We start from the raw sequence: 142,076 nt of genomic DNA, 5'->3' as shown, positions 1-142,076 counted from the left end.
TTCTATTGATACATAGAATATATAATATTTTATATTAATACAAATAGAGAATAGGTATATTTGGAAACATAATTTGGTTTGTTTACAGAAATGAGATCATTCTATGTGTGAATATATGTATATGTAAATTTTTTTTCAGTTTAAAATACATTGTGGAGCTCTTTTCATGTCAGTACTGTTAAAAACCAATATTCATCCGAATAAGTTTGAAGATCTAATTAGCTTTAATCAATGATTCACGCATCAGGGAGCAACCCATCTTGTAAATAGACGGGAGCTCTAAGGGGGCGTTGTATAAACTGGAAGATTTTTATAGGAAGAAATGTGGGGCAAGGGAGCTATTAGCAAATGAAAATAAAAGGTTTTTTAAGGCCAAGATGTCTTCTTTTGGGGTGGGAAACGGGCAAGGTCTTTATCATGCAAACTATCTCTACTTCGGGGAGGAGGATGGGAAGGAAGAGGGCACAGATGACAGATCACCTCTGTGTGCTGACCAGAAAATTCCAGAGACGGTTAAGATTTCATTTCTGGTGAAGGTTGAAACTACAATTAGGTTAGGTATTAAATCTAGATTTAGTATCACGGGAACGAATGGCGCCATTTTGGGTTTTTCTCCTTAACAGGACATATTGATCTACTTTATTTTTTATGGATGCTACATCATATTCCATAGTATGTATTTAGCAGAGTTTATTTAACCACACTACTATTGATGAACTGTAAGACTTTTTATAAATTTTTACTATCACAAACAATGCTGCAATGAATATCCTTTTACGTGCTTTACTTTTTTTTTTGGCCCTGCCGCACGGCTTGCAGGATCATAGTTCCCCGACCAGGGATCGAACCTGTGCCCCCTGCAGTGGAAATTCGGAGTCCTAACCCCTGGACTGCCAGGGAATTTCCTCCTTGTACATATTTTAATGTGCAAATATTCCTCATGTTTTCCGGTGTTCGATTTTTTGTTGTTGTTAAATTTTATTTATTTATTTTTGGCTGCATTGGGTCTTCGTTGCTACCCACAGGCTTTCTCTAGTTGCAGTGCGTGGGCTTCTCGATGCAGTGGCTTCTTTTGTTGCGGAGCACGGGCTCTAGGTGCGTGGGCTTTGGTAGTCGCGGCACGCGGGCTCAGTAGTTGTGGCTCCCGGGCTTAGTTGCTCCTCAGCATGTGGGATCTTCCTGGACCACGGCTCGAACCCATGTCCTCTGCATTGGCAGGTGGATCCTTAACCACTGCGCCACCAGGGAAGCCCCCTGTGTTAGATATTTAGGTACCTAGAAACTGGATTGCTGGGGTGAAGTGTATGCACAATTAAAATTTTGATAGCTACTATTTAATTGTTTTCCCTACTATTTAATTGTACGTACCAATTTAGATTCCCATCAATAATATACTGAAGCACACTTTTCTCTATACATCAGCTCTGGATATTGTCAAACCTAAATTTTTGCCAATTTAGTGGTTTAAAAATATTTCATTGTTGTCTTATTTTTCCTATGCTCAATTACTAGCCGGCATCTTTCATATGCTAATTGATCATTTGTTTTTCTTCTTCTGTAAATTGTTCACATTTGCAGTGGATATTTTGATTATTTTGCTGGCATCCAGTCCACTCCCTCTCCCAGAGTATAAGAGAAATTCCATCTGGGTGTGACCCTACTCTCAGCTCTACTGAGTGCCACAATCAGCATAATCTCACCCTTGTTTTCCAAGTGATTAAATTAAAAGGCCTAAATCAATCAGGCAGGAATGTGTATTCCTCAGGTATAGTAGGTACAGTGCCTAGGGCCCACAGTCTTTTCATGAGGACATGAAAACATCTTAATTTCTTCTAAAATCAAAAGAAAATAAATGAACTTTTAGGCTAAAGAAGATGACTTTATAAATGTTATGGACTGAATTGTGTCCCCCCAAAATTCATCCCCAATCTCTAATGTGATTGTATTTGGTGATAGAGCCTTTAAGGAGGTAATTGTAATTAAGGTTAAGTGAAGTTGTAAGAGTGGGGCCCTAATCCCATAGGACTGGTACCCTTATAAGGAGAGGTTGAGACACCAAACAGTTCTCTCGCTCCATGTCTACATAGAAGAAAGGCCATGTATTTTGTCATGGCCCCTGAACAGAAGAATATAATACGTAATATTTGTGTATCCATCTTTACTATCAGTGCAGTCATAAAATGTAATAAAAAAAAACCTGTTTTAATGGGGGAAGGGAACCATGAAGTCAAAAGTGTCTGAGGCCCATAAAAGCCATAATGTGGCCCTGCAATCAGGCCCTAACATTCTCTTGGTGCAAGCCTTTAGAGTAATGGTAAGGAAAGAAGACTGCTTTGGATGGTTAGGTGTGCTGATATGAGGCCTGGAACAGCTGCAGCTACTTTGCTATTACAAGGGAAGGTAATACCCTAAAGAAAACAGAGAAAAACAGACTAAAAAATTACAGAAATATGCAATCAGAGCTCTGAGCCCTTATGCCTCTCTGCTTAAAAATACAACAAAAATAATTTTTTTTAACCAAGTAATGCATGCATGCATTTGTTTTGTTTTATTTTGTTTTTTTGCGGTATGCGGGCCTCTCACTGTTGTGGCCTCTCCCGTTGCGGAGCACAGGCTCCAGACGCGCAGGCCCAGCGGCCATGGCTCACAGGCCTAGCTGCTCCACGGCATGTGGGATCTTCCTGGACGGGGCCACGAACCCGTGTCCCCTGCATCGGCAAGCAGACTCTCAACCACTGTGCCACCAGGGAAGCCCTGGGTTTTCTTTCTTTTTTTTTTTTTAATGAATTTATTTATTTATTTTTGGCTGCGTTGGTTCTTCGTTGTTGCACGTGGGGTGGGCTTTCTCTAGTTGTGGCGAGCTGGAGGCCACTCTTCGTTGCCTTGCATGGTCTTCTCATTGTGGTGGCTTCTCTTGTTGCAGAACACAGGCTCTAGGCGCGCAGGCTCAGTAGTTGTGGCACACAGGCTTAGTTGCTCCACAGCATGTGGGATCTTCCCAGACCAGGGCTCGAACCTGTGCCCCCTGCAATTGCAGGCAGATTCCTAACCACTGTGCCACCAGGGAAGCCCCATGCATTTGGTTTTAAAAGTTAAATAGTAAAATTATTATTTTTTTAAAAATTAAATAATTAATTAATTTTGGCTGCATTGGGTCTTTGTTGCTTTGCACGGGCTTTCTCTAATTGTGGTGAGTGGGGGCTGCTCTTCGTTGTGGTGCGTGGGCTTCTCATTGCAGTGGCTTCTCTTGTTGTGGAGCATGGGCTCTAGGCATGCAGGGTTCAGTCGTTGTGGCACGTGGGCTCAGTAGTTGTGGCGCATGGGCTTAGTTGCTCTGCGGCATGTGGGATCTTCCCATACCAGGGCTCAAACCCATGTCCTCTGCATTGGCAGGTGGATTCTTAACCACTGTGCCACCAGGGAAGTCCCAGTAAAATTATTTTTAATAAGACTAGTATTTTATACCACTCCTCTCCATAGTCCCCAGGATGCCCCCCCGCAATGGCCACCACCCTCAATTCTTCTGGATGCCTCCCTAGTATTTAACTTTTGTATGTCTAAAAAGTTTCTTTTTATTTTATTTTTTATGTATTTGGCTGCACCGGGTCTTAGTTGCGGCACATGGGATCTTTTTAGTTGCAGCATGGGGGCTCTTAGTTGCGGTATGTGGGACCTAGTCCCCTGACCAGGGATCAAATCTGGGCCCCCTGCATTGGGAGTGCAAAGTCTTAACCGCTGGACCACCAGGGAAGTCCCATAAACAATATCTTTATAATTTCTTTTTTACTCTAATAATGATAACAGGAATGGACACATGTAAAGTGTTTAGTGCTCAACAAATGGTAGCTTTAATGCTATAAATCATCAAAGTAACGCAATGAGTAAAATATTATTTTTACCCTTCTGATGAAGAAACAGAGGCGCCAGAGAGGATGTTACTCTCATGAGCTTTCACACCTTGTAAGGGGCTGGAACTAGGATTCTAAATCCAGAGCCACAGTAATTCACATATCACCTGAAACCACCATCTTGAAAACCGCTGGGGTGGAACGTGATACAACAGAACTTGCTGAGAATAAAGAGGGTAAGGCATGGTGGGGCTGCGGACCTGGATTTAGTGAAGCCCTGGAATAGGGTTGCCGGATAAATTACACAACACCTAAATTTGGATTTCAGATAAACCCTGAGTAATTTTTTAGTACAAGTATGTACCAGCTAAAAAGTTATTTGTTGTTTATCTGATATTCATACTAACTGGAGGCCTTGCATTTTAATTTGCTTAAAGAGGTACCTAGGAAGCAAGGGCATCATTTCAGCGCAGGGAGTTAGCCCCAGCCAGGAGCCCGCACTTAAGAGCGTCCGTGAGGGCCAGTGATAAATCCAACCCCTGCCACTAGGCGGCAGTAGAGGACTGAGCAGGACAGGGGGAGGGGCTGATGGTGGCTGCAGAGCAGGCCGAGGAATGGGCTTTGGGACTGCTGTCCATCATGGCTAGAATTTCAAATCAAATCACAAAGGAAGGAACAGGCAGCTCACAGAAAAAGAACAGCTTATTCATGACTAATAAACATGAAAAGAAGCTCAGCTCCATTCATAATTAAATGAATAAACCTGAATTAAAATGAGATATTTTCCAACTCTCAAATTGGCAAAAATAAAAATATCAAAAGGATTAATAATACTCAATGTTCTGAAAGTGTGAGGAAATACTGTGTGGGTGGAGACTAGCAGATCACCTTTGGATTAATATAAAAATTTAAATTGCATGTAGCCTTTAACCAGTGATTTAACTTTTAGGGATCTATCAAACAAATTTGCTTTCACATATATGTGGAAACATGAAGATGTTCATTGTTGTACTAGCCATATACACACTAACAAACGTAAGGTAGATAGATAGCTAGTGGGAAGCAGCCGCATGGCACAGGGATATCGGCTCGGTGCTATGTGACCGCCTGGAGGGGTGGGATAGGGAGGGTGGGAGGGAGGGAGATGCAAGAGGGAAGAGATATGGGAACATATGTATATGTATAACTGATTCACTTTGTTATAAAGCAGAAACTAACACACCATTGTAAAGCAATTATACTCCAATAAAGATGTTAAAAAAATAAAAATAAAACAAACAGCCTAAACGTCCACGCAAAGGGACGTAATTAATAAATGGTAACATATCCAGATAATGGAATACTATGCAGCCATTTAAAGAATGCTGTAGATCTATATGTTGATCAGTAAAAAATTCCAGGGTATTTTGCCAAGTGAACAAATCAATGTGCAGACAAGTCTCGCAATGTGCAGACCTTCCCTCTCTGTTACACACGAATTTGTTAATTTGTGTGTAACAGAGAGGGAATGAGATGTATTTATGAATTCATAAACCAGTTCTAAGGGGTACCCAAGAAACGACCACACTAGTTCCATGATGGAGGGAGGCAGGGGTCCGGGATGGGAAGGAAGTTTACTACCCATTGCATGGGTTCTACCTGTTAATTTTTTTTTAATAAATTTATTTATTTATTATTTATTTTTGGCTGCGTTGGGTCTTCGTTGCTGCGCCTGGGCTTTCTCTAGTTGCGTCGAGCAGAGGCCACTCTTTGTTGTGGTGCGTGGGCTTCTCATTGCAGTGGCTTCTCGTTGCAGAGCATGGGCTCTAGGCATGCGGGCTTCAGTAGTTGTGGCACACGGGCTCAGTAGTTGTGGCTCACGGGCTCTAGAGCACAGGCTCAGTAGCTGTGGTGTATGGGCTTAGTTGCTCCGCGGCATGTGGGATCTTCCCGGACCAGGGCTCGAACCCGTGTCCCCTGCATCGGCAGGCGGATTCTTAACCACTGCGCCACCAGGGAAGCCCACCTGTTAATTTTTTTAAACCACGTGTCGATATTACCTTTACCAATTTAAAATAAAGTAGAAGTTAGAAGAAACAAAGAATGTCGAAGTCAGACTAAGAGGTAGAAGGTAATGTGTCCAAAAATGAGAAGGGAAAAGGGAAATGGGTCCAGTCCCTGGGCAACTGAGAGTGTCATGAGGCAGCAGCAAGCTGGGCAGTTCTGTCCAGAACACATGGAAAAACCTATGGTTCCTAGAATGCCTGGCCTCCCTTGGTGTGAGCTAGAAAAGTGCCCACAACCTCTGTACTCAAGGAGCTGCTGTGGAGGGACCCTGACCACTGGCCGCTTCTCGGGCAGCCGGAGCATAAGATGACATTCATACAAACTGTGGATGAGAAAGACCAGCACAGGGCAGGGCCTGAAGCCTCTCCTCACCTGGGTACTTTACTTCAAGTAAGACAGTCTGAGACATCACTTTTTTGGTTTGAAAGAGCCTGTGGTCATTTTAGTCATTGCGGTTTTTGATGCTACTGATAGGAGAGGCCTAGAATATTAACAGTAGCAAGAAGAGAAAGGCAAAGAGGCCAGAAGTAGGGGCAGATGCTAAACGGGAAAAACAAGAAGTTTAGTCCAGGAGAGAGAATTTAGAATGAGAACAGTGGCTCTCAAAGTGTGTACTCCAGACAAGGCCCTAAACATTGAAAAACACTGACTCCACCTCCTAACACATATGTAATTAAAAAATAAAAAAGGTATGGATGTCTCTAAGCTCTGAATTTTCCCACTGTGACTGTTTTGATCTTTGAAATACCAAACATAAAATCCTTTCCTCATCTTTCTCCTTCCCTTATTTGCTAATACATGGAACTTGTGATTTAGATAGCTGGAGTTTTTTGTTTTTTGGGTTTTTTTTTGTGGTACGCGGGCCCCTCACTGCTGTGGCCTTTCCCGTTGCGGAGCACAGGCTCCGGACGCGCAGGCTCAGCGGCCATGGCTCACGGGCCTAACCGCTCCGCGGCATGTGGGATCTTCGCGGACCGGGGCACGAACCCATGTCCCCTGCACCGGCAGGCGGACTCTCAACCACTGCGCCACCAGGGAAGCCCCCACTTGCCTGGCTTTTTGATGGCTACTTCAGTGCTACTACATGGGAAGCTCTAGAGGTGGGGTCAGGAAATTGAATTTTAACCAGATGAATAATAATAAATACTATAGTAGCCAGCCTCCAAGATGGCCCCATTGCTTCCCGCCTTGTGATAGTCACACCCGTGGTAGTTTCTTCCCACATGGTACTTGGGTTAGCATCTGGCAGAAGTGAAGCGATTTCACTTCCGAGATTAGGTTACAAATGTTTTCGGCATCCACCTTGGGGGCCCGCTTTCCCTGTCTTTCTTCAATCTGTCACTCTGGAGAAGCAAGCTTCTACGTTGTGAACAGCTCTTTGGAGAGACCTGTGAGGCAAGGAATAGAAGCCTCTGTGCAGCTGAGAACTGAAGCTTGTCAACAACCTTGTGAGTGAGGTTGGAAGAGGATTCTTCAGCCCCATTTGAGCCCCGAGATAATTGCAGCCCTAGGCCAGCAGCTGACAACTTGAATGCAACCTCTTGAGAGGCTGAGTCAGACCATCTCTGCTAAGCTACTTCTGCATTCCTGGCCGTTGGAAACCATGAGATAAGAAATGCCTGTTGTGTGAAGTTTAGGGTTAATGTGTTGAAAAAGAAAACTAACAGAAGGACCATTTGTTGAAAGCTTACTATGTATCACACTCTCTTCCAAGTGTTCAACACACATTATTCCATGTGAATTTCTTAACATATTTGTGAGGTAGGGATTATTGTCCCCTTTTTACAAGGGAAGAGACTAAAATTCAAGGAAAGTGCTGAAATACCACCATTTTGCATATAAAGGTTATAAGAGAAGATCTAAAATGTTAAGTGAAAATATTACAAAGCCAGTTACTTTAACAAAGAATAAAAATTTTTACTAAAACTGAGCCTTGGTGTAATTATCAGAAAAAATCATTTTATATCTCTTCCCAAAAATGTACTCTCAAAGGTACCCAGAGTAGCAAATTAGTTGGCCATTCAGCATATATTTTTGACTTAAATTTTGGAGAATTCCTGCCAAATACAGCATTTTAAAATTTAGGCATAATTAATGCTAAGGCAGCCTTTCTGACAATTAATTGGTACTAAAGTACGTTCCCTTTCTGGTGAATTTGTTTATTAATTTGTGTCAATAAAATCATGTCATCAGCACAAATGAAAAAAAGGAAGAGGAAAGGTTAAGAGAGTTTAAGCGGAGTGTTCTCAGGAATTCCCTGGTGGTCCAGTGGTTAGGGCTCTGCGCTTTCACTGCAGAGGGCTTGGGTTTGATTCCTGGTTGGGGAACTAAGACCCCTCAAGCTGCATGGTATGGCCAAAAAATTTATAATAATAATTATTAATTAATTAAATAAAAAGAGAAAGTGATAGAAATTCTATGGTAGAATATCTCAATAAATCTCATTTTCAGGGATAGCTGACTACAGGGATAATAAATCTGTCATTGATAAACAAGACAAGTAACAGTCACTCATCTTAGCCGAGAGAGGCATGTGTAGCTTTTAAAGATTCCGCAAGCCTCACGGCGCAGGCCAAAAAAAAACTGGCATGTTACTTCAATGGGTAGTTGACTTGCTAAACTGGGATTGTAGCCTTGGCCTCTGGACTCCTGAACTGGGGCCATTCCTATACTTGAGGCTTTCTCTCTGTGAAATCCCAGACATTCCTCTCATAGATGCAAGGTGGAGCTGGGTCCTAAGTCCTGAAGGCACCCTGGATGTCAACATGGACTTTACCAGCTGTGAAGTGTGACTTGACCAGTGGGAGGAGACAGGGGAAGCTCTGACTTAGGGAGCTGAATGTTATCTAACTCTCTCCCCCGACTTCTTCCTCCAGCTGCGCTCATCTCTGCTGCTCTGGGGAGCAACAGAGACAGTATGGATTTTTAGAACCATCTAGACCTGATGTCAAATCCTGGCTCTGCCACTTACTTGCTATGTGACCGTGGCCTAGCAACTTTGCCTCTCTGTGCCTGAGCTCCTTACTTTCATTCATTCATTCACTCAATCATACATTTATTCAAAAATATTTATTGAGAACTTACTAGGTACTAGAATTTCATGGTGAACAAGATAAAGTCCCTTATCTCCAAGAGCTTTCATTTTAGCAGGTGTGAAGGGGTGCTGGGGAGACAGACAACAGGCAAGAAAACTAATAGATAATGTCGTGTGGGAATGGTAGTAGGTGCTATAAAAACAATAAAATAGGGTAGAGGGATAGAGTGGGCAGGGGTGCTGCTTACATGAAGAAGGAGATGGTAATCCCTACTTCACAGGATTGATAAAAAGATTACGTAAGATACAACATGTGAAGCACTTAGCACTGTGCCTGGGACAGAGTAGTAATAATGGTAACAATTACTGAGTCTTTCCTATGTACTAGATAACATTCCAAGTACTAAAGATTTATTAACTCATGTAATCACCTCGTTTTATAGATGAGCTAACTGAGGCACAGGTAGGTTGGATTACCTGCCTAAGGTCAGGAAGTTAACATGGCAGAATTTGGACTTGAACCCTAACATTCTGGCCTCAGAGCCTATGTTTTTAATTGATTTGCTAAATGTTAGTGGCTCTCTCTGCCTTCCATATTTTGATTAATAGAGGAGGGAGAACCCAGAAGAGGGCATATTCAATTTTGTTGGAGTTGGCAGGGACAGAGGCCAGGTGGGACCTAGGGTAGCTTGTGGAGCAAATGCAAAGGCATCTGGAAGGTGAGTAATCATGTAACTTGGTGATACAACTAGATGGCAAAGAAGGAGAGCGTTGAGGATAATGGAGTCATGAGATAATGCGGTAAACAGGGTGTCTTAATCAGCTTAGGCTACTGTAACAAAATGCCATAGACTGTGGGGCTTAAACAGTAGACACTTATTTTCTCATAGCTCTAGAGGCTAAAAGTCTGAGATCAGGGTGCCAGCATGGTCAGGTTCTGGTGAGAAGTCTCTTCCTGGATTGCAGACTGCTGTCTTCTAGCTGTGATATCAATGGTGGGGAGAAAGAGAGAGACAGGGAGAAGGCGAGGCCGAAGGCACACTCTCTGGTGTCTCTTCTTATAGGGGCACTAATCCCATCAAGAGAGCCTCACCCACAGTGACCTCCTCTAACCCTAATTACCTCCCCAAAGCCCTATCTCCAAATACCATCATATTGGGGGTTAGGGCTTTTATATTTGAGAAGGGGCACAATTCAGTCCACAGCAGAGAGGATGGACAGGACCTATGGAGCTTACTGCCAGAATCTGGATCCACAAAGCTGCCATGGACAAGAATCAACAGAGATAAAACATAATAGGAAAAATACCAAGTCCTAAACTTAGATGCAAAAAATTACAAAGTCAAAGGATGGAAGAAAATATTTTGGATTTAATTAACTAGAAGCTTAGCCCAGGCTGGTGGGACAAGATGGTCACCAAAATAGCTGGCTTTTCTCCTCTGGTCAGGTGCAGACATTACCGGGACAACATTATATCTGGGCAACCTCCCCAACACAGTTCTAAGGTGCCTTGAAGCTTTAGTGTGGGGTCTCCCAGACCACACTACCTCAAAACAAATCCTGCCATCTGCAACCCTTTTCCCCAGGTATTTTCAAATAGGCTGTCATCTTATTTGTGGACTTTATGAAGCATTTTATATTAAATTTTTGCTGACTATATGTTATATAACATGCCACAATACACTAGGTCTTCATATAGATAAGGGACAGCAGGTATCAAAAAATTAAGAAAAATACATGAAATTAAAACTGAAGGTTGAGAAAATTAAAATTGAGAACAAGCCTAGGATTATTTTTTTTAAGTGGTACAAAGCCATGTTCAGGCCAGCTCCCAGAACATTAAGGAACCACTGAAGTTCTGCAGGAATACGGTTTGAGAGCCATTGCTTTACTGTATAATCATCTCCATTCTTGTTAGCCCTTTAACTGCCTCATTACCAGTGGACTTTTTTTTCCTGTGGCCACAATATCCGGTCCTTCTTGTTCTCCCTCTTCATCATTTCTAGCTCTCCTCCCTACAGGCTATATGGCATGTTTAATCAGACATTCATTCATTTGCCAAATATGTATTGAGCATCTACTATGTGTCAGGCTCTGTGTTAAACACTGGTGATACAATAATGGCCAGAAACAGGCATGGTCTCATCTCTTATGGAACTTCTAATCTGGTAAGGGAAAAAAAAATCAAATAGTCTCATTAATTGTGCTCATAACTGTAAATCGAGGTGACATCTCTAAAAGAACAAATATCAAAGGCGGTGGTCACGGTGTTGTCCAACAAAGTTCAGTCACCTTTGCTAGTAAATTTACTTAAGTCAAGGAAGTCATAGGGAGTTAATTATCACAAGTTGACAAATGAGGACAGTGTCTTATGATAAGCCCGGTATACAATCTTGAGTAAACAATCCAATTTCATACAAAAACCATTTAAACAGAAGTAATTTCCTATAAAAAATATTTATGGTCTCAAGGTTGTTAGCCAGCAATCCCTGGAAACCGTGAAAACCAATGTGTCATATCACAAGGAAGTTCTTTGCCTCTTAGTAAACAAACTTAGAAGCTCAACTTTATAATGACAGGCTATAAGTAAATATAGATTTAACATAAATTTTATAGCTGATATGTAAATATTCTCTATTCTTTTTATTATCTATCCAAGATGTAAGGCCAGCTAAAAACTTTGTCTCCAAGCACCTGTGTCAACAGTCAACTTATTCTTTTCAAGATTCCTCATTAAATGGGGAACTAAGGCTTGTGGCTTCTGGCTTCAGATATAATTTCTGGCCAATGCGGATTAAAGAATTTTGGGGGGTTTATCATTTCTGTTCCCTCATATGTGACCTAGGTCAAGTCCCTTAGCCTCTCTGAGCCTCAAGTTCCTCATGGAGACAATAATAGTGCCTGTATCATAAAGATATTGTAAGAATTAAAAAATATATAGGGAGGAAATTCCCTGGCGGTCCAGTGGTTAGGACTCCACGCTTCCGCTGCAACGGGCATGGGTTGCATCTCTCGTTGGGGAACTAAGACCCCACAAGCCATGCGGGGCAGCCGAAAAAAAAAACCAACAACAAATAAATAAATAATCTGAATTATTTAAAAAAAAATATATATATATATTTATATATACACACAGCACCCAGTACAGCGTCTGGTATATAGCAAACACAAGAAAACAGTTGTTATTATTAATACAGGAAGTAGAGCTTCTAGGAAGTTAATAGAAACAGATCTTTATATCATGCTTAAGTAAAGAATTTACAAGTTTATTTCCCAGATGAACTAATGTGGTTCATAGCTATCACAAAAGCAAAAGCTGTTTTGGAGAGTAATTTGGCAATTAATCTGGAATGATGTTTGTGAATCATAAATATAATAATTTCCTTTGGTTTAATCATCCTACTTCTAAAATTCTTTCCTAAGAAAATAATCAAAGATGTGGGCAAAGATTTATGTGGAGCATGTTCCTTATAGCATTATTTATAGTAGGGAAAAAATGTACATATTCAACAATACGGGAAAATTAAATTATGGTGAATTTATATTTTAAAACTTGAAATATGCATGTAAAACAATTGGAAGGAAATATACCAAAACACTCAGCTGTGATTATCTCTGGACTGTGGCGTTATGGGTGATTCCTATTATTTATGCTTTTCTATATTTTCCAAATTTTTTGTAATGAATATGTGTTACTCTCACAATCAAAGAAGGTTCTTTTTAATAGCCTCATAGACAGATTTTCTCCCTAACCTTTGTAAAAGACCACACTGGGATGACAGAATTCCAATATGGGAAAGGACTACATAAAAAGCCTCTGTCTACACTCTAATGTCACCTCTACAGTTTGGATCTTTTCCGGATTTCTCACGGACTACTACAACAGCTTCCTAACCACTCTCCTTGCCTCCAGTATTGACTGTGCCATCCTGTACTCCATACTGATGACTGCTAATATGAGCTTCCTACAGTGAAAACCTGTTTGTTCACCCCCATCACCTGCATGACTCCCCAGCGTCCTAAAGCTGAAACTCCCTAGTAGGGCAGATCCATCACAGTCTAGTCTCCAAATACACATCTCTTCCTGCTTCATTTCCCAGCACTCCCCCTGGTACTTATGCTCCAGACATACCTAGTCATGCTCTTTGCACACAGCCACTAATCTGGCTGGTAAACCCAGATTATTCTTCAAGCTGTCAGATGCCCTTCCACTAGGAAGCCTTTTCAGACACCTCCCTCTGCAGACAGCATTAGTTACTCTTTGGCTACCCTTTCTTTGGTGCCCGCTTTCCTTACAAGTTCTTGTGGCTACTAACTGATTTATTTGCTCATATCCCCAATAGGATGCACCTCCTTGAAGACTTTCATTTGATAACTATTTAATAAGTGCTCATCAGTGCCAGGTCTGTGCTAGGCACTAGCCTTTCAAAAAATACATTGTTTTCTTCTTCGTTTCTGCCTGGCATCTAGCTCATACTTATTGAATGAAGGGTTATCTAGTACAGAAGTTCTCCAACTTCAATGTGCATATGAATCGCTTGGTGAGCTTGTTAAAATAAAGCTACTGAGACAGAATGACCTGGGCTAACACCTGTATGCTTAGCAAGCTTCCCAAATGATTTCGATGCGCTCCAAAATCCCACTTATCTTCAGAAAAGACTCTGCCTAAGTCATACCAGGCAGATAAATGCCCACTCTGAATTTAAGTTTCCTCAAAGGAAAGCACTATTTACTGAGTACTTTATAAGTATCAGCTGCCTTATATGTTGAATCCCCACAAAAACTCTCTACGAAGACTCCTGGTTTCCTCCCTTCAAAGGAAATTGAAGTTCAGAAAGATCCAATTGATTCAGGAGGGAAGCAGGCAGGGCACAACCATTAAAAGAGTGACACAGCCATTGAGGATACAACATAAACTGGTTAGAACCAAGTAGGCCCAAGATGGCAGAAGATTTGACTTCCAGTAGACCTTGAACCTCATTATAAGCTCATTGTAATGCATTAGCATGCTAAATAACTCACCCACAGGTGCCCGTGAGAGTTCCGAGACTGACCATAAAAGGCCAAAAAGTGGGCAGTGGCCCAGTTCCTGGAAATCCCTGCCCCTTCCCCCAAATAGCTGGAATAATCCTCCCACTTGTTAGCCTATGACATTATCCAGCCCATAAAAACTTACCACCCCATGTTACGGGGCGGCTCTCACCTTCTGAGATGGACCACGTTCTGCCTATGGAATGTGTATCTATGCTTTCATTTTACTATGGCTTAATTCTTTCCTATGCAAAGCCAAGTACCCTTGAAACAGGAGGCAAGGGGACAGTGTACAACTTTTAAAAGAATGACACAGCGGGACTTCCCTGGTGGTCCAGTGGTAAAGAATCCACCTTACAATTCAGGGGACGCGGGTTCGATCCCTGGTCAGGGAAATAAGATCCCACACGCCGCAGGGCAACTAAGCCCGAGTGCCACAAGTACTGAGCTTGCACGCCTCAACTAGGGAGCCTGCGTGCCACACACTACAGAGCCCACGTGCCCTGGAGCCTGAGCACCACAACTAGAGAAGAGAAAACCCACACACCACAACTAGAGAGAAGCCTGCGCGCCACAACGAAGAGCCCGCATGCCGCAATGAAAAATCCCACATGCCTCAACGAAGATCCCGTGTGCCACAGCTAAGACCCGACGCAGCCAAAAATAAATTAAATAAATAAATAATAAATCTTAAAAAAAAAAAAGAATGACATAGCCATGGGACATGACAAAAACTGGTTAGAACCAACTGGGTCCAAGATGGCAGAAGATTGGACTTCCAGTAGACCTTGAGCCTCATTATACACTCCCTGTAATACATCAGCATGCTAAATGACACAGCCGTAGACCATGACAGTTCTGAGGCTAACCACAAAAGGCCAGAAAGTGGGCAGTGGCCCAATTCCAGGAAATCCCCACCCCTTCCCGGAAATAATTGGAATAATCTTCCCACTCATTAGCCTTTGAAATTACCCAGCCCATAAAAACTAACCACACCATATTTTATGGCTCTCTTGCCTTCTGAGATGGCCCACACTCTGTCTGTGGAGTGTGTTCCTCTCTAAATAAATCCACTTCTTACCTATCACTTTGTCTCTCACTGAATTCTTTCTGTGCCGAGACATCAAGAACCTCAGATTCACCGGGAACACCCTTACTTGGTGGTCTGTCCCAGGAACTCGCCCGAGACCTGGCACATGACCATCCTCTCATGCCCCATTTTCCTGCAGCCTCTTTACAAAGGATATTAATAAATCTACTTCTTACCTTTCACTTTGCTTCTCGCTGAATTCCTTCTGCACCGAGACATGAAGAACCTGAGCTTCATTAAGTCCTGAGACCAGGTGTGTGGTTTTAGCTGGGAGATTGTGGGTTTGAGTCCCCTCCTAAGCCAGAGATTGTGGGTTCAAGTCCCATATGAGGTGTGCAGTTTCACAATCACTTGCCCAAGAGAAGTTGGTGGTTCTGGGACTCTAACCAGGAACTGCTGGCTTCCAAAGCTGTTTCTGAAACCAGGCCGGACCACATGAGGTCCTCCTGGGCACAAAAGCCTTTCCGGGTCCACCTCCTAGACCTTCCCTGGGTTCCAAAGTGCAGATTCAAACAGCTACTAATCAGGGAAACAGGGAATGCAGGAACAAAGGAGGAACAATCAAGAAACTATAGCACAGGATCCTGGTTCCTCCTCAAGGGATGTACATAACAATATCTTTTCCGGGAGCTGAGGCCCCCACCCAGGTGGAGGATGGCAACTTCAGGCTGAGCACAAGACTCCTGGAGCATCACCCTGTTACTCCACCAACAACCAATCAGAAGAAAGTCACACACCCTACAGCCCTCACTCTAAATTTTGCCTATAAAAACTTCTCCCTGAGGGACTTCCCTGGTGGCCCAGTGGTTGGGACTCCACGCTTCCAATGCAGCAGGCGCTGGTACAATCCCTGGTTGGGGAACTAAGATCCCACATGCCACGTGGCACAGACAAAAACAAAAAACAAACAAAAAGCTTCTGCCTGAAAACCACTGGGAAGTTCAGGGTTTTTGAGCACAAGTCACCCGTTCTCCTTGCTTGGTCCTGCAATAAACATTTCTCTGCTCCAAACTCTGATGTTTTGGTTTGCTTGGCCTCACTGTGTGTCAGGCACACAAACTTATATTCAATAACATTTACTTCACACAATAAAAAATAGGCAACTCGGGAGGGAGGGAGACGCAAGAGGGAAGAGATATGGGGACATATGTATATGTATAACTGATTCACTTTGTTATAAAGCAGAAACTAACACACCATTGTAAAGCAATTATACTCCAGTGAAGATGTTAAAAAAAATAGGCAACTCTAGCTTGATGTCTAATATATATATATATATATATATATATATTTTTTTTTTTTTTAAGTAGACTAGTTCTGGAAATCCACAAATGTGGTTACTGCTGATTTAAATGCAATCCCCCTTCTATCTCCTGAGCCTGTTTCCTTGGCTCTCACTGCAGCAAGTGGAGATGGCTTGTAACACTTCCCTGTACCACAGTGATTTAGGACACTTGTTGCAGAGCGGTGTGTGTGTGTGTGTGTGTGTGTAGGAATGGGGGAACTGCTCAGCATCTCCACTTGACTGCTGCCTTCCCCTCCTCTGACCCCCACCTCTGAGCCTGGCCAGGGCAGGAGCCGGGAGAGGAGTATGGTCACAATTCCAACTGTTTTAATTTGCAGCTTAAATCTCATTGCAATACAAAGCAGAAATAGAGACACAGACATGGATACCAAGGGGGAAGCGGGGGTGGGATGAATTGGGAGATTGGGATTGACATATATACACAATTGATATTATGTATAAAATAGATAACTAATGAGAATCTACTGTATAGCACAGGGAACCCTACTCAATGCTTTGTGGTGACCTAAACGGGAAGGAAATCCAAAAAAGAGGAGATATATGTATACATATAGCTGATTCACCTTGCTGTACAGTAGGAACTAACACAACATTGTAAAGCAACTATACTCCAATAAAAATTTTTTTAAAAATCCTATTGTAATACATGCATATAACGCATTACCAAAGCCCACTCTTCTCTGGATGGGAGCCAGGAAGCGGAGCTGGAATAGGAAAGCGTTTGGAGAGGGCTGAGGTAACACAAATAACTCTCCCGACCCCTGCACGGGGTGCTGCAGCCTCACTGGCTTTGCTCCACTTCCCTTCCAGTTAGGAGGAAGCTTTTGGAAGGTCCAGCCAGGACCGGGCAGGCCCAGCCAGCCCTCGATGTCCCTGCCTAATTTTCTGGTCTTGGAGATCTGAGGACAGAGGGGTGGGGTGGAGGTGGGAAGCTGAGGCTGTGGTCATTGTATCAGCCTCTCCTGCTGGACCATGAGCTCCACAAGGACAGGGAAGGTCTGTTTTGTTCATGTCTGTGGTCCAGATCCAGCCTGGCCTACTGTAAGTGGTTAATAAATACCAGTTACATGAATGAATGCTTATATCTGAGTGAGGTAACTAGAGGAAGAGTCTGGTCAGGGGAGTTCATCTGTCAAGATGGGGTCTTTGAGAGGAAGAAATAGGAGGATCTGGTCTGGCCTGTTATCCTAAGACTGGTCCTTAAGGAGCTGATATTGAGGAGAGAATTACTCATTCAGGGTCCTGGGGCTTGATGAGTGGGATCTTCTAGGTGTTTTTATATTTGTTTGTTTCTCAAAAACCATCCTCCTGCTCAACCCCCAGACTCTTCTCTTTTATTGTTTCTACTTCCTCATACTAACTTCCCAACGCTGAGGAAGGAACCACCCAAATGCACAACACAGAGAGCTCAGGGTCTGGGTGGAGGTGGGGAGGGGGGAGACTGAGGTTGTTGCTGAGACAGCTGAACTTGGATGACCCCAATACAAGGACTAACTAAAACACTTGGACTTCACAGAGTTTGGAAGTCTAGAATCTTGGGTGTTGGAGGTCATCTAATCCCATACACCCCACCAAAATTCTGAATCCCTCCTGAGGCATCCCTGTTATTGAGCTCCATTAGGAGACCCTTGATTTGGCAGTATTACAGTTAGAGAAATCCACTCGTGTCTAAGGTCTAATGATGCCCCTGTCAGTAAACAAAGGAAACAAAGGAAAGGAAAGAGGAGTAAGAACCCATGTGTGTCGGCCCCAAGCCCAGAAGCCAAACAAAGAGCCCAGAATGTCCTTAGGGACACTGACCCACAAATTATCTCAAGACAGCATTAAAATTTAGCCCTTGGGGCTTCCCTGGTGGCGCAGTGGTTGAGAATCTGCCTGCCAATGCAGGGGACACGGGTTCGAGCCCTGGTCTGGGAAGATCCCACATGCCACGGAGCAACTAGGCCTGTGCGCCACAACTACTGAGCCTGCGCGTCTGGAGCCTGTGCTCCGCAACAACAGAGGCCGCGACAGTGAGAGGCCCGCGCACCGCGATGAAGAGTGGCCCCCGCTCGCCGCAACTAGAGAAAGCCCTCGCACAGAAACGAAGACCCAACACAGCCAAAAATAAATTAATTAATTTAAAAAAATTAGCCCGAATGGAGGGTCTGGAGAGTTTTGTTAAAATCTTTGTCCTTTTCCTAAAGGCTCCAGGAGCAGACCCTGCATCCCAGGCTACATCAGCTACTCTAGGGCTCACCTGCCTGGCCCAGGAGGGGTCCAGCAGGACAGAGGCATTCTGGAACCAATGTCTTCAGAAGATGGATTACACTGGGATTTGGTACCCCTAAGTGGACTCCTGTAAGCAGAGAGAGCAGGAGAGACCTGCAGGAATGCCCTGGGCTGGGGTTGGGAGAATGGACCCTCAAAGCAGACCATAAACTGTTGGAGCACACAGTCAGGAGTGGAGGTGTGTCATTGTCCTGTGCCCTCAAAGCTTCTGACCTACTGCAATAAGGAAGCAGAACCACCATCTGTCACCTGTTCTGGAAGGAGGGAGCCAAATCACAAATACCATAGATCATTTGTGTAAACATATGCTTCTCTGGGTGTGTCTGTCGCCTCCCCTGTGAGTGGACTGGAGGTGTCAGAAATATCCTTGACATATCTGTTTACCTGTTTCCCAGTTCTCCTTCTTTACCCTTAAATGTCATGACCCCCAGGGCTTGGTCTGGTCCCTCTTCTCTACTCCCTCAAGACCTCCCTGGTTAACTGCATCCATATAGCCTTCAGAATGGCTATGGCTTCCAAATCTATACCCTCTCTTCACCTTGGTCCTGAGCTCCAGATGTGTATGCAGCTCCTCCCAAACGCCTCCACTTGGCACACACATTCAGCTCACTTCTAGCAACTCACCAACTCACTCCCCCTGCATTGCTATCAGAACATCTAAACTTGTCACACCCTCCTTAGTATTTATTCACCATTGTCTGATTTTCCTCCCCAGATCTCCAAGTGGGGCAGGGGTGGGATGGGGTGGGGTGGCCCTGAGGGCTGGTTAGAAGTGTTCTGGGGATCTGGAACAGACATGTAGAAATTAGCTGAGATTCAGCAGCAGGTCAGGAATCAGGTAAACAACGGATTACGATGCCAAGTGGGGCAAACCAAGTGAGCAGAATATATCCCAGGGCAAAATCACAGCGGTCAGAGGGAGCAGGCTACTGGTGAGAAAAAGCCCCACAAGAGGAAGCAAGGCAAACCCAGAATGATGGTTGGTCACCATTTCTGTGTATCCTCCATGTGTCTGGTGTGTAAGAACTGAAAACAATCAGAGAAACTGATTTCTTTTTTTTTTTTTTAAGGAACAGAAGGCAACTGGCTTCCAGTCATCTACTATGTTAAGTCCAAACTCCCTAGCAGAACATTCAGATCCTTTCTGACCTGGCACATTCTTACGTCTCCAGGTTCACCTTTTTCACCCCCCAGCTCACTCCAGTACTACAGGCATTTCCCTGTATTCAGTGTGTCTCTTGTGCTTCTATGTACGTACGCAATTCCCTCCGTCCTATGCTGACTGAAAAAAAATGCACAACGTGAGAGTTGTGAGTTGAGTTATATGTGGGGAAAATGAGGAATATAGCCTGGGAGACAGCGTCTCAGATAGCTCTGAGGAACTGCTCCGAAGATATTGGGGGGGGGGTCAGTATTATATATGATTTTAGTGAAGGGACATACGTGTAATCAAGCACACATTTGGGCAGAGGGTTTCTGCGAGTCACGAGAAAGTTGTTGCTAGTCACAAGGAGCAGATGTCTCTGTTAATGATTTTAGTGCTTTTCTAGATATGAGGGATGCAAGAAATTGGGCTCATAAAATCTTCTGAAAATATCTAACTATCTGAAGCCCTGTTCTGCCAGTTTTTCCCAGAGCACAGAGGACCTCATTCCTGATCTCCACCCTGAACTCCTTTCACGGTGTGTGGAAGGTCAGTGACTGCAGTGGCTAGTGACTTTGTAGAGGCAGAAGGCAAGTGACAATTTTTAGTTGGCGCCTAGAACATCATTTTCATTAGTGTCTACTCAGTGAAGACGAACTCATCTCTGTAGATTTAGCCCCAGCTTTCTCAGCTCCTCCAGGCATGCTGAATGATTCTGACATCTTTTTGATGTCACAGGAGACATATCTTCATGCCTCAATTATTTCAGTTGCCACACTCCATAATTACTGTTTACTTGCCTGCCTGAACTGAACCCTGTGAGGACAGAACCTACGTATATTTTTTTCTTTTGGCTGCACCATGTGGCCTGTGGGATCTCAGTTCCCTGAACTAAGCCTGAACTTGGCCACTGTCTGAGAAGTATCTCTTAGGTGACATTAAAGGGTTTGGCTAGAAAACTGACACATTTGCACATATCTTCTTGCCCAATTCCTCCATTTTACTGATGAAAAAACTGAGGCTCCGAAAATGGAGTGATGTGCGCAGTTATATATAGCTAGTAAGTCACAGAGGAGGAAGGACTAGTACTAAGTACAGTATTTTAACTTTTAATCCAGTGTTCTTTCCAGGCAGCACACTTTGTAGGAGTGTATGTGTGTGTGTGTGTGTGTGTGAGACAAAGCACTTGGGGCAGCAATTCTAGTCTCCCATTCTGGTAAGGTGAATCTCCCCACAGTAGAACACGCATAGTTCAACCTTGGCCACTGGGACTCTGTGTAGGAAGAGCCTGGAGGGGATGAGGGAAGGCTGGGGGTGAGCCTCAGTCCCAAGCCTTGGCTCTCACCGTTATTGCTCCTGGCTCTGAATCTCTGTTTTTCAATTCTGTCACTAGAAGAGGGCTGCTCCCTCCTCTGAGAGGGTGTCAGGTGGACAACACAGGCTTTAGGGAAAGTAGGCAGAGTCCAAAAGAAAAAAGAAGAGGCCCATTGTGGGAGGGGCTCACAGGGGATCTCAGTCTGTGGGCTTCTCCCCAGCCAGCACAAGGAGGGGTCCAGCACTAGGGTCTCAGTGTCATCATGATGCTAAAATTCCTTTATGGCTGCTAATTAGAACTAAGTAGGGCTGGTTACTCCACCCCAATTCCCAAAGCCTGACACACAGCTACTTCCCTCCTATGGCAGATCAAAGATCACCGGGCCATCCTTTAAGATGTATCTGAAATCTCCATCTCCAGGAAGACCCCTCTAGACTTAAATTTCCTGAAAGCAGCAGCCCTTGCCCTTCCCAATCCTACACATGTTGGGCTTGGGAGAAACCTTGGAGAACATCCACTCATCTTATATATGAAGAAATCAAGGCCAGAGAGGGGAAGCATGGAAGTGGCAAACCTGGGACAAAGTCCCAGTCTATTTGACTGCCTACCATTTCTCTCATGTAATTCCCATGATTCTGAACATGCTTGGTTCCAAATGTGCCTGTGTACTTTTAGTCTGTGTGACATCAACATTAATCTGCTTAAGTTGCATTTTTGGTGGAGTTAGTTCACACTCCTTTGGGTCCTTAAGTATGCTCAGGTCTGCCTGCCTATCATTCCTGGTGTGTTCTTGTGTGTGTTACAGCTGTCTCTGAGTTGTGAGAAGTGTGTGCCTAAGGGCAATTGAGTAACTGGGTTTATCATGGGTCTATAGGATGCTGCATGCCTACATATGTGTCTCTTTTTACCTTGAAGGATGTGTGTCCATCTGTGGTTGTTCGTTTTGTGTCCATGTACTTGTTTGATGCCTAAGAGTAATTGTGATCCTGTGTGTGTTTGTGCATATGTATGGGTCTATGGGCTGCTACATGTCTCTTTTCATGGTGAAAGTTGTACGTCTGCTGACCATCGTGGGTCCATTTGGATGTGGGTTTGTACACAGTGAAGGCTGTGGGTCTAATTGTAACTGTCCATGCGGACTGCATGTTTAAAGGCTGAAGGGAATCTGTCTTTGCCTTTTATCCCCGGGTTATGAGAAAAATGTGTGTAGCCGTGTGACCAGAGCAAGAATGTGTTTGTCTCTCGGCCAATCTCCGTCCTCACCCGGGGCCTGCGGTCACGGTTACTTTCCAGGATGCCTTGGCACTGATTCCCAGACGGGCGGGACATGCAGGGCCCCGCCTCCAGCCACCAGGGATAGGCAAGCCTCTCTACCCTTGGCAGTAGCGGCCGGGTGTGTGGGTGTGAGGGTGTGGGGGTGTGGGAGTGTGGGTGGGTGGTGGGCGGGGTCTAGCCCGCAGCCCCAGCCACCCTCACTCCTCCCGCCCCCCACCCCCGCAGCCGACTCCAGCCTGCTCATTGGCCGTGTCTGCAGTGACGTCGTGGGGATCGCAGACAAGAACCCTCAGCGCCCGGCGCGCGGGAGGTGTTGTCCATCACTGGGGCTTTGTTACGTCGTCGCCTCCTCACCTGGCTGCGGGCGCGTCCTGGCAGCTGCAGCCTGGAGCCGGGTGCCAGCTGCTGCGGCCGCCGCCTCCGCCATGGTGTCCCCGGTCACTGTGGTGAGTGTGTGAACGAGCGAGCCAGTGTCCGGCGCGGCCACAGCCCACCGGCCTGGGGACTGGGCTGCGGGAGGCCAAGCAGCCGGGGGCTGAGGAAGGGCAGGGATCCCGCGGCGGCCCGCGTCCCCAGGCGGGAGTCGGCGCTGTCACGGTCCGCCGCATCCCAAACCTCTGCACCCTTCCTCCGCGCGCCCCCAGCCGGTCGGAGGGAGGGAGGAAAACAGTGGGCACGTGACTCGGAAGCGTGACTTTGTTGATCGCTGTGTGTCTGGCGCGGGTCGGCTGGATCGCTGCCTGGGAGAGGAAGGGGACGGTAGCGGACCGCAGGCTTCTGCGTGGGCAGACCAGAGCGAGGCGTGGGAGAGGGCGGGGGAGAGCAGGAGGGTGACTGGGACCTCCTGGGAATCCTGTTCCAAATTTGTTTCCTCCCTTTCCTCATCTTATAGAGAAGTCTGGGGCGGTGCAGGGCACGCCTGTGAGTCTAAACAGCCTTGATAACGCGCTGGAGGAGAAGAGGTCGTTCTCTATTGACAGCCCTGTTCAGACTTTCTCACCTGAACCTTTGTCTCTCCCCCGCCCCCCTCCTCCTTCTAGTGCTGGGTTCTCTGTGACTATCAACACCTCCCCAGCTGCTACTGCTGTTTCTCCTTCTAGGAAACATGGGGCTGGGGGAGGGGTGTGGAGTAGATGCTTCCAAGGGCTGGCAGGTGGAGGCTGGGGAGATCTGGGGACTGTGAGGATAAGCCGTCTCCTCCTCTGCCCGTGTCCCTGCCCTGACCAGCCTGCCTGGGGGAATCTCCATAGGAAGGAACTTAGTCATCTCTTCTCACTGTTCTCACCCCTGGCAGAGCCAGGGCAGGCTTAGACCCTGGACCCACCATCTGCCTCTTCCCAGCCTCCTTCATCACAGCCTGTTCAGTCCCAGGTAACCAGGGACTGAAGGTCTGAGAGTCTGAGTGTGTACCCAGAGCCCTGGGCTAGGCGGTTCACCCAGCCAGAGGCCTGTCACTTGGGGCAGAGCATGAGTATACCGGAAACCTCAGCTGCTCTGAATCACTCTCAGAGCCCCAGTACCAGAGGCCCAAGAAAAGGAGCTTCAGGGGATCACAGATTCAGAATATCTGCAGCAGCCCCCTGGTGCCTGCATGGCCTTGGACACAACCTTTCTTTAGCTGCCCTCCCCCCTAATCCGGCTGAGTCCAAGTCAGCTGCTCTAACTTCCCCCTCTCAGTTCCTCATCTCCTCCCAGCCTGACTGCTGGCTTCTGATCAAAAGCTGGGAAGAGAACCTCTCCCTCCCCTTCCTGCCTCTCTTTCTGATGGGCCTCGAGTTGCTGTTATTCTCTGGGAAATGAGGCTGACTGACACCCTCTCCAACCCCCCAATTCCTGAGATTGCTGGTATTTCAGGGACAGTTTTCTTGCTCCTAACTCATGGGTCCATATATCTAGGCAGCATCCCTGTCTCCTCTCCTTGCCCTTGATGGTACCTTGAGGCTGGGGCAGCTGGAGTGGAGGCTGAGTTTGCAGACTGGCCAGGGAGAGAGCCTGTGGGGGCTGAGATGGTTGACGGTGCCCACACATTCCTGGCGCTCACCTGGTGTCGCTGGGCCTGTGTCCTGGCCCTACTGCTGAGGATCACGAGTTGGCCAGTTGTGGCGTCTCTGTGATTTCCTGCTGTCTCCACTCTATTCCAGACAGCTGGGGGCTGATACTGGCAGAGAGAGGCCAAAGGGGCTTTGGGGAAGGAGAGGGAGGGGGCAGGAAGGGAGAAGCATTGGGCTGCAGGATGGGACACTATTGCAAAGTCTGTTTTCTGTGCAGTGAGTGACTATTCTGGTCCTGCCCCGGGGCCAAGAATGGATGCAACTAGCAGGGACAGGGGAGCCCTTTCTCTTCCTAATCAATTAAGCCTCAGGGTAATGATGGGCTTGTTCACACTCTGCTGGCTGCTTGGGGCAGGCCAAACTGGGTTTCTGTGTGTCAATCCTCTCTGCTTGGGCGGTGGGCCTGTCTTTGGGGTGGATGCCTGGGCTGAGGGTGCTGGCTCTGAGCCCCGCTTTGGGCTTCTGAGCTCCCACGCTCTGAGTGCTGCCCTTGTCCTATGTCCTCCAGGTGAAGAGTGAGGGACCCAAGCTAGTGCCCTTCTTCAAAGCCACTTGTGTGTATTTTGTGCTCTGGCTGCCCTCGTCCAGCCCGTCGTGGGTCAGCGCCCTCGTCAAGTGCCTGCCCATCTTCTGCCTCTGGCTCTTCCTTCTGGCCCACGGCCTGGGATTCCTGCTGGCCCACCCCAGTGCCACCCGCATCTTTGTGGGGCTCATCTTCTCTGCTCTAGGTGATGCCTTCCTCATCTGGCAGGACCAGGGCTACTTTGTGCACGGTCAGTCATCACAGTAGCTACCTGGGAGGAATCCTGGGGTTGGGGGCTAGAGGACCCTGGGGGGCCAAGGATTTGGGAAAGGGAGGTTTTTTTAAAAAACAAGAATATGGGGAATTTGAGGGGTTCTGTGGCCAAAGACTGTTGGGGCCCCTGTCAGAGGATGACCCTGCCGGTGATACGGTGATCAGTTCTGGAGTGCCACAGGAGAGTCGGGGAGGGTATCTTTGCCTTCATGGATTTCTTCCCACCCCTGTTACTCTCAGAAGAAAGCTCCTGGGTTATCCCAAGCACTCTACTCCTACCCCCGCCTCCCGTCACTGGTTATTCGCCTGAGCTTGCCTTCAACATCCCATCATCCCCTCTCACTTTTAGGTCTGCTGATGTTTGCTGTGACCCACATGTTCTATGCCTCGGCCTTTGGCATGCGGCCACTGGCTCTTCGGACAGGTCTGGTGATGGCAGTACTGTCGGGCCTGTGCTATGCCCTCCTCTACCCATGCCTCACGGGTGCCTTCACCTACCTGGTGGGGGTCTATATGGCCCTTATCAGCTTCATGGGCTGGCGGGCTGTGGCAGGGCTACAGCTGGTTGGGACTGCCTGGCGCTGGACTGAGCTGGCGGCGGGCAGTGGTGCACTGCTCTTTATTGTCTCAGACCTGACCATCGCCCTCAACAAGTTCTGCTTTCCTGTGCCCTACTCGCGGGCCCTCATCATGTCCACCTACTACGCCGCCCAGATGCTCATCGCCCTGTCAGCTGTCGAGAGCCGGGAGCCAGTGGAAGACTACAGACTGAGCAAGGCCAAATGAGGGGCCAGGTGCTCGTCACCCCTCTCTGCTCCTGGCGCTGGGGTCCAGAACCTGGGAACCTGCAAGAGCTGGATCAGGATGGCTGAAGTACCAGCCTGGGGCAGCAGGTACCACCTGTGAAATGCACAAGTTTGAGGGGATAAGCAGCAAAAAGGATCTTTCTAGCAAAGCTAGTGGTCCAGGACAATGCTGAGAACTAAAAACAGCCAGCTTGATGCTCCTTGCTGGAGCCAGAAGAAGATATCTCCCCACCTGTACCACCCCATCCAGACTGTCAGAGCCCCTCTGGAGGGCCATGGTGCTCATCCTCTCAACCTCCCCTACTTCTACTAGGTGGAAGAGTCTAACTCGCCCACTTCCAGTCTTTCTGATTTGCACAGAGTTGAGGGAGGAGGGGAGGAGTCTGTGCTGAGATGACCCACGTCCAGGGCTTGAAGCCCCTTTCACAGGCCGCTAGTTGGGAAGATTGGATGGGGTGGAGTCTCCCTTTCCCACATCTATCCTTGTTACTTGAACAATCTTAATCTCTAAGTGTTGGGTGGGAAGGTGAAGGGGTGTCTATCCAGGTAGGCAAGACTGGGGACTACTTTGGCCTGGGAGTTTGGGGTACCAAGGGTTCAAGTTGGTCCCATCTCTCAAAGGCCATCCCAGAACTCAGGCCCCACACCACCACCCTCAGACCCTATCCCCAGGGCTAGGGTGAACCACGCCAAAGGAAGGGGCCAGCCTGTGTGTGCATCTGTATGTGAGTGTTTTGTGTGTAGTCTGTCTCCCAGCCTATCTATATCTTACTCTGCCAGCTGTCTCTGACCTGCTGTGTGTCAAAGTCTTTTAGGGAGAGGGCCTCAGGGAGCTGCTGAGGGGTTGCTGAGCCTGGCTCAGAGAGCTGGGACGCCCCCCACATACACACCCACTCTCAGGTCTTTCCTCCTTGCCCCTTCTGCACTGGGAGTGAGAGGAGGGGGCTCCAGTGACACTCTAGGGTCATAAGACCCGAGGCACATTCAATGCAAGGGGAGCAAGGATGGGACAACTCCATCCTATTGCTTGTGTGAAAAAAAATAAAAAATACCCAAGGGCCATTGGCTGCTCTGCTTGTCTGCCTGTGTGGCACGTGCCTGTCTTGCAGAGGTGGGGGTGTGGGTCATGGCACCAGGGGCCCTGGATGTCCTCACAGCCTGGGTCACAGTCCTGGCCGGTGCATCTTGGCGCCAGGCTGGCTCCCTGGCTCTGTTGACACTGCTGGTTGGAGCTTGTCTTACTTGCTGGTCACGTGTGTGGGTGAGGATGTAGATCAAGAGGATGGGGGTTGGGTAGTATTTGCCACCGTCCAAACTTGACCTTGATGCACTCCCCTGTGCACAGGTGCCCAGCACCTTTGGTGACTCCTAGTTACCCAGTGTCCTCTACTGCTACCCAACTCCTCCCCTCCCCACCCCAGACCTGCCAGCTGCTCCAAGATTCCCTTCAAGCATCTCCTTTCTTCCTGGACTCTGGGCTCAGTTGAACAGCTGGGAGGAATGAGATTAGATTGTCTGGTTCATACTTTAGATTTGAAGCCCTGGCAGAATAATGTGTCACCCCACTCCAGGGGCATTTGCATCTTAATGGGCAGTGCCCTGACCCAGAAGTAAAAAGGGAAGCCTTGGGTGGTGGTGAATACGCCATCAGTAGAGGGGTTGTACAGTTGTGGGGATGTGATAAAGAGACTCAAGCCCCATATGGGTGTTGAATGAATCAGTGATTTTCAAACTGGGGTTTTTACAGAGATCCCTGCTAGTGGGAGCTAGCAAAAGAATAAAGTAGAGGAGGGAGGCTCAAAGACCCCCTATCCTTGTTTCAAGTCCAGTAGGTTCTTAAGAATTTTTTTTTTGCAAGGAAGGGTTTTCTGCTGCAAAACATAAGTTTGAAAGCCGGCAAGCAGGATGACCAATCCGTTCTAGCTTTCAGATGCTCTAATTCTCAAATAGTGGGAACCCCAGACACTGAAGAGGCAAGGTCCTGATCCCTTCCAACCCCTGAACTCTGAAGACATACCTACCTGGAGTGAAGAAATGGGAAGGGCAGGATGGGGAGAAAGATGCAGACTTTGCCCTCTATGCCCGGAGGGAGGGCAGGGTGCAGTGTGGCTGTGGAGGAGGGGAAGGCAAGGCGAGGCCCAGTCAGAAGGGGGCTGGTCGTTCCCCACGTGGGTGGGTTTGGACTGAGCAGGGGTCGTGGTTCTGTGTATCCCCATCCTACGCCCACGTCTATCTCCTTGGTCCCTGCTGCACACCATGGTTAGGAACAGGCACAGGCGCACTCACTCAGTTTATTGTCCCATGCCTTCACTGAATGTTTACGTTGACAAGCACCACAGAGGGAACCAGGTCTCTCTCGCTGGGACCACACAGAGGATGGGCCAAGAAGCCCCACGCACATCACAGCATCCTCCTGATTCCTGGTCTGGGCTGGAGCTCACATAAGGTACTTTGATTTCTTCTGCAGACTCTCAGTGACGGAGGCTAGAATTGCCTTGTCATCTTTGTCTGAAAGAGCAAAGCAAGTATTTGTTAGTATGAATGATGCTGGGGTAAGGGAAACTCCAAATTGCCGGACTTGCAGTCGCTATGCAGGAACCAGGGGCTGGACCCTGCCCGGAATCCTCAGTCCTTGCCAGCCCCAGTCTCCCAAGGTCAGCTGGGTGTGTGGGGCCAAGAGCTGCCAGTTATTTGGCATTTCGTATTTGCCACGCATTGTGCCAGGAACTTCTGTGCACTATCTCATTTAATCCTCATGACAGCCCTAAGCAGTACATGGGGAAACAAGCTCAGAGTGGCTTGCCAAGGTCACATGGCTGGTGAGTGTTGGAGCCAGGGCCCTGTGCCCATGTGCTTACAACCAGAATTAAGTTGTCAGGGATCTCTCTAGCTGTGGAATGAGAGCTGGATGACTCCCACAGGGCCTTCCCTGGCCTAGTTCTGTTACACAGTTCAGCAGCCACTGTGGAGGCGTCATCTCAATGCCAGACACTTAGCTGGGTACTTGAGAGACAGAGCAACAGGACCAGGTCCTTTCCCCAGAGAAAGGCATCTATAACAGGATGAAAAAAAGCATCTGTAACCATGGAAACCATGGACACCAATAGTGTGCCATGGAGACTTCGGAGAGTGGCAGAGGATGAGGCTGGACAGGTAGATGGTGGGGAGGGGCTTGTTGATTGTGATTTTTATCTAAAGGATCATGGGAAAGCTAGGAGGGAGTTTAAACAAAGAGGAGCAAAACAGGTCATCTTTGCATTTAGACAGTTCATGCAACTGGCTGTTTAGCTGTGAAGACAGTAGAGTGTGTAGGAAGAAACAGAATATTTCCCCTATATGTGCACCCATGAGCAGAAACATAGCACACGTATGTGCAGAGGGAGGGCCTCCCTCCACTAGGTTCCCTTCAGTGCCTCCCATCTATCCTTATCTCAGACCAGTAGTCTTCAATTTTGGTTGCGCATCAGGACCACTTGCAAAATTTGTAAACATAAAGATTCCTTCCAGAACCCTGCCAGGGAGATTGTGATTGGTAAGTCTGGTTTAGGCCTGATGACTGGCGTCTTTTTCAAATGCAAGTCTAGGCCCACCAAGGGTTGCAAACTACAGACTGCTGAGGGATTGCAAACTCCCAAGTCTGCAGCGGCCAGGCACATAACAAATGACATCGAGAAGATGGGACAGTGGTACGAACTATGGCCAGTTGGAGAATGTTTACACCACCCCATGTCAGATTAAATAAAAGCCTGCGCCAGCCATAGGAAAAGAGCTGATCAACGGCTCAGGAGGCCGCCATTTTGCGCCTCTGCCCCACGCGGGACACAGCCAGGCACCCTCACCGTCCCGGGCCGACCGGCGCTGCACCCTCACCGTAGACGGTGAGCGTGCAGCTGCTGCGGTCCTTGCCCAGCTCGTTCTCCACCACTACGCTGTACTCTCCGCTGTCCTTGAGTGTGCAGGTGGGGATGACGATGGTGCACACGCCACTGGTGGAGTTGTACCAGAACTTGGAGTTGGCCGTGATGTTGACGTCGCCCTTGTAGAGGGTCACGGTGGGCCGTGGGTTCCCAAGGAAGGCGCAGGTCATGGTGCAGTCCTGGCCGCGCAGCACGGTGTGCGGCTTGAGCGGGGTCAGGAAGCGCGGCGCGTAGCGCCAGTCTTTCTGCTGGTACGGCTTCAGCTTGGCGCTCTGGTCCTCGGCTGCGCCCGGATGGGACACGAAGGGCGGTGAGCGCACACCAAGGCCCCCATCCATCGCGCGCCGGCTTAGTGCTCCTAAGACGCCCCGGAGACCCATCTCACGGAACCCCGAGGACCTGGGTTAGATTCCCACGCGCTATCAACTCTGGGGCCCCGACTTTATACTCGTTCCTAAGGTTCACCTTCCGCCACCCCCCCACCCCCATGGGTTCCAAGACCTAAACCAGGTCCGCGGGGTTTTACGCTTTTCCAGACCCGGGCGTCCTAGACTTCTTTCCAGCCGCCAGCCTCCGGACCCGAGCTGTTATCTGGCCTTTAACTCCCCATCCAAGCTTTCCCCAACGCCCTCGCAGCCTCCACGGTCTCTGCTTTCTCCAGTTTAGGCCCTCATTTCAAGATTCCCGCAGCTATCCTTACCCTTAATGCCCTCCCTCCAGGGTTTCTGGATGTCATCCCTGCCCCCTGGACTCTCCCTGAGTCCTCAGTCAGGACCTCAGTCAGCCTCTCAGCTCCACAACCCCTCCTCACCCTCCGGCACCCCACTGTCATCCCCGCCCCCAAGGGGACCTCCCCACCCCACCTCCGCGTTAGTCCCACCCCTCAGTGTACCCCGAAGGAATCTCCTCCCCTAGGCTTCCAGACCTCTGCTTTTCTCCCCCGGGTCCCTGATGTTAATCAACCCTTTCACCTCAGTGCTCCTCAGATTTTACCTCAAATCTTGGGTACCCCTTGCAACCCTTATTTCATGCCCGCCATCAGGGATCCCAGACGTTACCTGAACCCCCAAGTCCCCAGACTCACTCTTGTCCTTGTTGACGAGCCAGGTATCCCTGGAGTCCAGCGGGTCGCTGTCACCGATTTCGTTCCGGGCCAGCACCCGGAAGTAGTACTTCCTGCCGGGGAGCAGCCCGGTCACCGTGTACTTGTTGCTGAAGACGTGCTCGGCCACAGTGAACCAGGTGGCGGTGCTGGCATCCCGCTTCATGATGACGTAGTGGGCCTCGCTGTCCTCCTGCACGTCGGGGCTGTGGTTCCAGGTCAGAGTCACCGTGTTGGGGACCTCCTCAAACAGCTGCAGGTTTGTGGGTGGCTGCGGAAAATCTGGAAGGGTCCGAAGGTCCATCAGCCACCCTGGGGGGCTGAAGTATCGTGCCCCCACCCCCGCTACCTGCCAAGCCCTAAGGAGGATGGGATGGGGCACCTTACCTTCTTCTAACTCTCAGGCAGCTGGGGGTCTTGGAGTCAGAAAGAACTATTTATGAAGTGTAGCTCTGCCATTTACTAGCCCTGTGAACTTTGGCAAGTTACTTATCTTTTCTGAGACCCATTTCCTCATTTGCAAAATGAGGCTAACAATAACTATCATGGAAATGTTGCGTAAAGTGCCTGGCATGTAGGATCTGTTCAATAAAAGTTCACCCATTCTTCTCTTGGGGGTTTAGGGCTTTATTATAAAGCTTCCAGCCGTCTCTAAGGGGCCACCCAATTTGGGGGGCTGTTATGATTTTAATGGAGAGAGGTACAAAATGCATCAATGCAGAAGAATGTGTCACATGCTCTTTGGCATAGTGATCAATGTAAATTTAATAATACACAATGTGTTAAACCTCAAAACCTACAAAGTTTCCTGCAACCTAAGATAATGAAAAGGCTCTTTCCAAAGTTTTTACTCACCACCTTTATTATTAAAATTCTAAATATCTGGGGGGACTGAAAAATAACAGAAGGCTCATTTCAGCTGTGGTTCAAGAATTCTAATGAAGCTGGATGGCAATGACACTGTGGGACTGTGAAGCTCCCCCCAAAAGGCTTTCTTGGTGACCACATCACAAACTTTAAAAGTATTTCCAATAACATATAGGCAAATTACCCCAAGTTTTAATGGATTCCTCTCCATCTGTCCCTCCTGCCTCTTACCCATTCTCTGCTCTCTCTATGCGCACAGACCCTACTCTGCATATGCCCCGAAGCTCTCCACATATGACTGAGACTGAAACAAGGGCTGGGTCCTAGTTCAATGCCTCTGGGGCTTCAAGACACTGAGAAAAAGTGAAAACAACCCTCCGCATTAAGGCAAAGGCTGATAAAGTCTTGCTTTGTGGTGCCAAAGAAGACTTGACTACCTTAAGGCATGACTTTACAGTGGTAGGGACTCAAGCAGCACTAGGGAGCGTGTGCAGCGATGCCTCCCCAGGCCTCTACCTGTTGTCATACCTGCCACACGCACGTGGATGTCATGGTACGCCTCTCCAAACTCATTCCGGAGCAAGATGCGGTACACCCCTGAGTCGGAGCGCTTGGTGCTGCTGATGAGGAACTGGGAGTGGTTTTTGCTCTTGGTGATGGCCTCCCTGCCCTTGGTGGGCACGCCGTCCTTCAGCCAGATCACGTTGGGTGGTGGTGAGCCCTGGGTGGTGACAGGAGATGGCACCAGGGGTCACCTGGGTGGTATTTGGGGGCAGGCCCTATCCCACTGTCCAGGAGTCTCCTGCCAGGCTCTGAGGCCAGGGGTCTGGCGAGGGGCAGAGGCAGAGGCAGAGACTATGTTAGCTGCAGCAGCCAATTTGGTTAAGTGGTGGGCGTCTGGGGGCCAGGGTAGGACTCACAGAGAAGGCGGCATGGATACAGAGGGCTGTCCCAGCGCGAACCACCATATGACTTTTCAGCCGGGCACTGAGGTCAAACTTGGGAGCAGCTGAGATGGAGGAGACAGAGATGGGAGCATGGAACACTCTTTCCAGAAGACTTAGCTTTAAGCCTCCCCTCCAAAGCTTTTCCCAACCTCTTCTCCTCATGCTCTCACTACAGGCCATACAGACATCTAGCAACCCTGTGATGCTGTGAAGCATTTATTTATTTTTTCTCATCTGTCTCCCTCTATTATTATATAAGACTCTTTAGGGCAGGTCCTGTGTTTTATTTTTTTCTAAATCCCTAACACCTCCCTTGGCACACAGTAGATACTCTTCGGCGCACAATGAGTGGGGTTTTTGGTTTTTGTTTTATTTGTTTGTTTGTTTGTCTTTGGCAGGGAAGGCCCTGGGGTTATCCCTAGCTCTGTCCAGGCACAAGCATGGACGACTCTTTCTTGATCACAGCATTGCCCAGTTTTCTCCTGTGGGATGAGGTCCCAGAGAGGAAGGTGTGGAGCTAGGATGTTGGGGCCTATACTCCAGCCCTGTCTGCATCCCTCACCTGGTGGTGGCATGGCACGGACCCCCTCGTCCAGCTCCACAGGCTCCCCACACCCAGCCTCGTTCACAGCCCGGATTCGGAAGAAGTATTTCTGCCTCTCGGTGAGGCCTCCTACTGTGTAGCAGGTGCCCGAGATGGGGATCTTTGTGCACTTGGACCACTCCTTGGTGTCTTCAGCCCGCATCTCAAGGATGTAGCCAGAGGGTGGGTCTCCCTCGGCAGGCTCCAGCCAGGCCAGGGAGATGCTGGAGTTGGAGGAATCCGACACATGCAGGCCCTGCACCAGGCCCGGGGGTTCTGCGTGACACAGACAACTAGTCAGCCCCCAGATTCTTCTCCACTCAACGCCATGCCCAATTCCTGCACTCAATACCCCTGAAACTTAACTTTCAACACCTCTACCTTCAACACTCACAGTTAAAACGCTCAATACCCAGGCTTTCACCTTCAACAACCTCTAAATTTAATTCTCTCAGTCTCAATACTTTCACCCTTGAAGTCAAAACCCTCCAAATTCAATATACACTATACACTCAACCCCTCTGTATTGAAAACTCTAGCCTTTAGCTCAGCCCTCTGCACCACACCCATTCATGCGTGATCTCCCCATCTCACCACCTAAGCTCAGCACCCACCCAACCACTTACCCAACACCCCTGCTCAATCCTCAAACATGCTTCTACTACCTCCCCTAACCAGACATACTCAACATTTGATAAAAACTTTTTTCCACCCACCTCCTCGCTGTCCCTGACTCTCAATCTTTATTTGCTGGCTTTCTCTTGTGTGTGAATCTTGTCCCTCTATCAGGCTGGCGGCTCCCAGAGAGTGGAGACCGTGTGATCCACTCCTGTTAGACTTTCCCGGGAAGAAATCCTCTTTCTACCTCCAATGGCTAATTCCACTATGTGTTGGGGCCTGGCAGCACCATACTCACTGACAGGGTCCTTGGCTACCACTGAGCTGGATGGCATACTAGGCTGTCCGGGGCCTGCCTTATTCACAGCTACAACTCGGAATTCATATTCTGTGTCCTCCAGGAGACCATCCACAGTGTACTTGGTGCCTGAAATGGGAATTTGAGGGGTAATGAGGCCAGGGGTGGTCCACGTGGTAGGAGACCATAGAGTGAGTAGATGTGGAAGAGGGGGTCATGAGATGCTATGAAAACCCACAAAGGAGTTGGAGGAGGGAGTATGTTCAGAGCAGCACGGGTACATGGGTCCACCCAACAAAGTCTCCCTTGGTCCCTCCTGGGCCTTTGTCCCTCGACCTCACCCTGGATGGGGTCCTTGTTGACTGGCACCCACAGGTTACTGCCTTTCTTCCTCCGCTCCACAATGTAGCCGAGCACTGGGGCTCCCCCATCTTGGGTGGGGGCGTTCCATGTGATGGTCACAGCCTCTTTGGTCACGTCAGTCACTTGGGGCTGGGAGGCAAGACCAGGGGGCTCTGTGGGAGAGAGAGAGAGGGCAGAGGTTAGGTGGGGGAGCATGTAGACAGTTGCCCACCCCATGCTGAGCTCTGGTTCCTTCCTTAAAAAAACTTAAGCCAATGATTAACTCTGGTTGCACATTAATGTCATGTGGGAAGTAAAAAAAAAAACCCAAAACACCACCAAAAACTAGTGTCTGGGTCCTGTGTCCTGATATTCTAATTCAGCTGGCCTAGGGTGGAGACCAGGAATCAGCATTTTTTAAGAGACCTCAAGTGATTCTAATGTGTAGCCAAGATAGAGAGCCGCCAACTTGAATTTTCCAACCTGTGGCATCCCCAGTGGCACAGTTTTTAATGTACTGTCTTGACACACAGAAACATGGAGATCAGTTGGGAGGAGTGTAGCAAGTAATTAACTAGTGATCATAATTAAAATGCCAATGTTGTCAAGGGTTTTCTTTGGAAAAAAAATTAGTGGATTCAAGGCTATCCCTAAAGTAACATTACTCTCCCTTGCGTATGGGATGATTTCTGGAATGGAGAAACAAGTGGAGTTATCTCCCTGGAACTGTGCACAGTTCTGGAGGTACCCACGGGAGTGTGTTGTGCATGTGATCTGACTGGAAAAAGTTGACAATTCCCGTCCAAAACGATCTTCTGCTCTTACTCTAGAAGCCATCTGTCTCGTGGGGCAGCTAGAGATGACCCTGCGGAATCTCCCACAGACCAGCACTCCTCACCGGCTGAAGGTCCCCACGGTGGCCCCTGAGGTCCCCATTGAGCACGGGGCTATCTCACTGACCAATAGGATTTCCTGCAAACACTTCCTCTGTCTCCAGCGGGTCGCTCACTCCTTCCGAATTGACGGCCAGGATACGAAACTGGTAGGCCTTCCCCTCTTCCACCTTGTTGGTGGAGAATTTGGTGACTTTGCTGTCCACCTCACCAATCTTAATCCAGGACTTCTTGCCGACTGCCTTCCGTTCCACTATGAACTGTGTTATAGGCCGCCCGCCGTTGTCCTTCGGGGCCTTCCACTTCATGTGCACACAATTACCCGAGAGCTCCAGGAACTCCACCCGGCCTTGGGGAGGCTTGGGACGGTCTAAGGACAGAAGAGAGCATCAGAATGTGTCTTTGGAGCAAAGGGCCAGAAGGGCTTCATCCCACTGGTTGGAGGTCCACCAGACTGAGACATAGCTAGGTTCTGAGCTTTGCGGATCCCTTGCCCTTCCCTCTGTCACTGTTTTCCTAAGACTTGCCCAAATGTCTTGATCCCTGCCCCCCCGAGATTCCTGTCTGCCTAGGAATGAGTGAACTGGACCTGAGGGACCCCCACCTCAGCTAATTCCCACTTACCTCTTCCAGACAAGGTCCCCCCTCCTCTCAGCTTCCAGAACTCCAGTACTTTCTTTTATTACAGTTTATTTTATAATTACATGTCTGCCGGTTTTTATCCCTTTTGGGTTGAGGGACTGCTGGGGATAACTCATCCCTGTGTCCTCAGTACTGAGAACACAGAGGAGGTGCCCAGTCATACTGCCAAACTGAATTGAAACCCAATCCATCCAAACCCACAGCTTGATGGAGATGCAGGTGGAGGAGGTGATGCTGGGGTGTGTGTGTGTGTGTGTGTGTGTGTGTGTGTGTGTGTGTTGCATGTTGAATATGAGTTCACTAAGGCCAGCTCCTCATGTCTTTCCTTAACTTTATGTTCAGACCCATCCCAAATACCATTCCCACCCTCATTCCATCTTTCTCTCGATTTCATTCTATCCTCAACCCTATCTCACCTCCCCTCACTCCATTTCACTTCCAACTCCAATATTCTTCGCAATGAACCTCACTTTCATCCTAAATTCCACCTCTCTTTTACCTCATTTCCACCTTACTTCCAACCACATCCTCATCTCCAAGTCAGTTACAATACTTCAGCAACATCTGAAGGTCAAGTACGTGCTGTGCACTCTGCTATCGTCTTTAAATTCACTTGAAATAGGCACTTTAAAAAAACCACCCTGTCGCAGATGAGAAGCTGAGGCTCAGGAAGTTAATGGACTTGCCCAAGGCCACCTAGTTAGGAAGTTAGGAAATGGGCGTCTTCTGGCTGCAAAGCCAGCACTTCATTCCCATTCTCAACCCGAACTCCAGCGCTCTCCTCAGCCTGCGTGCCGCCCCCAGCCCAGCCAAGCCAGGGTCTTGGCCTCACCCAGCGCGCTGAGGTGCAGCGTGGCTGTGGCGGAGCCATGGTCATTCTTGAGCTTGAGCATAATGATGCCACTGTCCTCCCGCGCGCAGTTCGAAATGGTGAGCAGCGCCTGGTCTTCCCCACGCTCCATCGACACGCGTTCCTCCTCCGTCACCTCCATGCCGTCCTTGTACCACGTCACTTTGGGCAGCGGCTTTGCCCGGAAGGGCACTTTGATGTTCGCGGTGTGGCCCACCTTCACGGTCACCGGGTGCGCGGCCAGTGCCTCCAGTACCGATGGGTCGATGGTTGGAGGATCTGCAGGGAGGGGAGGCAGGGAAGGCTCGAAGAGCAGGGACGCGGGAGGAGCCGAGGGGTGGAGGAGGAGCCCATGGGGGATGGGGGAGGAGCTAGGAGTAGGTGGGCGGGCCAGGCGTATAGTGGGCGGCGACCTTACCTGCAATAAATACCGAGGCTTCGCTCTCTGCACCCTTGGCCCTGAATGTGTACTTGCCCTCGTGCTCTGGCCCCATATTGGGGAAGATGAGCTTGTGTACTGCACCCTGCTTCACGATCTGCGCGCCGGTCAAGTCCGTGATCTGCGGGGCGAGGGGCGGTCATGAGTGCGAGTGTATGCCCGGTCGACCCCTTCGTCCTTCATTTCCTTCCCTGGCCCCTGTCTCGGACCTCCTCGGCATCCTTCAGCCACACGCCATCCACCTTTTCGTCGTTCAGCACTACGCACAGCTCAGCCGAGCTCCCGGTGGCCGCGTGCACGTCGGACATCCCGCTCTTCACGGTGGCCAGCCGCTCTCGAGAGAAAGGGGGCAGGGGTTGGGTTAGGGTATCGGGGTGGAAGGGACTTACGGGAAAAGGGCTGGTGGCATCTATCAAAATCATTTATGATGAGCAAGATGTTTGGAAATGGGCAAGTGGGTGATGGTCGGTGGGGGCATTAGAGCAGGTAGGTGGGGGGCGGTTGGGGAAAAGTCAATGGCATTGGGAAATGGCAACTGGGAATTCTGGGAGATGGCTAATGGGGGGCTGATCATCGGAGGATGGTCAGTGGGGACATAGGATGCTCAGGTGAAGAAGGGGACTAGATGGTGGGATGCAGGTGGTTAATGGAGTTGGGATATTTAGCTGGTTATGCTGGTCTGTGGGATGCCCAGCGTTTATTGGGAGTTGAGGGTGGTCAGAGTCAGTGAGGAGTGGTCAGGGATAGTGAGTAGGGGCTGGTCAGGGTCTAGGGGTGTGGGGTGACCAGGTTTGCTGGGGATGGTCAGAGTCTGGAAGTAAAGGATGGATGAAGTCTAGGGATTGGGGATAGAGTTCAAAAGATGAGGGATGGTCAGCGTCTAGGAGGTAGAGATGGTCAGAATTTGGGAGATGGGGGTGGTCAGAGTGGGGAGGTAGAATTAGATCATGGTCTAGAGGACGATTGAAGTCAGTCAGGGGACTGATGGGTGTCCACAGTAGGAAACTGTTAGGGCTGGGGGGTTGGTCAGTGGGGACTGACAGGGCGTATACCTTCCACAGTGACTACAGCAGTACTGCAGTATTCCATGGGGTCCCCATCCTGCATGGCCACCACAGTGTACTCGCCACTGTCACTGAGCTGTGCATCCTCGATGACCAGCTCCGCTCGCTTGCCCTCATGGTTCATGCTGTATTTGGAGCTACGCTCCAGCAGCTGTCCGTCCTTCTTCCAGCGCAGGGTCACATTCTTGGATGTCAGCTCACACTCAAGGCACGCACAACTCCTCTCTTTCACACGCACGTTCTTGAGGGTGCTCACAAACTTTATAGGGATGCCTATGGACAGACAAACAAACACTTGGTCCTGCTCCCAACCTCCTTCTCTGCAGCTAGATGCTGCCCTGCTCCTCTTCTTGACCCTAGAAACCACAGGGCCTTGTGACATGAAGTGTGTACCCGACTCACAGAGGTACCCGGCAGGGAGGGTCCCAGCTCTGCCTCTTGCTTGCCAGCTGACTGTATGCAGAGCATTCACTCCCTAAGTCTCATTTTCCTCATACGTAAAATGGGACAACAGCTTTCACCTCCTCACGGCACTGCAGGTGATATCTCTAATGTCCCCTTGGAGCTCCAGCCATAATTGCATTGTCTCTCTGGTGTCTGGGCCTTTACACATGCTATTCCCTCTCCTGAGAATGTCCTCTTCTCTTGCCCCTTCCCTGAAAACTGAATTCCTTTTTGTTTTACTTGGTAAAGCTTTGCCGTCATCTCATCATATCCTTTTTGACATTGCCACGTGGTGCCTCTTCTCTGGGTTCTCACAGCCTCCATGTCTCCCTCAATCACAGCAATGATTGTTCCATGTCACTTGTGTCAAGAGTGGTTCACAAGTATGACCCACCATCATGTGCAACTCTCCAAACTAGGTATAATATAAGAATGTAAGTAGTCAAGAGTGATGTGCTGTAATATATGATATTAGAGCCATAAAGGCTAATAATTTCTTGACCTGTGATCCCCCAGCCGATAGTAAGATCCTAGAGTGTCTTGACTCCTTGCTTAAGAACTTTTGTTCTAATTCCATTGCCACACCTGCTTCTCCCACTAGACTAGGAATTAGCAGAGAGAACTCTCTATCTTTCTAGTAGCCATCAAAGGGCCTTGCAAGGAGGAGATGGACAGATACATGGATGGATGGATGGATGGATGGATGGATAGATGCTCACATGGAGGTTGCTGTGGCATGAAGCCCACCCCTCAAGCTCTGGCCCGAACACTCACGGTCAATAGTGAGCTGGGCCTTCTGAACCAGGTCCCCCACCTCGGCAGAGAACTCGCCACTGTCACTGAGTCTGGCATCCTTAATCTTAAGCGTGTGGGTCAAACCATCCTCAGACACAGTGATTTCATACTTTTCATCCCTCTTCAGCTCCTTTCCATTGAACTTCCACACAAAGTTGGGCACTTTCTTGGAGAGGTGGATCTCAAATACAGCTGTCTGGCGCTCCATCACCTTCATTGGCTTCATCTCTCCCAAGAACTTCAGAGGCTCATCTGCAGCAAAGAGTAGGAGGGGCATTCATTGGGCTGTATCCCTGATCCCTCCTGAGGGGCAGGATGGTGAAGGGGGGGCATAAAGACTCAGGTGTCATTGGCGTCCTGTAGCCCACAGTTGGGGAAAGCATCCTTCTTTCCTTCTGCTTGTGAATCCTAGAGTCTCCCCCCATGATGTTCATATGGTCTCCTCCCCAGTAATGTTAACAGCAATTTTAGAAAGAATATTTCTCTATGTGATTTTAGATATGCGCCAGGCACTATTCTAGCCATTTTGCACATATTAAAGCATTCAGGTAGACTCTACCATTATTTCCCATTTTACAGATGGGAAAACTGAGGCAAAGAGAAGTTAAATCACTTGCCCCAAATACACAGCTCATAAGTGACAGAAGCTGGGCTTTGAACTCCAGTAGTTCAACTCCAGAAGCTGTACTCTTAACCACTATGCTACACTGCCCCATAGCACTTTATCTCATAGTCCTCTCCCTTATACCCCATGTCTCTCTCCGCCATTAACTCCCATTCCCGTGCAATCTGTGCACAGCCCCATGGTCCTTCCTCCCATGTCCCCATGGACCCCGTCCTTGGATATTCCTCTGCCCTGACCCTGACTGTGTCCTCCTTGTGCTGCCTGGTGCCCACACTCTTACCCAGCACTGTGAGCTTTGCACTTATCCTCTTGTTGTCCACGGACAGGCTGTAGGTGCCTGCATCGTTCATGTTCACGTTGGTAATGACCAGCATGTACTTGGTGCCCATCTGCTTCACGTCATACTTGCCCAGGGAGTACTGGATCCTCAGTGGCTCATTATCCTGCCTCATGGAATAGGTAGAAAAGCTGATAAAGGGGTTTAGGAGGAGATTTCTAGAGGTCTCCATTCCCCAAAGCCAGCCTGAGCTGGAAGGTGCCGTATCTACCTCTCTAAGATCCTCAAACACACTCAGAGGCCCCTAAGATCTCTCTAGCCTCATCATCTGGCTCGGTGGGATCCAGGGTCTCTGCCTCTCCCGAGACCCGAACTCTTAATATGCATGAGTTCACTAGATACTTTCTCTTAGAGGTCCATCTTCAGTGACCTGCAGGACTATCTAATCCAGCCTTTTCAGATGGGTAGACTGAGGTATAGAGAAAGGGAAGTAACTGTCTCAAATCAAACAGCAAACTGGTGGAACATCTAAGAATAAAGCCCAGCTCTCATCCAGTTTCAACCATACCAGATGGCATCCTTTGGATGGGATGGAGGAGAGGAAAGGGCTTATGGGTATTGAGAGGGTCTTGGAAGGAAAGGGGTGCAGAGAAAAAATGATATTCCAGGGTGGGCCCTTCCTAGGTGCTCTCCCCACCTTGATCCATGTCATTTTGACATTGGGGTCCTTCAGCTCCATTATACAGTCAAAGACCACCGTGGTATCCACCTTGGTCTCTCTGTCTTCCAGGGGCTTCAGAATCTGGATGGTCTGAGAAATTGTGGTAACAAAAAGGCAGGTGTCAGAGGCATCTGGAATCTGGAATCTGCCCAGACTGTGTCTCCAGTGCTGGAGGAGCCCCCTGAAGGTCTGGGGAGAAATGACTAGGCTGATTAGATAACTGTGCTCCCCGCCACCCCCCTCCCCCTACAACGAACAACTTGAAGATTTAGGGGGAAACGGGTATGATAAGGGAAGAGAAAGGAACCACCATTTGCGGAATAGTCACTATGTACCTGGGCCCATTACATAGGCCTTCTAATTCCAGTGTAGATGCTTAACAGTTATGAGTTGTTGAGTGACTAAATGAGAACACCACCACAAAAACAAATGAAAAAGGAAAGTATAATTTTCATTTTGCAGATGAAGAAACAGGATCAGAGAGACCCCCAAGTTCACTCAGTTAATAAGGCAGTAGAACTGGACTTTGAACCCAGGTCTGTCTGACTCCAAAGTCCATGCAAATACATTAGGGAGCAGTGAAGAGAAAAGAGGTAGAAGGAGGGTGACCTGAGTTCCTTGCCTGCCCTTGCAGTAGAGAATGCCCTTGAGTACGCACGTGCGTGGTGGGGAGACCTTGCCACCGGGAGTCACACAGGCACTAGCACTTTCAGTAAGGCCCAGCCCCTGGCCTGCAGCTCCCTGCTCCCTGATGGGCACTGACCTCTACCTCCACTTTCTTCATCCCTTTGAGCTTCTTGAGCAGTCCCCGGAAGTCTGTGAAACCATACTCCATGCAGGTCTTCTCAAAGTCCTTCTTGGGCACCTGGGACAAAATCTCCAGCATCTCTTTCTCATCCGTCACCTTCTGCTGCTGCTTCTTGGGAGGAGGGGGTCCCCTGGAAGGAAGTGGGTGCCAAACTTGGACTTAGTGCCTTTCTCTGAAGACAGAGGGGGCCTCTCCCAACCATGAGATGCTCCTCCCTACTCCATGGATTCTTGGAGGCTGGGCCATTAACTCAGGGGGCTGTTGAAAGGCCTTCCAGAAGCTCTAGCCTGGAGGGTGGGGGGACCACACCCTAGGCAGAGGAGCCTCCCAGCCTCACCTCTTCCTCAACATCTTTTTGAAATCCAATTTTTCTTCACCTGAGGACAGAGAGAGGGACAGGGTCAGACAGAGGGAGTTTGGTCCCTAAGAGGAAAGGCCAGGAGAACGGGGCTGGCTCACCCTCGGTCACAAGCAAGGACACGGTGTAGATGGCGTCTGCATGGTCATTGCTTGCAATGCACTTGTAGTTGTCAGAGTCATCCGAGGTCAGTGGCTCCAGCTGGATCAGAGTCAGGCCATTAGCAGGGGAGGTGGGGAGGGAACCACAGGGGGACTGTCTGTGAGATGGGAAAGGAGGGTGTTTCTTTCGGGCTGGGGGAGGAGCTGAGTGCTGGATGTGTGTGTGGAGGATTGAGCAGCCTCTGTGATTAGGAGGTGCCAGGTAGCGGTCAGTGTGCGTGTGTCTGTTTGGAGCCTGATTCTGCATTGGATTCTCCCCCTTGGCTGTGAGCTCCTGGATGACAGGGACTTCCTCTGATTTGCAGCTTTATCTGCAGTTTCTGACGCTGGGCTGAGTACGCCTTTATTCAACACGGATTTACTCCTCTGTACCAGGTATTGGCCTGAGCCCCTGAGGAAATGGGGGTGAACAAGGCTGCCCTGGCACCTGTAGAAAGGCACTTAGGTACCAGTGGGTTCCTGGAAAGTGCTTGCCGAATGAATGACCTTGTGTAAGGAGTGGCCAGTGGTGGGGGGGGGGGGGGGGGGGGGCGCTCTGGGGCAGCTTGTGTGTGCTGTAGGGGCTAAAGGTCCTAGAATGCGCCTTCGGGAGGAGAAGGAAGCAACCAGCGTCTGTGGGGAGAAGGGAGGCGCTTTGCCTTTCACAGTGGGAAGTCCGGGCAGGATGAGGAACAGGAGTAATTATAGGTCTAGGTCTCCCAGGGACCCATCCCTCCCTCTCCTCAAAGGGTCTGGAGCCAGAGGCTGCATGCAGAAGATAGCTAGACCCTAGGATGATCGGCCCTTGGCATTGCTCTTCTGGAAGGTTCCCCTGAATAGCCCAGGAACCCTCACCCTCACCTACACTCTAGGACCAGCCCCTCCCTCCGTGCCGGTCCCGCGCCAGCTCAGCCTGGCTCCGCCCACCGTGGTCTTAGCCCCTTCTAGCCACGCCCATAGCTTTGGTTTCACGTTCCTTTTGGGTTCACTCACCTTCTGGAACCTCTCTTTCTCTTCCATTTGGTCTTGCCCCCTCCTTGTTCTGGCATTGTCCTAGCTCTGCCTTACCCCGCCCCTAATTTTGGTCCCCTGCTCACTCTGGCAACCCCCCAGCTCCTGACATGGTTTCTCTTATCCTGCCCCTCCTCTAGGGCAATGACAGCCCCTTTTCCCATCTCCCAGTTCTTGGGTCTCCATTGTGGATCTCTTGTTTGCGACAGGACCTGCAGCCCATGCCAGGGGTCCCCGCCTCCGACCTTATGGGTAACTGGACCTCGCACCTTCAGCACGTGCTCCTTGTTAACGCTGTCGTAGAATATCTTGGCGGACTCCTTGATGGGGGTGCCGCTCTCTCTCTTCCAGGAGATGTTGGGTTTGGGGTTCCCCTGCACCCGGACTCGGAACATGGCTTTATCCCCTGCAGTGGGCACAGGACCTATTTTTTCCCTCTTAGCCTCCAAGCTGCACCTTCTACCTGCTCCCAGCCCTGAGCAGGGCAGGGACCCTCGGCCCGACCCAGCCAGTGATTGTGTATTGAGAGGACAATGGTGGTGGTGGTGGCGGCTGGGGCACTGGGGAGGAAAGGGAAGCACCCAGGGGCCTGGGGAGACGCGGGGAGGGACGCACCCTCGGGCGCGGTGACCGGCTGAGGCTTATCCACGAACTCCGGGATGCTCTCGCCAGCAGGGATGTTGGAACTCCGGGTCACCAAGCTGAAGAACTCTGTGGTGCTGGAGGACTTCCTCGTCACGATTTCCTCTGTGGCGGCGGGCGAGAGGTCAGAATGGGCCACAGGCGGAGCTTAGCCTGGGATTGGAGGGCTGACCTTTTCTTGAGGGGACGGTGGAGCATTTTAGGTTAGCGGGGGGCAGGACCAGCACTGGCCGAGAAACAAGGACCTTAAAGAGTCGGTGGGTCATTGTGTTATGGCAAATTTCAACCACTAGGGGAGCCAACGCCTCATCCACCCCCTGGTCAATCTTTATTGGGTCAAAGCCTTGAGTTCTACTTTTTTCTCTCTTAGACGGAAACTTGTCTTTGGGATTTTATGGGTGTCTTGGGCTTCTCTTCTGGAAGTTCTGGTCCCCCAGTAGCATTAAATAGTGACCAGAGTTCTAAAGGCTGCACCTGGTCTACACATGTTTTTTTATTTGACCTTTACAATGTTTAAACAAAAAATAGCCCTACATCTAAAAACAGATTTCACATAAAAATGCAGACTTCTGGATCCTCAGCACTGGACTCACATTCCCATATGGTAACAGAACAGTCAGTGGGAGGGAGGTGAAGAGTGACTGTCCCTTTAGATGGACTATATCCTGTCCAGTTCACCTCAGTCTTTTTTTCTGCATTTATGTTCCCTGCCTGGACACTATTGGCCAGTGGTTTTCAACGCTGGCTGCACGTCAGAATCCCCGGAGATCTTAAAAAAACAAAAAACAAAAAACCACCAGATTTAACCCTCTGACTCACATATCGCTGTTTTTTTTCACTCCCCTCTCCCCCCACTCCTACACTAAGATGACTCTGATGCGCAGTCAGGGCTGAGAATCGCTACTATAGTCAATTGAGTTTGCAACTCCTGGTCTTGAGTCCCGGCTGTTCCACTAGCTCTGCCTCACTGGCCAGGAGAAATTGGTGTAAAGTGTTTATCTGGTCTTCACCTCTGTGCACAGAGGACTCTGAAGGAGGGGGCAATGACTGGGAGGACAGGAATTCAATATCCTGGTCCCTGGCCATCTTTTAATCACTTTCCTCTAGAGACATGACTAAAACAGTCTGTTCTGCTCTGAGACCATTTCTCAGCTTTCCCTTGGATCTGCCCTCCCCCAAGTCTGGTCCCCAAGGGCCGAGTGCCTGGAAGCTCAAGTCAGTTGTTTATGTGTTCATCTTCTCTCCACTGGCAGCTCCAGGTCTTCTCTTTCTTAAGTGAGGCAGGGCCAGCATTATTATTCATAGGTAGATAAGGTTGCTACCTCCCTAACTTCCTCCATGCCTGAAATTCTACCATCAGAGATGGTATTTGCCTATGGCTCTGATCTTAAGCAATTGAGAGTTCATCAATCACTCACACACATCCATGTGACTGATTTTTCCTAAGCTTTTTTTCTGGAGGTTGGATCTGTGGGTGAGCATCTGGCTGGCTAAGCTTTATCAAAGCACAGATTAGAAACACAGGTTGGGAAGGGTTGCTGGTGGTATCTTGGGCTCTCGAGGGGCCCAGCAGTCACAAATACTGGAGGAAGAAAGGCTGCCCCTACCTGATTACTGACCCCCTCCTCCAGCCATCCCACTCTACTTGCCTCCCACGATCTTGGTTGTCTGGGAGAAGGTCTGCATGTCGGTGGTGGAACTGGAGAACTCCATGGACACGTGCTCCTGAAGCATCTCCTTGTGGTGAATGGTCATCATGGTGACAGCAGGCGTGGGCACTCACCTGGGAGGACCAGGGAGAGGATGAGGCCATGAAGGACAAGGAAGGGAGCAAGAGGGAGACTCAGAGATGTTCTTATGTGTGTGTGTGGTGGGGGGGAAGGGATGGGACAGGTGGACACAGAGGGAAATGGCTGTGCACAGGGGAGGGTGAGGAGAGGTTGGGCAGCAAGCCTCTTCTCTCTGGCCTCTCTTCTCTTCCCTTAGTGTCTCCCTTTCCCTGGTTGGCTACAAGGACCAATGGGCCTGTCCCCCACTGACTAGTGCCAAACTATTCCAAGTACTTGGAGGGAGAGGAGGTAGGATTTAGACTTACCCAGCATACCCAGTAAGGCCCAGAGGGAGTTGAGGATAACTACTGATAGCTACATGGAACTAGGGGGGCACTGCTGGAGGTTTTATCAGGAGAGGATGAAGTCAGACCTGAGAAGGAACTTCCTGACTAAGCCACACTGGAGCAGGCCTTGAAAGGAAACTGCGGATCTTCTTGCTGGGCCCTGGGGAGCCCTGGCATTGGGGGAATGCTAAGACAGGTGACAAAGCACTGCTACAGCTCTGCTTTCGTTTGCGACATGGTAAAGACAGAGATTGAGTTTTTATTTCTTATACTTTTTTTTTTGAATTGGTAATTCAATCATATAGTTAAAAAGTAAAACAATATAAACATCTATGTGAAGAGGCTCCCTCCGGCTCCCAAGCCCCTCCGTCTCCCAGCCCTCCCCAGCAGGTAACCACTTGTGGTCTCTGGGCTCCTTCTGGAGCTCCTTCATGCAAATATGAATATGTTTTTGTCTCTACTCTTTTTTAACACATAAGGTAGCCTATTATACACGCTATTCAGCCCTCTTTTCACTTTCTTCATCTTTCAGATCTTTCCATCCCAGTTTGTAAAGTTTCCCCATCCTTGTTAATAGCTACACAGTATTCCAACGAATGGGTATACATACCATCTTTTATTTAACCAGAGTGGTTAAATAAAACCGCAGAGTGGCGGTTTTTAAACCTCTATTTTGTTTATGAGAAACTGATGTTAGAGAAATAACCTGTCCGAGGTCACCCGTACTAGAATCCTGGCCTCTTGACTCCCAGTCCAGTGTCCTTCCAGGGGACCCCAAAGCCTTCTTCCACATTAGAAGGTTTGGGGCTAAAGTTAACCCCCTCATCCCATGATATCTCTCTGCCTGGCCTGCTTCTCCCTCCGGGTTCTGAGACCACTCCCCTGTCCCAGCTCCTGCTGTCCCCCTCTGGGCTCAGAAGTTAGCAGATTCTGCCCCTTTCCTGAGGGAAGATGCAAGCCTTACCTTCGTGTCACCAATCCCTTGTAACCCTCGAATGCTGTGTCCACCGCAGCTTTGGAGGTGCAGCTGGTGCCTGGGCTGTAGACTGACCAGTCTCCTTCTTCCTTTGCCCCAGCAATGGGGCCACCAGGAGTCACTGGTTCCTTAAGTATCTGGCCCCCTGGGGGCGATCCCTTACTCAGGCTCTGCAGCTGTCCCAGCGAGCTGGCACACTGCTTTGCGGGGTGGGGGGACTGAGGCCAGGGCTGGAGGAAACGTGGGGCATGGGGCAGGCAGGCGGCTGAGGGGGGTGGTCCTGGGGTACCTTTTCTGTTCCCTTGTGCAGAGCTTTTTGTTCTCACTGCTGCCGGGTGGGACCTTCTGAGCTGAATGGCAGAGTGTGTGTGTGTGTGTGTGTGTGTGTGTGTGTGTGTGTGTGTGTGTGTCCAACAGGGCTTGGGGAACAAAGCGACAGGTCTGTGTTTTCCAGGGACCAGGAGGGGGTGAGTTAGGGAGAGTCTGGCAGGTCTGTCATTTTGCACAAATCCAGGGGGCACCGTTCGTGTTGTGCTCTACACGTGGTGCCTGCAGAGGCTGAGTGGCCTCACAGGGCCACCCCAGGAGAAGAGGGGGAATTGTTAGCTCTTTTCCCCGCTCCCGTTTCTACCGCCCAACCCCCCTATTCTGGGCAGAAGGGTAGAAGAGCCCACCCTCTTGTTGCAGGGTGGCTGGAGAGCAGGCCCCCCTACTCTGGGCCCTCCGTCCCTGCTGCCCAAGCACTCCCTGTTCTTTCCTCATTGTCTGTAGTATACCCTCGACCGGCCCACTCAAGGCTACCTTGTAAGGACCTGCTGGTTAGCAGCCCTGCCCTGGACTCCCTCCTGCCCTGGGTTGACCCACACCTGTCATCAAGGGCATGACAACTACTTTTGCTGCATCCCTGGGGGCTGGGATAAGAATAGAGCAGGAATGTCTAGGAGGCACAGCGTCTTTGCCTAGGGGCAGATTCCCCAGGCTCCTTGGGTGGGGCTTCCTCTCAGCCCAGGCCTTACAGGGGAAATTGCTGGCTTGCAGCTGCTCTTGAGACCTGCAGGGCTAACAAGGGATAAGTGGGCTGGCCAACAGGGAGGGGCCTCAGTGAGCTGAAGGTCTCCCTGCTCCAGCCTTGGCCTCTCTGGCCCATCTGTCAAAGCTGGTGGCCTGCCAGACACTTTTCCTTCTCTGGAAACCTCCAACACCTGTCCCTGTGGCTCCCCATGGCTCCTGGCTCCTGGCTGGGTGAGACGGTGGGGGTGTGTGAGGATCCTGCTCGATGGACTTTGGCTTTTCAAATCTGGATTCAAGCCACACTCCCAGCATCCACAAGGGGGTCCCACGGATCTTGAGGGCCAGGGTGTGTGTGTGTGTGTGTGTGTGTGTGCGTGTGTGTATACAAAGACGGGGATACAGGGAGTGGAGGGGAGAGGCAATCACACAGGCCCAGTTTTGCTCAAAATGCTCCATTTATTGCTCTATTCAATGACCATGAGCAAATTATAAAAAGACACCAAATGTCTCTGTCTGCCGTGGAATAAGTACTTAAAGTCAGCAATAAAAACACGTGGCTCCAAGATAACACATGTTGCCAAAGAGTCATGCATGCCCTGCTGACGGGCTCTCAACACACGCATGGACATGGGACACACGCAGAGCTACACGTGGTGAGACTTCTGGGAGGGATTTCCCACAGTGACACCGAAAAATGTTTCACACATATCTGGGGCCGAGTCCCCACCCCACCCTCGGAGCTCCCCCTCTCCCATCGTGGCCCAGGTCCTCTAGGTTCACTGTCCCCATCTGTCCCCTTCCTCCCTGATGCCTCGTGGGTTGCTCACTGCCTCCTGCGGGCATCTGACACCCAGAGGCCACCCTGGCTGCGATACTCCTCCCACCACCACCACCCAGAGACCTCTCCCCAAGCTGAGATCTTTCTGCCACCCCCTCAGGAGCTCCCTGTGCCTGACCTCCAGGTCCTCAGGCCCCCCGTCCTTATCCTGGTCCCAGTAACTAGGGGCAAAGTGCAATCTGCCTGTTGGGAGAAGTGGGGCTGGGGGCCGGGGGCAGGCACCTCTGCCAGGGCCACTTGGGGGCTGGAGCTCATTACCCTTCTCCCGGGCTGAGGAGACACAGTGTCCGGTACAGACAGCAGAGATGGATGGACAGACAGAACACGCTGCAGCAGGACACGTAGAGTGCGGCACGGAAATGTTTTGGATCAAGTAGCAATGGAACCATCATTAAAAACCAAGGCCCCAGGTCGCGCAGCGTGGGTCAGGCCCTGGGGCCCCAGGCCTGGCCTGGCACACCCCTCCCCCACCCTCCCCCACTCCCCAATATGTACAGTAGGAAGAGCTACGTTGTGGGGGGAGGCAGGGGCCAGGCCCAGGCTGGGGAGCAGACTGAGGAGAAGGAAGCGGGAGGGACAGGGGGCAGGCTGGACCTGAGGCAGGGCCCTGGGTGTGGCCGGGATGAGGGCCCAGACTCAGGCTGGGTGGTACCCAGAGGACCTCGGGGAGGAGTGTGGTCACTCGGGGGACTGGCGGGACAGCTGCTTCTCGTAGAGGCTCATGACGTGGTGCACGAACTGGTACTGCTCACACGTCTGGATCATGCCGCCCCTGCCCAGCAGACGCACAGTGGGGACGGGGTCATGGAGGGACCTGCCCCCAGATCCACAGAGTGCCAGTCATCTGAGGCACATCAGGGACTCTGTGCAGCTTAGAGAAGCCAACCCTGGCCAGCCACTCCCCCTGCCCCTTCCTGTCCCTCCCAGCTCTGGCACAGACAGCAGGGACACAGGTGACATGTCCCCCCCCACTCAGCCCCTGCCCCTCTGTCCACCAGCTCTGTTTCTCTCCCCTCTTCATCCAGCCACCAACTGCCTGGATCCGGTTCCTTTACCCATCTGTCCTCCCTACTTCCTGTCTGCTGGTCAGTCCCCATGGAGTGTGTCCCCTAACCCTCACCCTATGCACACGTCAGTCTCTCTCTGCTGCCCCCAGGGCTCTAGCTCCCCACGTGCTCAGACCCTGCCCATGGGCTGACCTGTCCTGACGGAGCTGGCACGTGGTCTTCAGGATGTCCACCACGCCCTGGTGCCGCAGCTGCTGGCAGCAGATGCTAGTGGCGATGAAGCAGCCCGTCCTCCCAATCCCTGCACTGAGGGCCAAGGGCGTGGGTGGGTGAGGGGCAGGGCAGCCTAGGGTTGGGGGAAGTTGCCCTGCCCTCGTGGGTGTCTGGGAGGACCCACCTGCAGTGGACGACGATGGGGGCGCAGCGGGGCCCCTCCTGCTGGGCTGCCTCCTCCACCTCCTGCACCAGGTGCAGGAGTGGGGGGGCCCGGTCTGGGGTCTTCTGGTCAGGCCAGGATGTGAACCAGTAATGCTTCAGGCCTCGCTCTTCTGTGCCACTCTGTCCAGGACACAGAGGCCCACCCCAGATATACGTGAACTCTTTGAGCCCACAGATCAGCCCAGAGATGGATGGAGGGAAGGAGGAAACACACAAGAGGGAGGCCACAGGGAGTGGGGCCTCGGGCCTCTGCCAGCTATACCACATCACCCAGTGGCACCAGACAGAGACCCGAAGCCAGGTGGGCAGCAGGGGCTGGTCAGCAGCGTCAGCACTGGTCTTCACGTGGGTTCTGCCCCAGCAACTCCAAGATCATCCAAGAGAGGCGAGAAGTCCCTTCTCCAATTCACTCCTGTCTCCTGGTCACCCCTTAACAGCCCAGTCACCCCCCAAGAGCCCTGGGACCCTTCCTCTTGCCTCAGTATACTTCCCTGCCCACCTCCAACCCCAGCAAGTGTTCCCCCCTCCGTGCTATCCTCTCCACCACCACCGCCTCCACTTTGGTCTTTATCATCTCTCGACTGTGTGAGACCCTCCCATCTCCTCCCTGACAGCCTCAGCTCCACAGTGGTCAAAACGGTCTGTCTACAGCACAGGCTGCTCTGCTGCTCAGAACCCTTTGATGGCTGTCATTGCTCTTAGAAGCAAACCCACCGTCCCCGGTCTTCAGCCAGGCAAATAAGACACACATGGTTCAGCATCTACGCTCCAGGCCCAGCTCCTGCTCCTGTGAACTTGCACTTGATTCTCTTGCACTCCAAATGGTTTGCAGATCAAACCTCTGCTTCCCCCACCTCCTCCACGTATACACACATAGAGCTATTCTATCTTCCACGCCCTTACTTTTACTTTCTCTCTGCCTGGAATGCTCTCTCCACTTCTTTGCTTCCTAGCCAACTCTTACTCATCCTTCAGAACCCCATTCAGCACCACCATTTCCAGGAAGCCCTCCCTAAGCACCCTAGCTGACAAAGGGTCCTTCTTCTGTGCTCTTACCTATTTCTATGTCAGTACTTACCATTTTATAGGTGCTCCTTGAGGAGAGAGTCCAGGCTTTGGACAGCTCTGTGTTCCCAGTACCCAACCCAGAACCAGGCTCAGAGCAGGTGCTTGTAAAGGTTTATGGACAGAAGTAAATACCCCCAAGCCCCAAGTTGTCCCAATTCTTCCCTAACCAGTCCGGCAGCACTGAGAAGATGAGACAGCCCCAGCATATCTTTCGGGGGGAAAAAGGAAGTTGGTTCCTTGCACCCCTGTGTTACCTGGCTGTGGCAGCTACCACGGCCTCTGCCCTCTACCTCCTGGCCCTTTCCGCCCGCAAGCAAGCCTGTATCTTGGAGATGCTTAGTTGGCACCAGTCCTCCAGGGGCTGAGCTCTCCTTGACACCCCCTCTTTCACCTTTTCCAGTGGGAGGGGGCAGCTCAGAGGAACAAGTCTCAGGCCCTTGACATCCTATCCAGACCCTGTGGCTGCCAGCATCAGTGGACCTCCTAGGCTGTTTCTGGATAGGATGTCAGCTTACTGGCATCTAAGCTCATCTTCCAGACTTTGGGTTATTACAGTGGCACCACTTTCCCCAAACATGGGTCATATGATTTCTCAAAAACAGAACGCACTGATTCTCCTGACTCCAAAGGAACAATCTCCTCTAATGCTGAGCCTGGAAGAGGCTCAACCTCAGGGTGGGAGGATGCCTCCCCTCACTCTTTTGGGCTGTTCTGTAATTGCTCGTATTTCGTATGTCTTCTTCTCTTTTTTTTTTTTTTCCTTTTTCTGTGCAACCACAACCTCCCTGTGCAGCCCAAATGCAGCAAGGAGTGCCTGCCCTCTGGTGGACGGTGTCATACTACAGGCTGGAAGCTCAGGTAAAGGGATGTTTCTAGGCAGGACCTCAAAGCTCAGTTATAAGGACAGTGCTGGAAGCTGCTGAAGCCCCCTTTTCCAGACAGTCCTGGCCTTGGGTACACTTGAAGCAGAGCTGGAAGACATTATGAATGACAGTGTGGATGGAGAGAACCTAACGATATGAAATGCACTGAGGGTTTGGTCCTTCTTCTGGCCTCCAAGTCTATTCACCACACTCTCCCTCGTCCCTGCTTATCAGTAAATCCTGGGAGTGACACACGCCTTAATTTCAGCTATCATGGCCTCTGGGACCCTGTTGGCTGTGGAGTCCCCCATCTGCCCAGCCCAGTCCAACCCCAGGCCTCACCCTGAGAGCAATGAGTCGGAGCCGGTAATCCTCAGTGTGGATGACTTTCCGCACAGTGATCTCCACGCCGTCGTACACCACCTGCTCCTCCGGCCAATACTCGGTGCACTTCTGCAGGGGCCCAGATCAGGCTGTGATATCCCCAGCACCCCAGCCATACTCTCCCCAATACCCCTCCCAGGCCAGCGGGAAGAGAGGTAACAGGGCAGTAGGTTTGCAGTTAGAGAGTTCAAATCTCAGCTTCCTAACCTGTAAGTTACTTCCCTTTTCTGAGCCTGAGTTTCCTCACCTGGAACATGGAAATAATACCCATTTTGAAGGACGTTTATGGGAGTTCGATTAAATGGGCCGTGATGCGTACAGAAGTAGCCAGCATCAGCCCTGGCAGGCTGAGCAGCAGCAGAGCATCGTGTTTAAGATCCTGAGCCCTGGAGGTGGAGAGGCCACAGCTCCAGGCTCTGCCTCTGACTCTCTGTGTGGCTCTGAGCAACTGACTTAACTTCGCTGAGCCTCACATTTCCTCCCCCTGGCAGGCAGTGAGGTGAACATACCAACCTCACAAAACTGCTGTAAGGATTAATACGGAAACGAGACGCTTAGCTCAGGGCACAAAGCAGCAGACACCTGGTAAGGTACAGGGGTGCCTACCTCGTTCATCTCCTCGATGTTGGTGATCATGACAATGATGGGCGTGTGCTCCTGCCACACCATGCGCCAGAAGTCGCCAACTGTGCTGACGATGGGTCCCTGAGTGGCGATATACACCTTCTCTTCCCCACCGTAGCCCTGCGGTCAGCCAAGGCCAGGCCATCAGGGTCAGAGGCCGTGCTCCTGGGGCCCAGTCCCCACACGCAGGCTCTTCCGGGGGGCTGGCAGGAGCCACATGGGCTTAGGGACAAGCCTAGAGGACGGATCCCATTGACTCGGGCCTCCCTTTCAGGGAGAGGCCATCGGGATGGGGCTACATACCCGGATGTAGTTGGCGTTGATGTAGGAACTCAGAGGGTCGTCAGGGTCTGGTGAGGTCAGACACACTCTGCTGTGAGGGTCTGGGGTGAGGGAGACAGGTGAGGCTGGGATTTAACATATGCAGTCCCCCTGGTGCAGAGCCCACTTTGCCCCATTTCAGGGCACCCACATTTCTTCTGGAACTTTAAGTTCCTTCTTCCCTTGCCCAGAAGCAAAACACTGACCCATCCCTGTGGCCCACTCAGGCAGGTGAGGCCCAGGCTGAAGAGGACGGTACAGAGAGAGGCCTTAGGTCTCTCCCTCTGTAGGATCCATGCCGCCCCTTGCCATGTGTCCCTTAAGCTTCCCTGTCCTCACTGTGCCTCATGTTCTGGGGAGGAGAAAGCTAAATCAGTAAGGAATTCCCTAGAGGATGAATCCTGGACAGCAGGGCTGAGTTCGAGTATACACTGTCCCCAACGTGCCGTGTAAGCCTGTAAAGCACATGGCCTTTCTAAGCCTCAGTTTTCTGATCTGTAATATGGGGGCAAAGATGCCTACTTCCTAGGATTGTTGGGAAGATAAATAAGAAAACAGATGGGAAAATGCAATGTTAAACTGTAAAGCACTTTATAGCTAAGATTTGGGTAGGACGCTGAGGGAGAATATTACCATGAAAGGAGTAAAGTCTTCCACATCTGAGATGAGATGGCACACACGTGCACAAGGGTTCCTCCCTACCCCCATCTATTCACATGTCAAATCCCACAGCAGCAGATTCTCACAACGTCCTGCCCTTCTTCCTGGGTTTGTTTTGTTCCAGCTACAGCCTCCCTGTATTGACTAGTCTGCTCTGTGAGCCTGCAGAAGCTGGGCTTGAGCCGGCAGATTGCGGGGTGGGCAGGAAGCTGGGGCCTGGGGCCTGGGGCCTGGAGCTCCGGTCTGGCTTTGTCACCAATTGGCTGTCTTCTCCCTTCTCTGGGCCCCAGGGTCTCTTCTGTGTGAGGAGCGTGTGAGGAGCCTACACCACTGACCAGTAAGGCTGGGTTCAAGTCCTGGCAGTGTCAGTGTAGGCCATTTACTTAGTCCCCCTGTGCCTTCTCTGTAAACTAGGGACATTCCTTCCATCACAACCTCACTCATCTTGTAAACGTTCAAGAGTAGATGTTAGTGAGTCCTCAGACCCGTAACTCGGCCCAGCATATGGTGAACACTATAGGGCACGTGTCTGCTGTTATTACTACCATGATTACCAGTTCCACTATAAGCTAACAGGTTAAAAGAAGGATCCCACGAAGTGAGAGAGCGGCATGGACATATATACACTACCAAATGTAAAATAGCTAGCTAGTGGGAAGCAGCCGCACAGCACAGGGAGATCAGCTTGGTACTTTGTGACCACCTGGAGGGGTGGGATAGGGAAGGTGGGAGGGAGGGAGACGCAAGAGGGAAGAGATATGGGAATATATGTATATGTATAACTGATTCACTTTGTTATACAGCAGAAACTAACACACCATTGTAAAGCAATTATACTCCAATAAAGACGTTAAAAAAAAAAAAAGAAGGATCCCAAACCCGGTAGATGAAATGGGACATGACACCCACAAAGCCTCCCCTCTCTGGCCCTTTCATGCCCTGGCCCCAGTGCTTGAGGTTTGGGCAGGTGATGGTGGGGGAGGTGGGGACAGGGCAGCTCCTGTGGAGGAGGGAGTGGAGGGGCGTCAGGTATGGGGAAGAGCGAGGGTAAATGGAAGGAGGCTTGGGGTGACCAGCGGGAGAGAGGAGGGGCAGCACTGTGTGGGCCACCTCCCTTCTCCTCGTGGTGCCTGCCCAGATTAGGACTCAGAAGTGGGCACTAGACCCCCTGGCCAGACACCAGGGCCTTTGATATTAAAGAACCATCGTGAGAATGGTGATGGTTCTATTGACCCTACCGAGCGTGGACTCTGAGCCTGACACTGTGCCTGAGCACGGGGGCTCCTAGATCAGCCAGGCCCGGTCCCTGTCCCCTACTGCTGGGCAGGCGGTCGAGCAGTGTATGGCCTGTGAGCACTGGGGACGAGGGAACAGAGGGGACTTGACTTGGCTCAGATGGAAGAGGGGGCACCTGGGTTGGGTTTGAAGGACCAGTAGAAAGCGGAGTAGGGAGCACCACTCTGTCCAATTCAAGTGTACAGGGCCAGGTGGGAGTTGGGGAGAGATGAGGCTGGAGAGGAACCAGCTGACAAAGGGTCCAATAAACCATGCTCATAAGGCTGGACCTCAACCCAAGGATTACAGGGTAACAGTGACAGTATTTAAAGAGGAGAATGACATGATTAGTTTTCTGTTTTGCGTGATTTTGGTGACAATGGTAGAAGATGGACAGAAGGAGAGAATGTGGGACTCAGGAGGCTAGTTAGATTACTGTCATGATCCACATAAGACGTGTCAGGTCAGAGGGCTGCCCTAGCCCTGCACAACTCCAGGGGGCACTATGTCAACGCAGTCCATGTAAATCGCACCCCTGGAATTGTGCAACATGCAAGTCCGACCCCCCAAAATCACTGGGCAACATGGAAGCCCTCACCCCATAAAAGTAATTTGGCAGTGAAGTTGGAGAGGGGGAGCTAGATTTGAGGGATATTCATTCATTCATTCATATAGGTGCAGCTCCCCTGTATCTTGTCCTCAATGCTGCCTGCTGGGTCACCCTGTACTGGAACTGTCCATGGATCTCTCTCTCACTAGACTGCGAGCTCCCTGTGCACAGAGTCTGTGTCTCATTCATGTCTGAATTCTCAGGCCCTGGGCATGGTGTAGAATGAATGAGAAAGCAAACCTTTGGGTGTCCCGGATCTGAGAGGGGGCTTTGCCATACACCCTAGCCTGGTCTCTGAAGGCACAGGGTCAATTCTTGTCGGCCACAGAGAAGGTCTCTGTTGGGCTCGGGGACCTGGAGGCTCAGGGCATGGCTGGAGGCTGGAGTCTTCTCAGGAATCCAGTGGGGACCAGATGGAGTGATGGCCCGGCTCCCATATTCCCCCAGTGGCTATTCTGAGTGGCCAGCAAAGCCCTAGATTGTGGGGTACCCGAACCCCTCCCTCCAGGTTGGGCTGGGTGGGTGGAGGGCGGCAAGAGGAGGGAAGAGGTGAGCAGCCCTGAATATTGCATCCTGGCCTTAAATGGTGCTTTGTTTAACCGGAACTACCTAGACACTGTGTAACCATAGCAACCACAAGTCGATATTTTAAAAGTTAAAAATAAGTCATGACATCTTACATGTTGTTGGAGTTGCTAATGGCAAAACTGCTTTTTTAAAGCCTCGTTACTCCATAAACTGAGTGGAGTAGGTTTGTGGATTTGCTTTCAATATATCACCCTCTATACTAGCCCTGGGGCCTGGGGCCAGAACTTGGCAGGGGTGACAGGCAGATAGGGGCTTGATGAAAGTTACCTGAAAATGACACTCCGGGGCTAAAAGAGGAATATCAGGTCGCCTGGTCTAACTGCCTTCAAAGGGGGAAAATCCCTATCAGACCTTCCAGGGGACTGCTCATGCAGTCTAGCTTGAATACCCTGACTGATGGGGAGCTTACTACCGGACAGGCAGCTCATTCCCTTATGGGGTGGCTCTGCCTGTTAGAGGACTCACAGTCTGGCCAAACTGAACTCAAGGTAGACAAAAGAGCCCAATTCTGGGGTCACAGGCCCAGTTCGAAACTCAGTTCTGTATGTCTTAGCTGTGTGACACTGGATGAGCCACTTATCCTCTCTGAGCCTTAATGTCCTCTCTTTAAAATCTGCCCATTCTGAAGAGACCAAGGATGTGATAAGACTTTTCAGCCACCACGAACTGTCTAGGAGCTGCTGTTATTGTTCCTCTTTCTCTCTGGGCTTCCACAGGGCAAGGGTCTGGAAAGTGCTGTGTGAAGGAACAAGGAGCCCTCTACCCTCTAAAGGGGGTGTTTCCCTTCACTGGGTACCTGCACCCTCCGTCCCCGCTCCTTGTGACTGTGGAGGCCCACTCTGGGGTTAAGGCCTTCCTCAGGGTGAAGTGGCACCCAGGTGAGGGGGAGCCTTCCCCCACCCCCTGGGGCAGTGAGTACTCACTGGGAAGGATGGTTTTGTACCGGTTCTTCCGCACCAGCCCAGGGATGTTATACTCTTTCGGATCCACAAAGTTCATGGGAATTTCCTGCAGGAGGAGGACATGGGGGTGTGAGGAGAGGTGGGTTGACCTAAGTGCATGCATTCATTCAACAAACACTGACTATTAAATGAGTTAGTGCACATAAAAAGTATCTAGAACAGACCTGGCACATGCTGAGTGCATAATAAATGTTATTATCACCATTGTTTATTGGGGGCCAGCCTGGCACATAGTAGACACTCAAAGAAGAACAGAAGAAGAAGTGACCTGGCAAATCACTGCCTTTTTCTGCACCCTGTGCTGTGGCCACACTGAGTGGTTTTACTGACCTGTGTTCCTACCCTGGGTGTCTCTACCTCAGGACCCTGGATAGTGCTGCTGACTCTGTAGTAACATCCACCCCATCCTCATCTTCTCATGTCCTCCTGTCCATCATAAAGCCACCTCCTCCAAGAAGCCTTCCCTGATTCTCCAGCAGGAAAGGAGCCTCCTTCTGGGCCTCCCAGAGTTGTATTTGCATCTCCCAATCACTCTCTATGTCAAGAGTTCCAAGTTGGAACTTCTCTGCCTGGAATGTGAGGTCTTTTCCGATCTGGCCTTTCTTCACCACCAGCTGCTCTGAAGAGACCCACCCTCCAGTTGTGCCCATCTCTTCCTGTGGCTAATTTGTCAGTATCCAGCTAGCCTCCAGGTCTGAGCTCACGGCACCCAGCTTGTGGGGAGCACCGGTCCCACCCCTCTTCATCACCCCAAATCCTTCCCAGCCTTTAAGGTTCACCTCTTCCCCCCGACCTATGTTCTCTGGGATGACTCCTCAGTGTCTGTCTTCTCTTCACGCCCCTTCCCTCTGTCCACACGCTTTAGCACCTGACTTCACATGGTTTACAGTGTTCACTGTTTGTGGACACACTAAGTATGTGCTTTGTACGATGAGGATCATAATACTTACCTTCTAGGGTGGTTGTGAGAATCAAAATAAAAAGCACGTGCAGAAGCGCCCATGGAGTGGATGTGTGGGCACCCCCTCTTTCTTACTCTCTGAGCAAAACTGACAATGATCTACTGAACTGGAGATGACAAGGGGATGCAAGCCCTTTCCTCAAGGGGAGGTGTGGCTGTGGGAATGGCAGCTGAGGCTGAGTGGTCGAGGAAGGCTTCCTAGGGGACTCCAGGGTGGGGGATGATGACAGGGAAGGCACCGCGGCGGGGGCGTGGTGCGGGCCCAATTTGAAGTGGACAGTCCCTGCAGGGATGGGGATATAAGTCCGGAAAAGGAGTCTGGGGCTCGCTGAACTCAGGTAAGGCAGGCTGTGCCACATTCTAGAGAATCTGGAGCAACGGGTCAGAGGGTGATGGAGGGCTTCTCAGAGGGGAAAGACATCGGGTCCAGGTAGGGAGCAGGGAGGCCTGGGGCGAGGGGAGCTGTGAGGGAGGCACACGGGTTCTCCATCCCTCTGGCTTCTCCCAAGAGGGACTCTCCCCAAATGCTCATGGCCTCTTGCCCGTTCCTACCCACAGAGGTGGGCGAGTTACCCAATGAGTGTGTTTGATTGAGGAACCGGGCTTTTGGACCCCAGCCCCTTCCTTCCTCCTTTCCCAGCCCTCCTGCCAAGAAAGAATTATAGGGCTCCCCTATGAGGTGAGGCCGGCGATGTACCAGCACTGCCCCGGGGTGGGTGGAAAGTTTGTTCACTCTGGTGGTTGGTATTAGGAAGTTCCCTACTGCTACATACCTAATCCTCATGCTAAACCTAGCCTTTATCAGCAAAAATAAAGGTGGTTTTGTGATTTTCCATGTCTTGGCTCCTAACTGGTTGAGTGCTCAGGCAGGTAAAACAGGGGTGTCATTTATGGGCCCCTCAAAGTCCAACAGGAGGCAGCTGGAGGCTGCTGCCTAAGTCTAGAGGGGAGGCGATCAGGACCCCCCCTAAGCCTGAATCACAGAACTGGACAGATTTCAAAGGAGGACGAACGATGTTAGGTGATGTCGGGCAGGGGGAGGGTGGGAAAACGGGAGAGTCAGAAGAGAAGGCTTTCAGGAATTCCCTGGCAGTCCAGTGGTTAGGAGTCAGTGCTTTCACTGCTGGGGCCCAGGTTCAATACCTGGTGCCTCGCGGCGTGGCCAAAGAAGAAAAAAAGAAGAGAAAGCTTTCTAAGTCTTTCTCAGGCTTTCAGAGCACAGTCCTGGATGATAAAGACTTGGGAATGCCACAAACACCAATCACCCCATGGGCGCTTTGCACACGTTCTGCATCTCTTGAATCCTTGCAATACCTCTGTTATTTTTACTCCCATTTTCCAGATGAGAAACTGAGGCCCAGAGAGAAAACAAGACAGTAGGAGAGGTGAGAATGAAATGATGTTCATCTATCAGATGCTGAGTTTGGGGTACCCCGCTCCAAAGCCTTGCTGGGGGGATGAACATGTGCAGAACGGGCTGCCCCCTGCAGGGGAGCCGGCTCAAGGGGACTCACAAAGAATTCTGCCTGAAGCAGGAAGGGGTCCAGGGCCTTCTCGTGAAGCTCTTCGGCCTGGAGGACACGGGAGGCGCTGAGCAGGTACTCGCGGGCCGACTCCTCGCGTGGGGACATGAGATAGCCGAACCCCTCCTCATTGCAGCCCGGGGTGCACATGTCCAGGGTCAGGGAGACGTTGGAGCCCCTCCTGGAAGGACCGGGTAAGGATGGGTGAGTATCAGGGTCAGGGACGGCCATCAGCTGGGGGCCTTGGAGCAGGAGGATGAGGGAGGGAGAGATGGGGGTGGGAACCAGGTGGGCTCCAGAGACAGGAGTGGGTGTGACATCTCCCCTGACACAGGGAGCGTGCGGCTCAGCCCCGAGGCTTAGGCTGCCTGTGGTGGAGTAGCCGAGTGTGGCCTCAGCCCGGTTCCCAAGGTTCAATGCAAGGGCCCTGAGCACTCTCCTCTGCCACTGCTGGAGGTAGTTCCCAGCCCTGTGGCCCCAGGAAGCTCACAGAGAGGGTGCCTGCCTGGAGCAGAGAAGCAGGGCTCGACCTTCTATATACCAGCCCCGGACCGGCAGTCTGCAAGGACGCAGAATCCAGAAGAGGCCTGGGAAAGATGGGGTCTCAGGGGCAGCACAGCGGCAGCGAGGATGAGCAGACGCAACAAACCCTACTGTGTTCAGGGCACAGCACGGGAAAGCCCTCGTTACACGGAAAGGGGATCTGAGTGCTACAGCGGGGACGAGAATGGCCCAAGCACACAGTGAGGGGGTGGCAGAGGTGAAACAAAAAGCTAGGTTTTCCGAGTCCTCGTCCAGTGCTCTTTCCATGACATCATGTGGGCATCTCAACCTTGGTGTGATCTGGCTTACCCAGCCAGGCCCCCAAAAGAGAGTGCTGACACCTCCCAACGTGTGCTCTGTGGAACACTATGAGACACTATAAAAGAGAGCTAGTGGGAACCTGTATAGCACAGGGAGCTCAGCTCAGTGCTCTGTGAGGACCAGGATGGGTGGGATGGGGGTGGGGGTGGGAGGGAGGTCCAAGAGGGAGGGGATAGATGTACACATATAGCTGATTCACTTCACTGTACAGCAGAAACTAACATAACATTGTAAAGCAACTATACTTCAATAAAAAATTTTAAAAAATTGAGTTCAAACCAAAAAAAAAAAAAAAGTAGAGTTCTGTGGTCAGATGGCTTTGAGGAATGCCACACACTCCCCTTAGTCAGTCTACAATGACTACAAGCACGTTAAAGGTCCTGACAAGTCCTGCAGTAAAGAAACCTATCCAAACCACAAGTGTATGTGCGAGCATGCACGTATGTACACTTGTGTATGCCCATGTGTTTGTGTGTAGTAACAGCATTTCTTAGCATTCACCTTGGGGCATCCTGATCTATGTGAATCAGACCTGAAGAGGATGTGTCTCCACCGGTGGGCTTATGAGCTCAGCTCTTCCCTGGGCACTGGGAGGCAGAGTCAGGCATCTGCCCTTCCGATCGGGAGCTGAGAGCTCCAGGGCCCACAGAGCCCACCTCTCCACTGAACCCACCTCTCCTGCAGACCCATGGCCTTGACAGTCAGTGAGGCAGGGTCGGCCTCAAGCTTGATGTCCATCACGCAGTCAAACACAGGTGTCTCAGGGACAGGGTCCAGGTCCAGGAAGTCATCCTCGACCTTCTCCTCCATCCACTCAGAGTAGGTGAAAGAGGGCTGACGGCTCACCGACTGGCGCCTGTCCTCGGGGGGCAGCGGGCTGGGTGGCTCTGCGGGAGTTCTCAGGAGGTGCCACACCTAGTTCGGGGCATATGGCATCATGGCAGCCCCCCTGGGTGAGGGGGTGCCCATGGAGTTGAGGCCCCTGCTCTTCCATGTGTCTGGAGCAGCCCTACCCTCCTGGGAGCTGTCTGCATTGCACCACCCCTCACCTAGATGAGAGGCTCCACCCCTGTCATGTCCTCCCAGCCCCCTCCACCTCCAACCCTCAGGTTCTTGTGGATTGAAGCCTTCTTCGTGGGGTGGGGGTAGGGTTCCTTCTCCAGTCTTCTCCCTGCCTCAGCCCCTTTCCCCAGCCAAGAACGCTGCAAACCAATTTTGAGAAAGACGGCACCTCTCCCCCCAGGCTGGGCGCATTGGTGGAAGGAGACGGGTACCCCATCCTCAGCCCTACCCAGAAGGTGTAGTCTGTAGGTCAAATGGGAGAAGGTGGGGATCGGGCCTCAGGGTCACGGAAGAAGAGCACGGAGGCTGGTTCAGGAGGAGTCTTACCAAGGTGGTGATGAGGACCACGGACAGAGAGACCAGCAGCAGATTAGGGACGTCCCAGGTCCCAACAGCCAGCCAGGCCTAGAGAACATCAGACAAACAGGTCAGGGTGATGGGGGGGGGTGGGCAGAGTTCTCATGTTTCAACAGGGATAAAATCAAGGCTCTGAAAACTTTGGAGCCGGTCTGGGTGGGGGACAGGGGGAAACACTTCAGGAGCCAGTAAATATCTCCTGAACTCAAAGAAGCCCTAGGCAGGGGTTGGTGGGACTGGAGGCCCCTGAGCATTCCCTCCTACCCTGGGGCTCCCTGGAGCGTACTCACCGAGGGTCCCAGCTGCTCCAGGAGCGTGAGCACGGAGGAGATGAGGTCTGTGGCATTTTGCGACCAGATGGGGCCGTAGTCGCTGAGCCAGAGCATCCCGCAGGCGAGCTGGGGCGGCCGGGGGCAGCACACTGAGCCCGGAGCCTGGGCTCCTTGCTCCCATATACCCCCATCTCCCCACCCTCGAGAGCTCCCCTTCAGCCTCAACCTGGCCCCCCAAGGCCCAGACTGCGCAGCTGGGGCAAGGGCCTGGGACCTCTCCCTAGAGAAGAGCTGACTCAAGGGAGCCAAGAGAAAGCCCTTCCCAGAGGGGACCCTCCCACCCCACCAGGTACACATAACAAGGAGAGTCTCCCGGAGATGCCTCCAGAGACAGGAAGTCCTCAGAAGAACCCCTGCGGGGCCAGGGGGTTGGGAGTGGGCCTGTGTTCCTACTTCTGAGGTCAGGGTGTGAGGGGTTTATGGCTCAGAACTCCAGCCTTCTCCTCACACCAGCCCGAGGGCTGGAGTCACGAGGGACGCCATGGAGGCCCCTCATCCTTCTGTGTCCCCAGGCGGCCATCTCGGGGAGGAAGGGGAGGCCGTCCCTCAACCCGCCCTCCCTCCAGGCCCCGCAAGGCCTGTGATGTCCTTACCAGGAACTGGGAGGCAGCCAGCAGGCACAGGCTGCTCCTGACAGCAAGGGAGGGGCCCCTGGCGTCTCGAGGTGGTGGCTTCTGAGCTGTCTCTGAAGGCGGTGAAGGAGGCGGGGGCAGTGGCACCTCTCTCTGCAAGGCCGTGGGCCCCTCGGCCTGGTCCAGCGCCTGCATCCCTACCGGCTGGGGGACACCTGCGGAAGGCGGACACACGGCCGGTGATCCGGGCCCTGCCGACCCCGGCGGACCGCTCCTTCTGGGGCTGCCGTGGCTTCCTCTCAATCTGGGATCAGTCAGCCTGGCTCCACTTCCAGCAGTCACCCTCGATTAGCAAAGCAATACTCACCTACCTTCGTCAGAAAGAGCTAAGTGTGGGTGGACAAATTATTTCTCTTTGATTTCTCCAGTAACAGAGTTAAAATGGCAGGAGGTTTTTCAGGGAGTTAACATCGTGGTGTTTACACAGCTTCATTCTTTTCCCATTCCTTAAGGAAACGAAAAACCACCACCTCAAACTCAATTACAAGAGAGGGAAAAAAAGGTATGGCATGACCAGGCCGTGACCCTGAACAGCCCACCCATGCCTGTCCTCTGGGTTTTCGTCTCTCATGCTCTGCGCCCCGACTCAGTATGTGTGCCGGGGGGGAGACGCTGGACACTTGACAAGGTCACAGCCCCGTGCCCCTTCCCCACCTCAAGACCCCACACTGAGGGGGGATGGGGGTGGTCAGGATGGTGTGGAGGAAAATCTCGGTGCAGCAGAATTGATGTCAAACGTCTAAGATCCAGTTCTGGGTCTATCCCTGGTTGTGTGACCTTGGGAAAGTCACCCCCTCCTTTCTGGACCTCAATTTCCACACCTCGAAAATGGGGCTTGGGGGTCCTCCCTTGGTTTTCTTTTTTAAAGTTGTTGTTGTTTTTGATGTGGACCATTTTAAAAATCTTTATTGAATTTTTTACAATATTGCTTCTGTTTTACGTTTTGGTTTTTTGGGCACAAGGCATGTGGGATCTTGCTTCCCGACTAGGGATCGAACCCGCGGCCCCTGCATTGGAAGGCGAAGTCTTAACCACTGGACCGCCAGGGAAGTCCTCTGGTTTTCTAACTGTGCTTTAAGGAGCCCTGGTGTTTTCTCAGGTGCACCAGCTATGACCAAGTGCTCTGGGTCCCTGTGCCTGGGCCTCGGCCGTGGGAGCTGTTCAATACCGTTCCATATACTGGGTTTCCTCTAAGATGATTTCAACACAAGGTTCCACGACTAAACAAGTCTGAACAGCACTGGCTTGGATCTGATGCCCTGGTGGAGTGTGGAGATTCCAGCAGCACCACCGCAGTGAGCCCCAGAGGTTGGAGTTCCCCATTTAAACCCACACCGTCCAATCTATTGCCAAGAAGAGAGGCACCAGCAAGACGGACGTGTACGGCTTGATGGTGGGGATGGGACGGTCCACATATCACTGTGTATATATATGGGACAATGGACTCCTTTTCTGGTTGGGAGACAACGGAACACCCACAGCCAAGACCACGCAAGGCCAACATAGTTGTCTACATGCTCGCTTGGTTACGTGACAGGTATTTGCTGAGCATCTCGCATGGCCTGGATCAACAATGCGGTGATCCTGGGGATACCTGTATTTCTCTCCCAGGCTCCTCCTTCCCAGACCTGACCCTGTATAGCTCCCTACCTGCTGTGGTCCAGCCACACTCTTTGGCAGTTCCTCGGGTAAGCCCACACCCCATGTTTTGCATATCCTGCCCCCTCTGCCAGGAATATTCCCCCAACATCCTGCTCCCCTCAACTGTCCCCAAAACACTTTGCCAAGTTGACTCCTAATCATCTTGTAGAACTCAATCAGCTGCCTCCTAAAGTAGGGGCTCCCCTACCACACACACTCAGCAACCCATGTCTCTCCTTCATACGACCAGCAGCAACAATACACCTGGCGAACACACAGCCCTGCTTTGAGTGCTCTGCACGTTCATCTATTCACTCTTCGTGGTACCCTATGAAGTTGGCACTACTATTATCCTCATTTTACAGAAGAGAAAGATGAGGTGCAGAGACGGTAATAAGTGGTTGAGGTGGGTTTGAAGTGAGGCACTTGGACAGGCTCTGAGCTACAGTACACTCACTCCAGTCTGTCAAAATTATTTGTTGAATATAATCTCCCCCAGTCTCTGTAAGTTCCACGAGGGCAAGAGCAGTATTGGTTTTGCTTATCCTGACTGTCCACAACATGTAGCGCTAGTCCTGGCATGTAAGTCTACAATCAATATTTCCTAAATGAGTGAATGATGACGGGTAAGTGATAAACAAGGATAATAATACATTCTTTGAAAAGCTGCGATGAAGACGGTAGATCCTATAGATGAAACATCCAACTTGGCACCTGGCATCTAGTAGTTGCTCAAGAAACATCAGGTTATAATAATGACAACACGTAACTCCTGCCTTCAGAAGGCTCAAGTCAGCTGGGTAAAACAGACCAGTGGATGAGTGTTTACAATACAGTGCATTACGTGAAAAATCTAAGTGCTCGTAGAGCCTAAGGGCCTCTACCTTTGCCCAGGGAGGCTATAGTTACTAACCACAAGAGCAGATATCTCAGATCCAGCCGCTGCTAAGAGATGGATCACGTAGGAAGCCAAGAGTTTCCACTATTGATAAGCAGAGGGTTGATTACCCGAGTGGCAAGTTCTCCACCCACACCTTCAGAAAAAGCAGTCGATGTGTGACGGCAAATACGGACAGGTAGGAGGGGTACAGCTCAGGGGCCACCTGGCTTGGCTCGTAACACACACTGTGGACTTTGGGCAATCCTTTCTCCCCCCTGGGTCTCAGTTTCCTTATCTGTACGAAGAGGGAGAACACAGTGCTTCTTAGATGCTTCTCCCATCCTTAGAGCAGAGGGGACATGGGTCTTTGGGGAAAAAACAGCAAGTCACATGATCCTGGACTTTGCTGCTTTGTTTGAAAATTCATGGGTGTTCTTTATTCTATTCTATGGCATATCTGTGCTTGTTTTGATCTTAAAATAATGTTTTCTTTTTTCCTCCCAAAGCTTGGAATCAAATTTATGCTTCAGGAAAATGTTCTACATTTATCCTGTGGCTTTGCCCTCAGGGGTACATGCACCCCAGTCTGAGAAGCCTGGAACCTGCCTGCAATAAAACGTCATCATGCTGCCGTTAGTAATGACTCTGTAGATAAATATTTAATAATGGGGAAAGAAATTTCGATGGTGTGGAGTGAGAAAGGCAAGGTTACAAAACAGTCTGCTCTCCTTGGCCTTAAAAATTAAGAAAGTATATAAAAAGGTGGAGAATCCCCGATGAAAGACGAGAGGCTAACTCAAGTGGTGCTTGGAAAGCGTGCAGCACACCGGACGCCGGGCACACAGGAAGTGTTTAATGAACATCATACACGGTAAATGGGAAGAACAGAAGACAGGTAGTAGTAACAATAGTTCTTTGGAGGAGGGTGAGAGTAGAGTGATTTTTTTCATTGTTTACATATTCTTTATTTTTATTTTTGGCTGTGTTAGGTCTTCATTGCTGTGCACAGGCTTTCTCTAGTTGAGGCGAGTGGGGCTACTCTTTGTTGCCATGCACGGGCTTCTCATTGCAGTGGCTTCTCTTGTTGAGAAGCACGGGCTCTAGGCACGTGGGCTTCAGTAGTTGTGGTGCGCAGGCTCAGTAGTTGTGGCTCGCAGGCTCTAGCGCGCAGGTGCAGTAGTTGTGGCGCACAGGCTTAGTTGCTCCACGGCATGTGGGATCTTCCCGGACCAGGGATCGAACCTATGTCCCCTGCATTGGCAGGCGGATTCTTAACCACTGCACCACCAGAGAAGTCCCTGTTTATATATTCTAAATTTCCTCCAATAAGTAAATGGGCACATACGTATAGAGATAAATATATATGTATATACATATACATATATTTATTTGTAGTGAGGAAAAATATTTTTAAAAAGAGGGCACTGTTCTGAGTTCAGATATTATGAGGCCTGCTTAATATTCCCAGGTTCAGGACCCCAACTTTCACCTGTCACACCTAAATGGCATGTGGGGGGACTGGGAGAGATTGAGAGTGAGTGCAAGTCTCTGTGAGACCCACCTAGCCAGAGAGCAGCCACTCAGAAGACAGGCCCCCTGACATCACTTTTGCATATGAAAGATGGCAGGTTAACAGCCTGGCACCTTAAGGGGGCAGAAGAAAACCTGCAGGCTGGCAGGGCCCTGTATGCACCTCTCAGAGACAAGGGTGGAAGCTGTTTTTTTGTTTTTAAACCCACAGGGTATCTGGCAGCCCTGGAGGCTGGATGAGTCCAACTGAGTGCCTGGTAGGTGCCTACCTTTCAGAGCAGGGTTTATTTAAAAGCTCTTCTGGGCAGAAATCTAACATTTCTTTACTCAGGAGGATACTTCTTCTCACACACACTATATTCTGCCTGTAATTCTGGAGGGGATCCACGGACCTCAGGTTAAGAACCCGTGATCTCAGGGATGGGGAGCGGAGGTCTGTGATCAGGTGGTAGAAGTGGGGAGGTAGAGAACTGGGCTGATTTTAGTCTCTGCTCATTCATGTGTGAGTCCGACACATTTATTGAGCACCGATTATATATCAATACTTTGCCAAGCACCAGGCTAGGCTCTGTGGATACAGCAGTGAACAACACAGTGCCCGCCCTCATGGACCACAGAGGTCCTGGGCTCCTTTGTCCTTTGTCTTCCAGGTCCTGCTCCTAGAGATCACGCCAGCCCTTCTCCTCACCCTGCCCACCCTTCCACTCACTGTCTTGCTCCGGAATGAGAATGCCAGATCTCTTGGGTAGGCTCTGTGCAGCTCCCAAAGCGCTTGTGCGCACGCAGCTCCTTTTGCTTCTCTGTGAGGTAGACATTGGCATCATCAGCCCTGTTTTGCTGGTGAGAGGCGGCTGCTTGTGTCAAGGACTGGCTTTTCAATAGTTCACAGCAAGGTAGCTGCTTTGCCATGCACGAAGCCCTGACTCAGAGCCACCTTGCTGACAGTGACAGAACACTGGGCTCCTCTCGGGCCTGCTTCCTGCATGGGGTGAAAGGGATTTTCCAGGCACGGAAATCGGACTGAGCGAGGTTCAGTGGCTTGCCCAAGTACGTGCAGATCCGAGATGCAAACCCAGGCCTTCCTGACGCCAAGTGGTCTTTCCGCTTTGCCAAACTGCTTCTCAGGAGAGGTCACTGCAGCAAAGGCAGGGAGATGATGAGAACCTGGGAGGGAGGGAGTCCCTGTGTCTGGGGATCCTTGAACCCTAACCAGCTGCATGGGGGTGGCGGTGCAGCTTTTGTGCCAGATCCCGGCTCCTCAAAGGCTGTATCTTATGAAAGGAAGGAACACTGGAAGGCAGGCGCTCTGCATCCTGGGCCAGAGCTCTAGGGGCCCTGGGTAAGGCGCGCAGGCAAGTGGCCTTGAGGGTTTACCCTGGGCATGTGGAAACACCACGATCCCTCTCCCGTCACCTGGCACCCAAATCCCACCATTAAACTCTGCAGCCATGGTGTGCCCCGGCTGTTCCTGTTGGTGACTCATCCTCGGAGCTGCCAGCCGCGGAACTGCAGCCGGAAGGCTGGCCCGCATCTGTTTACATGAGGAGGGAGCTCTTGTCCCATTCAGCTTTTCTTCTCTTCCCAAACGTGGCCAGGAGGGACCTCCCCACCATGCCCACGTAGCCACGGGGGCGCTGACCAACAGAACATCACACTCAGCCCTGCCCGGGCTTCTAGAACCACTGATGGGCAGAGCCAGACCAGCCTTGAGGGGCATCTGGTCTAGTCTGCTGGTTTCTCAGATGGGGAAACTGAGGCCAAGAGGGAAAGTGGCTTGCTGTAGGTCAACAGTCAGCCAAACGTAGAGCCAGGACCACTGAGGGCTAACACGTACTGAGCGCTCACTGAGTGCTTCACGTATATTAACCCATTTAATCCTCACAACAATGCTAGAAGGTACTGCTCTTACTCCCATCTTACAGATGAAGTAACTGAGGCACACGGGCGTTAAGTCGCTTGGCCAAGTCAGCTAACAATAGGCAGAAGCTAAGACTAGAACCCGGGCAGCCTGCGGCCAGAGCCAATACCGTTAACCAACCCACCAGATGAGACTAGCTCAGGTGATCAGCTCTCCACACCACAGCATCTTGAAGAAATCTCCAACACTCCTGACCCTCCCTGTGTTCACAAGTACAGCGTCATCTCTGTGGGAGATGGTGCTGGGCTCCACAGCCCATCACTGTGTCTGAAACCCCACCCTTAGACACAGACACTTGTTTATAGGATTACTGCTCTTACCTCACTGTGGGGATGGAGGCGAGTGGAGGCGGCGGGGGGCCTGTCTGCACACACCTGAGGGGGTTGTGCTAGGGAAGGGGGCACGTCAAGAGCTGAGAATGGGACCAGTGTGTGGAGGCTCTTGGGAGGCAGATTTCCAAGTACCTCAGAGACACTATTGGTTTGGTTCCAGGCCGCTGCAATAACGCAAACACCGCAATAACGCAAGTCACACGAATTTTTCGGTTTCCCAGTCCATACAAAAGTTACGCCTGTACTCTACTGTAGTCTCTTAAGTATGCAGTAGCGTTATGTCTAAAAGAACAATGTACACACCTGCATTTAAAAAAACACTATTGGAAAAATGGTGCCGACAGACTTGCTCAACGCAGGGTTGCCACAAACCTTCAGTTTGTGAAAACCGCACTCAAGCGAAGCGCAATAAAAGGAGGTACATCTGTAACGAGAACGATCTCTAGGACCCGGCCCTATCCAGTCGGCACTGCAGCTCTTGCTGTCCCTACAAGTGCCTTGTTTCTGGGGAGGAAGCTCCCTGGGGGGACTCCTAGCCAAAGCTCTGGAGTCACCCAGACTTAGCTTTGAAGCCCGACTGTGCCACTTACCACCTGTGTGACCTTGGGGAAGTGACTCAATCTCTCCTCTGGACAACAGATCCACTAAGCCTTGCTGGCTGGGGTCTGAGGATGCCATAAGGTAATAAATGCCCAGTGCTTAGCCTGGTGCCTGGCGCACGGTAAACGCTCAGTAAACAGCAGCAGAATTGAGAGAGGAGGGGGAAGAGGGGAGGGGAGGGGAGCATGAGGGACAGGCAACAGGACCGGGTCCCTTTCATCTGCCAGGTGAGCCCCTCAGGAGGACAGTGGGTGCCCTGCCCCCACGTGGGCGAGGGCTTTGAGGCTGCCGACTGGCACCTGGGGTCGGTGGATGGAGTGGGCATGGGCCGGGGGTTGAGGAAGTGGGGCAGCTTTGCTCTCTCAGTTAATTAAATCTGAAATGCTAACAAGCTTTCAAAACAAAAGGCAACTCAAGTACTCTTTGGATGGGATATAATAAAATGGTTCTATCTGAAATTGCAAACAGCTTTGTTGCTGCAAACAAAGGCTCAGTTCTTTGTGCTTCTCTGGAGCGGAGGCCCAGAAGTACAAGGGTGAAAAGGGTCAATGAAACTCTGAGGGTGCAGCTACCCCCTCCCCCCAGCCCACGGTGAGAACTAAAATAACCAACGGAGAGGCCCTGGGCAGTGGGTACCAGAGGTCCCTAGTGCCTGAGACTTAAGCCCAAACATGTGGGGAGGGAGGGACAGAATTGGGAGAGCCTCTTGCTCCACCCTCCCATTTTACAGATGAGGAAACTGAGGTCCAGAGAGTAAGAGGCAGAATCAGGATTGGCACACATGTCTTTAACCCTCTGGTTCAGTTTTCACTCGTTAAGCCAGCATGGGATGTTTCACAGGGGCTGCCTGTGGGTATCTGAAGGTCTGAGGCCTCCCTCCCTGACAGCAGAAGGCTGGGTCCTGGTTTGGGGTTGCTTGGTGGGTCCTGGTAAATGCTCTCAGAGGTCTAGGAAAGTCCAGGGGATAGGAGGTGAGCAAGAGCCAACCAAGACCCCCCAGGACAGACGTGCTGACAAATTCCAACCCTCCAGGGGCTGTTGCCCTCAGTAACTGGGGAGGCTCACAACACTGGCAGTGTCAAGAGGCCTGGGTAGCAGTTCTAGCTCTGTGAGGAGTGGGCTGTGTGACCCTGGGCGTCTCACTGCCTTTATGGGCCTCAGAGGCCTTCTGTAAATTCAGAGTGTGCCTGGGGGTCTTTAAGGGCCCTTCTAAGGCTAAAGATCCACTGTTGCCTTTTTTAAAAAAACAAATCTGGGCCCCTGCTTTAGTTTCGTTCGATGGCTTCCCCTTGTTCTTAGAATAAAGGCCCAAATCCCTGCCACGGCCATCAATAAAGGCCCAGCATGCTCTGTCCCCTGCATATCTCCCCAGCTACCACCCACACCGTTTCCTCCTGGTTCTCTGTGTTCCAGATCCTCTGCTGGAACCAATCCGGGAAGTAGAAAACTCTGGAAATGCGTGCTTCTGCTCCACAAAATTCTTACCTAGTCCTAGGAAACACATAAGCTGTAAGCCAAAGCGCCCTCCTGTGCTATCTGCGGTGGGGTGGGAGGAGCGGGGCACCTACATTCCCATCACTTGGGGAAGCTGGTAGGCCACGTCCAGGGACACACTGGGGAATACTCTGCAGCCCTTAGAAGCAAAGGATCAGAGGACACACGGCACCATGGAAGGACCTCAGAAACACGGCTGAGCGAAAAGAATGAGACCGAACACAGCACGACAGACACAAATTTTAAAAATATATACACACGACATACTGCCACTCATTCTGCAAGAGCACACAGAAACGCACAAAATACGCCTTAAACACGTTAGAACACACTAACTGTGGGGAGAAGGGACCTGGCGGTGGGAGACAAAAGAGAAAAAATCAGTGAATGAAACTGAAACCAGAGAGGGGCACTGCGGGGACCCGTGAAGAAAGCGGGGCCACAGAGGAGTATGACTGACAGCTCTGAACCTACCACCAGTCACTACCCCCTCCTCCCCAGGTAAAAACAAAACCAGCTGAGTTGGAGGGGGGGCCAAGGTCCAATGGGGAAAGAATGAACGAAAGCAGAGGACCCTCCATCCCGTCTGTGTCCTGGAACTGGGAGAATTACAGAGCGAGAACTTGTTCCTCCTGCCCTGGGAACGGACACCCACTGAAGGACTCATGGACTTAGTGAAACAGAGCTGCCTGTCAAGGACCCCTGAGTCTCCCCTTCTCTGAACTGGTTCACCAACATGACATGACGTGAGTCATTTCGTTGGCTTTCTATGGGGTGGGGGGAGGGATTCCATGCCTTGGTGACTGTCTCCACCGATGCCCCCAAAGGATTAACCAGCCCCCATTAAGATCCCTGGGGTTGGGTCAGCCCCCGACTCTGTGCCTGCCCTGCTGAGCAACCCAACCTGGAGGGAGGTGACTCACCCCAGGGGGCCCCCATGATCCCCAGCTACCACTCTTGCCTGGCGAGGATTAATAAATATTTTCCGGTGGCCAATCTTTTTTTTTTTTTTTTTTTTTTTTGGCCACGCCGCGCAGCATGCAGGATCTTAGTTCCCCGACCAGGGATCGAACCCACACCCCTGCAGTGGAAGTGCGGGGTCTTAACCACCAGATCGCCAGGGAAGTCCCAGATGGCCAATCTTTTAAAAATGATTTTGGAAAATATGAGGGGAAAAAAACCCATAAAAGCATAAATGAACCCCAAGTCATCCATGATCCTACCACACTGAGAAAGGCAGTGGTTTCCTTTAGATATATTTTCTAGTATTTTTTTCTCTCTCTGTGGGTGGATTTTTCCCCCCACCATCCTGTATACAGTTGGCTCTCTGTATCTGCGGGTTCCACAGCTGTGGATATGGAGGGCCAACTGCACTATGCCATTTCACATATGCAACTTGAGCATGGGTGGATTTTAGTATCCGTGGGGAATCCTGCAGTTAATCCCCTGCAGATACGGAGGGACAACTGTACAGGCATATCCTGAGAATATGCCTTTTTGAATTTCAAGGATTCAACTCTTAAGCAGTATGATAGACAGCCTCCAGGGGGCCCTAGTGATCCCCCTTTCCTGGTATTCACACCAAGGTGCCAGACGTAAGAAAAGCTTTCTTGGACCTTCTATTCCAGCCCAGCACCAGGTGAATACAGCTGAGTGAATGACCTCAGTTGAAGCCATAGGGAACAGAAGAACCCCCCAGCTGAACCCCTCATGACCCTCTGAATCATAAACAAATAAAATGGTGGTTGTTTTAAGTAAGTTTTGAGACAGTTAGGCAGCAATAGATAAACAAAGCACATCCTGAGACTTGAAAAGAAGAAATGAGCTTAAATGGAAGGAAAGAGGTTGTTGTTTTTGTTTGTTTGTTTTTAAGGTATAAAGAAGTTCCTGGGAGTTGGGGTATTTAGTCCCCGGGCCAAGTCAAGGAGAAAGGTGACAGCATCTGTCACTGCATATCTTAGTTATACAGTGATGCCCATTTGTCTGAAAGGGCTTGAGCATCAACCTGGGTGGAGGCACGGGACTGAAGCAGATGGCCTCTTTCTTCCAGTTGCAAAGACTCTTTGTAGTTTCATCATACATCCAGGCCACTCCCAGGAACGTCAGCACTGTTTCTATACAGGAAAATGGATGACTGGCCTCTCCAGCAAGTCTGGCTCCTCTTCCCACCTGACTTTGCAAGTAAACAACACTCCCCTATGTGTCTGTGGTGGCATGTGGTGGGGAGTCATGAAAGAGCCACAGACCCGTATCACCCACTCCACATCTGAAGGTCTGGCCTGGGACTTGATGCCTGGGCCCTTGATGCCTGGGAACGTGCACAGGTGTTTTTGGTTGTTGTTTATACTCCACATCCTGGCAAAATCATCACCATCATTATTAGCTACCATTTATGGAGCACTGCGTAATAAGCATTTCACACACATCAGCTTATTTAAACCTCCCAAAATGTTTGTGAAGATCTTATTATCACCCTCATTTTGCAGTGAAGAATTTGGAGCTCAAAGTGGTCAGACTATTTACCTGAGATCAAGCTGCTGGTCAGCAGCAGAGCTGAGATTGGAACCCAGGTCTCACTGCCCCTCCAGGACCCCAAGACCCAGCTAGATGGGCTCCTGCCTCCATATCTGTCCTGGTGTCTGAGGACAGTTAACCACTACCATCGCTGATCAGTGAGTACCTGGGTTGGTACATTTCTTCTCAATACAGTGGTATCGTTACGGACTACTCTCTAAATTAGGGTTCTCAGCACATCTGGATGGTGTTGTTTGCCTTTCTTTAATTTCTATCCTAAAGTCTCAAAGACAATTCATAGTACCATTGGCCACATAAACACACCTAAATGCATTAAAAGTCCCAAATGAAAACAGAGCCATCGATTAAAGAACTAAAAGTCAACAGCACCTAAGCTGCTGAGCGTTGATGGGCACAAGTGACATCTCAGTAATGATACTGTTTCCAAGTCTGTCTTCTCTACGTTTGTCCATCTGGGCTCCTGCACCTGGTCCCAGACCATTTGAACCAGTACCAGGCACCAGATCAGGGGGCTCTGTGAGAACAAGCATTAGCAGGTGGGGGATAAGGCCCATTCTGAGGTTGACCTGTTCCTTAAGATGCTTTGATAGCTGGTTCCTCAAGACACGAGCCAGGACCCTACTCATCCTTTAGGTCACAGTTTAAAGGCCACTTCTTCCAGGAAGCCTTCCCTGACTGCCCCCCCCAGCCGAACCCGCCCAAGATAACGTAATGTTATTGTTGCACACTTCCATGGTACCCTGTCCTCCTGACAGCAGGGACCAGGTCTCTCCTGCTCTTCACTGTATCATCAGTACCTGGTACAGCGCTGGGCACAAAGTGGATGTTCAATAAACGCTTGCTAAATCAATAACAGGGTCAGGCTGCCTTTTCAATCAGCCCTTGTTGGCTTCTGGCGAAGACCTCATCCATGTCATGGTGGGATGGCTGTGAAAGCTACGGCCTGACTCTCCCTGATGACCGCGGTAGTCACTGCATGATTAGGATAACAAAGATTTCCTCAATACAGGCTTCCCTTTACTTTATAAAAGACCACCCAGGATGGACAGTGGTCTCTTGCTGAGACCTAGACTTTGACTTCCTCAGAGGAGGGTCCATCTGATATCCATGATGGTACAGAGCCTAGGGCTGGGCTGGGGGTAGCCTTCAAAGCACCAGGACTTAAGGTGTGGAGAAGTCAGCTGTTCCTACCAAAGGGGCAATGACCTACTCAGGCCTTCAGTGGCTACTCACAGCCTTGCATAGACCCAGCTGATCATAACACACTTAAATCTCAGGGTGGCGGGGACTGCCATGGCTCCAACCAGCTGCCGGCTGTAGGAGGCCTTTGGGAGCACCTTATTCCCCAAAGCAGTGTGGTCCTTAGATCTGGCCCCTGGGCTCCCTCTCCTCTGGCCATGCCACTCTTCATGGAGCAAAAGGCCCCCAGGGCCCAGGAGGTGTGCCCACGCCCCGCTTTCCAGGCCATGCTCTGGTTACGAGGACTCCAGAACTCTCTGCCCGAATGGCCTGAAGGCTTCATGAATGCACGTACACGCTTCTGAGCAGGGACGTGGCCTTCCCCGGGGGTATATTTAGGTCTGAGGGGTGGCCAAGTGTCAGCTAGCAGGGTGGAGTGTGAACCATACTTGCACGCACAGACTGACGTGCCCCCATGCATTCAGACGAGGGCCCTCCCAGTGCAGGACTGAGCAGGGGGTGGTGCCCCATGAGGGGCCCCAACGGCAGTCTGACCTCGGTCCCTGCAAACATTAGGAGCCGGCCTGCTCATGAACCTGCCCGCTGGAGACGCTGTGAGCAACGTGGTGACGTCATGCCATCACCAGCACCTACTGTCGCCTTATTCACCTCCTTCCCCTGCGCTGTATCCCTGAGGAAGCTGCTGGTCCCAGGCTAGGCCTGCACTGGTGCTGTTCGGGCAGGAGCAGAGGTCCCAGCATCAGCAGGGTTGCCTGCATTCTCGCAAATGTGAACACCTACACACAGAAGGGGAGAGAGTGTGAGTTTGAATGTTTAAATGTGTTTGGGTGACTGTGAGCAAGAAAATGAGGGAGGAAGTGAGCAAGTGAGGGGGAGTGCAAGAGCAAAGGAGGGTGAGCACGTGAAAAAGCGCGTGCGCACGCGAGAGGAGAAACCTGTGTATGCCCGTGCACGGACCTGGAGATACACCGGTGCCCACCACAGTACCCAGGAACTGCGTGCAGTGAGGGAGGGCAGGAATGTGCCTGCTTATCTGCATGTGCAGGAGAAGGGGGCGTCGTTGCAGGAAAGAATGAGACCTAAAGAGGAAACAGAGAACAAGCGTGTCCATCTCTAAGAAGCATCTCTAGCGGAAAGGGGTGGATGACAGGGTGATGGAGTTAAGAGGTCCTGGGTGTGCAAGAGGAAGAAGACTCATAGGTGCGGGAGCTGCACGTGCCCAGGGGACTGCGTGTGGGTATGTGCACATGCATACGTGAGCACGAGGCTGTGACAAGTGACAGCAGACATGAGTGTGTGTGCGCCTGTGTGGAACGCCTCCGGGGGTGCGAGTGAGCGTGCCTGCCCCGGGGGCAGCTGTGGGCTGCCTGCAGGTGTCGGCGATGCCTGAGGATGTTTTCACCCAGAAATCTCAGTCTGGGAGGACTGGATGACGCTGGCTAGGGTCTGGGTGACCGCGGCCCCGGGAGTGTTGGCCATGTCGCCCCCCGCCTGGCAGCTCCTGTGGGAATGAGTGAGTCACCCAGGCATGGCTGGTCCTCACTCTGCCTTGCCTCTTAGTCTCGCCCAGTGGGGAAGACAGCTGGGAGGGGGAGAGATTACCCGAGGGCTGTATTTTTACATCATCATTATGCAACTGCTTGCAGTGTCCATGGGCTCATTCTAAAGGCCCAACGCCCCAGGTCTCTGGGCCGTATGCCTCCATCTCCTTTTATGTCCAAGGTGCAGCTTAGGTTGGTGGTTTTGGCTGACGAACACTGCGGAAGTCTACTCCTAACCAGGTTCCAGGACCACCCTATTTACAATGCCAACCATCCCCCCGCCCCTGGCCACCCAGTCCCGGTCCTTTCCCACCTCCCCCTTTTTGGCTTTAATTTTCTCCACAGCACTTATCACCATCTGCTATACTATATATTTTACTTATTTATTGCCTATCTTTCCCTTAATAGCAAATGCCTATGTCATTTGCCACATTCCAGGCATTGTTCTGAGCTCCATTTAATCCTCCAACAACCGTACATGGTAGTGAATGTTATTCTTGCCATTTTGTAAATGGAAGGCAGAGAGGTTAAGTAGCTTGCCCAGGATCACCCCAACGGTGAATGGTGGAGCTACGCCTGGGTCCAGGATGCCTGCTCTTAACTAGGGCACAATACTGTCCTGTAAGGGTGGGAAATTTTCTCAGGTTGCTTCATTGTTGAAACTCCAGTGCTTACAGAGTGCCCAACACATGGAAGTGGTCAGTGAATACTGAGTAAATGGATGAAGAAATGAGTGAATGAACGTTGCCATGGAGGATGGAATAGAGAGGTAGTTGCCTTCAAAGAGCTCACGGTCCCATGGAGGAAACAGACAAAAAGTTATTTCAGTATCATATGAAGACGGCGTCACGGGTGCCTAGAAGGGCATATAACTTGCCTGGCCCCTGGCAGGCGGGCTTTCCAGAGGAAGGACACAGATAGGGACAGGCACAGTGACATCGCCCAACTCCTCCAAACTCCTCCCTGGGGACAGACATACCTTAGTTCTTCCTGCCTCAGTCCACAGGGTGCCAGAAGATCAGAATGGCTCAATGGCGACAAGGAAGGCAGAATGGGGTAGCGGCCAGGAGCCTGGGCTCTGGAAGGAAACTGCCTGGAGGGACTCCTCACTCTACTGAACACTGGATGAACCCGGACAGACCCTCCAACCTCCCTGGACCTTGGTCCTTTCTTCTATGAGATGGTGATAGCAAATAATACCAACTTCCTAGGGTAGCAGAGAGGATTGCATGAGATATAGGTTGTGATATTCTGATTTATCAGAAATATATAATTCGTCATTCAGATGACCAAAATATATATCTCTCATATATATTTGGTCTTCAGCCACAGCTCCTAACTCACAGCTCCCAAAGTCTTTGGAATTTCCTGAGCTACTAGAGCAGTGGGATCATATTTGGTCTCTTGTCCTTAGTTCCTGAAAATGCTTCAGGGAAGGTGACTTTTGGATCCCACCCAAGGGTGGGGGCTGGTTGCCAGGAGAACCAACCATGTGATTAGAGCACTGGAACTCTCCAGTCCCAGACCCGACCTCCAGGGAGAGGGGCTGGGGGTTGAATCATTCGCCAATGGCCAATGATTTAATCCACGATGTTTATGTAATAAAGCCTCCAGAAACATCCCAAAGGACTGGACCTGGAGAGCTTCCGGGTGAGCGCATGGAGAGGTGGGGAGAGTGGTGCTGGGAGTGGGTACGGGGGCTCGGCGCCCCTTGCCTTGCCCTACGCATCTCTTCCAACTGGATGGTCATCTATATCCTTTAATAGCCTTTTAAAATAAACTGGTAATCTAGTGACTAAAATGTTTCTCTGAGTTTTGTGAGCCTTTCTAGCACATTAACTGAACCTGAGGAGAGGGTTGTGGGAACCTCTGACATATAGCCAGTCGGTCAGAACTGCAGGTAACAACCTGGGCTTGCAACTGGCGTCTGAAGTAGAGGGCAGACTTGTGGGATTGAGCCCTTTACCTGTGGAATCTGATGCTATCTCCTGGGAGACAGTGTCAGAAATGAGCTGAATTCTCAGATAACCTGCTGGTGCTACTGCACCTTTGCATACATGTGAAAGCATTTAGCACAGTGCCTGGCACAAGGTAGGCAATGTGCCAGGTCCAGCGGAGATGACCAGTAATCCTCTTTGATTCTATTCTGGTTGTTGGCTTTTGGGGAGGAATGGGAGAGAAGGTTGGAATTAAACAAATCACGCTTATTACTGTATCCTCTCTGCGGTGGCTTCATCCCATTTTCCAGAAGCAGCTCAAAGCAGGGCAGGGACCTTGTCTGTCATACTCACCACTATATCCCTAGCACCTAGTACAGCACCTGACACATAGTACATGCTCAATAAGCATTTGTTGAATGAATGCTTGTGTGATTACATTTATTTTCCTTGTGAGGATAAATGTTCATACTGTTGCTGTTTCCATTTGCAAATAAAGGACTGCAGGACCAGCGGGTTACATGCCTTGTCCATAAACACACAGCCTGTGTGCAGAACAGCCAGACTCCAAGACCAGACCCCATGCTCTTTCCTCCACACCATGCTACTCTCTGGATTCCTATACACGGTGTCCTATTTTCTGTGGATTTTTTTCTAAACACTGGGGCCATCCCTGGTTGTAGAATCATCTCTGAATTCTATGACTCATATCTGAATCACAGAACTGTTTAATAGCTGAAAGGGACTTGCGCTGTCACCTCGACCTCCCACCCACTGTGGAAATTTCCTCTCCAGTGTCTATCCAGACAATACTTGAATACCTCCAGTGATGGAACACTCATTTTCTCCTGCATTATCAAGTTCAATGACTGGACTATTTTTAGAGTCAGAAAGAAAGTTCTGCATCCCGTGGGCCAACAGGCCTCTTTTAAATTTCTATGTATTGGATTTATGCCCTCTTCATAAGACACACACAGAATGAATATGCCGTCCCCTTCACAAGACAGCCTTTCAGATGTCTGCAGACAGCTCTTACGTCCCTTTGGAGAAGTCTAGTCCTCAAGCTAGCTGTTTTGGGTCCCACAGCGACACTGGTGCAATGGCATCCATCCTAGCCCATCTCAACAGGCCGTCCTAAGTGTTTTGAGCAATGGCACCCCCTACTGGATAAGGTGAGAATTATACTGAAGGGCTCAATGCTCGGTGGGAGGCTGGAGGAACTTCATCCATAGCTGGGGCAACTGCTCATGGGGTGAAAAAACAACCACTTATTTTAAAGAGTCATGGCTTTAGAGTCACACCGAGCTGTTTTCCATGTCTGTCTTAAAGAGCGTCACTGAAGACTCGACACTCTAAGGTTCCTTGCCAATCATGAGGTTTCTGACAAGCTACAGGTTTGAGAGTTCAAAATTAGAATTCAGAATTGGTTATTTCTTAACAAAAAGGTTTGGAAAGGGAGATGTGAGAGTGTGTGTAGTGTTACAGGATTATGGTGATTTTTCTTTTTCTCTTGTCTTTATTTTCTAATGTTTCTACAATGGATATTTGTTATAAGGAGGAAAAAAAAACAATAAAAACTTTTATAAAAGGAAAAAACACAAAAAAGTTTCCCCCACCTTCCTTCCTTCATTCCTTCCAAGGCTGTTAATCATGACTTGGGTATTTGGTCTACAACTGGACGTGCTGCTTCTCCATGGGCAGGAGTGCCTTGGTAATGTTTCTGTGGCGAGAGCAATGGCCCGTGGTTCAAGTGTGGTCAACCAGACTCAAGCAGCACAATCTGACATTCACAGCCAGGCTTCTCCTCAGGGCTGTCAGGGATTTTCTCCACTTCGTCCACCCCACCCTTGGCTCATGCCACGGTCAGGCTGTGTTTCCTAATCTTACCTTTCGAAATCTGCCCAGCACACCACAGGCCAGTGGTCATGTCCTGATCAAGCCTGGACTCCCCAGCTCTTCACCCTTCTCTCCACCCTCCCCGCACACCTTCAGCTGCCTCTTCTTCCCTCCAGATGAGTCTACAGCAGCTCCAAATGATAACAGGTCAGAAAGACATCAGGGATTAGAAAAACAAATCCTCATTGAAACGAAGACCTACAGACCAGCTGAGTCACTCCTCTAAAGCAAATTCACAGCCACCCAGGCTTTCCTCCAGCCCCAGTGCCATCCGGAGCTCTCTTCCTCCATTTGCAGCTTGGGGGGACCTGGTGCTGGGAAGACTCACCCGGCAGCCTCTCGCTGCAGCACATGTCCAGGGCCCCTCCCTCGGAGTCATCAGCAGTGTGGTTCTCTCTCTCTCTCACTCCTGCAGCAGAATGAAAAATGTGAGATGAGGCTGTTGAGCTGGGATCAAGACAAAACCCTGAGCAAAGAGAAAAAGCCTTTCTTTCTTGCACTGTGTCCCTTGGAATAACCCTGCCCCATCAGGGGGACCAGAGGAAAAGACCAACCTACAGAGGGGTCAAGCTGCAGAGGCAGAAGCAGAATTTTACAGGTGTCTTCCAGATGGAATAACCACCAGCAACATCTCTAAAACCACCATCAGCACCATCATCTCTGCCACAGAAGGAGGGCTTACTACGTTCAAAGCACTTTACAAACTTCATCACACTGAATCTTCATCAGGGCCCCATGAATTAGGGACCATTCCACTGGCTCAGAGAAGTCAAGTAACCTGCCTCAGGTCACACAGCTCATTAGGGTAGAGCTGGGTACGAAATTACAGTCTAGGACTCCAGGCTCACACTTTCACTGCTGTGCCATTCTGCCTCCTAGTTCCTGTGGGTTTGAACCATGGGTGAGCAACAGGGATCTGGGTAACATACAGTGTGTGTCCAGCTCCCCACATCTGCACATTCCCTGTGCCTCAGGCAGTAAAAAGTGGTATGCAAAACTCTTCTCTGGAAATAGCTAGAAAAAATAGCTGTATATGTATATGCATTTTCTAAATGTTCTATTTCTTTTTGAACTCAGAAAACCCTCTTTCTAGCTCATCAGGGCACCTTCCAGGACTATGCTGGGGACTAGTTTTTCTCCTTTACCCAGTAAGCTGGGAAAAAGGTTGCTGGAGATTAGTCAGACCCCAGACAGTGTCTGCACTTTGACATATCCTGAGGGTAATTGCGTTGCTCTCAGGGCTTCCCCTGCTTTGGGAATAGCCTGCCGTGCAGGTGTGGGCTCCAGTGGCTCTGCCTGCCCTTCGTGTCTGACCCCTGGCAGTAGCTGACTGATCCAGGGCTGGACAAACCCACTAGGCTGGGCCAATCAGACCCTCTCCTCTGCACTTTTAAAATGCATTCTGGGGCTGAATCACGGTAGCCACAGTGTCCTGGAGAGAAGGTCCAAACACATCTGCTGCCATGGGTCTTGGAGCTACTTCATTCCGGCCCATCTTGAGTCTTGATTGGGCAAAATTTCTGTTAAGGCCATAAGATGCCCCAGTATCCTTCCAATAAATTCCAACATTTTAGCTCAAACCAACAGCATCTGATTTCTGAAATTGGCAACCAGAAGAAACTTTAATACAGCTAGCATAATACTAGCTAGCTAGCATAATACTTGCTATTATTGCTAGCATAATACTTGCTAGCATAATACTTCCAAGAAGTTCAGGAGGTCAGCTGCCTCTCCACCCACTAGTCCTGCAATCCTGCCTCTCGGACTGGTCCTGAGGCTGATTCCAGGCCCAGCTGCAGATCGGAATCAATGAAGGGCAGACAGGCCGGGTTAAGGATGGTGACCATTTTCATTCTGACATCTTCTGCTCTCAATTGGCAATTGTTTTATTTTTTCCTCACTCCTATTGGCAGGGTCTCTGAGAATCCCAAATCCCAGGGCCCAGCTCTCCTATGGAGAGAGGGCTGCTATCTTCAAGGCCCTTTAAATGTCTCCTGAGTCTCTCCACTTTTCTCCCTCTTCACTACCTACATCTTGGCCCAGGGCAGCATCTCTTGCCTAGATTACTGTGGCAGTCTTTTAACTGGTCTCTGGCATCCACTCAGCCTGGCCTCCAAAACATTCTCCATATGGCTCCAATACATACGGCTTCATAGGTTGTGCACTTTACAACCTGTACATCTGGATGAGGCAGGCCTGAGCTAGAACTTTTTCACAACTCAACGTTTATCATATAACTTTCCTTAAAAAAATACTTGAATGGCATCCTATTACACTTGGAACAAAGGCAATGGCAACCTTTGACATGGTTTATCAGATCTTGAATGGTCTAACCCTTGTTCATCCCTCCAACTTTATTTCATGCCCCTTTCCCCGTTAACCTCTGCACTCTAGCTACACTGGGACAGGCTCTTTCCTTCATGATGCCTTTGCACGTGTTTTTCTCCCTGCCTGGAGAGCCCCCCACCCGCTCCAGGAGCTCTACTTCCCAGTACTTTTGTTTTTTTTAAACGTCTTTATTGAAGTATAATTGCTTTACAATGGTGTGTTAGTTTCTGCTTTATAACAAAGTAAATCAGCTATACATATACATCTATCCCCATATCTCCTCCCTCTTGCGTCTCCCTCCCACCCTCCCTATCCCACCCCTCTAGGTGGTCACAAAACATCCAGCTGATCTCCCTGTGCTATACGGCTGCTTCCCACTAGCTATTTTCTTCCCAGTACTTTTTACTCACAGCACTTGACAGAGTTTGAAATTTCATTTTAACTCAGGCCATTATTTGACTAACATTAGATTATAAGCGACAGGAGGGCAGGGACCACCATTTGTTTCATTTACCATTGTATCTTGAAAGCCTCAAATAGTGCCTGGTTCACAGCAGGTGTTCAATAAATAAACAAACACTTGTTGAATAACTGAATGTTGCCCTGACCTTCTTGGAAAAACATCAGGAACCTCAAACATGGCCATCATCTGAGCTGCCTTTGTGAAGGCAGTTTTTTTTGTTTTTTTGCGGTACGCGGGCCTCTCACTGCTGTGGCCTCTCCCGTTGTGGAGCACAGGCTCCGGATGCACAGGCTCAGCGGCCATGGCTCACGGGCCCAGCCGCTCCACGGCATGTGGGATCTTCCCGTACCGGGGCACGAACCCGTGTCCCCTGCATCGGCAGGCGGACTCTCGACCACTGCGCCACCAGGGAAGCCCTGAAGGCAGTCTTTGTGAAGTCACCTGGAACCTTCCTCCACAGCTACTGTCCACAGCAGGCCCAGAATCACACATCGGGAAGGCCTCTCATTTAGCAGAGGAGGAAACGGAGGCACAGAACCGAGGTCTGACTTGTCCCAGGTGATATATCGAGTGGGTGGCCATGTGGATTGGGATGGAGAACACCTACCCCCTACCTCCCGATCTGAAGCTTTTTCTTTATTTATCTTGAAGAGCGCCCCAGCTGGAGGGCAGCCCCAAAGGCCTGGCCCCTAGCTCAGTGCAAAAAGGTAACTGAGGTATCCTGATACCTCTGGAGGGGGACCCATGTGTGACTCACAGCTGCGTTCACACCTTAAGCCTCCCAGGCCCCAAGCCGTGTTCAGAATAGCTCAGCGCTGCATGTGTGCAGCGGACTCTATAAATAAGCTTCCTAGAAAATGACTAATTTCATAATCAGGAAAGCAGAAAGAGTAGCACCTCTCGTCTGTAGAGGAAAATGGAGCTAGAGCCTGCTCTCGGCCCTGCAGTTGAAGGACTCCAGGCAACCTCGCCAAAACCTGCATGTCTAGGCTGTTCAGGGGAGGGTTTTAATTAGATTTCCAAAGAGAAGAGCTCGTCCATTCAGGCTGAATGGAGAAGCCCAGTCTCTGGGAACTGCCCTCCTTCCTCCCTGCCAAGAGCAGAAATAGCTGCTTGCAGTGGATTACTGCAGGCTCCTTCTCTCCTCTTCGCCACTTCTACCAGCCGGGCAACAGGAGCAGAAAACTGGCCTGTGACAACAGGCAGCAACTTGCTGTGCTGGCCCCTCACTGCTGCTCTTAGAACCAGAGAACCCCAGACATAAAGGGACTTGGAGATCACCCTGCCTGTCCTTCCCTCACCGATGGAGAATATCTGGGAGGGAGGAGAAATTTTCCAAAGCCATTGCCCCATTCAACAAGCATTTACTGAGCACCTCCTGTGAGTAAGGCACCAAGGCTATCCTAGGAACACAGTGGTGAACAAGCCAGGCCCTTCCCCCCCGAAGCTCCCAGTCTTCCAAGGGAGACACACAGGCAAACATGATCGTTCCCACACCTGCTTTAATAGGCTGCATGCACGTGATACCTTGGGGAGCTCAGCTTGGCTCGTGGTGAGGGGGCGGAGGGTGGATGTCTTCTGCAAGGGAAGATAGGACCTGGTTCTTAAAGGATGTTTCTAGGTGGATGAGAGGGTCACAAAGGAAAGAACTTCCTTCATAGTGCAAACAGCAAGAGCAAGAGCTGAGCATCTCAGAGGCCTGAGATGTACGGAATATTTGGCATTAACTGGAAGCAGGTTGGTCAGTGGGATGGGGAAGTGATGGAGGCCGGGCACCAGCAGAGGCACCTGAGCAGGAATCCTGTCCTCTTCCAGTTGACCATGGGGCTTCCTCTGAACCAAGATGTGCCACAGGCTCCCCCACCCCTGGGCTGAGGAGGTCTGTCATAGAAGGGCGATCAGTGGCATGTGTTCGAGGAATAAACATTAGGCCCAGCTGGTGGCATCTGATCTGCTCCCAATCTACTCCTTTTTTGAAACTGGGGTGAAATTCACATAACCTAAAACTCACCATTTTAACCATTTTAAAACATACAATACATTCACAACGCCGTGCAACCACCACCATTATCTAGTTCCAGAAGAGTTTCATCACCCCGAAAGGAAACCCTGTACCCATTAAGAAGTCACTCCCCTCCCTCAGCCTCTGGCAACCACTAATCTGCTTCCTGTCTCTCATAGATTTGCCTATTCTGCATATTTCATATAAATGGAATCATACAAAAGGAGCCTTTTGGGTCTGGCTCCGTTCACTTAGCATAACATTTTCTAGGTTCATCCCAGTTGTAGCACGTATCAGTACTTAATTCTTTTTAATGACTGGAAAATATTCTACTCCATGGATGAACTATACTTCATCCATTCATCAGCTGATGGACACCTGGGTTGATTCCCACCTTTTGGCTACTGTGAGTAGTACTGCTATGAACCAAACTTCTCTTTTAAACTCTGCTCCTAACATGCTTACGACTTTGGGCAGTCCTCTCTCACCCTGGGCCCCTGAGGCCTCATCTGTAAAGTCAGGTGGTAAGATCCTCCTTGAAGCTTGAACGTCGTCACCGTCATTTGTCCATTCGTGTGTGAAGGTAATGTGTACCTGGCTGGGTACTGGAGACCTGGCCTGCACCAGCCCACCTACCTTCCTGGAGCTCATGGCTGGTGGGGGAGACAGGACAGCTAACGCTGTGGCCTGGGAGAAGCGTGCTAACAGAGGCCTGTCGGGGACGGGCTGGGAGCACCTCACCTCTGCCTGGGCGGTGGAATGGTGGATGGGTGGGTGCTGTCAGGGGGCACCCCGGAGTGGATGCCAGCTTTGCCCAGGTCGTATGCAGAGAAATAGCTGACAGGTTTGGGGAGGGGGGCAGAGGAGCTTGCGCTCTCTTCCCAGGTGGGTGAGGGGTGAGGAGGAACTGGGATGCTGAAGCCAGATTCCTGGGTGGGAGGCTGAGCCCCCAGGAACCTCCTGACCCAATCCCAGGCAGACATGCCCTCTACCTTGGGCTTCATGCTCCTGGGGCTCCCGGGGCCCTCTAGACACCCCGAACTGTCAACTCAGAGCCTCTGCCACCCTCCTGAGGCTCCGATCCCACCAGACATCCCTATTCTCTGAATTCAAACCTGTCCACTCCCACTTCTAGGCCTTTGTTTGTGCTGTTACCTCAGCCTGATGTTTCCTTTCCTCCTCCTGCCAAATCTTACTCATTTGCAGTGTTACCTCTTCCACGAAGCACCCCCTGATCTTCCGGGAAGAATCACGCTCTCCCATCCCTGGGCCACGCCCCGCACCCCTGGCTCACACTCTTCTCTGCCTCTGACTTTGTTCTGCTGCTTAGTTAGCTGTCTGTGCACCTGTCTCCCCCACCAGGCAGCCAGTGACGTAGGAGCATCCCCACCCCCTCAGCCACCCCCTGCATCCCAGGTGTTCAGGGCCCAAGCCTGTTGATGTACATGTTAAAGGTCAAATGGAGGGCAGTGGCAGGGTCTCAGGGTTAATGGTTTTGGGGTTCTGGGAGGGCAGAATCTAGCCAGGAGCTTCCCAACCTCGAGAAGATGGCCAGACCATGGCCGGAAAGAGACGCATAATGCCATCCAGATTTTCATCAGCACGTTCCGTGTAGAGGGGCAGAGGACATTCTGGCTTCATGGAAAACCAGCTGACCACCTCACGCAAATGAGTCACACGTCCCAAAGCAGGCAGGTGGAGAGGCCTCGCCCGTCCTCCCTGGGGCGGCGGCAGGGAAGCACACACACGCTTGCTCACTGCGCTCACTCATCATCATCCCTACGGTGTCTGGATGGGGAAAGGCACCATCTGGGGCCAGGGCAGGAAGCCTTCTCAGCACAAAGCACATGGGAGATGTGAATGGAGGAGAGAGGCCAGCTTTAGAACATCCAAATAGGGAAACTGAGGCAAGAGAGGTTAAGCGACTTGCCTCAGGTCACACAAGGTGTGAACAATTGTTTTCAGGTAGTTAAACCAGATTCCCTTTTGGGAGTTACCTCTCTCTTCCCCAGGTGCTCTGCTTGTCCCTTGCTACAGGGAGGGTCCAAGACCAGAGGTCACTCTGTGTCACACCCCAAAGCCTTCTAACACGCAGCCTTCCTGCCTAAGTTACTCAGTCAGTTTCTGTTGCTGGCAACCACAGAGCTCAGACTGATGCATGCCGCAAACTAGTGGAACAAACAGGCTCCGAGCCCAGGACTCCCAATGCTTAGTTCACTGCTATTTCCATCCTGCCAAGCTGCCTACCCTCCCTGCCCAGCTGTCCACTGTCCAGCCATCTGTCCCCACGTCTGAGCAGACTGCAAACTCAGAGTGTTCTGGATCCCAAACACAGGGTCTGAGTGTTCTCCGCTTGGGATGTGCCCAGATGAATGATGACTTCTCCAACTTGCTCTGTTGGTGGGAGACTGGGGCGTGGGCCTGGCAGGCACCCCAGGGAAGGGAAGATGGAAGGGTGCTGGAGAGGCCCAGCTTGCAAAGGGGTGGGGGTGGTTCGGCAACAGAGTTTTCCATCTTTCTTGTGAGTCCGATTCAGGGACTGGAACATTCATGTGTTCAGCTAGTGTTTACCAAACACCTACTACGTGCAGGCCACGGGGTGAGGCCCTGGGGATACAATGAAGTACACGCTCTCACGGCACAGTGGGGCAGTGCAGGTAAGCAAAAGGCAATGGAACACAGGTGGCCCGTTTGATGGGAGAAATGCAGGGTGCTGTGGGGATGCTGGTGAGGCCCCCAGTGAGGCAGAGGAGTCAGGGAAGATTCCCAGGAAGGGATCTCTGATGAGACATGAAGGAGGAGTGGCGGTCAGAAGCTGTGGAGTGAGAGAAGAGCAGCTGGGGTGTGCCAGGCAGAAGGAGGGCCCATGAATGGGCCTGGAGTTGAGAGGAAGCAGGGCACACTCAAGGAATGGAAAGAAATTCAGTCTGACAAGGGCATGTGGGAAGGGAGTACGGACAGGGAGATTTACCGAGGTGCTCACTTGTGATGTTATTTCTTCGTGTCTTCCTCCTCCCTCCCCTTTTTCCCAGAGACATAAGGCAGACCTTAATTCTCACAACAGCCCTAGAAGGAACATACTATCATTACCTGTAGTTTCTAGATGAGAAAATAGAGATCCAGAGAAGTGCAGTGACCTGCCCAAGGCCACAACGCTAGTAATGACAGATCTGCTTCTCGCCGCCCATATTCCTCAGCTCTCTTCTCTTCTGGCTTTCAGCCTTCGTTGTTAACAACACTCTGAAAATAGGAAGAGAGTGAACACGAACGTAACAGCAGACTACAGCAGTTGCGTTATAGATGTTCTTTGAAAAATCCTCACCAGAGGTCTTTGGGGCATCATCCCATTTTACAGATGAAGAAACTGAGGCTCGGGGGTGAAGTGACTGTGCTAGACTCTCACAGTGGGTGAGTCAGTGAAGGAGCCTGAGGGAGACTCCAGTCCCCAGGGCTCTGAAGGAGCTCACTGCTGCGGGGCCATTACCTTGTGTGTCCTCCCCAGGAACAGAACAACAGGAAGTGCTGCCCTGGACCCCGACCTCAGGTTTCTCCACCTGAAGCAGCGGCCCCGGAAGCCCTCCTTGGGAGACTGGCTGGAGTGGAGAGTGTGCATGATGGTGGCAGCTGTGCTCCGTTACTGGAGGAACAAATGTGCTCCATGGCCAAGGACCCAGCAGCCCTGGGCTCTAGTCCTAGGCCACTGTAGGACCTTGATCCAGTCATTTCCTCTAATCTGAGTGTCAGTAGCCACAAATGAAAATCAAAGGAATTGAATTTAATGACTTTTAAGGGCCTTTCCTTAAGGTCAAGTTTCAATTCTGGGGCTATCAAGGTTTGATGAGGCGGAGGTGGTGGAGTGGCAGGGAAGCAGCAGAGGGTGCTCCCAGCACCAGGGAAACAAGCCCTTGGTCCATGCAGCCTGGGGCAGAGGCTGCCCAACCTTCAAGTGGGGAAGGTGTTCCCACCCCAGCCAGTTACTCGTGGAGGCCCAGCTGTGTGGATCAGTATGTACTGAGGACAGTCCTATCCGTGTGGTGGACAGGAGCCCAGAGATGATCAATCAAACAGCGGGATTTCAGAGCTCAAAGGTCATCTGGTTTAACCATCTGCTCTGCAAGATTCTGAAAACATCCCCCTTCTGCTCCCTCTTTCTACACTCCCCATACTCCAGGTATACAGTTTAATTTACAAGGAGGAAACAATTACAAATGTGAAGGCGTGATCACACCTCTCAGGAGGGGGCTGTTCTGGTATTTCCATTCTGTTAGATGCTTGCTCCTACTTACCTTGGAATGCACTTTTCCCTTCAGGGAAAAGCCCCCTTTTCCCTTCTCTGCTTGGAAAACTCTTTAAGACCCTTTCAAGACCCTGTTCAAATGTGACCCCTTCAGCAGAACCCTCCCTTAGGAAGAACTGGGTACCTGCCTTCTGTTCTCACACTCTATTCGGTGATCATCTATTGTTTCAAAAACTTATTTTATTTTTTCATTTTATTTTTGGCCATGCCACGTGGCATGTGGGATCTTAGTTCCCCAACCCGGGATCGAACCCGTGCCCCCTGCCATGGAAGTGCAGAGTCTTAACCACTGGACTGCCAGGGAAGTCCCTCGGTGATTATCGTTGATGCCTGTATCCCCACCTCACATGGAGCTACCGGAACACAAACCTGTGGATTATAATCACGGCAGCCTCCTTTTACTGAGTGCTTACTGAGTGCTGGATGCCTTGCCAAGTGCTGTACATGTATTACATCACTCATCCTTCACCAAAACCCTATGAACTAAAACACCGTTAGCCCCCTCCTACACATGTGGAGATAAGGACTTGGAGAGACTGAGTCACTTGCTCAAGGTCACCCAGTTGGTAGGCTGCAGAGGCAGGCTTCAAACTCCGTTTGCCTCAACCCCAGGCCCAGGCTTTAGTGAAACCGCTAGGTGTGTGGCCTCTGATGTGGACGTTCCTGTTTCCTGTATTTAATACCCTAGCTGGCAGCAGACAGATATTCAAGACCTATTCTTGAAAAAATAAATGAAAAGTAAGCTAGGGTTTGAGCATTTATATATGGCTCATTAAAAACGCCACAAAGCGCAGGCTTTGGGATTGGGCTGCCCGAGTCTGAATCAAGGCTCCCTCACTGGCTGCCTGATCTTGGACAAGATACTTGACTTCCCCGTGCCTCAGGTTCCTCATCTGTGAAATGAGGAAAGCAGTGTCTACACTTCAGAGGGTTCTTACGGAGATTAAATGAATTTTGATCCTCACATGAAGTTTTTATATGAGATGCATGCAAAATGCTTAGACAGGGCCCAGTAAACTCCTAAAAATGCTGTCGTCTAGTGTGTCAGGCGTTGCCTGCTTCTCAGTTAATACAGGACTTCTCTCCCATAGGTGAGGTCCACGGAGGCTCTGGGATGAGTCTGGTGGTGTGCTAGTAAACTGGTTCTCAGACAAAAGAATCTTTTAAAATAAATAAAAAATTAAAAAGCCATGATTTGTGGCATTTGCTGATTTCCCGGGTGTAAAGGCTCCCACCATGGCTGATTTCAAGCTATGAATGTGAAGGGTCATGCTCCCAGTCTTGGAGGAGATGAGGAGTTTTGCTCAAACTCTCTGTGCCTCAGTTTTCTCATCTGTAAAATGGACCTAACTCAAAATATTATAGGTACACAGTAGTAGTACCTAACTCAAAATATTATTGAGATGAGAAAACATAAAACTCTTATAATAAGAGTTCCTAGCACAGAGCGTACCATGTAAGTGGTAACTAATATTACTGTTAAGAGTTTTCACAACACTCAGTCTCACTGCTGCTTGTCTGGCTCAGACACTGGCCCCATCCCAGCCCCTGGCTTTCCGCCTGACGCTCTGGCAGGCAGAGTCTCTGTCTTGGTCGTCTGCCTTCTAGGACTGAGGCCTTGTCCACTCTTACAGCTCTGCCCCCCCCCACTTGGGAGGGGGCACTGCTGGTTATACACCCACCCTGATCACAAATGATCTTGTGCTTCTGGTCTCTACCTGTCTCTGGTTTTAGCCCTAGATGTCCCTGATGCCAACCCTGGGCCTCGATGCCAGGGCTGCCTGTGCCTTGGCCTGGATCATCCATGAAGATCCTGTCTGGCATCTGCTCTGCTCTTCGTCGCTTACAAAACCACTTCTCATAGGGCTCGTATGCACTTACAGAGGGGAGAGCTGGGGTACAGAGCTAGGTCTGCTCCCACCTGCAGCTAGGGAAACCTCTAGCTCCTGCCATACCTCCCTGGGGGGTCTGGTCCTCTATCAGGGCCTCACACTCAGCCTCTGATTTAACCCTTCTGTGCTCAGGTTGGGAAGATCCTGGCACTTCAGGGTTTGGTAAAAGAATCAGGCAAACAGTCAGAGGCAGGGCCTGGGAGGCAGAGGCTGTTTGGAAACTTTAGCTAGGTCTGAGGCATCTTTGCCAGGAGAGAGAATAGAGTGTGAGCCAGGAAGCTGAACGGAATGGGAAAGAGGAAAAAAAAAAAAAAAGAAGAGGGGACCAGGAATCAAGGTTGAAAAGGGTCTGGAAACCTGAGGCCTGGGGTGAGCTGTCAACAGACTCTTCCGTCACTGGTGGAATACCTCGATACACAACAGACTGGCCATTCTGAGGCTGCATACCTTAAGGCAGCCATGGTCCTCTGCAAAATAGCATGGATTTGGAGGCCAAGAGACACGGGTGAAACGCTGTGCTCTGCCACCCTCTCCCCACGGGGCCCTGGACCAGTGTCCTAACTTCTCTGAGCCTCGGTTTCTTCCTCTGGGCCATGGAAGCAATAGGAGCTGCTGGCCGCAGGGTTGTGGTAATGACCGAGGAAGTGACTGAAGCGCACAAAGTATGAGGCGACCCAGGGCTGACTTCCTCCTCGTCACCACAGCTGACCTGGCTTGAAGCTGCATCTCCTGGTGCCCTCTAAGTCAACCCGGCACGGGAGCCAGGCAGTGCCATCGGCTACAAAGCTCTGTCTCCTTCTTCCTCAGGCTCTGCCAGGTGTTCTGGAGCTAATGAGAACGACGCAGGAGAGACCAGCTTGAGGATGAGCAGGGACTCTCCGGGAGAACCATCCCCTCCCCTCTGGAGAGCCCCGGGCTGTTTCCAGGTCCCCAGGGTCAGACCCAGAGCCCTCAGGAAGGTGGGGCGCCAAGAACTGAAACCCGATGGTAGGATTCCCCAAATCCTCCTCCGCCATGTGTATTGCCCCGCCTCCCAGCCACGCCCACTCTTGCTTCTCAGCTCGTTTCCCCCATTCCTCCTTCCTGGACAGGGCTCCCTGCTCTTCTCCTCCGAGATGTGGCCCCTGCTCCTCCAGGGCCTGCCTCAGCTCATGCCGCCTCCAGGAAGCCTCTCCGGGGAGTCTAGGGCACGTTGACCTCTCTTCTGGCTGAATTCTTCCCCCACCGTTTTGGTTTGTAACTTGGCACCTCAAAATGGACCACACTCCACCCTGGGCTGCACCCTCCCTCTCCTGTCCATAAACTTGGCTTCTGTGTGCTGCCCAGGCTGGGAGGGGGCAAGGGATGAGCCTCCTTCTATAACCCCCAAGACAGGGAGTCCAGTGCAGAGAAGGAGGGATGGAAGGCCAGGCAATGTACATCCAGCTCTTTCTGCACATTCAAGTTTGGAAGGAAGATGGGAAGGAGCGACTAAACAGTAGAAAAGAGGGAAGGAAGAAGTGAGTTAAAAGGAGTGAAAGGGGAGGGAAGCGCCGCTACGTGAGACTCAGGACCACAGTCACAAGAGGACAGATCAGACCATGATCCAGGCTGCCTTGGATCATGCTTTAAGGCTCTCTATAGATTTCGCGATTATGTAAGTCTCTGGCTCAACAGACTCCTCTTTGAAAAACTCTTGGAACTCACCTCCTCCAGGCGGCCTCCCATGACTAACTCTACTCTTTTGCCCATCCCCTTGGCTCCCTGAGCTGTACTGCTTTGCACTCATCAATGCCCATCCATTTCCCATGATGCCAGGTCCTCTGCGGGAAGGGCTGGAGGTCTCTGCCTCACTGGCAGTGAGTTTAACGCTACATTTTTCATCTGTAGTCAAAGATTACACTGTCTTTTTTCATCACCTTTCTTTGAACAATTTCAGACAGTATTTTGGGGATATATTTTGCACAGTTATTTTAGACCCAATCTGCCTCTAAGTAACCTTGAGACAAGACCTGCTGTAATCTTAGATCCGTGTCTTTACTATCAGGCTCGGTATGTTGGGCCTGCGAGGATCCCCAGATGACTAAGTCGTAGTCCCTGCCCTCAACCAGCTTGCAGTCTTGTGAGCAGAGTCAAATTTGTGCTAACTGTCAACAGAGGCTGTGTAACGCGAGTGCCTGGGAGGGCAAAAGGGAGAGTCTGGGAAGCTGGACAGGGAGGTGATGTCTGAGCATCTCAAGGACAAGCAGAGTTCACCAGACAGTGGGGAGGATGTTCCAGGCAGAGAACACTGCAGGGGCAAAGGCCAGGAGAAGTGAGAGGGCAAGGTGAGCTGGGAGAAGGCGGGCACCTCAGTGTGACTGGACAGCGGGCAGGTGAGGGGCCTCACATCACACGGCAGAGGGCTTCGCGCATCTGGCGAACACACACTGACTTTAACTCACAGCCCACTTTTCCTTAGTTAGATTAAGGCAGGGACCGTCATTCTAGTTGGCATCTAGAGATCTGTGTGTGTGTCAGGGAGGGTGAGGGTGCAACAACACAGATGAATCTCAAAAACTACTTTATGACACAAAAGACCGCATGCCACGAGTCAGACAGAAACGGCAACAATGGTTACCTCTGAGGGCAGGTACTGACTGGGAAGGAGAAAGAAGGGACTTTGCGGGATGATGGAAATGTTCCACATCTCAAGCCCGGTGATGGTTATTCAACTTCATACAATCGTTGAAACTCACTGAATGGAACGCTGAAGGTCTGTACATCTTCTCATTCGTAAAACAGACCTTAAAAATGCGTGTGAGCGTTCTTGCTTGTCACAATGACTGAAGGGTCCTCCTGGGAAATATTCAGGGGAGTAGCCAGGGATGCTGTCATAACAAAGAACTCCCCCACCCAAAGGCCAGCAGGGTCCCTGTTGAGAAACACTGCTGTAGGCCATGGGGAGCTACAAGGGGTTCAAAGAGCAGAAAGAACTGGCTACACCTGGGTTCTGGGAAGACGGGGCTTTTGAGGTGATGGGAGCCCACAAGGTCCAGGTATCTTGGGTGTGAAGTGACACAGAGGTGGACATATGACCTCCACTGCCACTCCTGGGCCTTACATTTGGCCAACTCCAGCCCACTGGTCCGAAGCTGCCCAGGCCCAGGAGGTGCCCTGGGATGTCCCTCTAAGGCATCCCAGAAGGAGGCCAGCTAAGGAAGTCAGAGGCGGCAAATGTAAGAGGGAAAAGGACACATCCCACCTCTGGCCTCCCTGCCTCGTGATAAGCACCAGGGATGCTGACTGTGATCACCTTCCTCTGAAATGCAGTCTCAAGGAGGCGCGGCGCCCTGGGAGACCGGAGTCACGGGAAGCAGGGCTGGATATTGCTGCTGCTGCTACCAAAAGCCATGCTCTGAAATCATGGGCAAAAGAAGAACACAGCCAACTTAGACTAAAACGCTTGCCTGACACCTTCCTTCAGGAAGCCTTCCCTGACCACCACGCTGGGCAGGTGCCTCTGCTGTGTCCCCACAGCCCTCAGCTCATCACCAAAGCACAATTACTACCTAGGTGTGAACTCTGGCTCTGCCACTTACTTGCTGTGTGCTCCTGGCAAGTTACTTAAGCTCTCTGAGTCTATTTCCTTATCGATAAGCTGAGGATAATAAAAACCTTGTGCAATGAACTGTGATAAAGATTAGGTGAGATAACGTAGTAAGCACTCAGAAAAGTTAGTATTTCAGATTACTGTAGCGAGCATCAGTACAGACCACTGTTGCCCGGTTACTCTCTGGTGCCCCCAACGGACACACACAAGCTCCTTGTGGGCAAGGTCCTCATGGTGTGTGGATTTCCTGGAACAGTGAATACCTGCGTGCATGAATGAATTCCCTCCCTAAGATCTCTCCTGAGAGCTTTCTTTTCCCACTCACAATGCGTCTAAATCACAATAATTCTTCAGAAATGGAGGGTGGATTCATTTGTATTCTGTTCCCTTGTCTGTCTCCTCCCTCATGCCATGCAGAAACCTACACAAAATTTACTTTAAAAAATGAATGGGTTCTTCCTGGACCCTCCAGTCCTAAGACTTCACTTAGTGGTCTTTTTTGATGAGTACACAAAAATCCTTAATAAAAAGCACCCCGTGGTTCCTCAAAAAATTAAATACACATTTATCATTTGATCCAGCAATTCCACTTCTAGGTATATACCCCAAATAACTGGAAGCAGGGGCTTAAGCAGATACCTGTATATCAACGTTCATAACAGCATTATTCCATCATTCACAATAGTCAAAAGGTGGAAGCAACCCAAGTGTCCATCAACAGATGAACGGATAAGCAAATGTGTTATATACGTACAACGGACTATTATTCAGCCTTAAAAAGGAAGGAAATTCCGACACACACTACAACACGGATGAAGCCTGAAAACATTATGCTAAGTGAAATAAGCTAGACACAAAAGGACAAATGGTATATGATTCCACTTACATGAGGTACCTAGAACATGTGAATTCATCGAAAGTAGAAGAGAGGTTACCAGAGGCTGCGGGGAGGGGAGAATGAAGGAGTTATTGTTTAATGGGTACAGAGTTTCAGTTCTGCAAGATGAAAAGAGCTCTATGGGTAGATGGTGATGACGGTTGCACAACAATGTGAATGTATTTAGTGCTACAGAACTATATACTTAAAATGGTTAACATAGTAAATTTTATGTATTGCACCGTAATTTTTAAAAGGCACACCAAAACAAATCAATAAAATGTTGGAGGGACTCCATCTGAAATCTGACACTCCTCCATCACACCCTCAGCGCTCTGTGACTTTGGCCTCCCGGCCCATAATGTCCCTCTCCATCCTCTCCATGGCTCCAGCTCTGGTGTCCATTGTTTTCTTTCTACCCCAGGACCCAGGACCACGTCATCTGTATCCATGAAATCAACCTGCATCTGTCCACAGACGACATGTACTTTAACCTTGTGCTCTTTTTTCCCCCTCCCCCGGGTCCTGTCATACCCTATTGGGGATGCTTAAATCAGATGCCTTGAGAATCTGAGATGGAAAAGCTGTGTGCTTGAAGATGTTCACTGCTATGTCCACCAATTAAGAAATGATTAAGTAAAGTATGGAAGCCATTGAGGATAGAAGAAGGTCATGTATGAGTACAGAAGTTACAGGGAAAATGTTAAGTGAAAAATGTTGGGTACAAAACTAGATGTGGACTCATTTCAACTATAAAAGATACAGATCTATAGAAGAAACAGAATGGGACATATAAAATCGTGGTTCATTTTACAGTTGTTCTATAGTAGGTTGTGTTATTTTTACAGTGTAATTTATTTTTCAAAGGCTGGCACACTCTTAGGCAGATAATGAAATATACAATCTTTGGAGTCCACTTCAGACGCCACATGCCACCCACCACTGAAGTCCACTGAATCCCTCCTGAGCGGCTTCCAGAGAGTTGGGGGAGAAAGGGAACATTTCCACTCTTAAGAAAGACATATCAAAGCTTGGTATGTCTCTGTAATGACATCAACCAACCACCTCACCATGCAAAGGAAGGGCAATTCAGGGTCTGTATCTGCAATCACAGTAACAGGAACCAGACTTGGCCAAGAACAGTTTATCCCCTACATTAGCTCAAAGTTAGGAATTCTCACCAAGATGCTTGCTCGCTTACAAATTGTGGATCCCCTGCATCTAGCTCGAGGAGATCCCTTCCCAACTCAGCATGCCACACCCCAGGTATGGAAACTTGCGTCAAGGCTGCTTCAAGGGGGACACAGGAAGGAGGGTGGCTTTTATTCTATGTGCCGCCGCTGAGTGGGAAAAGTTTTCTTCTGTCTAAGAGTCTGGGGAATTCTGGAGCTTTCCCAGATATTGGTGGCCAAGGTGCTTGTCTCACGTCTCACCAGATGCAAAAAAGATGGGGATGATATTGAAGAATGGGGGAAGACCTTATTTTCCGTAATGCCATGGTTTAAGGTAAGGAAGAGCTTTTTGATGATGGTACTGTTCAAAACCTCAATGGGTTTTTAGTTTTTTTCTTCAGCTGACCTGAGTTTCCAGTTCCTAGAGGTGAAAAAACATGCAGAATCAGATGGAATTTGGACCAGGGCACCTAAAGAGTCTAGGATTCTAAGAAGACTTAGACTACCTGTCAACTTGCCCTCTCAGAAGGTCCAGCCTAGTATCTGGCTCTGTCTGCTTGATGGAAGCATCCCGTCTCCTCTGTGACAGGACTGCCTGTCTACCTCCCATCCACCAAATCGTCTGAGTGCCACAGGGAGCCACAGGCCCACACTGTGACAGTGGTCACTGTCCTCCAGGAAGACAACAGTGTGGGCCTACAGATATCACAGACCGTAGTGCTTAGTGCCATAGGGGCCCTAGAAGCCCAAGCCCTACCTCCTAGACATGGGGAAACAGTTTGGGAGAGGGGAAGGACCTTGCCCCAGGTCACTTAATCATGAGTAAACTTCGGATTGAACACAGGTACTTACACACAGATAGCTGCGCTGACCCACACTGGTAAGAACATATTTCCTGGTGTGTGAGTTCAATTTTTGGTAAAGAGTGCCATACGTTTTGAAATGTTCACACACACCCTGTGTCCAACTGAATGCAGACAGAAAGCTTTAAACGATTAACCATCTTCCGGAGTTTTTCCATTCGCACTTATAGATCCATTTAAACAATTAATGGGGTGCTTAAAGAATTTATACTTCTGTAAATAGTTTCTCTTTCCCCACTGCCCTCTCTGCCATTTTTGGGAATCTGTCAAGTTATTGAAGATGATAATTCCTTGTCCTGCAAATATGGGCCTTTGGGCTAGAGATGAGTTTCTTTAAAATCTCTACAAGGGAAATGGCTGAGGGCATAAGAGTTGCACAAGGGAAAATTTGAAATGAAGCCAGAAGGTTGTATATTTGCACTGGAAAGGGGATGAGGGAAGACCAAAAAATGTTACCATTTTAATTGTTTTACAGTCACTTCGGGTATGTTTTACTATTTCGCCTTAGTCAACAGCCATACTGAACATACAGACGTGACTCAAATTTTCATCCTTGAATGACATCACAGATATTCAAATCATCTGAGCTTTATCATTTTGATCATACATAGCTTACTTATGCCCTTACTATGCTACAACAACTTTATTTAGTCCAAGATAGGAGGCTTCGTACATAAATGGTGGTTTCCAACATTCATTCATTAGACAACTATTTAGTGAGCCACTGCTGAGTGTCGGGCTTGGTTTTCTAGGCATGACGAACACAAGGAGAACAGGACTCCAGTTCTCTTGTACTCATTAACATCATACGACCTCTTATTCCTCAGGCCTGTAAGCACCTATGTGATCTGGGCCTGCCCCTCTCTCCTACCGTTTTCCTTTCCACCCTCCCTCTTGACCTATGTTTTCCTTTCCACCCTCCCTCTTGACCTATGTTTTCCGGCCACACTTGCTGTTCCCTGAAAACACCAAGCTATTCTTACCCCCAGGGCCTTCGCACTTGCGGTCTCCTTTTCCCAGAATGCTCTTCCCCAAGGTCACTTCCTCACTTCATTCAGGTCTTTGTTCAAATACCACTTCCTTGAAGGCAATTCTTTTTAAAGGTAAATCTCTTCCCCCACAGTCAACCCTCATCCTGCTTTATTTGTCTCCAGAGCATTGCTCACCTCTTGAAATGTTATCGTTTGCTTACGTTTTCTTTTCTGTCTCCCTTGGTAGAGCTCGGACAGGAAGTTCATCTTTTTCAGCAATGTATCCCTAGAGCCTAGAACAGCCTCACATGTAACAGATGTTTCTATGTATTTGGATAATAAGTGAATGAATGAAGGAGGAAGGAAGCAACTGGCTCTGGACACTTTGAGGTGCTCGGTGAGCCAGCTTTGCAGGAGTCATTCTGGTACCCTGTCAGATCATGGCCCTCACTCCTGAGCCTCCCCTTCCCCCTCCGGCTGGGCTCTGTCTGAGAATGGATACCCAGCCACTCAGGCTCCAAACCTTACCGTCACTTCTCATTCCTCCCTCCCTCCACTCCCACATCCAATCCGCTGCCAGCTCTGGTGACACTGTGGCCTCCTGCTTCAACTCCTCTTTCTCTTCATTCTTACAACCCCTCGCCCCCCATCTCCCCTATCCAAACCCTCCTTAACTCTTACCTATACCGCTGTCATTGTTTCCTACCTGGGCTCCCTGCCAGCAGGCTCTCCCCCTCCAATCTGTTCTCCATGGGGCAGCCAGAGTGAGTTTCCTAATGTCCATGTTTGATCATGTCTCTCCCCCACTCAAAAACTAAAGGCCGATGATCACGTGGCTTGGCACTCAAGGCTCCCAGCAACTGCCTCCACCTTCCTACCCAGGCTTCCTTCTCATGGCTCCTCTTTTATCCTTTTTGCCCAGTTGGAATGAATTGCTTTCCAGTTTCTACACACGTCCTAGAAGCCCCCACCGCCGGCTCTCTGCTCATGCTGTTTCCACTACTTATAATATTTTCCTCCTTCCTTCCATTGTACAAATCGTTTAGACCCAGCTCAAATGCTACCTCACTTCTCCAAGAAGCCATTCCTCGTCTTCCAGAAGAATAAACCCCTCCTTCTCGCTTCTATCCAAGGGGTCATCTGTCTCTCTTTTCGGACAGGTTTCAGGAAAGGACAGGCAACGTGACATAGAAGAAAGAGTTCAGAATCTGGGGTCAAAAGCTCTGAGCTGGAGACACAGCTCTCGGGCTCTGAGACTTTTACCGTACAAATCCTTAGATAAGTTAAACTCTGAGTCTTAACTTCCGCATCTATAAAATGGGAATAATAATGCTATTGATATCATGGGTGTGTTATGAGGATTAAATATAAGTGACAGTGTGTAAGAAAAGCTTTGACTGTATATAAACTATCAAATTCAATCATCCTTAGGTGAGAAATAACTGATAAACAAAAGCGACTTCTCCCAGGGAACTTCATGGATGTCCTATGCTGGTTGAGCCCTAAGTCCAGGAATAGATCAGTAGAGGAGGGATTTTTTGAGGGAGAGGGACTTTCAGGATTCAAAATCTCATGTCCTTTGGCAATCTGAAGAAGGGAAGAAGTGGAGGGTGGACTTCCCTGGTGGCACAGTGGTTAAGAACCCGCCTGCCAATGCAGGAAACACGGGTTCCAGCCCTGGTCCGGGAAGATCCCACACGCCACGGAGCAACCAAGCCCGTGCGCCACAACTACTGGGCCTGCGCTCCAGAGCCTGCAAGCCACAACTACTGAGCCCGTGTGCCACAACTACTGAGCCCGTGTGCCACAACTACTGAGCCTGTGCTCTAGAGCCTGTGCTCTGCAACAAGAGAAGCCACCGCAATGAGAAGCCCATGCACCATAACGAAGAGTTGCCCCCGCTCACCGCGACTAGAGAAAGCCCGCGCAGCAACGAAGACCCAACACAGCCAAAATAATATGTAAATAAATAAATATAAATTTTAAAAAAAAAAGAAGTGGAAGGTATATCCATAAGGCTGGGGCCTTAATGATATTAACAGCTACCTCTTCGGAGCTTTTTTTATGCCCCAGGCCCTGTGCTAAGTACCCTACATAAATGATTTCATCACAGAGTAATAGAAGAGGAAAACTATAAGTGCTCCCCCCCTTCCCCAGCCCCCCCCCAACAGTTCAGACCTAAAAGATATCCTGACACCAATCCAATGATCTTATTTTTTGGAGAAATTGAGACCCAGAAAGATTGTAAGCATTCACTGCAACTGTCCAGCCAGATCTCTTCACTCTGAGGGTGAGACCCATGGCACTGCAATAACCCACGGGCCACTGCTCATTATGAAGTCTATGTAAATGGTGCTTCTGGAGCACAACGCCATTTACAGGCACAACCATGTGAGTGGTGGCCCCTGGAGTTATGCCAGCTGGTCACCCTGTCTCTGCTCCATGCCAGGTTGCTCACCCAAGAAGGAAGCTCTTGAGAAAAGAACCTCAGGCCCCTAGAGACTGAACACTGTCCTCCTTGCCAACTCCCCCATCCAACAGAGTCTTCTCAAAGATGACTGACTTTATCCATTCCCCATCCAGCTTGCACTCCATCAACATACCTCTGGGGGCACCCTCTCTGCACCAGGCATCGGGTTCAGCTCTGGGGATACCCAGCTGCCTTTGAGGGAGCCTTGCCTGAGCCATCACCCGAGCCTGGTGAGGCTGTAACTCAAGCTTCCCCAGCAGCTCTGTCAGCAACACCAAGAGGCCGCACTCAACAAACATCAAGGAGGGAGAGGTGGCCGGACAGGAAAGACTCAGAGACCTCTACAAAGGGATGATGAAGGGAGCCTGGTTGGATTAGAAGACCTAGGCCCTTAAGGAGGGGGGTAGAGTGAGGGGGAAGGCACACAGTCAGGTCAAGGTGGGGGAAAGGGGGATGACTCCTTGACCATGACATTACCTGGTCCAACTAAGGACACTGGTTCAGTGACTCCTGGGAGAACCAGGACTAACACCCTGGAATCTGATCTCCTGTCCAGGACTGCTTCATTCTCCCAAACTAAATCTCAAGATCTCCTCTGAGGCTGAAAGAGGCAAATTAAAGGCCAGCCTTTTTTTTTTTTTTTAAACAGTAAGTATGGTAGGAAATGAATGGCACCTGATGCTCCAAAAGGGGGCAGGGCTGGAATTACAGAGACTTTCCTGACAAACTCCGGTAAATTTTTGGGATCTGGGGTTTCAACAAGGATAAGGATGGAATTGTATAGGAGAGAACATGAGTATGAAAGCCAGGGATGCTAGATTCTAATGCAGGCTTTGCCAGTAACTCTCCCGTGACCTTGGTCAAGCCACCTCACTGGGTCTCAGTTTCTCCGTCTGTAGAATGAGGGCGTTGAATGAGTTCCCAAGATTCACCTGGTCTTGACCCTCTAAGGTACATGATCCTTGGTAAAGTAAACCCCTCAGAAGTCTGACCCGAGCAATCTCCACGTTTTGCAGGAGCCTGGGCCTCATCCAGGAAAAAGGGGCATGCTGGGGGAGGGGAACACGCTGGGCTTTCATTTTGGGGGCGGGTGGGGAACTGGTGGTTTAAGCTACACGGTCCGGGGGAGGCGAGGCGAAGCGAAGCGAAGGCTGGGAGCCCCGGTTTACAGGCCAGCAGGCTAGCGACGATCTCCAACCTTCCTCCGGAGCTTCAGACCCTGGAGAGGTAGGTAATGCAGCCAAGAGCCGCGCACCAGCCACGGCAGCAGAGAGGCTCGCACCCCGGACCACCATCCCGATCCCTCCCCTCCCTCTCCGGAACCGCGCACGAGCTTCGTGGGGAGTGGCCGCTGCTCTCTCCCCTCTACCCAGCGCCGGGTCCCCTCCCAGGCGTGGGGGACCCCTCCCCCAGTCCCGGGGCGTCGGGAGCCCCACGGGGGCGTGGCGGGGGCGGGCGCTGGCTTCTGCGCCTGGGGGTCTGGAGGAGGTCTCAGTTGCCGGGGCTCCCTGGGAGGGACCCCGCGCCCTCCACCTTCCACCTCCCCACACAAAGGCGCCGACGGAGGCGCCGCACTTACCGGCCAGAGCTGACTCCGGGCGCCGACGAGCGGGCGGGTAGGCTGGCGGGAGGATGTGCGCGCGCGAGTGTGCGTGTGTCCCTGTGTGTGTCTGCGCGAGTGTGTGTGTGTGTGTGTGTGTGTGTGTGTATATGTGTGACGGGGACCTCGCCGAGCTCCGTGCGTCTGCGTGTGCGGGGGCGTCCGTCCGTCGGTCCGTCTGCCCGGCGCTCAGTCCCGCGCTCCGTGCGCGCTCCCTCTTCAGATCGCCTCACCAAATGCGCTTCGGCTGCGGAGTCTCGGGCGCAGCCGCCAGGTCGGCTCCTCGCCCTTAGTCCCGGCTCCGCCCCGCCCCCGGGCGGGCTTGCGCCGCTTCCCGGGAATTGCGCAGGGCCTGAGGGGCTGGCTAGCGCGGGGGCGGGGAGCTCCTGCGGCGCCCAGGGCCCAGGTGGGGCCGGGTCGCGGACCCTTATTCCCCGACCCGGATCTCGGGCGCCCCCCACCCCGCAGCTCCGCTCGGAGTCCCCTCAGGCGCCGCCCCCACGCCGAGGTTGCCTGGACCTGGAGGGCGGGGGAGCGGGAGCACCGCATCTATTTCATTCATGATTTTCTCCTCTCGGGAGCCCCAGGCCCGGGTTGCGCTGCTACGGCGGCCGCCAGAGGGACACCGGCGGGGCCGTGCGCGCCGAACCCGGTGCAGGACCGCCAGGCAGACAGCTGGGGGTAGGGAAAAGTGAGACAAAGGGGTCATAGCCGGGGGGTGGGGGGGAATTGCATGGAGGGGGTGCTGTGGCGCTCCCCGCATGATGCCCGCACGATGCCGTTGCCGCACCTGCACAAGCAGAGTGGTTGCATACAGCGGCGCGCACAGTGCTGGATACCCAGGACCCGCTCCAGGACTCGGGAGAGGCACTCGCCTTCCCACCATTCCCTGTTCAGTCTCTGAGGAGCAAGACCTTTCTCCGCCAGGTCTCACCCTCCTGACGCGCATCACGGGGCGTGTACCTGTCTAGGCTTTCTCGTGGGCACCGGCGGCCTGGACGCGCAAGGAGCTGCCCACGCGCCCCACAGTCCCACTTTTCCCAGGCTGGCACCCCGCTGGCCGGAGGTTCCTGGCATTCCATCCCGATGGGGGCTTTTTGAGACGTTGGGAGGCATACAGGGCCGGCATCCTAAGCTTCGTTTTCACATGGGGAAACCGAGGCGCACCATCACAGGGCTACCACCCTGGTTCCAGCTGCCGTCCTCTTTCGCCTGGATCTCTGCAATAGCCTCCTTACTGGTCTCCCCGTTGCCACCCTTGGCCCCCTGCAGTTGATTCTCTACGAAGCAGTCAGAGCTATCCTTTTAAAACGTAAGTCAGATCGCGTTGCTCCTTTACTGGAAATCCTACAATGGCTCTCCATTCGTTCAAGTGAAAGCTAAAGCCCCTGTAATGGCTTGCAAGGCCTCTCATGAGCTGGCTCCCTTTTATTTAACTCCGTAACCTCACTTCCTACCACTCCAGTCACACGGGCCTTTTTCAATGCGTCACCAACATGGCAGCCACCTTGTGGCCTCAGGACCTTTGCACTGCTATTTTCTCTGCCTGGAAACTTCCTCCAGATAGTCAAATGGCTTGCTCCTTTACTTCTTAAGTGTGTCACCTCAAAGAGGCCTTCTGTGACCACCCTATTTTAAATGCAGACCCACTCCCCCCATTTTCTCCATGGTAGTCATGACCTTTATTTCGTGTTCCTTGCCTGTAGGGTTCACTAGCCCTTCACTTCCAGCTCTCACCTTAGTCCTTTGGCATCCTAGTTCTCCAGCCTTACCACACTACTCTGTTCTCTAAACAAACTGCATTTTCCCATTTCTAGCCTTTGTTCATGCTGTGCTTTCAGCCTGGGATACCATCCCCTGCCATGTCTTACCTAATTTTTAAGTTCCAGTTCAAATACCTCTTCCTCTATGGAGGCTTCTCTCATATTCCCAAAGACACTCAGCCCTCATTCCTTTCTGTTTGCTATAGTAACGGTTCCTTGTCTTTTACCCCAAGTGCCGTATGAAGTCCTGAGTCTCCTCTCTCTCCAGTTCCCAGCACTGAAGGGACCATCAGTCCATGTTGGTGGATCAAGGGCAGTGAATGGGAGGCCCTGGGCTGGGCCTTGATTCATCTTTTTTTTTTTTTTTTTCTAGGAGGGGCACAGAGCCCAGCTGGGTCTTGTTATCCTCAAGTTGTTTCTTGTGGAACAAGGGGAAGGGTCAAATGTCAGATAATGGGGAAACTGTGGGTAGATGTGTCAGCCAGTGCTCAAGGGCCCACTCTCCCTCCCTGAAAGTATCATCTCCGTCATTCAGCATAAGGCTGATTTTCCCCAGACAGTGTCAGTGTAACAACAGCAGCTACCATAAATGAGCGTTTGGTATGTGCCAGGCCCTGTTTTGTATGTTTTCAATGCTCTGTTTAATCTTCATGGCAATTTTGCGAGGCAGGCATTTTGATGTCACCATTTTCAGAAGAGGAACCAGAAAGAAGTGACTTATTTACAGCCCTACAGTTGATATGTGAGGGGTATGTGTTTCAAATTAAGATCTAGCTAATTCCAAAGCCCAAGCTCATAGGGCAGAGACCCTGGTGACTGATGAAGTGAGGGAGCCTCAGCAAGGTCACCCTGGCCCAGATTTTTTTTTAAAATTTATTTATTTTTGGCCGTGTTGGGTCCTTGTTGTTGCATGTGGGCTCTTCCTAGTTGTGGCGAGCGGGGGCTACTCTTCGTTGCGGTGTGCAGGCTTCTCATTGCGGTGGCTTCTCTTGTTGCGGAGCACGGACTCTAGGTGCATGGGCTTCAGTAGTTGTGGCTTGCGGGCTCTAGAGCGCAGGCTCAATAGTTGTGGCGCACGGGCTTAGTTGCTCCGCGGCACGTGACGTCTTTCCAGCGCAGGGCTCAAACCTGTGTCGCCTGCTTTGGCCGTCGGATTCTTAATCACTGCGCCTCCAGGGAAGCCCTGGCCCAGATTTTTGCTGAAGCCAGCTTGGGAGTCACAAGGGCGTGGCTCTCCAGGGAGGGTGGGAGTTGGCAGATTTCTGTCAGTGGTGCCTGTGATGCTAGTTGACTTTATGAAGGACAGCAACCAGCTGTCCTTCATAAAGTCAACTTTGGAAGGCCAGCACTGCCTCCTAAGCATTCCTACCTGTGTGCTCTGGGTGCAAAGCCCAGCCCCAGCTGTCAGGTGTGGATAGCAATGCCCATCTCAAAGGGTTATGGTGAGGAAGGAGTATGATAATATACCTAGAAAATAGTAGGGGATCAAAAATGATCTTTCTCCTTTGCTTCTTGTAGGGAGTTTCTATCACATAGAGATATACCCAAACTTGTCTTCTGATCTCGTATCTGCCCTGTACACCCTCTTATTTAAATGTTCCAGATTCCTATAGTCCATTGAGTGTTGCCCTCGGGTACAGATAAGGAAAGAAAGTCTGACATTTATTGAGGGCTTTACAAATAAGCTCTTCACGTTGCTTCCATGGACTCTCTTCTTTCTTCTTCACAAGCCCCTTAAAAGGGAGGTTCTGTTATTACTGATGAGAAAACTGAGGCACAGAGAGGGCAAGGGACTTCCCTACGGCCACAGCGCTCACTAATTAATAGCAGTAATGAGATTCTAACCTACGTCTGACTCTGCACTCAGCAAGCACCCCTCTTCCTTAACCGCATCACCATGGAAAGCAGCCCCATTGATTTCCTTTCTCTTCTCTTATGGGGAAGAAGGAGTGTTCTGTGAGGTTCACGGCAGTGAAGTAATTGTGAGGTTGGGAGGATGTAGGCTTCTTGAGTCATTTTGTATGACTCATTTACCCGCTCTTGATGAGGGGAGAAAGAGGGCTTTGGGAGGGAGAAAGATGGTCTGAGTAACCAGAGAGTGGCTTGCTGGTGGTTTCTGATGCACTGTTGGAGTCAATATTTCTAGCTTATGACCTCACTTGCAATTCACTCTATCAGTAATGAAATGTTTTGCTTCAGTGAAAATGTCCCCCATCCAGATTTTTATTTATTTACTTACTTATTTATAACCCACCCCAATCAACAAAGGATTTGAGGTTGCTTACCACAGGAGTAGAAACCATAAAACAATGTTAAAATGTCAATAAAGATAGAGAATCAGGACCAAGGAAAATGTAAATAAACTTTGAGAGACAAGGCTTAATCATTACAGCCGGTGTTTATTGAGTTCTTCCGGCATGCAAAGGAATTTGTGTACATTATTTCATTTAATTCTTAAAAGAGTCCTACGAGGTGGGTGCTATTATTATCTTTATTTCGGGATATAGGGAACCAAGGCTCAGAGAGATTAAATACGATGCCCAAAGTCATGTAACTAGTCAGTGGTAGAGCCAGTATTTAAGTCTAGTTTGATTTTGGAACTCATGCCCTTAACCACTGTCCCGTCCTGCCTCTCCAGGGGACAAAAGACCACACATTTGCAGACCACAGGGGCCTCTAGAGTACTGGGTTTGAGTCTCAAATTCGGTTCTAATTTTCTTGGATATCAAAAAGGAAGGCCACAACAAGTTACATAGAACTAATGCCCTCACATCCTTCAGGTCTTTGCTCAATGTCACTTTCTCAATGAGACCTACCCTGACCACTCTTAACTGATGCTGGAGCCTGCCTGCCTCTTCAGCAGTTCCAATCTCCCTTTGTCTTTGCTCTTACGATGGCACATTTTACCTTCCGAAGTACCGGACGATTTATAAGCTATGTTATATATTTTAAATATGTTATATGCTTTATATAGCGCATAAGAGGTTCTATTATATATTTTATAGTAATAAATATACTTATGAATTACAAATTAGATTACTTTATCTGTTTAATATGTTCACTATTTTGTTGTCTGTCTTCTTCCACTAGAATACCAGGCCGCTTGGGGGAGCATCATCGTCTCTTTGGATTGCTGTTGGATCCCAAGTGTCACGGACAATGCCTGATATATAGCAGGTATTCAATACATTTTTGCTGAATAGTTGAATGATAATTTCAGAGAGGAAGGACAGAACAATATACCTAAAGTGGCAAAGTAGGTCATGTTGTTTTGCTAGCTCATGTTTTCCTTTCCTTCCCACTTTCTTTTCTCCTTTTCTTTTTCTCATTTCCTTGATGAATTTAGGCAGCTCTAGCACTTAGCTCTCAGAGCAAGTCTTCTGAGGCTTTTCTGATGGTAGACCCTGAGGGTCCCTATGGCCAGTGACCTTTGTGTCATTGTTACAGCAAATGCGTAAATGGGATTCGTGGTGCTGATTTTGGTGGAGTCTCTCAGTGAAAGCCGGATATTATCCCCACACTTAAATTGGCAAAGGTAATCCTTTTAGTGGTCTAAGAATAGTGTCCAAGTACCATTCCCAACGATTTGAGTTTTATAGCAGATGCTATGGGGAGGGAGACGAGAAAACAAAAAAGCAGAGCTTTTGTGTGAAACAATTGATTTAAAGGGAGGACATCCTTATGTTCCGAAGAGCTCACCTCCCCAGTTGTGTTTCCTGGCTGCAAGCCTGAAGATTGAAAAGCCAAGGTCGTTAGCGAGGTTTATCAGAGGAGAACCTGAGCTGAGACCAATTGCTGGGGTGGGTGTGGGTGTGGGTGTGATGTGAGCTTGCTTGGGAGCTGCCCACAGATCCTGGCCGAGCCTCCGGGAGCCGCAGACACCAGCCTGTCAGCTCAAGGTGAAGGCCAAGGGCACAAGGCTGCCAATCCCAGGAAGAAACATCAGAAACACTTGTGTCAGGAGGAGTGGGAGTCAGAACTTTGTCTCTCCCGTGGTCACTGCTCTGGGCTCCTGCAAAGCAGATTTATTCAACGAATATTTTATGGAGTACCTACCCTGAGTTAGCCATTGTTCCAGAGGCTGAGTACATGTTAGAGAACAGGATAGTCAGCTTCTCTGCTCTCACGGAACTTACAGTCTAGTGGGAGCACAGTGCCAGTGAACTGGGTGAAAACAATGAATAAAAGGATCATTTCAGACAGTGGTAAGTGCAATGAAGAAAAAGAAAAGAGAGTGTGGGTGATGGGGAGTGTAGGTGGAGAGGAGACACTTTGGATTGAGGGTTCAGGGAAGGCCTCTCAGAGGAGATAACATTTGAACAGGACTTGAGTTACAAGAAGGAGCTGATCTCAGGCGGCCTCAGCCTGCAGTGGCTTGAAGCAGGATTTTGGTTCCCGTGGCCAGAGATTGAAGTCAGGCTGCGGCAGTGAGTGTGCTGAACCCTAGCCACTAGACCATCAGGGCCAGTGGCCAGTGACAAGGCGCTGGCCCATCAGCTTTGTAGAAGTGAATTTCCACAAAGAGACAGAAAGTAGTGAAACAAGTAAAGTGTTTATTAGGAGGAAAAAGGGTACATGTGGCTAGACACACGGGCGGACTCCGAGAGAGAGTCGTGCCCTCGTGGTAGTTTGAATCACTTATATGGGGCATTTCTTCCAGATTTCTCTTGGCCAATCATCTTGCTTTGCCTGATTCTGAGTCCAGATTTGGTTTATCTCAGGGTCCTTCCCTGTGTGCACGTGCATCTCTTAGCAAGATGGATTCTGGCGAAGAGGCCTATGGGTAGGTTGACATCACTTACTATGGAGTGACGCCCCCTCCCTTTTGACCTCCAAGGAGCCTTTCTGCGCATGTGTAGTCGGGAAGGTCTCCTTGACCTTGAGAATGAGAAATATGTGGTCTCTTATCTGGGCAGGGCTCAGCGCCTCTCTCGCTCCTGCTATTTTGGAGTTTCTGTCCACAGGGGACAAACTCCAGCTGCTCAGCCTGGGGCCCATCTATCTCCTGCCTCAGAGCCAGCTGAGCAGAGTAGGGGAAGAGCTTCCCAAGCAGAACTTTCTCTTCTGGGCACAGCAGGAAGGCCAGAGAGAGAGATGAGGTGGGAGAGGAGGGCAGGAGCCAGGCTGCAGGGGGTCTTGAAGGCTGTGGGAGGAGTTTGGGTTTTATTCTGATGTGCCAGGAAGCTACGGGAGGTTTCTCAGTGGGGAGATTGATGAGACCTGGATCTGAACAGTGAGTGTCTGAGACATCACAGAAGCACCAGGAATCGCAGCCCTTCTGCTCTCAGAGGGCCCTCAGAGGCTGTGTGGCCCCGTGCTTCCCAAGCTGGCTGTGTCTCAGAATCATTTGGGGAACTGCTTAAAAAATATGGATTCTCAGGCCTCCCCCTGGAAAATCTGGTTCAGTAGGATGGAGGTGAGGCTCAGTCTTAAGGAAGTTCCCCCAAATGATTCTGCTAATTGGCCAGGGTTGGGAGCAACCAGCCTGGTCAAGGCCCCCATGTTAGGAGGGGTGTACTGAGGTCCAGGGAGGAGAAATGCCTTGCCTGAGGGAACACAGTGAGTTAATGGCCAACTAGTGTCCTGACCCCAGAGCAGTGCGTGGCCAGGGGTCTCTGGAAACAAGTCACAGAAGTGACCGTTGTCTAACCAAACAAAGGGGAATTGATTGGAAAGCCATGGGGAAGCTCATTGGTGGAAGGGAAGACTGAAGGACCATGCTTAGAAAGGTGGGGTTCAGGAAGCTCCAGAAGTTTTCAGGGTTGGGAACATCTCCACAGTCACACCCAGGTGTCACCACAAGGATACATGAGCACCTTTCCTGCCACTCGAAGTCCTGGGAGAGTGAGAGTCCGATTGGCTGAGTTCTGGTTGTGGGCTCACCCCACTGGCTAGGGGAGGGCACAGCTTGATTGACAGTCCCATCATACCTCGCCCAAGATTTCATCCAAAAGGAAATCAGAAGGCTGTTACCACAAGAGCAGCCCAAAATGTCCTCTACATCTGGCACCTCAGAGGGCTGTAAAGATCTGTCGTCATTGTCATCATTGCCATGATCATAGTAATACTTATTTGTCTACTACTTACAATGTGCCAGGTACTATTCAAAGCATGCTACATCTATTAACTCATTTAACTCATACTTTAAGGCTATGGGGAGGATACTGAGATAGATACTGAGCAAGGAAACTGGAGCAGAGCAGGTATGTAGCGACTAACACCTAGATCCTGCTTTTATAGGTTCCAAAGCCCATTTATACCTGTTGTCTAATTTCCTCCTCATGACAACCTATAAGGACAGGCACTTTTACAGATGGAGAAAGTGTGTGCACATGTTCTAGAGTCACACAGCTACTAAGTGGTAGAGTCTTTGGGTTCATATGTTCACGCATTCATTCATTCCCACACTCATTCGTCCAATAGCAATTGGCTGTCAGGCATCAGGACTGTGCTGGGTTCTGGGAGCTCACTAGTTAGCAGCTGTAGTTTCTTCTCTGCAGAAGTTCGCCAACTCCAGGGGCAGGGGCAAGAGAAAAGGCTTCAGCGTGTGTGTGGGTCAGGAACCAAACCAAACCCAACCAAAGCGGGGGCCTCATGTTAAAGAGTTTGGACTTCATCTTGAGGGCAACCGCGGAAGGATTTTAAACCGGGAGTTTGTGTTTTATGAAGACAACTCTGACTGCAGTATGAAGAATGGACTGGAGCGGGGTAAGAATAAAGGTAGGGAGATAGTTAGGGGGCTGATGCAGTGATTCAGGTGAAAAAATCATGGTTGCCTGGATTAGCATGATGGCCCTTGAGGTAGAAGGAAGTGAACAGAGTTGAGAGAGAAGTGGAATTGACAGGACTTGCTGATTGGATGAGGGTGCAGGGGGAGGGAGGGGTTTAAGAAGAGGGCAAGGTTTTTGACCTGGGCAGCTAGGTGAGGAGTGATGCCATATACTGTGGGTAAAGGCCAGCCGAGGGGCCACTTGGGTAGGGAGATGATACGCTCAGTTTTGGACAAGTGGTGTTGGAAGTTCCAGGGGACAAGGACACGGAGAGACAGGAGTTTGTGGGCCTTTGGCCTCCAGTTCCTATGCTCTACCCACAGTGCCTTGCTAATTTAGAATCTCGATCTGTCAAGAACACTCAGAAACCACAGACTGTCAGATCTAACTTGAGAGATCCCCTCACATTTCAGATGAGAAAAGAGACGCTAGAGAAAAGTGGTTTCTGGAAGGTCACAAAGTGAGTAGATGTCTGAGCCGAAGGCCTTCTCCCTACCACCCCCAGTACCCTGGTCCCGAGGGTGCACACAGGAAACTTGCAGCTCAGTCTAGACTCCAGAAGGGCTCTGTTTGGCCTACAACTAATTCAAATTAGTCGCCATCGTTAAAAAAAAATCAGGACATTGCAAGTACAAATCCATATAAAAATAACAGAAGATCTGGTAAGTTCAGGCTCACACGCCTACGTGACAGCGACCAATGAATCTGGGTAGCAGTTGCTCCCTTGAGGCAGACCGTGTCCAGTTTGCCATGGTCTCGACTCTTACCGCCTTTACTGAGGGCCTGTGTTATTTGCCATGTGTCAGCATGCTTGCTCTGTTGTTTTTCTTAAAGGGGAAAGTCATATATTTCCTGGAACCCATCTAAGAGACCTCTTATCTGACCCCAGCTTGCTTTCCCTGGTCTCTGAAAGCATTTGAATTATGACCCTATCGCTTCCCCTCTGTGAACCACACATTCCTCATTTGTAAAGTGAGGTATTTGAATACGATGATTCCCAGACCCTTTCTAGTTCTGGCTTGCAAAGGCTCTCCAAGTCTGCACTTCAGAAATGAGTTGTGCTATTGACAATGCTTCATTGTTCTGCAGATGGTTTTTGAGGGATTGCTCACCCTTGACTCTTTTGTCCTTGAATTATGGTTTATCTAAGCCCTTGGAAGAAAAATGCCTTTTGTTTTGGGAGTTTATCCTTCATCGTTTGATTTTGGAAAAAAAAAAAATGAATACTTCAAACAATGCAGCATAGCTGCGGTTGCTAGGAAGGGCGAGCAGCCACAGAGGCTGCCTGGAGACAAGGCCATCAGAAAACTCTTGTCTCCCTTCCCTCTTTCCCTTCTCTTCCTTCCCTCCCTCCCTCCTTCATTCTCTCTCTCTCTCTCTTTTTCTCTTTTGAGCAAAGATATCATAATCAATAACCTCTTCTAAAAAGACCAATCTTAATCACCAATAGAGTTTAGGTTGTCCTGAATCCAAAGGGTAATTCCTAAAGACCGCCCCCCCACCAGCCAAACTATTAAATACTCAGTGAAATGACCTCTGGGGTTTTAATTCTGGTTCCACCACTCGATTGTCATTTGATCTTGGACAAATAATTTTTTTCTCTGGGCCCCAGTTCCCCCTCTGTAAAACAGGTTGGAGGAAATGCTTGGATGCTCTTGTAGTTCCTTCTAGCCCTAATATTTTAGAAGGAGACTGCCAGGGATTTAGAGAACAAGGTAGCACCAGCAGGTAATGTCTCTACGACTCTCCTTCCAGGTCAGCAAGGCTCTGGGACCCCTTCACCTTGAAGCCATAATATTCAGCTGTAGGTCTTTGGCTTTCTCTCCTCTGGCTATTTAATCAATGGTAAAGAGAGGATTTCTATCCGCTCTTCTCAGTAGACGTGACGCGCCCCGGCTATCAGCATTTTAGCATCGTTCCTTTATTATATGAAGGGCCAGTGACAGGATCTAAATGTCTCTGGTTAATTATTTTTCAAGTCCGGTGTCGCCCTTCAGTCTCTGCCGGTCTCCAGCTGCAGGGATGATTAAGTGACGATTTAAGCAACAGGTGCGCCCCCTGGTGACCTATGTAAAAATTGCAGAAAGGCTCAGCCATTCAACAAATACTGAACTTAAATCCTGCCTCTGCCTAACCTTCAAGGCAGGATTAAAAAAATGGACACATATGTCCTGTAAAGTAATATATAATTTACAAATGGGAAGGTTATATATGTGAAGCTTGTATTTACACTCGCAGAACCAACTCTTGCCCATTTGGCGTGTCCACCCTTCTGTAATTGGGGTAGAGGATATATTGAGTTTGACACGGCCATCCTTTAGTTACACCTGTCTCTCAGTGAAACAATGGAATCAATGATTCCAGGAGATAATCAGCTTTCTGTTGTTGGAGATGTAGAAGCAGATGTTGCAGGCATCCTTCTTGGGAATGTTAGAAAAGGTTAGGTATAAGTTTAGATTCACTGATTCAAATGAGCGAATATTTATTGAGTACCTACTATATCTCAGAAACTTCCTAAAAGACAGGATGTACAAGTTGTGAACAAAACTAAGTCCTTGTTTTATGAGCTTACATTTTATTGGGGGAAATAACCTCCAATGTTATTTTCTAATCAGAGATTCTCAGATTCAGCAGTTCCAAGTAATGGTAGTCTTGCTTGGCAAGCATTGGTAACAGATTTTGGCCAGGGGCTCAGGGCCCTAAGGGGATTTTGTATATCAGAGTGAGAGCAGCTGAGACCTCTGGACATCACCCTGACAGACAGGAGCCCAACCACTAGGTGCTGTTCTGAGTTCTGAAAGTGGAGAGGCTGGTTCAAGGCTTTTGTTCTCCAAGGTACAATTAGTCCTGGCTGTAGCCTGTGGATGGGAGGAGAGGAGAAAGAGGAACATGTATAGGCATCAGGAGTTGCATATATTCTCAAGTCACCAGAGCTGGAAGACATCTTCGAGATGATCTCTTCAAACATCCTCATTTTACTTATTTTATTTATTTTATTATTTTTTAAATTGAAGTATAGTTGATTTACAGTGTTGTGTTAATTTACGTTTTTAAAATATTCCTTTCCATTATGGTTTATCATAGGATATTGAATATAGTTCTCTGTGCTATATAGTAAGACCTTGTTGTTTATCCATTCTATATATAAAGGCTTACATCTGCTAACCCCAACCTCCCACTCCATCCCTCCCCCAGCCCCCTCCCCCTTGGCAACCACCAGTCTGTTCTCTATGTCCGTGATTCTGTTTCTGTTTCGTAGATAGGTTCATTTGTGTCATGTTTTTGATTCCACATACAAGTGATATCATATGGTATCTGTCTTTCTCTTCCTGACTTACTTCACTTAATATGATAATCTCTAGTTGCATCCATGTCACTGCAAATGGCATTATTTCATTCTTTTTAATGGCTGAGTAGTATTCCATCATATATATATATATATATATATATATGTATACCACACCTTTTTATCCATTCATCTGTCGATGGGCATTTAGGTTGTTTCCATATCTTGGATATTGTGAGTAGTGCTGCTATGAACATAGGGGTGCATGTATCTTTTTGAATTATAGTTTTGTCTGGATATATGCCCAGGAGTGGGGCTGCTGGATTATATGGTAATTCTATTCTTAGTTTTCTGAGGAACCTCCGTATTGTTTTCCACAGTGGCTGCACCAACTTACATTCCTACCAACAGTGTAGGAGGGATCCCTTTTCTCCACACCCTCTCCAGCATTTGTTATTTGTAGACTTTTTAATGATGGCAATTCTGACCAGTGTGAGTGGTACCTCATTGTAGTTTTGATTTGCATTTCTCAAAACTCTGAGGTCCCTCCCAATACCACATGTCTGTGATTCAGCTAACCATTCATTACAAACCAGTATCCCTTAACTGACAAAAAAAAAGTGATCTTGATTTTAAATCAATCTTAGTATGAATTAGCAAGAGGTGAATTAGCGATAACACCCTCATTTTAGAGGCAGAGTAACTGAGACCCAGAGAGAAATGCCTTTCCTGAAATCACAATCAATGATCATTAGCAAATGGGAATTAAAAATTGAATTTGTATGTATTGATAGGAGAAAAAACATATTATAAATTAGTGTGAATAATGTGATTCTAATTTCGATTAGAAGTCATATATGACTATCTTTTGGAGATGAGATTGCAAGGGTTTTAACTTTTCTTTGGTACGCATTGATGTATTTAAAAATATTCTACAGTGAGGATGCATAATTGTAAAAAAAAAACCCATTATTCAAAAGAACTTGTATTTTCAGTGACTCAAAGGAGATAAACCAAAACCCAATAGCAGTGATAGAACACACACACACACACACATTTTTTTTTCCACTTTTGTGAATCTTCCACATTTAAAAAATAACTGTTGTAGAGATTGCTAGTCTTCCCTGTATGCAGTTCTCTCCTCTGGGCATGCAACAAGCAGGATTACCCTTCCTTTGCTCTTGCACTTATTGTAGGATCATATGACTAATTCTGGCCAATAAGTGGTGGCCCATGTGATCAGAGGAAATGGCCAGGATTGCCTCAGGGCCACCGCATTTAATTTCCAGTGCGAGTCTTTCTAGCACCAGAGAACTCCAAGTCTTGTACTGAGATTGAGGCGTCTTAAGATGGAAGCTTCCTGCACCACTGAGCGGTGGACCAGGAGGACAGCTGCCCTGAAGAGGTGCTCAGACATGCTGTGGACTTCGTATTAAAAGGAAATAAACTTTTCTGGGTTATGCCACTGAGATTTTGGTGGTGTTTGTTGCCCCAGCATTACCTAGTCTATTCCGACTAATACAATAACATGTATAACTTATATACTATATATAACTTATATATTAAAAAGAAGTATTACCATTTCATGAAATATAATCAAACCTGTACCATAATCAGAAATGTTTATGTCCAATTTTATATTAAGTTATATTTTAAAGACTAATCAACTAAGATTGATTTAAAATCAAGATCACTTTTTTTTTTTCAGTTAAGGGATACTGGTTTGTAATGCATGGTTAGCTGAATCACAGACATGTGGTGTTGGGAGGGACCTCAGAGTTTTATCTTGCACATTTCAGAAGTTCATATATAGAGAGGTATAAAGCAACCATCCAATACAAGTTAAGTTGTCTAAACCAGGGGTCCCCAACCCCCGGGCCGCGGACGGGTAGTGGTCCGCGGCCTGTTAGGAACCAGGTCGCACAGCAGGAGGTGAGCGGCCAGTGAGTGAGTGAAGCTTCATCTGCCACTTCGCATCCCCCCCATCGGTCGTATTACCGCCTGAACCACTGGTCGCATTACTGCCTGAACTAACCCTCCATCCCACCCCCCGTGGAAAAATTGTCTTCCACAAAACTGGTCCCTGGTACCAAAAAGGTGGGGGACCGCTGGTCTAAACCAATGGGTTCCAAAACTTTGATGAGCTGAAATACCAGGAGAACTTTAAAAAAATTGAGACTCCTAAGTCACACTTCTGGAGTCTTGGTTAAGGAGGTCCAGGATAGGACCTAGAAATGGCATTTTAAGAAATCTGACGTGTGATTTCAGTCACAATTCTGGGAATAGCTGGTCTAGAGGATGACTTTCAAATTGAATTTGTCATTACTTAAAATTCAGCTTCATTTAAATTTTGTATTCACATGAAAACTGAAATCACTTTTGTAAATTCAGGTCAGGTTCTTTCAAAGCAGAATCCAAGATGGGGATTCATGTGCATGTGATTTATTAAGGTGTGCTCTCAGGAGAAGCCTGTAAGGGAACGGGGAAAGCCAGGAAGGGGAGGGGAAGAAGCTGCGCAAGAATATGATTTCAGCCAAGTCTAGCCTCAGCATGATTTTGCAGATTGCTTGGAAGTGCAGGTTGTACCACAGAGCTTGCCCCATTTGGGGTCAAGGAAGCTGGGCTTCTGCACAGCCCCCGCACTGGGCAGTCATTGGCTGGGGGCAGCCTGGGTTGGGGGAAATGTAAACTGTGAGGTGCCTGCAATCACCCAAAGACAATTTTTGGGCGGAGGTTGGTAAGCTCTTAGTAGGAATTCAGTTGGTAGCTGGGGCATAAGGGTACCGAACTGGAAAAGAAGATCTCAGGGATACCAATAACATCTGCTATAGTCTACCTCTGCCACCACTTAGATCCACCTGCATCTCAGATGGAATTCACTTCATCTTGTCTCAGCTTCTCCAGGATTCTGGATAGCCGTAACTTACAGTGAAAGTTACAGGAGAGGAATGAGATGAGTCACAGCCTTCAGTTCCGTATCTGGCCCTCAGGCTGCCATTGACACTTATCTTCTCCTTTCTCTCCCACCCGTTAGAGATTCTCTTCACCTCCATTTAGCATTTCTGCTGGTCTAGGTGGCTTGACTGGTGGAGTAACCTAGACCCTCAGGGGGTCTGAACCCCTTATTATCATGTCCTTATCAGGCCATGGTTGCTCTCTTTTGCCCATTTACAGTTAAACTTGGCATGAGAGTAAGAAGAGACACCCAGTGGCAAACATGTTCCTCCCTGCCCGCACTCTTGTGGCAGCATCCCTACCTTCTTATGGTGGTAAGGGTCAATCACTGCTGGAAGTAAGGTGAGGCCTTGCTTGGACTGGTGGTATACTGGCACAAGGAACACAAAGTGTCCAGGAGGCAGCCATACTTTTAAGTTCAATGAGACTCTTATTTTGTTCCCTGGTGTAAGCGAGCTCCCTCTGGGGACCAGGACCTCTAGACGCCCAGAGGCCAGAGTTGCAGGCATGGGAAGCACAAATTCCCTAAGGGGGTCACAGGGAATAACGGTGAGCGGGGGCCTCTCCTATTTCCATCTCTTGGTTCCTACATGGAATATTCTACCCCTGGAGGACATTCCACTTATACTGGCCATTGGTTTAAGGATACCTGGCACCTTGCATGCATCTTGAAGAGGTCATTTAACCAGTATCAGATTAGCTTCTTTTGGATGATGTGGTATGTGATAAGACCACTGGATTCCATGTGCCCACTGCCTTCTTCTTTGGCCATTGATAGGGTCCCTTGGTCCAAGGCAAAATTGTCTATGGCTTCATGACGGTAAATCAGATACTCCGCAGGAATGGGACTAGAGTGAGGAAAGTGAGGTGCCTAGGGTGCAGACCTTAAGATGAGTACCTTAAGTGTACAAAGCTCACTCTTTTGTACTGCTTCACCTTGGTGCAGGCCCTGACTCTGTGAGCCTTCAAGTAATGGTGTTAGTGGAGACACTCCAGGCAGGAAGGGCAAATGATGTACCCAGAATATGTGCCAATCCAATCAAGATGAATTGCTGCCACTTCAGGATGGATGCTTCCAGTGATGGCCCACACGGCCCACATGGCCGTAGGTGGCTGGTTGCCCTCCTTGAAGGATGATACCATACTGGGGGCCTGAGTGTTGGTCTCTGTTGCTGACATGTTGGGGATCAGCAGCAGCAGTAGCCAGATCAACCTTGGGGAGAGAGAGATGGTGCTGTAGGGCCTGTGCATAACCTCCATCTCTGTCTGTCGCCATGGCTGTTCCACTCATGATCCCATTTCACCAACGCTAGGGTGGCCAAGGACAGAGGCTGGCTAACATCTACTGGATCCTGTCCACTTGGTTTTTTCATGCCTTTCCTGCAGTAGAAGCCCTCTGGTGGGCATTAATGTGTGATACAAAGTGTACAATTCATCAGAAAGACGCATGCACCCCAATGTTCATTGCAGCACTATTTACGATAGCCAGGACATGGAAAAAACCTAAATGTCCATCAACAGAGGAATGGATAAATAAGATGTGGTACATACATACAGTGGAATAATACTCAGCCATAAAAGGAACGAAATTGGGTCATTTGTAGAGACGTGGATGGACCTAGAGACTGTCACACAGTGAAGTAAGTCAGAAAGAGAAAAACAAATATTGTATATTAATGCATATATGTGGAACTGAAAAAATTGGTATAGATGATCTTATTTACAAAGCAGAAATAGAGACACAGAGAACAAATAGAGAACAAATGTATGGATACCAAGGGGAAAGGGGTGGGTGGGATGAATTGGAAGACTGGGACTGACATATATGTACTATTGATACTATGTCTAAAATAGATAACTAATGAGAACCTACTGTATAGCACAGGGAACTCTACTCAATGCTCTGTGGTGACCTAAATGGGAAGGAAATCCAAAAAAGAGGGGATATATGTATACGTATAGCTGATTCACTATGCAGTACAGTAGAAACTAACACATTGTAAAGAAACTCTACTTCAATAAAAATTTAAAAAAATAAAGTAAAAAAAAAAACAAAGTGTACAATTCATCAGTTTTTAGTATATTCACAGAGTTGTGCAAATCTTAGTACATTTAATTACCCCAAAAAGAAACCCTGTACCCTGTAGCAGTTATCCCCCATTCTTGCTTCTCTCCCCTTCTCCCTGCCCCAGCCCCAAGCAACCACTAATCTACTTTCTTTCTCTATGGATTTGTCTATTCTGGGCATTTCACATAAATGGAATCATATATAATATGTTGTCTTTTGTGTCTGGCTTCTTTCACTGAACATGTTTTCAAGGTTCATCTATGCTATAGCATGTATCAGTACTTCCTAATGTTTTATTGCCAAACATTGGCCATTGTATGAATATACATTTTGTTTATCCATTCATCAATTGATGTACATTTAGGTTGTTTCCACTTTTTGGATATTATGAATAATGCTGCTATGAACATTTGTGCACAAGTTTTTGAGTGGACATATTTTTTCATTTCTCTTGGGTTGCTGGGTCAGATGGTAGCTCTATGTTTAGCATTTTGAGGAAATGCCAAACTTTTCCACAGGGACTGCACCATTTACATTCCTGCCAGCGATGTGTGAGGGCTCCTCTTTTCCTACCACACATACCTCCAGTACCATGGGATCTGTGGGTCATATGGCCTGTGTGACAGGGTTGCTCGTGATGCAGGCTGAACTTGCTGCAGAATCCTTTTTTGCTTCGAGTTCCTCTCAAAACTGACATCCTTCCACGTCCTCAATAAATAGGTCAGAGCAGTATCCCCCAGTGTGGTATATGCTGCTTCCAAACCCCAAAAGGCTTACCAAGGCTCTTTCTTGGTAGCAGTAGGCATAGGGTACAATACCATGTATTTTACTTTGAAGGGGATGTCCTGGCAAACCACTGAACCCCTGAAAACTTCACTGATGGGGCAAGCAGGCCCCTGAATTTCTGTAATATTTATCTCCTGGATATCCAGAGTAGTTGCCACTTCATGGTTACCAGGTCAAATTAATATGCTGTCATCAATATAGTGGACCAGTACAGTATTTTCTGGAATGTCCACATGGCCCAAGTCTCTTCAGGATATTTTGCGACAGAGGGTGTAATTGTTGCATATACTTGTCCATCCCATATCCATGTCCATCCATGTCCATATACTTGTCCATCCCTGAAGCAAACTCCTTCCAATCCTCCTTCCTGATAGGTATTAAAAATAATGCCAGGGCTTCCCTGGTGGCGCAGTGGTTGAGAGTCCGCCTGCCGATGCAGGGGACGCGTGTTCGTGCCCCGGTCCGGGAGGATCCCACATGCCGCGGAGCGGCTGGGCCCGTGAGCCATGGCCGCTGAGCCTGCTCGTCCGGAGGCTGTGCTCCGCAACGGGAGAGGCCACAACAGTGAGAGGCCCGCGTACCGCAAAAAAAAAAAAATAAATAATGCCAGATCAAAAGCAACACTGTGTCCCAGAGGCCATGTTACTGTGTTCTAGTAAAGATGCTAAATGTAGCAAAGCAACTGCACTTGGTCCTAATTCTTGGTAGATGTGATAGTCCACTGTCATCTGACGTATTCATTTGCTTCTTAGAAGGGCCAGGCTACTGAATCAAATGGACACATGGTGGAGACAATGACCTCTGCATCATTTGCATCTTTGAGGGTAGTACCAATCTCTGCTGTTCCCCCAGGAATGCAATGTTGTTTTTTATTTATTATTTTGTCTAGAAGAGGGTATAGTTTCAGGGACTTCCATTTGATCTTTCATACTACAGTAGCTTTTACTCCATAGGTCAAGGATGAATATGGCCTTTCGCTAACTGCTAGGTAAGACCATTTCAAATATATATTTAAGAGCTGGGGAGATGGCTACCAGTTGGTCTGTGGACTCAGTGGATTCACTGTGAGATGGACTTGGTCCAGGACTCTGTTTATTACTTGACCTTAATCTGCCACTTCTCTAAAAGGAGACAATGATGGTCCTTTGGGTCCCTGGGTTTCTGTGTCAGCTCAGACTCTGTAAATTACAGCCGTCAAAAGATCTAGGTATTTCTTTTTACCCCACCATTGGCACTACAGTTATCCAAATACTTTGAGGAAGGACTGGAGGTATCACTACTATACACACTTATTGTGGTGTTTCAGGGCACTTCCCCCAAGGGGACTCAGCCTTCCTTTCTTTAAAAAAAAAATAAAGTATAGGTTTTTTTTTTAAAGGTTTTATTCTGAAACAATTTCAAACTTACAGAAAAGTTGGAAGACTAGTACAAAGAAATTTTGCATGCTCTCTCGCAAAAGTCCTATTCAAGTTTCATCAAGAATGTCCTGGGTCTTCCCTGGTGGTGCCGTGGTTAAGAATCCACCTGCCAATGCAGGGGACACTGGTTCAATCCCTGGTCCGGGAAGATCCCACATGCCACGGAGCAACTAAGCCCGTGTGCCACAACTACTGAGCCTGCGCTCTAGAGTCTGAGAGCCACAACTACTGAAGCCCGCGTGCCTATAGCCCATACTCTGCAACAAGAGAAGCCACTGCAATGAGAAGCCCGTGCACCTCAACAAAGAGTAGACCCCGCTCGCCGCAACTAGAGAAAGCCCATGTGCAGCAACGAAGACCCAACGCAGCCAAAGAAAAAAAGTAAATAAATAAACATCCACCTGTAGCTACTAACTCCCCCCAAACAAAACAGAACAAACAAACAAACAAAAAAAGAATTGTCCTTTATAGCGACTTGTCCAGGATCATGTGTTGCATTCACATATCAGGTCTCTGTGGTCTCCTCCAATCTGCAACAGCTCCCCTGTCTTTCCTTAACTTTCATGACTTACATTTTTTGAAGGCCAGTCATTTTGTAAAAGGTCCCTCAAAATGGTTTTGTTTAGTATTCATATATGATTAGACCTAGGCTATACATTTTGGCCAGAACACTGCAGAAGTGATGCTGTATTTTTCTGATTGCAACCCTACATGATGTGGATTTGTCCCATTACTGGTGGTATTAATTTGATCACTTGATCAAGATGGTATCTACCATATTTCTCCACTATAGTTACTTTTCTCCCTTTTGTAAATAGTAAGAATTTTGCTGGGAAATACTTTGAAGCTGTAGTAAATCTCATTCCTCATCCCATTTTAGCACACTAATTTTAGCATCCATTGCTATTTCTTGCCTTAATTATTACTTCAGTGGTTGCCAATGTTGATTTTCTGATTCCATCAATTTTCAGTTGGCATTCGACTATAAGGAAACACTTTTTCTTCTCCCCATTTATTTCACTCATATATCTGTGTCATTGTGGACTCATTGATTTCTATTATTCAACAAGTTATAATCTGGTACTATCAATTATTTATTTTGATGATCAAATTGTACCGGGTATTTCCAGTGAGAGTTCCTTTACACTAGTCTCTCTGTTCGTGTTACATATCTCCATCATTCTCTGAACATTTCTTTACTTTCTAGAATAATAAGACTTTTCCCGGGTCACTTTGTTCTTTTCCTGCTCTAGTCCTGGAATCAGCCACTTTTTTTCCCCAAGCAGTCTTACTTTCTTTAAATGGACAATGGTATTTAGAAATGAATACCTATTGAGTATTGCTGCTTCCAGGCCCCCTCAACTGTCAGAATTAGAATATATACATACATACATACATATATGTGTGTGTGTATGTACATATATGTGTGTTTGCGAGCATGGATGTGTGTGGATTTGTGTGTGGGGGGGGTGTCATGCATATACACACATATAAATATGGATATCTCTATTGGTATATGTTGAAAATCGTTAGTTTATACCTATACCTTCAATTCCCATCCAACACCAATCCAACGGGGTTCGTAGCTGTCCCTGGAATTGTTTGTATTTGCTTTTCCCAACCTAGAGAAATATGGCTCCTATTATGCTTAATATATTTACTTATTTGCTAAACCTCCTGAATACAACCAACAACCTGACCCCTCTGGGCCAGCACTCTGCTTGGACACCCTCCTCGTGGAGGCCTTGATCGCACTGCTCTGCCTCCCCCCGGCTCTGACGTCCTCCTTGCATGGGCTCATCAGCCTCCCTTTCAGTTGATGGGTCCTGGGTCTGAGGCCTGGCTCAGGTCTGACATTCTATTGAGGTGGCTGACCTCAGCCTTCTGTTCATTCATTCTTGATTTCTTTTGGCTATGTATATTAAGTGATATCTTTTTTTTTTTTTTTTTGCGGTACGCGGGCCTCTCACTGTTGTGGCCTCTCCCGTTGCGGAGCACAGGCTCCGGACGCGCAGGTTCAGCGGCCATGGCTCACGGGCCCAGCCGCTCCGCGGCATGTGGGACCTTCCTGGACAGGGGCACGAACCCGCGTCCCCTGCATCGGCAGGCGGACTCTCAACCACTGCGCCACCAGGGAAGCCCTAAGTGATATCTTTGATGCCTGAAAATCTTTACTGCCCCAAGGAACACTGTGCTCCATTTTCCATCTCCATAGAGTCCTCCAAGTTCTGACATTGCTGCTCATTGTGGGTAATTAAGGCTATCTTGCCTCTGATGATTAGTGCTGCTCTTTGGTCTCTACTACTCTGGGATCCTACCATCCCTATTGAAAACAGGGAGCCCAGCTCTGTAACAGTATCTCCCACTGCCACCTCTGGCTTCCAGAGGACAGCCACCAAGGAGCTTCTCAGCTGACACCCTCCTCCTCATTCACTCCTTTTCACCTTGGTAGAGGTAGCATCTTCTGGGCTGTTCTGAGGAGCAGAGCCTGAAATGGGGATTCCTGGGATTAGTTAGTGGAGTGTTCTCAGGAGAGACCTGTAAGAGAGTGAGGGAAGCAGAAGAGAGAAGGGGTAGAGCTAAGCATGGCAATGGTTTCAGGTAAAGTCAGGTCTCCTCTTGACCTTGAATATAAACTGTAATGTGGAGTCTGTCCCATCTTGAGGCAAGAAAGAAGGGTTTTTGCACTTCCTCCTCTGCCAAGCATCTCAGGGTGAGCTGGCTCCAGCCACCCAAGGACAAGCCTTTGGAGAAGGTTGCAGGTGTGAGCTACTAGCAGTGGCACCTGCACCAGCTGGTGGGTGGACAGATGGAACCAAAACCACAAAAGAAGTGTCAGGGATATGGACAGGTCACCACCAGTGTCTGTTCTCCCTGGACAGATCTCAACCCTAGTTAGCTCTGAATCTGCTCAGTTTGTGTCTGCACCCTCTCAGCTAAACATGTCTGGAGAAGGAATCTTACTGAACGGTATCACTTTAAAAATGACCAATGACTTCAACTGAATATTCAGTGCTGCCAGGTAACCATGGTATATTTCTCTAGTCCATTCATCTCTTGTTCTCCTTGAGGACTATTCCATGACTTCCTCTTTCCTTAAGCCTCTGATACGTTCTCCATCATCCTCACTGTCAGCCAATGACCTTAACTGGGATAACAGAAACAATCAGAAGAGAAATTCCTCAAAGCTCCACCTCTATATCTGTCACCTACCAGTATCTTTAACCATGTGCCTCTCTTCCCTTCTGTTACTACAGGTGAACCTTCTCTTTACTTCCCTTCTTTACTGTAGATGAACTATTACTATCCCTACTAAGACCAACCCCATGCAGTAGGAGTCTGGGTTGTAGGGTGAAGCCCCACCCAGATGGCACTGCTGGCCCAGCAGGGGCCACTCTTATCCAAGTTTAAGGGCTGTACTACCCAGAGCTAGGAGGGAGCAGGGGAAGACATATTTCAACCTCTCTCTCCTGCTTCCTGATCTCCTGCTGGTGCCTTCCATTGGCTGAACCAAAGAAGCCCATGTGTTGTGGTCAATAGAAGGTAGCCTCCTGGGGCACAGAGAAAGGAAGAGAGGGTGGAGAATTGGTTGAGGTGGGAGCAAATGGATAATAACCAGCACATATATGACCTGTATACTAATGATTTCCAAATATATATCTTCCACTGGAACCTCTTAATTCCAGATTTGTATATCTCGTTGCCTGTTGAATTAGTTTACCCATTGCTCCATAAAGAGCTACCATGAACTTAGAGGCTTAAAGCAGCACATATTTATTGTCTCACAGTTTCCATGGGTCAGGAGTCAGGGCATGGCTTAGCTGGGTCCTCTGCTCAGGGTCTCACAAAGCTGCCCTCAAGGCACAAGTGGTCTTTTGTATGTGATCCTACGAAGCCTCAAGGGTTTCAACTCTGGACCTGTGTTTTTAAAATGGTGGGAGTTTGCCCAGCCAGTGATCGAGGGACTGTGTTGTTCCCTGGGTGATGGAACAGAGACCATAAAGGGGAAGGGTCTTGGGTGCCAGTTGCTACTCATTGACAGATACTCTTCAGTCTGGGCTGAATCTGCACACATCAGTCCTGTTATCAGGACTTTTGTGTCCATGACTTTTGGGTAGTTTCAAGTTGTCTTTCCAGGGGAGCATGATTGAAACAAATGACTGTATCTCTCTCAAGGCAGGTGTATTGGTGAAAGTTTATAGTGAGGACAGGATTCTGGGCTGTTTTGCCCTGTGCTTATGGAGGCCCACAGAGAGCTGCAGGGGAGAAGAAGACACTTTCCCATGGTGTGACTGCAGCTGCCATACAGTTGTGGGACAAGTACAGTAATTCCTCACATACACTTGCTGTAATACTGAACCCCAGATTTTTACAGAAGGGAGAGCTGAGGGAATAAATCTATGGCAAACAAGAGGAGTACAGTGGTTATGAAAACGGTCCTGATTTTTCACTTTATTTGTTAGAGATGCAGGAATCTCACACAACTGAGTGGACGAGTTCCACGGTTTGGTGTAACCTGAATTAATAGGAAAACATTTTTTTCATCTCTGGCAACTGTAGAAAACAATGACTAATCAACTTTCCATACCCTCTGACATTTAACACTCTGGCATCTACTTACCTTTCCATATTCATTTATAACTACTCCTCTCCTGTTTTTCGACATCATCTTCCAAAACCCCACCCATGGAGGATATGGTTAATGGATTCCAGAACTTTGTCACACTGAGTCTGGCTGGAGATGGAGAATTCTTCTGCAGACGGTACCCCAGAGACTCTACCAGTCAACTGGTGTTAACCTGAGAGGGAGGAAACCTCCCTGTTGTTCAGTGCTCCCTAAGTAGTTTTGGTGCCTTTCTTGAAATTATCTTATGTCTGCTTGCTTTCCCTGTCACAATCTCTTCGTGTCGAAAATTTACTTGTCTTAAATTGAGGCACCTCCTAGGATTGTCATGAGTATCAAAAGACCAAAAAAGATAGCTGTTAGGAACTTGCTTTGTAAATGAAGGGCTGCATAAAGGTAAGAGCTCCTGCCCTGAACTTCCTACCCTTCCCTGAAGATGCCGCTTGTTTGTGGTCCCACCCCACAGAGTCCTGAACAACCTCACCCTCTGTGCTCAGCGAGCTCTGAGATGGTAGTTATTGGTAGCCAACATCCCCTGCCCTCATGAGAACACCCTGTAGTTCTATATCTTGTCCATTTCTACATTTCTACATCTTGGACTTCCAACTTCCAGAAACGTGAGAAAATAAATTTGTGTTATTTAAGCCACCCAGATTATGGTATTTTCTTAAGGCAGTCCACACTGACTGAAACAGGCAAAGATTTCTTACATATGCTACAGAAAAGCATTAATCATAAAAGAAGAATGTTGCTAAATTAAAGTTCATCAAAATCTAAGACTTTTGCTCTTTGAAAGACTCCTGTAAGAAAATGAAAATATTTACAATGCATAAAACTGACAAAAGATATGTATTCAGAATATATAGAAAATACAACTCAATAATGAAAAGACAAATTACAAAAATGGTCAAAAGATTTGAACAGACCATTAAATGAAGAAGATATGCAAATATGCACATAAAAATGTTGCACATTAGTATCAGAGATGCAAATGCAAATTAAAATCACCATGTGATACTATTAAAATGGCTAGAATTTAAAAGAAAACACCAGGTGTTAGAATTCGGAGGAGTTGGAACTCTCACTCGTTGGTGGGGATGTAAAACGGTACCACTTTGGAAAAATAGGTTGGCACATTTTTATAAAGGTAAACATGTACTTTCCATTTGGCCCTACAATCCTAGGTATTTACCCAACAGAAGTGTATGTGTGTATATATATATATATGTCATACACGTGTCATATATATGTCATATATATACACAGATGTATATCTTATTCGTGAATGTTCAAAGCACCTTTATTCACAATTTCCAAAGATTTGAAACAATCCAAATATTCAACAGCAGGTGACTGGATACACAAATTTTGGTATGTTCGCACAATGGAGTACAACTCAGGAATAAAAAGAATGAAGTACAGATGCATGCCACAAAGAAACAAGACACAGAAGATTACACGATGTAATAGTTCATTCTAAATGGGGAAAAATTATTCTTTAGTAACAGAATACAGATCAGTGGTTGTCTGGGGTAGTGAGTAGGGTTGGGATTGATTGTAACAAAGCATAAGGGAACTTTTTGGGGTAATAGGAAAGTTCTATATCTTGACTGGTGTGGGTGATTACATAGGTATATATATTTGCCAAAATCCATTGTGACCATACCATTGTATACATAAAATGGGTGCCTTTTTAATATGTAGATTTTAGTTCACCGAAGTTGATTACAAAAATATAGACAGGATAAACTCTAAGGATAAAAATTGCCCTTTAAATTGACTAAATACAGTTTTATTGAATAACAAAAGATAATATTAGCACAGGTATATAACTCATACATTTACATGAGCTCAGAAAGTTGTTAGGGAATTAAATGTGTTCATATATAAGGTGATTAGAACACTGAGAGTGATACATAGGTGTTAGCTACTACTACTATCATCATCATCATCATCGTCAAATTACATCTTAGCTTTTTTCTATCTGATGAACAATGGGACAAATCACCATGGACACCAAAACTTAATTAAAGTTTATTACACTAATGAATATTCTGTATGAGCTTACTGCACATGTGAATTGATGTGTGAAAACGAGAGGAAAAAAATTGAAAGGAGGGGCTCAGGGGACAGAAGTGACCATGGAAACAAAACCCCAGCATGACTCAGAAATTAAAAGTACAACAAAAGAGTCAAAACACCCCTTAATCAAGATACAGATCTATTCCATCATCACAAAGATCCCTTGTGCTATCCTTATAGTCACAGTTCTCCCCTTCTCTTCCCTCTGCCTTATTCTTAGTAACCACAAATCTCTCTTCCACCTATATAATTTTGTCATTTCAAGAACATTATATAGATGGTATCATAAATAGCCATCTGAGATTGGCTTTAAAATTTTTTTTAATTGAAGTATAGTTGATGTACAATGTTATATAAGTTACAGGTATAAAATATAGTGATTCACAATTTTTAAAGTTTATACTCCTTTTATAGTTATTATAGAATATTGACTATATTCCCTGTGTTGTACAATATATCCTTGTAGCTTATTTTATACATAATAGTTTGTACCTCTTACTCCCCTACTCCTACATTGCCCTTCCCCCTTCCCTCTCATCACTGGTAACCATAGTTTGTTCTCTATATCTGTGAGTCTGCTTCTTTTTTTCTATGTTCATTAGTTTGTTGTATTTCTTAGATTCCACATATAAGTGTTATTGTACAGTATTTGTCTTTCTCTGTCCGACTTGTTTCACTTACCATAATACCCTCCAAGTCCATCCGTGTTGCTGCAAATGGCAAAATTTCATTCTTTTATATGGCTGAGTAGTATTCCATTGTATATATATACCACATCATCTTTATCCATTCTTCTGTTGATGGACACTTAGGTTGCTTCCATATCTTGGCAGTTGTAAATAATGCTGCTATGAACATTGGGGTGCACGTATCTTTTTGAATTAGCGTTTTTGGTTTTTCAGATACATACCCAGGAGTGGAATTGCTGGGTCATATGGTAGTTCTATTTTTAGTTTTTTGAGAAACCTCCATACTGTTTTCCACATTGGCTGCACCAATTTACCTTCCCACCCTCAATGTATGAGGGTTCCCTTTCCTCCACATCCTTGCCAACATTTGTTTTTTGTGTTCTTTTTGAGGATAGCCATTCTGACAGGTGTAAGGTGATATCTCATTGTGGCTTTGATTTGCGTTGCCCTGATGATTGGTGATGTTGAGCATCTTTTCAGGTGTTGGCTGTCTGCATTTCCTCTTTGGAAAAATGTCTATTCAGTTCTCCTGCCCAGTATTAATCAGGTTGTTTGTTTGTTTTTCATGCTGAGTTGTATGAGCTGTTTATATATGTTGGATATTAACCCCTTATTGGTCATATCATTTGAAATATTTTCTCCCATTCTGTGGGTTGTCTCTTTGTTTTGTTTTTGGTTTCCTTTGCTGTGCAAAACCTCATAAGTTTGATTAGGTCCCGTTTGTTTATTTTTGCTTTTATTTCCTTTGCTTTAGGAGACAGAGCCAAAAAAATATTGCTGTGATTTATGTCAAAGAGTGTTCTGCCTATGTTTTCCTCTAGGAGTTTTATGCAATCCCTATCAAAATACCAATGGCATTTTTCACTGAACTAGAACAAATAATTACAAAATTTGTATGGAAACACAAAATACCCTGAATAGCCAAAACAATCTTGAGAAAGAAGAATAGCACTGGAGGAATCACACTCCCTGACTTCAGACTATACTACAAAGCTACAGTAATCAAAACAATATGGTACAGGCACAAAAACAAACACATAGATCAGTGTAACAGAATAGAGAGCCCAGAAATAAACCCAGGCACTGTAGTCAGTTAATCTATGACAAAGGAGGCAAGAATATACAATGAAAAAAAGACAGTCTCTTCAATAAGTGGTGCTGGGAAAACTGGACAGCTACATGTAAAAGAATGAAATTAGAACATTCTCTAACACCATATACAAAAATAAACTCAAAATGGGTTAAAATCTAATAAGACTGGAAACCATAAAACTCCTTGAGATTGCCTTTTTTTACTCAGTATAATCACATTGAGATTCATGCAAATTATTGTGTATATCAGTAGTTCATTCTTTTTATTTCTGAGTATGGATGTACTATAGTTTGTAACTATTCACCCACTGAAGGACATTTGGGTTGTTTCCAGTTTGGGGCAATTATAAATATGTTGTGTACATGTTTTTGTATGGTCATAGCTTTAATTTTTGTAGGATAAGTCCCCAAGAGTGAAATTGCTGGGTTATGTGAAAAAGGTATGCTTCGTTTATTAAGAAACTGCCACACTTTTTTCCTGAGTGTCAATGGGTGAGAGAATGGCATTGTATTTTAATTTTATTTTCCAGTTGTTTGTTGCTAGAATATAGAAATACAACTGATTTTTTTCCTCTTTGGCCATATAGCATGTTATCTTACTAAATTCAATTATTAATTCTTGTGGCCTGTTGGAGTTTTCTTAGGACTTTCTACCTCAATAGCACATTGTCTGTAATAAAGAGAACTTTACTTCTTCCTTTCCATTTGTATATTATTCATTTATTTTTTCCCCTTATTTCACTGGCTAGCATCTCTAGAACATTGTTAATAAAAGTCATGAGAGTGGATATTCTTGTCTTATCTCTGAAATTCGAAGTGAATATTCATTGAGTATATCACCATAAAGTATAATGTTAGCTGTAGATTTTACATAAATGTCCTTTATCAGATTTAGATGTTATATTCCATTACTGTTTTTATGTTAAAATATATATATATAATTATTATTACTATGAATGGGCATTGAATTTTGCCAAATGCTCTTTCTGCATTAAGATGATTATATGATTTTCTCCTCTAATCTGTTAATGTGATAATTATGTTGATTAATTTAAAGAGTGATTAAAAATTATAAAAACATGTATTTTACATTTACTTTCATTTTTACCATTTCTAGATCTCTTTAGATCAAAATTTCCATTTAGGGTCATAGAACTGTTATATGAACTCTGGCTAATATGTCTTGTAGTGCAAATCTGCTGGCAATGAATTATTTCGGCTTTCAATTGTTTGAAAAAGTCTTTTTTTTTACTTTCTTCCTTGAAAGATATTTTTATAGAGTGCAGAATTCAGTCCTTTAGAGTGTCACTCCATTGTCTGCTGGTCCTCATAGTTTCTGAGGAGAAGACTTGTAAATTTTACCTTTGGCTTTGTTTCTCTATATATAATCTTTCTGTATTCCCTGGCTGCCTTCAAGATTTTCTCTTTATCTTTGATTTTCAGCATAGTAGGTGTTAAGGTCTGAATTGTGTCCCCCAAATTTGTAAGTTGAAGTTCTAACCTCCAAGGGGATTGTATTTGGAGACAGGGCTTTTAGGAGGTAATTCAAGTTCAATGAGGTCATAAGGGTTGGTGGGGGGGTCTTAATCTGATAGTATTGTTGGCCTTATAAGAAGAAGAGAGAGATCTCTGTCTCCATGTACATGCACCAAGGAAAGGTCATGTGAGGACACAGTGAGAAGGCAGCTATCTGTGAGCCAGGAAGAGAGTTCTCACCAAGAACCAAATCAGGTGGCACCTTGATCTTGGACTTCCCAGCCTCCAGAACTGTGAGAAATAAAGTTCTGTGGTTTGTCACCCAGTTTATGGTATTATGTTATGGTAGCCCACGCTGACTAAGACAGTGTGGTATCTCTAGGTATTTTAAATTTTATTTATCCTCATTGGGGTTCTATGAGCTTCTTGGATCTTAGCTTTGACATCTTGAATCATTTTTGGAAAATTCTCAACCATTGTCTCTTCAAATATTTCTTTTGGTTGTTGTCCCTCTCCTTCTAATGAGACTGCAGGTGCATGTATTTAGACTATTTGATATTATCCTCCAGTTCATAGATGTTCTGTTTTAATTTTCACTCTTATCTCTTGGTGTTTCAGTTTGGATAATTTCTATTGACCCATCTTCAAATTCACTGATTCTTTGCTCTGATATGTCAAGTCTATTGATGAGCCTGTCAAAGGAATTCTTTACCTCTGACATTTATGTTCTATTTCTAGCATTTCCATTTGACCCTTTCATATGATAGTTTCCATCTCCTTGCTGAAATTCTCCATGTGTCCATGCAGGATGTCTTTCTGTCTGTATCATTTAATATATTTAAAGTTACTGTCTGTTAGTTCCAACATGTGGATCCTGTTTGAGTCTGCCTATATAGGTATTGGAGTATTTTTATTTACTTTATTATGCCTCTTATGATTTTTGATTCAATGCTGGACTTCTAGTGTAGAACAGTAGAGACCAAGGTAATAGTATTAAGTGTTCTCTTCTTCTATCTTGTCATTAGCATCTGGGGGTTGAGTCAATGCAGACAGTAGTTAAGTTTCAGTGGTGATGTTTGTAATTGTTACCTTCACTGCATGGTAGGCTTCAAACTTCTGTAATGATGGGCTGCTGTTGCCTTGTGCTTGTATATAAGGATAGGATCTGGGGTGCCAGTGGATTTTTTCTCAATGTTCCTGCTACTACTTTAGCTTTCAGATATATATATATATATATATAAACTATATGTATATCCATGTTTGTGCTACAGGGAATGTCACTATGCATGGCCTTGTTCAACCCCTTACTGTTGTTTGCTACTGAGCTCAAGGCTAGTAGTGAAGGCTGGGGTGGTTCTGGGTTGACCTTCTTAAGCTCCGGTCTTAGGCCAACCCTGTATATTGATTGTTTTCTGAATGACGAAACAACCTTGTATCCTTTAAATAAATCACACTCACTGTGATATATCATCCCTTTTATATATAGCTGGATTCTATTTGCTAATATTTTTATTAGGATTTTTGCATCACTTTTCACGAGGGACGTTGGACTGATATTTCATTCCTAATATTGGTTATTTGTACCTTTATTTTTTTCCGTGATCAGTCATACGTTTATCAGTTTTATTGATTTTTTTTTAAAAAGAAACAGTTTTTGGTTTAATCAGTTATCTCTATTGCTTATCCGTTTTCAACTTCACTGATTTAAATTTCCCTCTGAGCTCTGCTTTTGCTGCATACTGCAATTTTGATATGTGGTTTTCATTTTCATTTAGTTCAGAATATCTTCTACTTCCTTACTTTTTCTTCTTTGACCATAGGTTATTTAGAACCATGTTAACTTCCAAATACTGGGTATTTCCACGTATCTTTTTGTTATTGATTTTTAATTTCATTCTTTTTTGTTCAGAGAAAATACACTGTAAGCTTTCAGTCCTTTTAAACTGATTGGGACTTCAAGTATCGTGAGCCTGGATATGGTCTATTGCAGCGGTCCACAACCTTTTTGGCACCAGGGACTGGTTTCGTGGAAGACAGTTTTTCTACAGACCTGGGGTGGGGGGATGGTTTCAGGATGATTAAAGCGCATTACATTTATTGTGCACTTTATTTCTATTATTATTACATTGTAATATATAATGAGATAATTCTACAACTCACCATAATGCAGAATCAGTGGGAGTCCTGAGCTTGTTTTCCTGCAACTAACTGGTCCCATCTGAGGGTGATGGGAGACAGTGACGCCGAAGTGTGTTGCTTTTGTCCAGTCTACTCCGTAATCTCGTTTTGGTTGCTGTCACTGCAGAATACCCTGCTTCACAAAGACAGGATGTTGGAAATGGAAGCAGGCTTTTACGTGTTTTTGTGGCCATCTCAGGATATTCCATCCTGACTTTAATCCAGAACGTATGGAGATTTGAAGTTGTCTCAAACAGACTTTTAAGGCCACCATCATTTGCGATCTCAAGCAGTTGATCCTCTTCTAGCACAAAGTCGATTCACCTGGCTTATTCACAAATGGGTTGTGGATCCATTCCTTCCCAGTTTGGGGGTCTTTTGTGGTTGGGAAGTAATGCTCAAACTCTTTTGAAATCTGAGATAGGTGATCGTGCACCAGCTGGGAGAAAGAAGGCCCTGGCTCAGTCTCTTTCAAAATCTCTGCTAATGTTTGAAACATGTCAAAAATCCTAATGTTCACTCGTCGCCCCCATAATTCCAGCTTGGCTTTGAATGCAGCCAACTTATCCGCCGACTTGAACACAGTTGGCATTCTCCCCTGAAGTGACAGATTGAGTTCGTTGAGCAGGTTGAATATGTCGCACAAGTAAGCAAGTTTTGCGACCCATTCTGTGTCACTGAAATGTGCTGCCAGTGGTGACTGTTTTTCTAAAAGAAATTTCTGGAGCGGCTCTCATAACTCAGAAACTCTGGCCAGTGATCTACCTCTAGAAAGCCATCTCACTTCTGTGTATAGGAGAAGACGTGTGTGCTCTGCGTCCAGCTCCTCACAGAGCTGCGTGAACAGATGTGAGTTAAGGGCATGTACTTTAATGTGGTTGATAATTCTCATCACATCCTGCAAAACGTTGTTAAGTTCAGGTGACATTTTTCGGCTAGCCAGCATTTCTCTGTGGATGACTCAGTGCATACACTCACCATTCAGAAGCGACCTCTTTGATCAGAGTCGTGAAACCAGAAAGCTGTCCAGTCATGGCAGCCGCTCCATCCATGTGTATACCTACACAAAATGACCAATTCAGTTTTCCTAATATGTAATCATTCAAAGACTTGAATAGTTCTGCAGCTGTGGTATTGGTTGGCAACAAAAGTGCACACAACATATCCTCATGCACATCCTCCTGAAAAATATATCGCACAAAAACAAGCACTGTTGCCTTGCTGTCAACACTGGTAGATTTGTCAACCTGGATGACGTACATGGTGACTCATTAATCCTCTCTAACAATTGTGCCTCAATATCCTCTGCTATTTCATCAGTTCATCTAGTTATGGTGCTAGCGAAAGAGGAACACGTGCCACCATTTGAACTGCAGCCTCTCCTAAAAGTTCATGACAAATGTCCTTAGAAGCAGGCAGGATCAACTCTTCACTAATAATAAAGGGCTTCTTAGCTTTAGCAATGCGGTTAGCCACTAAGAACGATGCTCTCATTGCAGACACATTTGATGAAGTGGTGGCCTTCAGTAGTTGCTTCTGTTCTTCGTGTTCACATTTTTTTTCTTTTGAAAAACTCCAAAGCCTTGTCTTTTAATGCAAGGTGCTTGGTCTCCACGTGGCAAATCAGTTTCGAAGATTTCATGGCTTCGTTGGATAGCCGGTCGCCACATATTATACAAAGCAGGCTTGGAGAATGTGAATCACCTGTTGCAAGGAACCTGTAATTTAAGTAGGACTCTTGGTATTTTCTTTTAAATGCAGCTTTCTTTTTGTTGGCAGTCTTAGAGTCTCCTGCTGTCTTATCATTGGGTCTTTCCCTCTTTTCAAAGAAGCTCTCATTTGCTTCTTTGTTTTTTACTCATTTTGGCTAGGGTTAGCTTGTGAGCTTACCAAAACTGACTGAGACAAATGTGCAGTGCAGGAAAGAGGCGCGGACAGAAGTGGTAAATAAAATAATGGGTGGGCCATGCATAGACTGAAATAAGTGTTGGATTCTAACTTAAAGCCTGCCACCAGATGCAGCTTAATTGTCACCTGCCACTCACTGATAGGGCTTTTTTTTGGGGGGGGGGGCGTGCTGCATTGGGTCTTCGTTACTGTGCACAGGCTTTCTCTAGTTGCAGCGAGCGGGGGCTACTCTTCATTGTGGTGCGTGGGCTTCTCATTGTGGTGGCTTCTCTTGTTGCGGAGCACAGGCTCTAGGCGCTCAGGTTTCAGTAGTTGTGGCATGTGGGTTCTAGAATGCAGGCTCAGTAGTTGTGGCACACGGGCTTAGTTGCTCTGCAGCATGTGGGATCTTCCCGGACTAGGGATCGGACCCGTGTCCCCTGCATTGGCAGGTGGATTCTTAACCACTCTGCCACCAGGGAAGTCACACTGATAGGGTTTTGATATGCGTCTGCAAGCAATTGATTTATTATGGTCTCTGTGCAGTCAAACCTCTCTGCTAATGATAATCTGTATTTGCAGCCGCTCCCCAGCACTAACATCACTGCCTCAGCTCCACCTCACATCATCAGGCATTAGATTCTCATAAGGAGCGCACAACCTAGATCCCTCACACGTGCAGTTCACAGTAGGGTTCGCGCTCCTGTGAGGATCTAATGCCGCTGCTGATCTGACAGGAGGTGGAGCTCAGGCGGTAATGTGAGCGATGGGGAGCGGCTGTAAATACAGATGAAGCTTTGCTTGCTTGCCTGCTGCTCACCTCCTGCTGCGAGGCCCAGTTCCAGGGGTTGGGGACCCCTGGTCTATTGTGTCAAACTTGACTAAAGTTCTCAAAGTTTGATATATTTAATTATTAAATAAATTTCTAAAAAATGACAAGTAGCTTAATTAGGGTACAACTTGAAGTCCTTAAAGGGAAGACCTAGGACATAAGACTGAAAACGTTTCCTGGCCCTTGACAGACTGAAAATATAGTGCTGATAAGGATCCTGAGTTGAAAGATGTATGTGCTACATCCTTTATCTTTTGTAAGAAGGGTCAGTGGACTGTGCCTGATATTGAGAACTGTGAACTTAACTTGTATTATCATTTAAAGTTAGAAAGATAACTACTAAAGATTAAGCATGGAAACTATAAGCAGTGATTCCCCCTGGGGGTTGGAATGGGAGGGCTTTCATCTCTGATTATATGCAATTCTGTGTCATTTTAAGAAAATATTTCAAATCTGTGTGTATGTTACTTCTATGATAAAAAGAAAACAGTCCAAACAAAACAAAGCAAAAGATAGTGTGGGCCAGGCCATGGAGGACCTTGAATGCCAAGCAAAGATGACTGCACTTATCCTTTAGTTATAGAACCTCCTGCTACAGGCTCATATCCCTTGGCAGGGCCGCCTAGACTCACTATTTACTGAAGATTCTAGAACAGTGATTCTCTACAAGAAGGGTACTGGGTGGGCGGGGATGGGCAGAGGTAGAAGTTGACTAACATCTTGTGAGGTTTTGTGTGTCCAGCAAATCTGGACCTCTAGTGACCAGTGGGGCCCTAGGAAGGAAGTTACAAGGGCTATCCTGCATCTTGATAAGCCTTCCTCAGGCACCAGTTTCCACTGCAGCTCCTGCATTTGAGACAGGCTAGGACCTGGGACCCTTTGCTGCAGTGCTCACACCTGGACAAATGCCTCCTTGAGCAACGGAATACAAAGAAACTACAAGGGACTGAAAATAACTGCATGCATGTGCAGCTGGGGCAACTTATGAACAACAATATACAAAAAGACCAAAAACCCAACTGCCACTTCTAAGGTGTTGGGATCAAAAGCAGGGTACTGCCCATGATCCCTGCACATAGCACCACCAGGGGGGTGGGCAGACCACCTAAGCCATCCCTCTAGCCTGATTCATGGGGTCCACCCCTACCCTCACCCCATTTAAGGGACCAGCTTGCCGCCTTTCAGCGAGCGAGCAAGGGAACCTGTTACTTGTTTTCGATCCCTTGTGCCGTAGCATGAGTCCCAGTACAGCCTTGCCTGAATCTCTTGTCTGGCCTCTTATCAGTTTCTATTGATTAAGGAGTCCAAGAACCCTGGTTGGTAACATAGTTACCCTTTGAGAAGGCAAAGAGCTAACCTCTGAGATTAGCTCTGCCTATCTCAGAAAAGTTCTTCCCTTTCAACAGGGTCTGCTCACCCCCTCTGGTGAAAAGAATAGAGGAAAGGTAAGAATTTGCTTAATGATCTTGCTTTCAAAGCCAGTGATAGTTTTTGCAATTAGTCCACATCCTTATGGCTCCACCTTGGGGTGGGGTATGTGGGGGTCATGGCACACCCTCAGGAAGAGACAGGAGATAGGAAGCTTCCCCCTGACAGCTTTGGGTGCTGGCAACCTTGACAGTGCCAGATCTGATTAGGATAACCAGAACATTTCTCTCTTCTGGTCCGCCTTTCTATATGGCTTCGTTCCCTCCAAGCATTCAACTCTGTGAAATGGGGACAATAATGGACATTTCATACAGCAGATGACCAACAATTATTTGTGCTCACAGGGACATCAGAATAGTTCTAAGCATATGTACAACACTCTCAGACTGGCTGACCAAATTCACACCATGGACTGTAAGTGAGCAGGCCAGTCCTCTAAGGAATGACCTTGTCTCACCGAAAGGTCTCATTAAGTGCCCTTCATTGTTTCTGCCAACTGTTGGCCCTCAGACTCTGTGATGTTCTTTCCACCCAAGGCCTCCTTCCTATGACAGTCCTTTGCTGATTGCCTCCATGGCTGCATTTCTAGGGAGAAAAGAGTCCTGGACACTGTTTCCTTTTCCCAATGACTTGCATCCACCTATTTCTAGTTCAAGGCTATTGACCATTCTTCCATGGTGTGTCTGAAATTGACCTTTTGGTCAATTCAATGTCCTCCCCCCCACCCCCACGTGCTCACGTACACTCACACACAGACACTCACATAAACACTCAAATACATACACACCACATAATTTTGGTTGTCTATTTTGTTTTATTGTGGACTAGAAATTATAACTTTTTTCCTTTTTGTGTAGCCCAGCTGAAGGACAGTTGCGGAAGCAGGAGAGCGTAGTGCTGGCCGTTGGGGATTCTGTACATAGGCTGTCTGGGAATAAATCTGGGCTCTAAACTTAAAGCTGTATGATCTCTGTTAATACTTTGTGCCTAGTTCTTTGTCTAAAAAGAGAGGATGATATTAGCATCCACCTCTTAGGGTAATTGTGGACATGAAATGAGAGCAATGTACCTAGTGCCTGGCACATATCGGGTGCATAATCATTGTTGTCTATTATCAGCCCAAATGCCAGCTGTGCCCTTGCCCTCTGGCTCCTGGATCTCCCTGTATTCACGATTTTCACTCATACCAACCTGGCAATAGAGCTCAAGGCCTTTTCTAATTCCCACCACTCATTTCTCAGTGTGATTATGAGGATGAAATGAGATGACACATATGATTCAACTAAATGGTAACTGTTACCATTATTTCCTCCCCAAACAAATGTGTGTTCCATGATCCCCAGAGAACCTGCTTCACTAAAGCAGGGGTTGGCAAATGACAGCCTGGGTGCCAGATCCAGCCCACAAACTGTATTTGTAAATAAAGTTTTATTGGAACACAGCCACACCCCTTTGCTTAGTTATTGTCTATGGCTACTTTCATGCTGTAGTGGCAGAGTTGAGTAATTTCAACAGAGACCCTATGGCCCACAAAGCCTAAGATATTTTCTATCTGACCATTTACAGAAAATGTTTGTTGATGACTGCACTAGAATAAAGGATGAAGACACATTAAATTTAGTTTGACACGGAGATGAGAGAGGAAGATGAACTATTACAGGTCACAGCTGGCTGAGCTGAGGCACAGATAAAGTGACTGGAGGCTGTGATCACCTGGGAAATTAAGGTCAGGGAAGCTGGGGAAACCAGATGAAGGAGGCTTTTTAAAAAAAATTTAATTAATTTATTTTTGGCTGTGTTGGGTCTCCGTTGCTGTTCACGGGCTTTCTCTAGTTGCGGCGAGCGGGGGCTCCTCTTCGTTGCGGTGCGCGGGCTTCTCATTGCAGTGGCTTCTCTTGTTGCAGAGCACAGGCTCTAGGCATGCTGGCTTCAGTAATTGTGGTGCACGGGCTCTAGGCGTGAGGACTTCAATAGTTGTGGCACGCGGACTCAGTAATTGTGGCTCTCAGGCTCCAGAGGGCAGGCTCAGTAGTTGTGGTGCACGGGCTTAGTTGCTCCGCGGCATGTGGGATCTTCCCAGACCAGGGCTTGAACCCGTGTCCCCTGCATTGGCAGGTGGATTCTTAACCACTGCGCCACCAGGGAAGCCCCGAAGGAGGCTTTCAATGGCGTTCTGAGTGTGCTTCATTTACAATCCAGCTTGAACTCGCAGATAAAACCTAGAACCAGGAGTAGTCACCCAGAAAGAGATACTCTCAACAACTGGAAAAGTGAATATATGTGTAAGGAGGGGGCTGCCTTGCAAGAGTGGAGAACAAGTAAGAGGAAATCTGACTCCTTGGATGCCAGGCAAAGGGACAGAAGGTCTAAGCTGCCAACATATTCTAAGATCCGGCTCTCTGCCAGCACTGAAAGTGTAGAACCATCTAATCCCTGAGTGGAAGGTATGTGGAGGCTCTGTCATCCAAGCCGTTCCTTCTATGGAAGGGGATGCTGAAGCCAGAGGGGGGAGGGGTTCACCCAAGTTTACACAAAGGGTTGTTGCATGAGGGGCCAATATTTGATCTTTTTTCCTTTAATGAAGTATAGTTGATGTACACTATAGCAATTTAATTTGTAAAGGTTTGCTCCATTTATAGTTATTATAAAATATTGGCTATATTCTTTATGTTGTACAATATATCCTTGTAGCTTATTTTATACCTATTAGTTTGTACCTCTTAATCCCCTACCTTTATAGCCAATATTTGATCTTAGCACACTCTCCTCTGAGCTAACCTTGAATCCTGTTCCTACTTCACTTTCCAGATGCTGTCCTAGGGCTGGGCTGAGGCCCTGTCCCCATAATTTAGAGAGGGGGATTC

The 142,076-nt window shown here is 48.7% G+C and overlaps 5 protein-coding genes across 6 annotated transcripts; 1 reads left to right on the top strand and 4 right to left on the bottom strand.

Moving 5' to 3' along the window:
• The first annotated feature begins 22,561 nt into the window (after positions 1–22,561).
• On the top strand, positions 22,562–27,075 carry TMEM86A (transmembrane protein 86A). Its single transcript, XM_027115218.1, has 3 exons — positions 22,562–22,806; positions 24,920–25,184; positions 25,557–27,075. The coding sequence occupies exons 1-3, from the start codon at positions 22,786–22,788 to the stop codon at positions 25,991–25,993; spliced, it is 723 nt and encodes a 240-aa protein (XP_026971019.1). The 5' UTR covers positions 22,562–22,785; the 3' UTR covers positions 25,994–27,075.
• A 2,170-nt stretch (positions 27,076–29,245) lies between these two features.
• LOC113624929 (immunoglobulin-like and fibronectin type III domain-containing protein 1) lies at positions 29,246–30,310 on the bottom strand. The gene has a single exon (XM_027115219.1). It carries the CDS (start codon positions 30,308–30,310, stop codon positions 29,849–29,851), a length of 462 nt encoding a protein of 153 aa, XP_026971020.1. The 3' UTR covers positions 29,246–29,848.
• A 606-nt stretch (positions 30,311–30,916) lies between these two features.
• Positions 30,917–31,432, bottom strand: LOC113624930 (immunoglobulin-like and fibronectin type III domain-containing protein 1). Its single transcript, XM_027115220.1, has one exon. It carries the CDS (start codon positions 31,334–31,336, stop codon positions 30,920–30,922), a length of 417 nt encoding a protein of 138 aa, XP_026971021.1. The 5' UTR covers positions 31,337–31,432; the 3' UTR covers positions 30,917–30,919.
• A 467-nt stretch (positions 31,433–31,899) lies between these two features.
• LOC113624927 (immunoglobulin superfamily member 22) lies at positions 31,900–46,239 on the bottom strand. Its single transcript, XM_027115217.1, has 16 exons — positions 46,046–46,239; positions 44,370–44,501; positions 44,024–44,160; positions 42,705–42,804; positions 42,583–42,622; positions 42,201–42,375; positions 41,414–41,527; positions 40,720–40,882; positions 39,794–40,066; positions 38,564–38,848; positions 37,721–37,845; positions 37,491–37,632; positions 37,055–37,351; positions 34,687–34,860; positions 34,346–34,474; positions 31,900–33,705 (listed from the first exon to the last, which is right to left on the bottom strand). Exons 1-16 carry the CDS (start codon positions 46,152–46,154, stop codon positions 33,140–33,142), a joined length of 2,961 nt encoding a protein of 986 aa, XP_026971018.1. The 5' UTR covers positions 46,155–46,239; the 3' UTR covers positions 31,900–33,139.
• Positions 46,240–49,607: 3,368 nt separating this feature from the next.
• On the bottom strand, positions 49,608–104,046 carry PTPN5 (protein tyrosine phosphatase non-receptor type 5). Of its 2 annotated transcripts, none has more exons than XM_027115700.1 (14): positions 103,858–103,956; positions 81,701–81,781; positions 63,830–64,023; positions 63,195–63,206; positions 62,875–62,952; positions 62,159–62,400; positions 60,613–60,802; positions 58,099–58,183; positions 54,025–54,104; positions 53,704–53,841; positions 53,056–53,166; positions 50,742–50,902; positions 50,537–50,650; positions 49,608–50,109 (listed from the first exon to the last, which is right to left on the bottom strand). In XM_027115700.1, the coding sequence occupies exons 2-14, from the start codon at positions 81,723–81,725 to the stop codon at positions 50,016–50,018; spliced, it is 1,524 nt and encodes a 507-aa protein (XP_026971501.1). In that variant the 5' UTR covers positions 81,726–81,781; positions 103,858–103,956; the 3' UTR covers positions 49,608–50,015. The 2 variants fall into 2 exon arrangements, with proteins under 2 accessions (XP_026971501.1, XP_026971500.1); XM_027115699.1 differs by having other exon boundaries at positions 49,633–50,109; positions 63,195–63,302; positions 103,858–104,046.
• Between the last annotated feature and the right edge of the window lie 38,030 nt (positions 104,047–142,076).

The sequence above is a fragment of the Aethalodelphis obliquidens genome, unplaced genomic scaffold (genome assembly GCF_003676395.1).
Source record: "Aethalodelphis obliquidens isolate GAN/ISIS:26980383/991018 unplaced genomic scaffold, ASM367639v1 scaffold14, whole genome shotgun sequence".
Taxonomy (NCBI): Eukaryota; Metazoa; Chordata; class Mammalia; order Artiodactyla; family Delphinidae; genus Aethalodelphis; species Aethalodelphis obliquidens.
The sequence above is the reverse complement of the archived record's forward strand: the minus strand, read 5'-3'. Positions and strand labels throughout refer to the sequence as shown.

Coding starts and splice junctions, on each gene's coding strand:
- LOC113624929 (XM_027115219.1), bottom strand. CDS start 30,310: ATGGGTCTCCGGGGCGTCTTAGGAGCACTAAGCCGGCGCGCGATGGAT.
- PTPN5 (XM_027115699.1), bottom strand. CDS start 81,725: ATGTGCTGCAGCGAGAGGCTGCCGG. Junction 53,842..54,024: donor TCAACGCCAACTACATCCGG/GTATGTAGCCCC, acceptor GGCTGACCGCAG/GGCTACGGTGGGGAAGAGAA. Junction 53,167..53,703: donor ACATCGAGGAGATGAACGAG/GTAGGCACCCCT, acceptor GGGCCCCTGCAG/AAGTGCACCGAGTATTGGCC.
- LOC113624930 (XM_027115220.1), bottom strand. CDS start 31,336: ATGGACCTTCGGACCCTTCCAGATTTTCCGCAGCCACCCACAAACCTG.
- LOC113624927 (XM_027115217.1), bottom strand. CDS start 46,154: ATGATGACCATTCACCACAAGGAGATGCTTCAGGAGCACGTGTCCATG. Junction 44,161..44,369: donor GCCGGTCACCGCGCCCGAGG/GTGCGTCCCTCC, acceptor TGCCCACTGCAG/GGGATAAAGCCATGTTCCGA. Junction 37,352..37,490: donor AGCCTCGGTATTTATTGCAG/GTAAGGTCGCCG, acceptor CCCTCCCTGCAG/ATCCTCCAACCATCGACCCA.
- TMEM86A (XM_027115218.1), top strand. CDS start 22,786: ATGGTGTCCCCGGTCACTGTG. Junction 22,807..24,919: donor TGGTGTCCCCGGTCACTGTG/GTGAGTGTGTGA, acceptor TATGTCCTCCAG/GTGAAGAGTGAGGGACCCAA. Junction 25,185..25,556: donor CCAGGGCTACTTTGTGCACG/GTCAGTCATCAC, acceptor TCTCACTTTTAG/GTCTGCTGATGTTTGCTGTG.